At 37.5% G+C, this 144,179-nt stretch overlaps 1 protein-coding gene across 1 annotated transcript; it reads right to left on the reverse strand.

Annotated features, from left to right (window-relative positions):
* Positions 1 to 25,886: 25,886 nt before the first annotated feature.
* Positions 25,887 to 80,105, reverse strand: LOC150081091 (uncharacterized). Its single transcript, XM_090381176.1, has 3 exons — positions 79,984 to 80,105; positions 56,579 to 57,467; positions 25,887 to 26,541 (listed from the first exon to the last, which is right to left on the reverse strand). The coding sequence occupies exons 2-3, from the start codon at positions 57,375 to 57,377 to the stop codon at positions 26,054 to 26,056; spliced, it is 1,287 nt and encodes a 428-aa protein (XP_090237302.1). The 5' UTR covers positions 57,378 to 57,467; positions 79,984 to 80,105; the 3' UTR covers positions 25,887 to 26,053.
* Positions 80,106 to 144,179: the final 64,074 nt, after the last annotated feature.

Genomic DNA, 144,179 nt, shown 5'->3' on the forward strand with positions numbered 1-144,179 from the left:
TTAATGGGGCATGGTAAAATCTATCAGAATTGGTTATTGTGCTAATCCCCCTGCTTGCTGAGACGAAAACACCAAGATAGTCACTCGTGGAGAGTTAGCAACATAGAATACTGAAATTTCCCGCTCTTCTCGGCACACCAATTTGAAAATGGAAGCAAATGATATTATATAATATAGATATATGTTTAATTCTTTTAAACTATTCATACGTAAGTACCCAGAAATATATGCGCTTGTGCACGTTTGAATTTTCGCACTTCAGTCCCTTCTCAATCGACTAACAGAACGTATGCTCAAAGTGACAATCTGACTATTGCGTATAGAAAAGAAAGGTGCATATCAAACTTTGCAGAAATCGTTTTTCGCTGGAATCCGTCCCAAATTTAGTAGCGTAATCTAACCTGATCTATTTTTTCTTTTCACCAGAGAAAATGGAAGTCTGTTAATAAAACTCCTACTACAAACGAATGTCAAGGTTACCGGCGTGTCTAAGGTATTTCTGCCGGCTCTACTCGCTTCCGGAACTTTTCTGCAAATTCTGGTAATCATTAGCGCAAATCTGGCGTTCATTTGCTGTCGCAAAGTTCCATGGGTAAGAGTCTCTTTCTGAAGTCTCACCAGACTATTTTTAAATTTTTTTTCTGATACACAAGACTCCAAATTGGTGGAATTTGACTCTTCCCCTTTTGCCGACTCCTTCTACAATTTAAATACATGGTTAGTCTTAACAATCTGGTATCCCTTCCAGTTGATCGTTGCGAGCAGCAGTGATTGACATGCCTAACCCGCTACGTTTAGTCTCAGGGTGTTATCTACCCTTTGCCGTTGTTTTAAAATCGAAAAATGAGTTCCCGATTTTAAAACAGTGAAGTGGATGGGGGGGGGGGGTAAACATCCTGACTGTGACAGACCATAGCAGGCTAGGCATGTCAATCACTGCTACTCGCAACGATCAATCGAAAGGGGTACCAAATTGGAAGCTAACCAAATACATATATATTTGTGTTAGTTATCCACCAGAGCATTACTGCTACATGGATCAGCCACTACTTGTCATATTAACATATCGGTTTGCTAAGAATTTGCGCAGAGATGGATAATTTGTGGGGGGTAAAAAAATAGTTGGTTGTATTGTATATTACATGAATATACAACAACCATTTAAGATGATTGTATATTCATGTAATCCTGATGGGAAATTAGAATAAATTAGGACAAAAGATCCTCCATTTTGTTCTTTGGGAAGGGGTATCGAAAGCTAACGCAAGCTCTGGTAAAAAGTTCGTGCCCTTGCACTGTATCCGCCCCCTTCCAATTCGTCTTTTCCTTTATGCTTTCCGATCCACCGAATCTAACCTTGTTTTTTTATCGGTGAGCACACAACGTGTCCATGGAAAAAATTCCTCTCCCACTATAAAATACCTAGAAGAAAAAAATGTTCTTTCTCCCCCCTCAAAATTATGAAACAATTCCGGAACTCTCTAAAAAAAATAAATGAAACTGAACAGGCAATGAATTATTTTATTCGAAGCTAATTTGAATAACGGCTTCGAAAAGATCGTCTGTTGTCACTTCCGCTTTCTCATCAAATTTATGTTTCGTAAATCACCCTTTTTCTGCTTGTTACTAAACATTTCCAGTAGCCTTTGCTCTTTCTTCGTTCCATCAGAAGCAAACCCTTGCTTCGTTTTATACAATTGTTTCCCCGTGAACGGTTGATTACAAAAGAGAAGACATCTCACCCCCCCCCCCCCGGAACTAATCGTTTCGGAAAATTATTGCTTTCACATAAATTTCGGAATATTGGAAAAATTGCTGTGGTGGGTAGCACTAAAAACATTGAACGTTATGTGAAAATATCAATTAATTCAGAACTTAAGTATGAAAATAAACTTAAGAATATTTGGTAGAAAATAATTGACGCTGACCTTTATCCGTTTCTTGAAAGAAGCGTAGCGACCCTGCATCGGCCCTATTGTAGTTCGGTTGAAACAGTCTTTGTTGTCATGGTAACTAATCCTTTTGCGGTAGCCTCAGTAAAAGACAATACACGGGCGATTAGACAAAAGATTTAACGCAGTAAATTCTTCAAAGCTGGATTACTAATCCCCGAACTTTCTTCTTTAACTTTCCATTAATTGTTTAACTGTAGTTTATGTGCCTCTGTAGTGCAACAGGTGACAGCGTTAAGGCAAAATAGAGTAGTGGCACATAGAAAACGAGAAAAGCGAATTTAAAAAAAAAAAAAAATGTTGCATCTCACCTCACAAATTAGCCAAAGGGAAATAACTGAACTTTGATGTTTACAGAAGCGATATTTCTAATCAACTGAAGAACTGGAAATATCGCAAAACTGAGAAAGTGCTGCCATCTATTGAACAGCTGTCCATTTAGCGCATGGAATTATTTCAAGTATAATATTTCAGATTTGACTCGACTTGGTTTCGATAGGTGCAAACTAGGTAAAATTACACTAAAAAAAAAAAAAAAAGAAGGAATATCGAAAGATAGAAAAAACATCTTGTCTGTAATGTGTTTTTTGTTGTAATGCATGTATACTGAATCTTCTAAAATTACTTGTCTGTAAATTACAATTTTTAGTACTAATTTATAGACAAGCAATTTTAAGTGAGAGAGAGAAGAAGAAACAACAAATTTCATCTCTTATTTTTCAAAGAATTTATCAAACAACGAATATCGTTGGGGGAGTAGCCAAATTGTCAAATGCGAAAGCGAAACACGTGACAAACGTGAAGCATCATAAGTCACGTGTGACGTAAATTAGAATTTAACAAGGCACATCAAAGAGCCAGTTTTATTTTTGTTTTTTTTTATGTAATCGGATTGTCTTTATTATATTACATTCTAAAACCGAGCAGTTAAATTTTTGAGATAATTACACAGGAAACTAATTACTAAACTCTTACTCGTTGTTTTTTTTCTCTCTCTCTCATTTGCTTTCACTCTATTGTTGCTTTTAATTTCTCGATTTAATTTTGTTCAAATTCCTAAATTCTTTATAAACATCTCGTAACTTTCATTAGCCATCAATTTGGCTTCCAAATTTGATTGAAGTAATTTGTCTCTTTTTTTTTTTTTTTTTTTGCATCAAGCTCTACCTATTTAACTTTCTAAAATTGAGTGCTGATGTCAATATAAATAAATAAATTTTCGTGCATTTTTAACAGAATACAGTAACTGCTACTTTCGAAGACCACTATAATAATTTGCATATCACAAGTGTTACACGTATATCAGCCGTTGCCTAAAACCATTATCGTGTCAAAAACATTAACAATTTGTAGTAATTACTTCATACTTAACAACTGTATACTGGAACCATTTATTATTGATTTTATATAAATTAGTAATGATGCGTCTCTCTATGGAGAGACAAAATGATCACAGATCTTTCTATACTTATTGGAGTCGAGCGAAAAATGATAAGGTAACCTTCATTCGTTGTGATGTGGAGCGACACCTGGTGTTTGCATGTAGAAACATCGTCGCCTTGACTTATCCCTAGTCTTGGCAAAGAATTAGCCCGTGAAAAATCAGGTCACATGGGAGGCACTGCAGTGCATCAATGTGAAATAGTCGTTTATTTTTATAGCGTATTTGTCATACAGAGCGTAAGCAAGCAAAAAAAGAAAACAAAAACATTATTATTAATCATCAATAAATATTTATATGCAGCACTAAGAAAGGATTATTATAAGATTTGTGTATAATTTTTAATTTAAAGAATATGCCACAAATATAAACTGTGATACAAAATCTAATTTCATTAAAAAATTCAAAATTATTATATTATATTATATATATTAAAACTCAAAATTTATCGGTACGAAGAAATCGATGATCTGTTGTTTGCAGGGCCGCGTTAACGCTTCGGCCAAACTGACCATTGCAGGGGGCCTCACCCTCATTTTCAGTGTAAATATTTTCTAAAGTAGTGAAAAAATTTTCTAATAATAATAATAACAATTTTTACGGATGACAGAAAAATATGTATCAATGTATGGATGAATAAAACTCTCTAAAACAATTTTTTTAAAACAGACCTATGTAGTATTTGTGTTTGTATATACAGGGTGTTTCAGTTAAACGTTTCAGAACTTCTAAGAGGGGTAGGGTACATCCTGACAACTCGAAATCATATAGCAATGTGGGGTCGGAAATGCTTTCCTGAAGCGGTGTTGTACACAGAAGCACCGTAAAAAGAAAAGAGACCGTAAGTGAGAAATCGTTTTAATAATACATGAAAAGAAGCAAAAGGTACATGGATTAAAGTAAGTGTTCGAAGTTTCTTCAACCTCGTATTGCTTTCGCACAGTGGTACCTTGGAAAATGTGCTACAAATCCCCTTTTTCCTGCTGAAGTGTTGTTTTCCGATGAGGCATCCTTCACAAGGGAAGGAATTTTCAACACGCATAACGACCATATCTGGGCGGTCGAGAACCCGCATGCAGTACGACGTCGTGCAGCACAGATTCGATTTTCGGTCAATGTATGGGCCGGTATTATGGGAGATCACCTCATCGGACCTTACCTGTTACCGTGTCGTCTAACCGGACCTATCTACTTGATCTTTCTGCAGCAAGTATTGCCACAACTTTTGAGAGATGAACAGATTTCTGCATCGACGCAACAGACAATGTGGTTCCAACACGATGGAGCCCCTGCCCATTATAGCGGAGATGTTCGTAACTACCTGGATGTCACATTTGCTCAACAGTGGATCGGACGTGGTGGTCCCGTGCGTTGGCCTGCTCGGTCACCCGACCTGTCATGTCTTGATTTTTATTTCTGGGGTCATATGAAATCGCTAGTTTATGACACCCCTGTTGACAATGCTGAGGAGCTGGTTGCAAGAATCGCAGTAGCTGCCGAAGAAATTCGAAATTCGCCTGGAGTATTCCAGAATGTTCGGATGTCCATGCGTCGGGGATGTGAGGCGTGCATTGTAGCCCGTGGAAGAAACTTCGAACACTTACTTTAATCCATGTACCTTTTGCTTCTTTTCATGTATTATATTAAAACGATTTCTCACTTACGGTCTCTTTTCTTTTTATGGTGCTTCTGTGTACAACACCGCTTCAGGAAAGCATTTCCGACCCCACATTGCTATATGATTTCGAGTTGTCAGGATGTACCCTACCCCTCTTAGAAGTTCTGAAACGTTTAACTGAAACACCCTGTATATATATATGTATATATTAAAGGGCTTCAAGTTTAAATATGGCCTTAATCCGTCCCTGGTTGTTTGTATCGCATTTTTACAGCGATGGCAACACGTCTCTGTTTTCCAAAATATCACCTACGAGACAAACCAAACAGCGGCCATCTTTTACCTCAACTTAATTTCGTATTTTTTTTAATAAATCTGCAATAAAGACAACCTGTATCTTAGCAAGTCAATAAAAAAAATCCCGTTCCATAGTGTTTAAAATTAGCCTTCGTGTCAGGTTCCCGATAGATGGCAGCATTTGCAATGTTATCATGTCATTGACTGTCATCCAAACGTATCTTCGTTTGGTTGATAGGTACACCACCTCATTATTATTATTATTATTATTATTATTATTATTATTATTAACCACATATTGCAAGGAAGCCTGAGGCTTATGCTGCACCAGCCAAAAAACAATTCCCAAGTTACCCTGAGAGAGAGATTCAGAAGTAGAAAGGAATCACCAAGAAAGAGAAGAATGATATCCAGCTCAGGATCCTGGGTGTGACAAGCCCATACTCACCAGATGTCAGCCCCTGGGGAACAATGAAAGAGTTGAAGGGCCACACCGTGAAAGGGTCCACCACTATCGTTGTTACTGAGCACAGTGAGTCCCTTTCGGGGAATCTCGCGGGGAGGAGAGAGAAAGAGTTGAATGAAATAGGCAGCTTCGTCTAATAAACACTGAAGCAATTAGATTATGAAGCGTCAGAATATCACTTCTGTTAAACTGTAGGTAGCTGCAATTGGTAAGGGCTTGCCTCCGAGTAAAAATACAAAACTCTGGACATCCCCCTTCGTTATGTAAATAACGCGCAAGTGTAAGAATAGAAACTCGTATTTTTAAGTTTCCTCCAGGCTAACCTTACGGACTGCCGATGTACTTACCGTGGGGGGGAAGTCTGTATTTGTTCATAGTTTCAAATAACTGACTGTTTAGTGGTAAGGGAGGATTTCAAATGACAGCCAGCTCAGTATAACCGAGCAGGAGGCACAATCGACAGAACTGAAGACATTGGCACGCTGAGATATGTTATCCTCTCTAAACTAAAACTGCTGTTTTTATAAAACAGATTCCTTTCATATTATAAAAGAGTATTTTAATAAATACTCTGATAATTAATTCACAAGTTATAACAACTCGTGAGCGATAAAATTTCAAGGTGCCCAAATCCCGGCCTGCCTGCCAATAAAAACAATTAAGAAAACATAAGAGAGTGTAACTCTTAGGTTCAGAGCATGAGTCATCATGCGAAATCCTTTTATCGTGACTTTGGTTATAGTTTCACGAATAATAAGGTTTAGTATAAAGAAAATTATTTATTTATAAACGATTTACATCTCTTTCCAAATCTTTACTAGATTGAAATCCAGTCTGCAATAATAATAAATGAAATTGCTGAATGTTCTTCAAATAATGTTTTTACTGTCAACGTTAGCTTCTATGGGAGATGTAAACTTTACAATTAGAAGAGCATTTGTATCTACTGAGGCGATTTGGAATAAACAATTAAACATTCATAAAAATTTACTCGGGTAAAACCTTATCTATACAAAATCAGACGAAACGTTTTGCATACAGCATGAATAAAAATTATAGAAATGATCGATGAACAATCTTCTGCGCATTCTTCACATGGCGACTAGTTTCTCGAATCGCAACGTGTTCAAAGTTTTTATTAAAGGTGCTAAATTATCGCATCAAAACGAAGCAAATTATCAAGAACGTTTATTTAAAACTTAATATCGATAATCCCACTGACTCCGTACACGATGCGATTTTTAATCTTGACGTTAAAACATACTCCATAAAAATTTGTCATTTATATTAAATACAAGCATATTGTGGTATCCTGGATGGCTCTCATTGATTCTGAGGTATTTCTATGCAGTTTTCCTAAAGCCGTTTTTCTTCCAGTAGTACTGATATTATTATGTCATAACAAGAAAACACAATTCCAGCAATTCCGCCCCAATCCTCTCCTTAAAAAAAGGACAGTAATCAATTCTCAGAATATTAAGCAAAGACGCAATGAAGTATTTAGATGCATTTTGATGAATCGTAAAGTTATGTCCTCGCTGGCAAGTAGCGAATTGATGCGAAATAAAATTCAAGGTCAGCAGAAGCAGTATGCAGTCAATGCACCCGCTTTTAGATCAATAAGCTAGGTCATTGTGCACTTCACTGCGACAGAAGCGAATGAACGAGTGCACAAGGCAATGGATCTCTACCGTTAACGAGTACAGTACATAGTTTGCAATTCTGTTGTTGTTGTTGTTGTTGAGCGTCAGTCATATTGCTTGCTGTAAATTGTGTATGTTTTGAGGTTGATTTTCTCTTTGCTGGACGAAAAACCTGAGTTTCCGGGATCAAAAACCATGCTACCCTCACCTGAGACCGACTAACGTAGACACGTTGTGAAAAAGGTCATAAAAATTCCTCCCGGGACTGGAACTCAGGTCTTTTCCACCCGGTGTGGGGAGGAAGATTTTGCAATTCAATCGCTCAGCCTGCATTAAAACTAGCTGCAGATAAGTTCCAAAATTACAAGCAGGCAGATTTATGAGATTTTAGAATAAAATACCTCGCCATCATCCTGTCTCGATTGCTGTGATAAGGATTTCACAGATATGGCAAATTCAAGTTCGTCAAAACGATATAAATCAGTACTAGGTTACCATGGCACGCTGCATTCACTCAGCACTATAAACTCCAGACTTCATTCCCTGAAATTCTTCTCTCATATAAAATACAATAAAAATCAGTGCTCCAATGACTGAACCGTTACTTTCCAGAAAGTATAGAAAGTTTCGTCACTCGTGATGGCCATATTGCAGAGGACAGAGCGGCTGTTTTTTTTTTTTTTTTTCCTATCTTCTTTCCTGAGAACAGAGGTACCATCCAAATTTACTCTTCAAGCCATCAGTATATATGTTGGTAAACTATTGCACTGTCTCATCTTTATGGAGTCTGTGGTTGAAATCTATTCTCAATGCTGTGATTAGCTTTTGTAATCGGATGCCAATTGGTTTGTTTCGATGTTAGTTTTCCCATTGAGGTTGGAAGAGATATGTGACATTGGATGCTTTTGGGCTGGTTATTTTGCTGCATAATGCAAGAGTAATATTGGCCTGCAGAGATATAAAGGGCTTCTGTGTAGAGAACTCAAAATTAGCGATGTTCTAAAGACTCCTAGTAGAATGAAGAAGACCTAATCATATTATGTTTTTGATTAGGCAATTTCAATACAGTATCCCTGATTAAGGCATAAATGGGAGCACCAAAATCTATTTGAATTTGAATGAAGCACAATGCATAATATAAAATCAGTAACATGCAACAATTTACTTCCCACGACAAAGAAAATGTTCTTGTTGTTGATAATGGTGCATCAGAAGCCAAGGCCTTAACGCGAAATATCAAAATAAAAACATCATTAAATATGTTTGGAAACCTATTAACAGGTAACCACATAAAAAATAAAATACAGTATATATCAAAAATACAGAAGGATAAACTCAAATGCGTGTGTGTATAGATTGGTGACCTATGTAGTTAAAAACGTTACACATATTATTTCTGTGATCTTCGATCTGGCTGTGGAAAAATAGTTCTGCCAGACTATTAAAAAATCAAAACATAAAAGTCATACATTTGGGGAAAGAGGACATTCTCTAAATATAAGACAAATAGTTAAAATGTTTTGCAGTTATCACACATAGGTAGGTTATCCACTCTCAGAGTGAAACAGCGTACAGATTATTGCATCCTATGAGGAGCCAAGCAAGAACTTTTTCTCTTCAACCCTCGTACAGGCTGGACTGCCCTTGCTTGATTCTGACTGAGTGTAACAGCTTAATCTGGTTTAATTTATCTGTACCCAGTCCATGATGTGGTTACAAAGGAACTGGATGCAAAAAATAATTTTGATATCACATATCTGGATTTCAGGAAAGCTTTTGACACTGTTGCACATGGAAGACTATTGTACAAATTGGAGCAGAATGGTATTAAGGGTAAGTTGCCACAATGAATAAAAGGATGGTTAAGTGGGAGAAGACAGAGGGTGGTAATCAATGGGTGCTGCTCTTCGTGGACTAATGTTATTAGTGGAGTCCCACAGGGTTCGGCGTTGGGTCCATTGTTGTTTTGTATATTTATCAATGATATTGATGAAGGTATATCAGGCTTAGTGTCGAAGTTTGCAGATGATACAAAGGTTGGCAGGGTTAATGACATCACTGTTAATGACAGTAATGGCAGTGTGCTACTGCAACAGGATCTAGATAATTTGGGCAGATGGGCTAAGAAGCGCCAACTGAAGTTTAACCCTGACAAATGCAAAGTACTGCATGTGGGTAGAAGTAACCCCAGAGAAACGTACCAACTGTGTGGTACTACAGTTAAGGTGGTAGAAAATGAAAAAGACCTGGGAGTAATTGTCCAGTCAGATATGAAGTTTTCTGAGCAATGCAGACAGGCTGCCAGGGCAGGTCATGGGGCAATGGTCAGGCCACGCCTTGAGTACTGCGTACAGGTCTGGAGGCCTCATTTTAGGAAGGATGTAGAGCGTTGCTTGAGCGTGTACAGAGAAGGGCAACAAGATTGGTGAGGGGAATGAAGGGATCCTCTTACCAAGAGAGGCTTAAGTTCTGCAAATTGCAGTGGCTGGAGATTAGGCACCTGTGCGGTGATCTGATTGAGGTGTATAAGGCCTTGAATGGGTTAAGCACGCTGAATTCTGATGGGATCCTTCCACTTGTTCAGATTACGAACCTAAGGGGGCATAAGTTCAAATTAAGAAAAGACATGTAGAATAGATGTGCCGAAATTTGCCTTTAGCCAGCGGGTGGTTAATTGCTGGAACAAACTTCCATCTGTCGTTGCGGAAGTTGACAAGTTAAATAAATTTAAGGAGGAACTGGACAGGCATTTGGAGGGAACGGTGTGATTTTTAATTTTTTTTTTTTTTTTGGGCCTACGTTGCATAAGCTCATACACTTGCTTTCTTGCATCACATGCCACTACTACTACTACATACCAAGAATCAACGAAGTATGAGACTTCCAACATAGAACGATATAGGGTGCTACATAAGCACCCTATATCTTATGTGACATTTGGACTGTTTAGACGGTTGATGATTGGTGACGTGATTTGAAAATGGAAGCCCATTGGCGCAGAAAACGACACCCAGAAACCTCTAAAGCCGACAGAACATAGCAGAAGAGTCTTGAAAAGAATCATATGCTTGGAACGTAGTTCAATGTTTTTGCAACACGCTTAGGACACAGGTCAGCAGCAATGCAATGCACAGGACGCTGCATGTTATGGGTTATCAGGGTCATGCAGCCGCCCATAAACCATTAATCATACCGACTAACGCCAAATGCGGTCTAGCTTGGTGTAAAGCCTACCGTGCTATGCTTTGGAGTGACAAGTCATGGTACACGGTTTAGCATTCGGAAGGCATTCTTGTGCATAATGATTATAGCTTAATCACTCCTGTAACATTGCTTCAGCTCTCTACCTTCAGGAAATCCTGTAACTGCCCTGTTTCGGGCCCGTGTATTGCAAAAACAAACTTGAAAACACTGTTACTTAAGAAGTTCTGAATGGTTGGTTTTTTTTTTTTTTTTTTTGTTCTTTAATTCTGTTGGAAAAAAGTATTACAGATAGTAATAACGGTTTATTGCTTTTAAGTATGAGAAAACACCTGATATATCTATCCTATCGCCGTAATCGTTGAGAAATTATCACATCCCCCCCCCCTACAGTTCAGACTTAGCACCTTCAGACTTCCATTTGTTCGGCCCTCTGAAAGAAAGCCCCTTTCGGGAAAGCATTTTCCCCAGATAAGGAAGTTCATCAGGCGGTGCGATGTTGGTTATTACTGCGTGTGGGCACGGACTCCTTCAGTACTGGTATTGATAAACTGTTCCATCGTTGGGACAAGTGCATCAATAAAACTGGAGACTTTTTGGAGAAGTAGTGCATGTTCACTTATTTGTTGGTGTGTAATTTCAACTTCGTATTATTAAATATCATCGAGAGAAAAATGTGTTACCCTACTTTTCGGAAACCCCTTGTACAAGAGAAACTAAAACAGAAGTTTAATCGCTAGCCAAGAGCTCTTATATGAATCGCACAGCAGGCTTCGCCATCAGTATGCTTGACACCCGGGGCCAGTTCTGGAAGATGCCCTCATAGGCAAAACTCGTCTTGCTAGTACAATGGTTATAATCACTTTCTTCCCGCACTGGGTGGAAGGGCCTAATTACCAATCCCAGCGATAACACCAATAAAAGAAATTAGTCTGTCAAGAGACTTAATATTCCCAAAACTTGGGTTTTTTCGTCCAAAATAAGAATAAACTCAGTTACAAAGTATATTGACACTTCTTAGTTTTAATTGCTTTGAGATCAAGTATTTTACAACGTCATTCTTATTTCTACTCAGTAAGTGATTTATTTCTAGGAAACAAGTAAGCATAAAATTAATTTAGTTTCTCATGAACTTAGTAAAAGCGACTGGATGGTAGTTTGTAGGTTGGTTGTTGTTTTATTTAGTGGGACAAAGGCTGAGGCCATGTGCTGCCTATTTCTATGCCGCTATACTACCATTCTAGTAAAATACGCTTTGTCATAAGGGACAGTATGTACAATGGGGTTGATCCTGACCGTGAGACGATAAATATGGGAAAGATGAGTGAGTTTTGTGTTTCAATGACAGCCTCCTTTTGTCTATTCAATCTCGTAGTTGTAGCCCACAACGATTGTTTCCGTTTTCACTGCAACAGCTTACTGCTACCTTGTGAATGCCAGATATGCATCCAACGTTCTTCATTCTTTATAAAATTGATTTTATCGTGTGGACAGAGGGTGGGTCGGCTTGGATGTATACTCCAATGCTAATTGCGTTTCAGAAATTAGACAATTGCTTGTTGGAGAAATTACTCGGTGATCTACAGCTATCTTGATTGAAAACAGTTCTGCAGAATGAACCAAGTTCAATCGAAAGGGAAATGGTACTAGAAAAGATTGAAGAACTGTTTTACTGTTTTTGAACCATGTTTCTACTGTATTTGGAATATATGTGATGCTATTTATTCTTGCCAAAACAGAGTAGAGCTCAATATATTGAGTGCAAAGGAATGCCTTTCTTTAGCTATGTTCTTCTCAGAACACTTCGATAAGAAAACTAACTGAAAGGCTCTGCCAGGTAGGAGGCTTTGAATAAGTAAGGGAAACTTACCTCGCAGTCCAGGCTTGAACATTGTGTAAGTGTACCAAAACGTCATGTTGTGCCAAAAGCACTTTCCGTATGAGAGCTTACGTTTTACAGCGAATACGTTTCTGACGTTTGAAATTACTTTAGCCCATTCAGCCTACTGAATATACATTTTCCAAAAGCCACACAATTTTTCTGTAAAACCTTTTCAGACCAGAAACTACAAGGTGTGTAGTATCATTTTCTTCAGTGTCTTTCCTCCCTAAACAAGTGGATAATTAGCATGACATAATGTACTGCAGCAGGAACGGCTGCACTAAACGTTTAGGTGGCACCAAATGAATGAATGAATAAGTGATTTATAGTACTGTTAGTTATTTACTAAATTCCTTTCTAAATTTGATATCTTCCAAGTAAAAATCCATTTGAAATAAAGTAAAGAAAATAACAGATTGTAGTAATTTAGAAAACTCACTATAATCACAGAGGAAAATCTTTTGGATGCAATGGTGTGGCACACAGCAAAATATAGTACAGAAAATCTAGAAAGCATGCAGCCATAACACCAAAAATTTAACCACACATGCAACTAGTGACAGGCAACGTTGCAATCCCTATACCCAACAGTTTTCTTAACACACTTGGAAAAATATCCTCAGTGGTACAATGCATTTGTAGGTTGCCTGGCATTTTTGCTGCTTGATTTCTTTTTTTTTTTTGTGTGTGTAATTGTAACAATCTACTCTTGCCTTTCATGTTGTTTTTAAGTTTTGTTCTGGTAAGATGATCCAATATTGTAGAAATGGTTCTCAACCAGTACCTACAGTTAGTGCAAGGGATCCCAAATCCATGTGTAAACCAAATGCAGATGTCATTTTTATCTTCATGTGCACCATGCATTAATTAACTCTAAATTAACTTAAAAGCATTACTTACACAAAGTGACTTTATTTCGCACACCAACCTGTTAAGTGTGCCACAATTTTTCCAACAGATATGAGTCCATCCACAATGTGGCATGGACTCATATCTGTTGGAAGAACCCTTTTCCAAGTGAATGCACTGAAAAGGGTGTGCTTTTCTGTTGTTCTATTGCTGTACGACTATCATGGAGCCAATGGGCACCCTCTCCAGAATCATTACATTGCCACCACCTTGCACTACTAACCGACATTTAGGTTAGTAGTGCAACATATTGTAATAGTTTTAGGAGAATTAGTGACTAAGGCCATATTACTGTGCATATTCTCTTGAAATTGCGAAAAACAAGTGTCCAAAAGAACCATGCTAACCTCTCTTGGTTAATTGACTGACTGACTTGGTTGACTGACTAAATTGCCACGTGAAAGAGTACCATAAAAATTGCTCATCATCGACGGGACTCGAACTTGCGTCTTTTTCTACCCGGTATGGGGAGGAGAGCGATCATACCAATTGTGTACTTCTTTGAATCCATTTCCACGGTAACCTGTCAACAAAATATTGTTGTATTACTATCATGGAGCCAATGGACACCTCCCTCCAGAACCCTTAGACTGCCGCCACCTGCACTGAGATTAGTAGTGCAACATACTGAAATGCCTCTTCTATATTAGCTAAATTGTGCAAAGGAAACCAGATGCTTTCAGCACCAACAAAAAAAAAAAAAAATAAAAAAAACCTACACTAGTGCACAAAATTTAAGGACCAGTCAGGTTTTCACCTGTAGCTTCTCACAGGAGTGGCCTGAATATGGGAAAAGCATACCAAAGGAACCTCATGAGGTACAGAAATGAAGGAAACACCGACAATGGTACAGAGCGACCTTATTCAAAAATGGCAACATAGCACTGGCTACCATGATACCGATGCATCACTGCCAAACATGGAACAAAGGGAAGAGGTGGTCCTCAGTAGATATGGCCACCCCTAATGTCGATGCAGGCTTTGCACCGCCTGTCCACACTTAGAACAATGTTGTTGATAAGTTCTTGCGGTAACATCGTCCATTCTTCTGTCAGCACAATCTTCAGCTGGTGAACATTTTCTGGTGGGTGTGCCTCTAGGTTTCTTCCCAGATGTATTTGATGGGATTTAGATCAATGGAACGAGCAGGCCAATCCATACAAACAATGTCCTCACTTTCCAAAAGCATATCAACAGCTGCAGTGCAATGGGGTGTGGCGTTATCATCCATAAACACGAATTCGGGCTAATTGCACCTCAGAACCGACGCACATGTGGAAGAATTGCCTCAGTACAGTAGCATGCACCGGTTACAGTACCGCCTTCCAGCATCTGGAGTTGCGTATGTCGATCCAAGATAATGCCTCCCCAGACGAGAACACCCCAACCTCTCACCTGATTAGCTGGCCTAGACTCTACTCTCATCAGTAGAGTACCTTAATTATTTTGTGGTTGTAACCTTTAGTAGTATCCTTTGCACACTAGTGTAACTATTTAACTCCCTCCCTACCTAGGTACCTACTCAATTCACCTTCTATTCTTCAAGCTCTCAGCGTTAACCACCCATGGAGGAAACTTATTCCGAATTAATACGCAACGTTTCCAAACACTAGGATGGACGTTGACTGGGTGTCAATTGGTTACTGGATCAATCTCACTGTACCCACATCACATGGAAAAACCCCAGGATTCCTTTACATATAAAACATTTTGTATTTCCAATCCTTAAACTAGTGCGCATGCCATAGCTGAGCGGTTATTCGAAATGTAAATTAGTAGACATGCCTTGAGTGACTGAGGTCCAAGCCCATGACTGCTAATACAGTGATTTGTTGTATTCTCTTTATCCTGTGAACTCCTCTGGCCATGTGATTGTCCCAGATCATAAACAAAAAAATTTAATTAAACTGCACATACAGCATCCCTTAATATCTGTTCATCTGTTTTTGTTGCATGGCACTATCCTTAGAGTGCAGATTTCATAGAAATTATAGCTGTACCTGCTAAAGTAGGTATAATTTAAATTCTTAAAACTAGATTCCATTTGGAACAGAAGTCTCAAACGGACGGCGAATTTTTTTCCCCCAATCTGTAGGCAACTGGGTGAGGTTTGATAGACCCAGTTATTTTGTTCACAATCGGTATTTTCCTTCCCTTTTCTCACCATTACATCACTCAGTAGGCTTCGTTCAGTGAACAAGTGTCAGAGGGTTCTATATGATATTTGAGTGAAACAGCTGTTTGTTACAATCCCTGGGTTAATGATGCAAATTCAGTTATTTCCGATAGTAACTGAAAAAAAAAACAAAAAACTATGACATGCTAAAATGATTTGTACTGACTACACTGAACAGCCTCAGAAGTTGGTAAGTATTGGTACTCAAGTTAATGGTTTTAAATACTTCTTTGCCTTTCATCAACTTACTGCTGTTGTTGGTGTAGAGGTTTTTTGGCACAAGGGCAACTGAGGCCAAAATGTGCCTATTCAAATATTTGGAATGCTACCGGAGTTTGCCTTATTTGTTATTAGATATATTCATCAAGTCCAATTTGTTTGAGATAAGTGAAAAGCTCATCCAAATTGGCATTGTTTCCCAATAGGTGGGTTAGTGTTTGTTTGTTTGTTTGTTTGTTTGGGGATTTTTTAGGCGCATGGGCGTCTATGGCCATAATGCGCCATACATAGGTTAGTATTTATCCTATTTCTTTACGGATCGAGAGTCAGGAAACTGATTGTTGACTAGCTAAAGGAGGTGGTATACATTGATTGCTTTGAGAAAGTTAAAAATCTTTGAGACATCTGTTTTATTGCCCAAAAGTGAACTAAGCATTAGTGGTTCTTCAGTTGAGGCTGGATTGAAGTGATTCTGGCGTTCTATTGCAAATTTTGTGCATTCCACAAGGATATGTTTCACTGAAAGCACTGTTTTACAGTGATCACACTGGGGGTGAATCTCTCCTCTTAAAAGGTAACCGTGAGTAATATTAGTGTGACCTATACGGAGACGAGCTAGTATTACCTCCTGTTGTCGAATTGTACTGAGACTTGAAGGCCATTGCTCAAGATTTGGCTTGATACTTCGAAGCTTATTTTCAAGTTGGTTTTGCCACGTTGATTGCCACTGGTACATGCATTTTTCATGTATTATTCGTCTATAATCTTGATGAGGAACTCTCCACTGTACATCAGGTGGTAAGTCGGCCGCTTTTGCGGCATTGTCCGCTAATTCATTTCCTGGAATTCCCATATGTCCTGGGACCCAACAGAAATGTATGGTTCTTCCAAGCTCGGATAAGGTAAATAAAGAGTTTGTTATTTCTTTTACGACTGGGTGGGTGATGTTCATGGTGTTTTCCAGGGCTTGAAGTGCACTTAGAGAATCAGAGAAAATTATGCTGTTTTCAATATTGGAGGTCTCGATATGCTTCAGTGCAACCTGAATTGCCAATAGTTCGGCAGAAAATATACTGAACTCATGTGGCAGTTTGTAGGCCAATGTTATGTTCGGGAAAACTGCGGCAATTCCAACGTGGGTGTCATTCTTTGACCCATCTGTATGAACTACAACAAAGTTTGGAAACTGCTCCACCACTGCAAGGTACAATTGCAAGAAATTTTCTTTATGTAGTGCAGATTTATCCCATTGATTAAGGTATTTATCACATAAAGGTGGAGTAATGCTCCACGGAGCAAGGAATAGTGGAGGGGTATTTGAAATATTATCAAAACTCAGATTAAGTTCTTCTAGAAGATGTCTTATTCTTATACCTAACGGTCGGTTAGCAGTAGGGCGGTTATGGTATAACCTGCTGTGTTGGGGGGTGAAAAGTAATTCCCAATTTGGGTGTTCAGGCATAGATCTAATTTTATATACATAGCGTAATATAAGTTGTTGCCTTCTGATAGAGAGAGGGGGTTCGTGAGCTTCGGCATATAGACTATGTATTGGAGACGTGCGATATGCTCCTAGAGCAATGCGTATTGCACTATGATGGAGAGGATCAAGCCAGCGAAGGACACTAGGCCTTGCTGAGCTATACACTGGTGCCCCATAGTCAAGTTTTGATCTTATTAAAGATCTGTATAGCCGTAATAAGGTAAGGCGATCAGCTCCCCACTTTGTTGCTGAGAGAACCCGGATAATATTTAATTTTTGTTGGCAGGATGTTCTTAGTCTTTTAATATGTTCCAGGAATGTAAGCTTATGGTCTAAGGTGATTCCTAAGAATCGTATGCTGGGTTGAACTGCTATTGGTTGTCCGTTCAGTTGTAGTTCCGGGTGTGGGTGCAATTTACGTTGTCGGCAAAAATGGATGCACAACGTTTTTTGAGAACAAAGCTGAAAACCATTGGTTTGTGCCCATGTACTGATCTTATTTATTGCCCCTTGTAACTGTCTCTCGATCGTATTCATGTTTTTCGCATGGCAAGAAATACTAAGGTCATCTACGAACAGTGCCTTATCGATAGTGTTTGGAAGTTGTTCAGCAATGGTGTTTATTGCAATTATAAAGAGTGTAGCACTAAGTACAGAGCCCTGGGGAACTCCTTCTTCTTGAAAAAATAGTTCCGACAGTGAAGTTTTAAATCGAACCTGGAAAGTTCGCTTGTCTAGGAAATTGCGTATGAAAATCGGGAGATGGCCCCGAAGTCCATGGCGGTGTAATTCACGGAGTATTCCATACTTCCACGTGGAATCATAGGCCTTGCTGATGTCAAAGCAAACCATTACATGGTGTTCCGATCTAAGGAATGCATTCCGAATGGAATTCTCTAGTTTTACTAGTATATCTAGTGTTGATCTGTTCTGTCGAATGCCGAATTGTGCAGAATGTAAGAGATTGAAATTTTCCAGGTACCATATCAGTCGACGGTTCACCATCTTTTCCAGAATTTTGCAAAGGCAACTGGTCAAGGCAATGGGTCTATAGCTAGTAGGGTTTGTCGGGTCTTTTCCTGGTTTAAGGAATGCAAGGACTGTAGCGTGGTGCCATTGTTCAGGGAATGTGTCTTCCCGGTAGAGCCTATTGAACAGATCAAGAAGTGACTGCAGTGATTCAGCACTTAGTTTCTGTATCATCGAATAATGGATATTATCTGGTCCTACAGCGCTAGGCCTAGATGTTGACAAGGCTCTATGTAGTTCGTGGATAGTGAATGGTAAGTTATATTGTTCTTCTGCTTTTGAAGAAAAGTTTAACTTTTGTTTTTCTGAATTTGCTTTGAATCTTCTGAAGGCTGGTATGTAACTTTCTGTTGCTGATGTTTTGGCAAAAGTTTCTCCTAGTATATTGGCAATTTGGGCAGGGTCAGAAATGTTCTGCCCTCTCCATTCCATGATAGGCTGAGGTGTCGTTTGATATTTACCACTCATTTTCCTGATTGTTTTCCAAATTTTGTGTGTGGGAGTTGCTTGATTGATGGTTGAAGTGAAGCGAATCCAAGCGGCCTTTTTATTACTGTGTCTAACATACCTGGCTCTTGCTCTAACGCGTTTAAACTGAATGAGATTAGCTGTGGTTGGATAGCGCCTAAAAGTATTCCAAGCTTTATTTTGGTCTCTTTTTGCTGCACGGCATTCGTCATTCCACCATATTTTTGGGTGTACAGGTAATTTTGAGGAGGATTTTGGTATAGCTTGTCCTGCTGCGTGTAGTATAGTTTTTGTGACATACTCAACCGCTTCCTTGGTTGGGGATTTTTGTATAAATTCAGGGTCCACTTTAGCTAATTTTTTATACATCTCCCAGTCTGCTTTATCAATTAGCCACCGAGGAATTCTAGTAAGTTGATAAGAGGGTTTATTTAGTAATTCAATTGTAATGGGAAAGTGATCACTATGCAGTGGATCATTGTTTGCCGTCCACTTTAGAATAGGATACAAAGTTGCAGAACAGATAGACAGGTCTATTGCAGTATATGTTCCAGAAGGAAGGTGAACATAAGTAGGTGACCCGTCATTTAGAAGGAGAAGGTTGTTATCATCTAAACATTTTTCAATTAGTTTTCCTCTTTGGTCAATATTGTTGTTACCCCATAGTGTGTGATGACCATTTAAGTCTCCCAGAATGAGGAAAGGTGTGGGGAGTTGAGCTATGAGGTTGTTTAGATCATTTTGTTGGATCGGAAAGCTTGGGGGAATATATAAGGAGCAGATTGTAATATGGATGTCAGCAGCTACACGGACCGCTATTGCCTCGAGGGGAGAGTTCAGTAAGACCTGTTTGACAGGAACATGTGGGTTTGTTATAACAGCTACACCACCATGTGCAGTATTTTGATCAGTTCTATCTTTTCTAAAGATATTGTAATAAGACAGTTTTGGTGTGTCTTGAGGTTTGAAATATGTCTCTTGGAGGCAGAGACATATTGGTGTGTATTTAGAGATAAGGTCGTATAGGTCATTAATATTGGCACGGAAACCACGACAATTCCATTGAATTATTGTGTTCATTGTTTATCTCTAGTTAGACTTTCCGAGCGTTTTCTTGGTGCTGAGGTTCTCTGTTTTTCACTCTTGTTTTTGTCTTTCTTTCGAAAGTAGGGCCTTTCTGTTTCCATGTCTTCTTCTACAAAAATGTGTAGGACCGGGTCATCTGGGGGTATTTCCTTAGTATCCATTTCTTGTTGGTGAGTAGAAGTTACGATTTGTTTTTCTTTGTGCCCTTCATCCGGGGAGTGGAGATTTTCGATTGGTATAGAAATAGGCGTATTGACTGCCTGAGTTTCAGTTGCATTGAACAGTGTTTTTACATAGTTCGAGAAAGACTCTTTTGGGGGTACTGTTAGTTCAGTTTGCGATGCGGTTGATTGGAATTTTTTGGTGATTTGAGCATACGTAGATCTATTTGCAAGGTTTGGTGGTGAGATATTTCGCTTAGCTTCTTGATAGGACACGTTATGATTGGTTTTATAAATCTGAATAAGTTTCTCAGTTTTCCAGCGTTCACATGTTCTAGCGTAAGCGGGATGATCTTTTTTGCAGTTTGGGCATATCGGTTGGGGTGCAGTACAGGCTTCGCAGTTGTGTTCAACTGACCCGCACTTTGCACAAGCAGGAGTTCCCCGGCAAGCTGTCTGGGAATGTCCGTACTTCTGGCATCGGAAACACCGTAGGGGATTTGGAATATAAGGTCTGACATTACAGACGAGATATCCAGCCTTAATGGATGCTGGGCGATGTGGTGTATTAAAGGTCAAAATGAGATTACGTGTAGGAGTCAGAACCCCTTCTTTTCTGGTGGAAATTCTCTTGACCTGTATAACGCCTTCTTCTTTAAGTTCTTCAAGCATCTCCTCTTCGGATACATCTATTAAATCCCAATCAGAAATCACTCCTTTAGAGGTGTTCAGTGATCTGTGGGGTGTCACAGTAACTGGTATTCCAGCAAAGAGATTAATATTCAAGAGCCGCTCTGAGTGTTTACTATTAGAGGTCTCGATCAGAATATCTCCTGACCTAAGTCTTTTTACAGACTTAGGAGTTCCAGCTCTGCTTTCTAATTCCTTCTGTACCCTAAATGGCGAGATTTTGCCAATTGCATTTTCACCAGTTGAGTGCATGATCAGGAAAGCTGGAGTAGGATAGATGTCAGAGTCAGTTTTCTGCCGTTTTGAAGTTCCTGCAATAGAACTGTCTTTCTTTTTTGTTGACTGGGGTGCATCTGGCAGCCCAGATAAGTCCGAGTTTGATTTACTCATGACGTGCTCTTTTTGGCCCCGGGAGATTACCTTTTTCTCCCAGGTTACCAGCCCCGCCACGTGGAGGCAAGAGCGGTGCCGCCTAGTGACCCAAGCGAAGTGAAGGTTAGTATTAACGAAAAATAAAAAAGGGGGTTAAAGAAAGGTACTTTCCTTTCTGGGTTATATAATTTGAAAGATCTATTCAATTATAATGCTCAAGAGTTAACGGACTTGCGAAACTCAGGAGAAACGTATATACAGTAAAGCGTATCAGATAATCACTATGAAAAGGCGCTGTGGTCACTAATATCGCTTGGCACTCGGGGCCGTGGGTTAGTGATAAAGGTTTTTGCATTTGTGTCAGAGAAAGGAAGGTAGTATATTTCTGATATGGGAATAATACGAACAATCTAACAGAATATGTTGAACTGTAAGTTGTGATGAACAATGCATGCATACAGGAGGGTTATCGCCCATGAGCAGGAACAAGTGGGTCAGGTGTGTGTGTGCCCTATGCACAATCTTGCCAGTATTACTTCTTCATGCCTCTTTCCTCAAGCTCGAGCTCCACATGTGGTTCTTGTTTAATTTCAAAAAATTTATTGTTTGTCTGTGTCTTCCAAATGTTTAACCATTGGTCCCTACAGTTACGTCGGATATGTTTTAATAAATCTATATAGGGTACTTGGTAAGATGGAGGTGCATTGCTCTTTGGGTGCTTGGCTGCCTGGTCTACTGTTTCGTTACCTGTGATTCCAGCATGCCCTAGAATCCAACAGAAACTTACGGTATGATTCAGATTCCTCAAATGACTTAGACGAGACCAGATTTCTTTTACTATCGGATGTGGGGTTGAGAAATTGTTACTTATTGCGGAAAGCGTACTCATGGAGTCTGTATATATTAAACTATTAGTGTTGAGACAGATATTGATATTGTATATAGCTAGGTGGATTGCATAAGGTTCTGCAGTATAACTGCTACATTCAGTCGGGAGAGATACAGATACTGTAAACAGCTTTCCATGGACTTTCTTCCCCATTGTTGGAAATAGGTATCACAGTAATGTGGGTTTGAGGACCAAGACAGATCAGATATTTTGGTTTCTTTGTGCATGTTTTCAAAATGAACATTCCAGCAATACATGAAATCTAGTATAATACTAGTTGGTCTATTTTCAGTGGGTTTATTCTTATAGAATGTTACCCTTTCAGGATTGAAAAGTAGCGGTTGATTCGGATGATCTGGAAGGCTTTTAATCCTGGCTGCATAGGTGAGGAGTAACGTTTTCCTTCTGAGGTGGAGTGGTGGTTCATTTGCCTCTATATAGACTTTGGACCAGATGTCCGAAAAGCTCCAAGAGCAGTGCGAAGAGCACCGTGTTGTGTTGTATTCAGTCTTGTAAGTAGTTTTCCTAGCCGAGTCGTATACTATTGAACCATAATCTAGACGGGACCTGATGAGCGAACAATACAAATGCAGGAGAGCGCATCTATCTGCACCCCATGCCATGGCAGAGATGGCTCTGAGTATATTGAGTTTTTTCAAGCAGAGTTCTGAGATAAGTTATGTGCATGGAAAAATTAAGTTTAGTATATAATATTAAGCCTAAAAAGCGGATACTGCTGGCAAGAGAGATTGGTTGGTTTTTTTAATTTAAGTTCAGGCTCTGGATGTAATCTGCACTTTTTACAGAAATGAACTGCAATTGTCTTGTTTTGACTCAACTTACTGCATTCTGTAGGAATTTTTGTTATCATGAATCATTGTTTTCAATTTCAAACATTCTCCCATCATTTGGGAGAAACTTCTCCCATTTAAAAATCAGAAATTTAAATCTGCAAATATATTAGAAAAGTCAATTTTAAGATGATCCATACAAACTGCACTAGGCTTGCCAATTTTAAACATTACTTTGCACCCCAAAATTTAAAAAAATCCAGTATTGAGTTGAATGCAAATTGGACTCTGTCAACATATCAGATTTAAAATATTCTGCTAAAGACTGAGTCACTTTATTTCCTTTTGTTTTGCTCCTCGTGTTAGGGGTCGGCATATCTCCTACTGAGGACCAACTCTTCCCCTTGTTCCATGTTTGGCAGTGATGCATCAGTATCATGGTAGCCAGTCCTATGTTGCCATTTTTGAATAAGGTTGCTCTGTACCGTTTTGTCCTTCAAGTGGTAAACCAATGAAGGATTTTCTGATTAACAGAAAAGTTTATATTTGTACGGTTCTAAAAGTTGATGCTCAATGTATGTTCTTCCTAATACAGGGAAGGTATTATGGAAATTAATTAAATATTGGTATTAAGAAACAATGCGTGAAAACTCTTTATTAGACAACATTTACAAAAACAGGAACTCTAATCAGGTCATTTATGTACACATAAATTACAATATGGATACAGCTCAAGAAACATCTGAATACAAAAAACAGCTTATCACTACTAATATTCAAAGTATATTATAGTTGTTTGCTAATTAATACATCAGTAGCTTCTAAAGGAAAGCCAATTCCATAAGGAATGTTGATATACTAATCAGAGAAAGTTAACGTTACAGTGCAAGTTCAACTGCACCAAGTCTCATCCAAGACACTACTTCTTGAACATATTTGCATTGTTCATAGTTTTGCTTTGCACTTTCCCATTTAAATGTTGGCTGTTTTCTTATAACCTGTCTATTGCACTGGCAATAGACTGGTTGATTACACTGACAGCGGTTTAATTTCTGTCTTAGTTTCCCAAGGAAATCTATCATGAAGCTATTTTGCTCAGTTTTACTTTAGTCTGACTGTCATTATTTGACTCTTGCTTATAAGTTTTAATAAGATGTCTGATTATAAGAAGGGCAAGAGATGTAATTCCCAAACTCAAAGTTATCAATTTAGTGATTGAAGTTTGTGAAGAACAGGCTAATAAAAAGTAGTTATTGATCAAGCTCTAAAGCATGCTGCATTAGCTGAAGCTGTAAGCATTAGCACAGTTGCTGATTAGTGACAGAAACATCCATGCGAGAGCAGTCGTGAAACCATTTAACCTCAGATAAACATCAAAATCATATGCAGTTTTACACTACTTTGACAAACATAATCCATATTAAGATCAATGATTTTTATACTTAAAAGAAAACAGCTCCATTGATATCACAGCTGTATCAGCTGTGATATCAATACGAAAAAAAGAAAAAAAAAAATTTCCACTGAAAAAGGAATCTCTATGGTGTTTAATGCTATCTATCAGCCCTCACTGGAAAAAGTCCTAGAACAGAAGGGCCCAATATAAGTGCCATAGGGTACCAATTTCTACACCACAAGAAAGTATAATCAGGACAGGGAAAAAAAAAAACCACCACCATCTACTTCTGCAAAACATGGGTAGTCAGCAATCTTACTTTCAGTAGATGTTGGCAAAATGACAACATAGTCACCCGTGCTGGTTCTTCTAGATTTGTCACAAACACTTAGTTTATAAAGCAGGTTCCCCCATTAGTGATCACAGGGAAATGAAGTATGAAAACTGAATCGGAGATAAACTTTATCAAATATCCTAACAAATTCTATCATTTGTCTAGATAGAATTGTTCCTACCATACCAAACTTCATGATCTTGAGCTATTCAAACTTGCAACCAAATCATGGTTGACAAACAGGAACATTCCTCACAGTTATGACATGCAAAAAATCAGCACCTATGCATTTAATTTCTAAAAATGCTCCAGCTATAAAGATGTATAGGGCAGACATTTTGTTGGTGCCATGGTCATGATGCCATCACATGCCCCCTTATCACTACACCTTAATGCAAGAGAATATTTGGGCATCTACAAAACATTTCACACAAGAAAGGAACATGACAGGAGACATCAGCTTGCTGGCACTTACTAATTTTAATTATTTGAAGCATTAAGGAAAGTGAGTGGCTGAAATATTAACCATATCATAAACTTGGAAAACAAATACTGGGAGGCTAATTTTATTGTTGAAAACTAAACCAAAAGATTAATAATAATAGATTTTGCAGAAAGCACTAGTAGTGACTAATTACTGTTACTATATCACTTTTGACAAACAGTGATTTGTTAGGTATTGTTGGTAATCAACAAAACATCAAAAATATTTTTTCCAAGTAGATAGTTTGTTAGCGATTTTTTTTTAATTTTTGGCCTTTTCCATTGATTTGCTTTACTTAATTTTCGTAACAATAAAAATTTTGCTTATTTCATTCATTTTATTTTGTAACTGAATAAAACATTAATAGAAACTTATACAAAAGAATCAATTCTTACTAAAGCAAGAAAAATTATGAGATGCCCTGAAAAAGCCATCATACTGTGAAATAACCTTTGAATAGATATCCTTGGGCAGGCAACTCATCTGCAGAACTGAATCATCTGCTAGGGTAATGAACCAGTGTTCCCAGATCAACACTAATCACATCGAGGTTCTTCTGTGAGAGTAGGACTAACTGCCCTGTATAACTTATCTCCACCTGCCAGAGACAAGTTAGCCTCCTACACTTAAATCCCCATTAAAGTAAACCAAACATAACCAGAGTAAACAAGGCACTTTGCAATGCCGTGGTGGGAGCAGTACTCATAAGATATTCCTTTTTATTTAAACAAACTTGTGACAAGCATATCTTATAGACAAGTCCCTGAATAAGTTGCCAGGTTATTTTCCAATTCAAAGATTAAGTTATTTTAAAAAGATTTAACCTAACACCTAACAAAATCCATGCTCACACCTATCATATTTCCTTTAAACACCAAAGCCTTATCAAAACTGCACACTGAGGGAGTGGATACAATTTTCGGTAGAAAATCCCAATTAATGTAGTGGTTTGCAATGGATCTATATTATTGCACATAAGAAAACAATTTATATTATTATAAACGAATAGGCAGGAAGTTTCTTTCCATTACAGAACTGGTAGGAATTAAAGTTAATAACAAATGCATTATTTAAACGAAGATGATTCGCATTTCATGACTTTCTCCAGTAGCCACTGCTGATGCCTTTGTAACATCAAGTTGTGCTGTCTTAGATTTTCTTCCATTTCTTCATATTCCCTTGACTTTCTCTTCAAGAATTTTATGTACTGCACAGATCTGGTCAAGATTTGTTGCCTTGGAGCAGTGGATTTCTTTCCAGTAACTAAGGTGTGTAAATTGTGAAGGAGGCCACTTAATTCATCTCTTCTTTGTTTTTCAATAATGTTGTGGTGTTGTCTCCAACTGCCTCCCTTATTCACTTTTCTTGCTCTCATTAGAGGTTTTTGGGCTATTTTCTTTCTCTGGCGTCCACACAGAGAATTTGCAGTGTGCAGTCTTGACTGTCTTTTAGTTACCTTCCTAGTTCCAGTAGAAATTTGTAGCCTTTGCCTAGTTCCTGCTGGCATGAAACATTTCTCCTCTTCTTGCTGCATTTCAATATCCGAGTCACTAGCTAGTTGAAAGAAAATTGAAAATTTAAAATTAATGCCTAAGTATTGTATTAGAAATAGTGTAATACAATATCCTTAATTATGAAATTTAATTTGAATTCTTATTTGAAATGAATTTGCAAATAAGGATTAAAATCCTTATTTGCAAATACATTTAAAATAAGAAAACAATTGCTGAAGAAGTTTCACTACAAATTTCTCAACAAAAATATTTAAAAGGTAAAAAAAAACTATTTACAGTGATAATCAACCATCCACTTCAAACCATTCCAATAGCTACCTGTTTTCTAAAGTTGTATGAGATGGGCAAAGTTCTTCACACAGATCTTATGTGACAGAAAAGGTAGCAACAGGAAATATTAAATAAATATCTATGAAAATTATATTAGAGCACATGTGTTGAGAAAAGGGGGAAAAAAAAAATTAGACATTAAGTTTTATATTTGATATCATTTACTCTCAGTTCGGTAAACTGAAGATTACAATAAAGTAAGTTTACAACAAAGAGCAGATACTGCACAGAAGAAATCTGTATATTATTATTAGCTATATGGTGCAAGGAAGCCTGAGGCTTATGCTGCAGCAGCCAAAAAAAAAAAAAAAAAAATCTGGAGTTATCCTGAGAGAGAGATCAGGACCCTAGGTTTGCCAAGCCCATACTCACCAGATGTGAGCCCCTGGGGTTAAATAGATAATACATTGAGGGTTAGACATTCTCTAAATCAGTGGTGGGGAACCTCTATAAATGGCAGGCGAAATAAAATGTCTAAGGTTCAAGCAGGCCATTTTTTTTTTTAGATTTCCAGTGTATAATGAAAAAAAAAAAAAAAAAATTGTCATAAACAGTTTTGTTATTTATTGTAATATTTATACATACATAATTTTATTAAAAGAAAAACAAAACACAAATTCAAGATAAAATTACAAATATATAATAGTACAAAATACAGTCACAAGATTGAAATATTTTATTTTTATAATATTTAATGAGATTCGATACTGTATTTTTATCAGTGAATCACTGGATCTATACTTATAGCAACGTGCAGAGTATTTTCTTAAATAAGTTGGAAATCCCGTTAATTCAAAAATATAATAAACAGCTGGCCACCTATTATATATATATATATATGCAGTATAGATATTTGAAAACTATCGTATGCCAGATTACGCATGTTCGTGGGCTCGAGGTTTCCCGCCCCCTGCTCTAAAGCCACCAGGATATCAGAAGATTCTGGCAGCAATGTAAATGCTGCATATAAAAGGGAGCTGCTGAGACACTGTAATGTTTAGTTGAACTACAGCTGTATCAACTTGTGTTGGAACTGTGTGTATTTTGAGTGAAACTAGAAAAATCAAGAGTGAGCTGCACAGATTTGCTTAACATTGTAATTTGGAAGTGCATTATTTCCCCTATTGTTAAAAATGGCCACCATGTGCCAAGGGCATTTTTCATTACTTCTGGCACAAGGGCTATTTAAGCCATATTGCAACCATCAACAATACATGACTTATGAGAACAAGTCAGAAATGATCATATAATTATGTTTTAGAAAGAAGTGGGGGGGGGACCCAGCAGATTTGGTGTAAGGTGAAAAATGTAAGCTGACTGGGACTGATTCATGCACTGACTAGTATTACTTCCTTTCTAGTTATACAGAATTTGGAGGCCCATAACTATGAGTCACACTTCATTATGAGATTATGCATTTAAGCTTACAACGAGCATCCACTGTTTCTTATATATTCTTTGTATATTAGATCTAGTTAGATATAGAATGTAATAAATTGCATGGTAGTTTGGCTGCATATCTATTTCCTTGTATCCCACTGTAGCTTGGGTGATGCACAAGATCCAGATTAAGATGACCATTTGTTGGTGTTCTTTGATGTGCATCAGCCTTATGTCCCTTATTTAAGAAGGAGTAAGGAAGGAGGCATCTTGTAGAGCTAACAAGTGCACTCTTCAAGTCTATAAATAACACTTTTTGGGTGGACTAGAGGTCTGCACCGGCCTATATTTTAATTTTTATCCAGCACAGCCCGATGTCTAGACAGCTCGACCAAACCCAAGCCAGATTTTTTTTTTTTTTCCCTATTCATCACCCATACCTGACCCACCCTAACCAATTTTTATCAGAGCCCAACTGAAATTTTTTTATATGAATAAAATCACTAGCATTAGCTTAAGTTTCATAATAATAAACTTTCAGAATCAAAATTCAATATTAATCATAAAAATAAAAAAATGTAATAAATTTTCAATTTACCATATTTAATATAATTCCAAAACTAATATCAATATCCACCTCTACCAGCCACCTGTTGCAGTGGCAGCAGCTCCCAGTAGTTCTACTGTATAAAATAAATTTTCTGTTTATACTCCGGGACGACCAAAAGGTCAGAAGAGTTCACAAGATAGACAGAATACAAGAAACAGCACCGTATTCAGTAGTCACGGGCTTGAACCCCGGTCACTCAAGGGGTGTGTACTTATGCACCCGTGCACCTGACCACCAGGCTACAGTGGCAAGTATCAAATTGGATGGTATTAGAAAACTGTTCCCAGTTTGCTAGGTGAAAATTCCATGTAATTCATTGGTTGGAGGCATAATTTGTATGTGTATTTTGCAAATTATAGGAAAGTAATCACTGTTGTGAAAGTCAGGTAATACTGTCCACTCATGGCTAGGATAAATGGATGAGGAATACATGGACAGGTCAAGAGTAGAGCTCGATTCTATAGGCAGGTGGATTGTGTGTGTATGTGTATACGGGTATTCGGCAAGGCTGATTGTTATTTTGTTTTTAGGAGCATTAGCAACTAAGGCCATATTGCTCTGGGAATATGCGGTGGTCATTCCCTGACCTTTCCGCATCCTCCGTATTTGGTGGCGACGGGCTCAAACCCCGGTCTAATTAAGAATTGTGTGCTACGCACTGCTGCTCCTTCCCAAGTGGCTATGGAGGCGCCAGAAAGGTTGATAATTATCAAGTACAGTTTTGATCATCCGTGTTTGGGACCACCACAAAGGATATTGAGCAATTAGATTGCCTAGAAGGCATATAGGGTGGGGCAGTTGATTTAGTAAATTGTCAAGTTCTGCAGTGGAACATGAAGCGTTTAGTGGAATACAAACAGAGACAATAGTGAGAGTAATGTCAAGAACAATGCAAACAGTTACTGCTTCTAGAGTGATACACAGCTGAATAGGTTTGGATGGAATGTTTCTACGAACTAAAATGGCTACTCCTCTTGCCAGAGATTCAGAACATCTATCCCATCTGTATAGAATATACCATGAGAAGTGTGGAGTATGATTTGATGATAAATGTTTCCTGTAGACAAACTCTTACAAACTCATTCATGCTGGTGCATCATATATTTTAATTCATCAAAATTGCTTCTTAGGCCTCTACAATTCCACTGAATGATTTTCTGCATTATTAGGGTTTAGGTTAGGTGGATTGGTCTGACCTTTTTGTTTTCCCCTGATCCCGTTTATATTTCTCTCATTTTGCAAAAACTGTATGAGCAATATCCATATTGTCATCAGCATGTAGGAGAACTGCATTTTCATTATCAAACTTCTCATCAATTTCCATAGTTAGTTAGATCAGTTGATTTATTCAGTGTAAGATTTGCATCTTCTTCCTTTGTTAAGGTTCCTGACTTGGGGGTTGGTCTTGTGGCTTGGATGGCTTTGTATTAGTAGAAATTGATGTACTTTTGGTCTTTGTTGCTGCAAGTGGCTCACCATCCATCAGGATGGATCTGACCTATTGGACAAGAGATAATTTAGGAGGAATGTGCTGAAACCTCTTGTGTTTTTAACTGCATTAGAGTACAATTTGGAAGGTATCACTTTTTATCTGTTTTTATGCTTCTTGGTGCGAGACATTTTTCTCTACCTTGTACTTCAATATTTTCTTACCCACCTTCCATGATTCACAAGTTCAGGAATATGCAGGGTGAGAACCCTAGCAGTTGGAAGACTTTGGCATTACTGCTGTGCATTCAGTTTGGGAATGACCACACCTCTAGCATTTTAAAGTATCTAAGTGGATTTGGAATGTATGGTTGGATAGGAAAGGTGCCCAGCAGGGAGATTTAGTGGTGTTAAAAGTAAGGATTACATTTCTTGTGGATGTAAGGACACCATCTTGTTTAGTCTATTCTTTTAGCACTGATGACATGTTGTGCCTTAAGTTCTTCAGCAATATCATCTTCAGGAACACTAAGAAAGGTCTCATTCCGAAATGATCCTTTTGAATTCTTTGTGGGGTTAAAGAAATGGGAAGGCCTTTAAAGATCGTTTGACCATTTTAGGAGTACCTGCTACAGCTTCTATGCTTTTCTGCACAAGAAATGGAGAGAGGCTGTTTTGTTGACAGTGAATGCAGAATTAAGAAAGCAGGTGTATCAGATGAAGAATCATCTTTTTTAATTCTTTTTGCTTCAGATGATTCAAGTTCACATGAGCATGAAGACTTTACAAATGGTGATATTAATGGATCCATGTTTGCTCATTTTTGTCCTGAATTGATACTCGGGTTACCAGCCCCACCACATGGAAGCAAGAGCAGTGCCACCAGTGACCAAGCTATAAGAGGTAAGTGGTGTTAGACAAGTTAATTATATAAATACAAAAGAAAGTTGTTGTTATTTGGTTTTTAGGAGCATTAGCAACTAAGGCCATATTGCTCCGGGGATATGCGGTGGTCATTTCCTGACCTTTCCGCATCCTCTGTATTTGGTGGTCATGGGCTTGAACCCTGGTCTGATCAAGAAGCGTGTGCTGCACACTGCTACTCCTGAACACACAAAAGAAAGGTGTATTTCCTTTCTTAGTATAAAGCTTTTTTCTTTATTTAGAAGGAACCAGAAATAACTTTGTAAAGCAGAGGCTGCAAAAATCTGTTGCTTAAAGAAAGGAAAGGACTCTTTGCTTGGCACTTGGGGCCATGCATCCATTATATTCCAAACCAATGAAGGGTGTCCTTTCGTTTTCTGGATTTTTTCCCAGACAGCTTTAATGTTAGTCAACTGGGTAATAGTCTGTGTAAAGCAACCCATGATACTTTTAGGCTCTGATGGCAAAAATGGCAAGCTTTGGCACATGCACATTTGAAGGTTAAGAGATTGGCCACTGTAGAATATAGTCAGAATATCCCCAAAGCTTTGTTTCATGCCATTCTGTTGTTGTGCATTCAGCATCCATCAAGGTTTTGGAAATGGTAGAATTTGGGTAGATGTTTTCGGAATTGTAATTGCAGCTGCATGGACTATGTTTTGTGTGATGTCTGCCACCACATCCTTGATAGGCTCCTGACTGACTGCAATGATGTTAAAAACCCTGCCAGATATTGAAAGGCATTCCAGCCAGTCTAATCTACTTTCCACTGCAGCAACCTAAATGGTAGACACAGCTTCCCATTAAGTAGGTTGGTTTTCAAAGGGGAGTGAAATTTCCATAGTTCTCATCCACCTCTCAAATGAGTTAAGAGAGAAGAGGGAGCATGCAGAAAGATCAATAGCTGAGAATGTGCAGACATGCACATTGGGGGAGAAATTAATTCCCATATTCAAAAGGGAATCATTGTCACTAAGCATATGCTCAATGACACTTCCCCTTCTATTAACATCAGCACTACCCAAGAGGGTGATATGTCCATTAAAATTCTCAAGTAGTAAGGGAGAGGCAACTGCATGACAAAATCATCAAGGTCTTTCTGGGGGATGCCACTCTTGGAGTTACAGATATGGAAGTGGCAACTGATTGATCTTTCTGTGCAGATTTTTGCAATCTTAATAGGTAGCAAGCAATGGGAGCATATGACTTTGGTGGGATGGTCATTTCTGTCTGAGTCCCACTAGAGCATAGGTAGGATTGTTTAAACTCTAGGATTCACTACTTTTTTTGCCATCTGATATGTTCAGCTCTGTCTTGTCAGCGAATTTCTTTTTTCCTCTTTCCACCACTGGCATGCCCATGAGTATGTATAAGCATTTTATGGGGCATCACCATCTGAATCTATAATACACCAAGTCAAATTCGTGAGTAAACTGGGTGTTAATGTAGGTGGGTTTCATTAACCTTGGCAGGTTTGTTGCTGAACATGTAGTTCCATAGACCACTGCAGCACTCCACTACAGGCCATTTGTGAGTGTCCATGTTTCTGGCACTTAAAGCAAATTTAAAGTTGTGGAACATATGGATTCACTGAACAAGTAATATATCCAGCTTTAATTTCATTAGAATTTGGTGAATTAAATGTCAGGATGATGTTTCTTGTAGGAACAATTTTTCCATTGCTAAGCATGAATATTCATTTCGTAGCTGTCATACTCCTTAGATTTTAATTCAAAACATATTTCCTCTGCAGACACTTCCATGAGATCCCATTCAGCTACTGGATGTTTGATGTCATGTGGGGGTTAACTGTGACCAGCACCCCCCCCATAGTTGCAGCTGTTCTGAATGTTAATCACTTCTAATCTCTTCAAGGATGTTGCCTGAGTGAAGCAGTTTAACAGATATAGGAGAGCATACCAGCTCTTCCAAACACTTCTGGATAAAGAAGGGAAAGATTTTTCCTATAGCTTTTTCACCTGTGGTGTGTATTATCAGATAACAAAGCATTGGATTTTAATCGGGATTCATGGTTTTGATTTTCATTCAGCACCTGGGCTCCCCAACCACCACATTACCCAAATGCCCATGATCTGGCAAGCAATAAATGTATTCGGGAGTCAAATGACGGCTACCCAAAATACTGCCACCCTGAATCCTGTCCCTCTGATCCGAGGGTAGGGGAATGGCATTGAGATTGTTGACCCTCACAGGTGAAACCACTAGCCAATTTATCCTAGCTGGCCCTCCAGGACCAGCTGTCTTGTCAAAGCTGCAGCACCTCACCCATCAGGTTCCCCTTTCCAAGTTGTCATGGGGTACAGAGCACTGATTCCTTTGATGTTAACCTGGAACCTAGGCTGTGGGTGCTAGATCTATTTTCACTAATCTGGAAGCCCAACAGCATCACTGGGAAGTGCCCTTGACTGTGTTAGGAATACATTTGCTAACTGATTTGATCCTGGTAGTAAAGAGCATGGCATTAGAGCCCTGAGGAACTCCTTGTATTGCACATGTTTGGGAGAGAGCAAAATAAATATACTTGAAAGGATCAGTCACCCAAAGAGTTACATTAAATTCATATAACCATAAATAATTCCACATCAGCAGGTTGTGTTGAAAACTTGACTCTTCGCTCAAATGATAGTGACATATAAACTCAAATCAGGACCTGCAGCACTATTCTTTGATCTGTCCAAGTGCACTATGTAACTCTGTTGTTGTAAGAGATATTAGAGAATGCCGGTGTATGGTATTAAAATTCAAATTACGTATTTCTCTCTCTGTACTTTCAAATGTTTCACCTAAAGAACTGACAATTTCAAGGAATAAGGATTGTTTTCCCCTTTAAAAGTAGTATTGGAGTGGTTAGAGGACAATATTTCCTATTAGACAGGCTGCCAGGGCAGGTCATCGGGTTTTGTCAATGATATATAGGAATTTTGCTAGCAGGGAGAAGGGGGTGATTGTCCCTCTGTATAAGGCATTGGTCAGGCCATGCCTTGAGTACTGCATACAGGTCTGGAGGCCTCATTTTAGAAAGGATGTAGAGATTTGTTGAGCATGTACAGAGAAGGGCAACAAGATTGGTGAGGGAAATGAAGGGATCCTCTTACCAAGAGAGGCTTAAGTTCTGCAAATTGCAGTGGCTGGAGACTAGGCACCTGCGCCGTGATCTGATTGAGATATATAAGGCCTTGAATGGGTTGAGCATGCCGAATTCTAATGGGATTCTTCCACTTGTTCAGATTACGAACCTAAAGTGGCATAAATTCAAATTAAGAAAAGACAGATATAGAATAGATGTGCGGAAATTTGCCTTTAGCCAGCGGGTGGTTAATTGCTGGAACAAACTTCCATCTGTCGTTGTGGAAGTTGATAGGTTAAATAAATTTAAGGAGGAACTGGACATGCATTTGGAGGGAATGGTGTGATTTTTTTTTTTTTTTTTTTTTTTTCTGGCTGATGCTGCATAAGCTCATACACTTGCTTTCTTGCATCACAGCCACTACTACTACTACTATTAATTCTAATTTTAGTCAGAACTGTTGCAAGTCTATAAATCTTGTTTATGGATGTGTATTTGTACCATGCTTCTTTCTTACTTATTCATTCTATGCGACGAGCTTTAGCCCTTGCTTTCGTAATTTTTTTATTAGGTTAGTAGTGGTTAGGCATTTGCAAAATAAATTCTAGCACTAATTATTCTTTTTTTGCATTGTTATGGGCTTCATTTTTAATTTTTTGGTAGCACAAGGTTCTGATATAAACTATTTAGGTGTGGCAGATTCTGCAGTTGCCATTATCTGGCAAGTGATACAATTTATTACAGAGGCAATGGCAAGACATGCAATGGTCTGAATATCTAGACATGCCAATTATTGATATTTTGTTCAATTAGCTTTGTCAAATTTACAGACCTGTTCTGTTTCAGGAGGAGAGTTAGTTCAGGGTGTGCATGTCACTTGGAAGTGGTCACAAGTTTTGGAAGCATTATCATTAACAAAAGAAAGAAAAAAATTGAAAGGTTACTTGCAGAAGCTGATCTTGAGGAAAGATGGCTGTGATGGCTAAGATTGTGAAACAAATGGCCGCAACTGCCATTTGTTTCACAATCTTACTCTTGTTTAAGAAATTTTTCAATTAATTGTCCTTTCTTATCAAGAGGAAAGGAACCCCACAGGTGATCATTCCAACTACCAAGATACAAAAAGGGGTTGGTAGCCAAATAATAACCAAGAGTGTATGAATGAACAGTTAAAATGTATCGTTATCTCGCCTAACTCTAGTGGCAACTGCCCCTAAGGTGTCTGCAGAGGTATATCTAAATAGCATTCTGGAGTTTATGAACAATGCTAGTTCTCCATGAACTATATTACTTGTTTCTATCTTTTCTATACATTAAATGTTTTTCTTTCATAGATATTTAAGGGGTTAAATTTGTTCCTGTAGAACACGCTTATATTTACTAATTAAGTCACATACATTGTCTAAGTTTGCTCCATGACAGTTCCACTGAACTAGTGCATATATCACTGAAGTATCAGATGTCTGCATTTTCCTTTTTGGGAATACTGGTCTGCCAATATCCAGGTTCTCTGTGTGAATTTACAGTAGTGAATTGTGCTCGTGCAATCTTTGTCCAGTGTATCAGTTATGGATTTTTTCTTATATCTTGCAGATATAGTTTGTTTTATTGGCTACTTTGCAGTGTTTTTATCTTGTAGTATTGTCAATGGTATATTTACTAAATGAGCTGCATGCTGTTGGTTGACTTATTTAATGTGGAGAGGACTAATCTTGCCAATTAGATATTGATATGCTTCGGGGAACTAAATCTCTGTGTACCGTTATAGTTCATTGCTTCTGTACAAATCAAGCAAAGGCAGATGATTCAGTTGACACTAAAAAACATCTTTGCTCCTTGTGTTTGACTTTGACCATTTGAAATTTTCTCTCTGCCACCAGATATAGCACTTCTGGTATGGTGAATAATCCCCTGACAGTTGACCGACTACACTACTGAAATATTGCATTTCAGTAATGCAGATTATTTCAGGCCAAAGGAGGCACAAGTGGTTAAGCTTCTGCAGACTGCTTAAGAGTACCCAATTTGGCATTTAAAAAACTAGACTACGCTAGGAATGTAAAGTCTAATTTTGCACCCTAAACATCCAGCTGTTAGTTGTTGACAAAATTTGTTTTAAAATGTAAGGATGACTGCCCAAGTAGGACAAAGCATTCCACCTTTCTATTTAGCAAATATTACATTGATTGCTTAGTTCTTTAACAAGCATTTTTTTTTTAATTCTCCTTATATCCAATTAGTTCTTTAATTGGATATAAGGAGAATTAAAAAATTAATCTTGGAAGCTACTAGCCTTTTTATACAAACTAAGAAATATTGTTCAAGATTTAGGCCTAAATGGATGTCAGATGAACTAATAGACATGTGGCAGAGAAAAAAAAAAAAAAAAAAAAAATGCATAGGATACATATAAATTAACAGGTGACACAGAAGCCCATGAGAGATATAAACTGGTCTGTCACCAAGGAGGTTAGGCAGGCAAAGAGAGATTACAAGAAATCTTTGGCAAAGGATGCAAAGAAAAACAGCAAAGAGTTCTTTACTTATGTAAACTCTAGAAGGAAGGGGATGAATCAGATTGGTCCACTTGATATCGATGGTTCAACTGTTGATGATCTTACTCAGGTAGCTAACAAATTGAATGAATATTTTTTTGCATTACATTCACACATGAGTTATTCAGGGTGGTGAATGCCAGAGGTGTGTTAAACACTGGCAGTAAGCTAGATAATCTTGTAATAACTGAGAGTAAAGTGGAGGACAAATTGTTGAACATAAGGCACCTGGGGTGGATGGAATCTATCCAGTTATATTAAAGGAGGCAGCAAAGGAAGTAAGCAAATCCTTAGCGATAATTATGAGAGCTTCCTTAGACTCAGGGGAGGTACCCAATGGACTGGAGATGTGCAAATGTGACCCCAATCCACAAAGGAGAAGGATCGAGGGGAGACAGGTAATTAAAGACCTGTTAGTTTTAACTTCCTAGTTCATGTCACAAATATATGTGGTCTCAATTCTAATCTCAACGATGTCCATTTCCACTTTCAGTCTGCGAAACCCGATGTACTTTTTCTGACAGAATCTCAGTTATCGGTTGATTGAACTACTGCTAATCTCAGATGCCCAAATTATTCACTGTGTGATTTCTTTCTCCTCAAAAGGTGGTACTTGTGCATATGTCCGTTCTGATATTCCCTGTCAGAGACTTCGTAATTTGGAATCTCCTCTTTTCAATCTTCTCTGGCTTAATCTCTCTACCTCATTCTGTCAAGTTCATCTGTCTCTACCATTCTCCCAACTCCAACTCATCACTTGGAGCTCTGACTTTCTCTCTTTGCAAATTGACTTTCTCTAGATCAACTTTCCTAACAGTGAGGTAATTTTCCTTGGTGATTTTAATGTTCACAACTCCAGCTGGTCGAGATGCTAAGGCTTTTGCAATTACTAATGACCTTGCACAGATTGTTCATTGACCTACAAGGATACCGGACAATTCTAACTATACAGCCAATACTCGATCTTTTTCCCACAAACAGCCCTTCTAAGTACACGGTCAAAGTGAGTGGCCCTGTAGGCACCTCAGATCACAACTTGGTGATTGTCTCTTCTCCAATGGAGCCTTTATCTCATGGCTATTCCAAACCTCATTGTTTGTCATTACAAGAATGGAAAATGGGATGACCTGCGAGATTTATTTTCTTCTTTTCCTTGGTCGGATTACTGTTTCAAAACTTCTGATGTCAACGATTGCTCAGATCGTGTCAGTGAAATTATTCTTGTAGGAATGGAATCCTTCCTTCTACACTCCACTTTAAAATCTCATCCTTTATCTAAACTTTGGTTTTCCAATAAATGTGCTAAGGCTGTTCAAGAGAAAAATGTTACATATTTAATTGGCTTGTTTCCAAATCTTCAGTTTCATTTTCTTCCTACACCAAAGCTCACAACAATTGTAAAGTTAATAATCAGTCCAAACTAGAGTTTGAACAGGATAAGAGTAGAAAACTTGCTTCTTGCCCTAATGGTAGCCGAGCATTCTGGTCTCTTGCCAAAGCTATTGGCCGCAACTTTTGCACATCTCTGCTCCCACCTCTATCCAAACCAGATGGTTCTGTTGTCACTTCAGCCAAGGACCTGCTAGCATCCTATTTTTCTTCAAACTCATGTATTTATGATCTTGGTAAAACACCTCCTACCATTCCCAACACACACTATTCAATGCCTCCTGTTGTCTTCCATCAAAAGGAAGTCAGAAGGAATTTGACGAATCTTGATGCTAAATAAGCTCCAGGTCCTGATGGTATTTCTCCACTTGTTCTCAAAACCTGTGCTCCTGAACTTACTCCTGTTCTTTGCCACCTTTTTTTCACTTTCTTATTCCAAGGGTGTTTTTCCTTCTACTTGGAAACTTGCTCATATCCAGCCAGTTCCTAAAAAGGGTGACAAATCCCTCCCATCCAATTATTATCCCATTGCAATTAGTTTTACTCTTTCTAAAGTTAATGGAGAAATCGATTACTCGCCAACTCAAACTACCTAGAAACCTTCCGTCTGGTCAATGATTGCCAGTATGGATTCCATCAGTGTCGATCCACTGGTGATTTTCTGGCCTACATTATCCATTTATGGACAAATTCAACTCTAATATGCACTACCAATTCCTTATATGCGCAATATGGCCAAAGTAGCCCAATATGGCCTTATATGCGCAATATGGCCAAAGTAGCCCCCCCCTCTGGGGGGGGCTACTTTGGCCATATTGCGCCTGTTCCTGTGGAGAGAGACTGTACAGATTAATAAAAGAGTTTATATGAGCATAAATATATTAATCTGTTTTAGATAGTGGAAGAACTCAGATAAATTGGAGTTGTCCCCAATAATATGTCTAATTTGAAGAGGTTCGTTTAAATTAGATAGGGATCGGAATGATATGGTTCTGGCATACTGACAGTGAGTGCATGGATGCACTAACCATAAAGCATATTCTCTATAAGAATATGCTTTATGGTTAGTGTTTAATCACAGTGGTGATTATTTCCTCGCAATAAATATTGATGTGTAAGATGGGTATGACCTATACGTGCTCTGGCAAACACAACCTCTTCGTGTCTGTTTGAGCAAAAACTAGATTCCCATAGCTGCGGATTCTGTTTTATGTTTCTTAACTTATTTACCTGATTATGCCAAATTTCTCTCCATTTTTCATTGCAAATTCAGCGTATGATTAATTTATAGTCTGTGTAAGGAATATGGATGTGGTTATTATCAGTGGGATTTCTTGCTGCTTTATCTGCATTCTCATTTCCTGGTATTCCAGTGTGCCCTGGAATCCAACAAAATGTGACAGTCTACCTATTGTTATGAAATTCGAATATTTCAGTTTATTTGATTTATCAGTGGATGTGGAGAGCGAGAATTGCCTTGGAGGGCTGTCACTGCACTCAGAGTCTATATAGATAATAGTTTTCAGAGTGAAAATCCACTGGGAGAAAGAACTTAGTTGATTTCAATCCTTCTAAAACTCAGGCTTGTCTTATATCTCGCAAAAAGGGTTCTTCTGCTCCTATGCTTATCTTTGGTGACACTCCATTTCTAGGCAAAATGATATACTGGTATCTCTTTTGGGACTTACCCTGACTTCTAATCTCTTGGCACAAGCACATTACAAATATTGCTTCCTCTGCATCTAAAAAACTTGGTTTTTTCTTTCACTCTCGGCGTTACGTTTCTTCTAAACAGCTGTTCAACTCTATACAAATTGCAAATCCGCCCCACCGTGGAATATTATTCCCACATCTGGGGCAGTGCCCCCAAAACCTCTCTCAGGCTTCTAGATGTCATTCAGAAGAGGGTAGTTAGGTTAATTAATGACTCCTCTAAGAGTCTCTCCACTCTGTCTCATAGACATACTGTTTCTGCTGCATGCCTTTTCTACAGACACTTCCATGGGCACTGTTCTCCTGAATTGGCTTCTATAATTCCCGCTCTCTTTTTCAAAGCAGTTCGTACGCATGCTGCCACCAGCCAACATTCATTTAACTGTTGAACTTCAAACTCACAGAACCAACTTTTCTCTTCCTTGTTTATTCATTCAACTGCCATTTTCTAGAACAATCTTCCTTTGTACATATTTCCTAAAAATCAGTCTACAGAAGTTAAAGTCTTATGTCAACAAATATCATTTTTCATCTTCTCTACCTCCAACCCAAGCACGGTACTAAGTACTATAGGTTCTAACACCTCATGTTTGGGGTTTCCATAAAAAAAAAAAAAAACCTTCTGTTCCAGGAAAATTAATGGAGGCACTGGTTAAACAAGCAGTGCAGGATCATCTAGACATGACTTCAGTTATAGCTCAGACACAGTATGGGTTTGTTAAGGGGCATTCTTGTCTGACCAATTTGATTGGATACTATGATGTAGTCACAAAGGAACTGGATGCAAGAATAATTATCATATATTTGGATTTTAGAAAGGCTTTTGATACTGTTGCATATGGAAGACTGCTGCTACAGATAAAGGGATGGTTGAGTGGGAGAAGACAGAGTGGTGATCAATAGACACTGCTCTTCTTGGAGTCCCCCAGGGTTCAGTGTTGGCTCCATTGTTGTTTTCTGTATTCAATGATATTGATTCAATGATATTGAATATAATTAAAAAAATAAATTCAACTAGGCACCTGTGAGGTGATCTGATTGAGGTGTATAAAGCCTTGATGGTTTGGACATCAGGCTTAATGTCCAAGTTTGCAGACAATACAGAAGTCAGCAGGGTTGTTAATGACAGTATGCTGCTGCAACGGGATCTAGAAAAGATGAGCAGATGGGATGAGAGGTGGCAGCTGAAGTTTAATATTGACAAATGTAAAGTACTGCATATGGGAAGCAGTAACCCCAGAGTAACATATCAACTGTGTGGTACTACTACACTGACAGTGATAGAGAGTGAAAAGGTCCTTTTCACTCTCTGCCTCATTTTAAGAAGGATGTAGAGCTGTTGGAATGAGTACAGAGAAGGGCAACAAGATTAGTGAATTGAACAAAGGGTTGCTCTTACGAAGAAAGCTTTAAGTTTTGCAAATTACAGTGTCTGGAGACTAGGCACCTGTGAGGTGATCTGATTGAGGTGTATAAAGCCTTGATGGTTTGAGCATGCTCAATGCTGATGGGATTCTTCCTCTTGCTCAGAATAATTATATTCAAAAAATTGAATATAATTAAAAAAATAAATTCAAATTGAGGAAAGATGTGCAGAAGTTTGCCTTTAGCCAGCAGGTGGTTGATTGCTGGAACAAACTTCCATCTGTCGTTGTAAAGTTGATAGCTTAAACAGATTCAAGGCAGAACTAGACAAACATTTGGAGCGAGTGGATGGATGAAATGAGAAGGGTCTGCGTTTTTTTTTTTTTTTTTGGCTGATGCTATATAAGCTTGCTTTCTTGCATCATGTGCTGTGCTAATGCTAGGAGATCCCACTCTGATATTACACCTTAAATTCCACTGAATATTAAATATATTTTTAATTGACTGAGTGTGCATGGTATCATTTCTACTAAAAGGTCTCCAGACTGCAGTCAAACCTTTTTTTGGAGAATCAGCCACAATGCTAAGAAATATTTCAATTAAAAATGGGGAGAGCATATTCAATGGGTGGTCTGTCAAGTAGTAACAGTATTAGAAAAAGAGAAGCAGAGTTTCCAATTCTTCTATTTTCCTGACACTTAAATGTAATGCATAAATATTTTCCTGACAATTTAATGAATATAAATGCATTTATATCAATCTGTTTGACAGATCTGGATCAAGAGATCAAAGAGTCTGTGGTTTGTAGTATGTCTGTGGTTGTCCATCATTGCTCCTTTTAGCCATGGGCGAGATTTTCTTCTCCCACATTTCTGGCCCTTCACACATGGAGGCAGGAGCAGTGTTACCAGTGACCAAGTGCTTGTTGAAGTTAAGAGCTTGTCAGAAATACACTAAGAAAGATGAATTTCCTTTCTGGTTTCTTAATTTAAACCTTTTAAGCACAGAACTGCTTGAAGTATGCAAATGAGAAGACAACACTAGTAAGTAAAGAAATAAAACTATCATTTGGAAAGAGAAATCTGTAATGATAAGAGATATCTTATCACCCAAGGGCCCCATCCCATGCTTGAAGCTGCAAAAAACAACCCAATGTTCTTCAGTGCACCAATGTTTCATGAATTCTTTTGGAGCACTTTCATATATATATATAAAAAGTAAGATGCAGCCATTATCAATTTACTGCCAAGTGGAAGCCTCCGCAACGATTCATGTTGATGGAAATGGACCATAATCTGCCATGCTGGTCCACTGCATGGTTGGCAGATCAGCCATATTTAGCAGTCAGGAGTTTGAACCCCAGCCTACTCAAACACTGTGTGCTACTACACTCCTGCTCCTGACCACTCTGCTACATAATACTGAAGATTAAAATCACAGGAGTTTAAATCAGGTCATTACACTGTATGCAAGCAACACCAGTCCTGGACCATATGCACCATTCTCTTGTCAAAAAACAATTTTCATCAAGGAATTCCAGGACAACTCCTGCCAGTTGTCCTGGAATTCTCTCAGTAATCATAAGTTTAGAGTACAGTAAATTTCCTAATCTTTTAATTCTGCAAACAATAACGCTGCACACGGTTTACAAACACCTAACTGGAATAAATTCACAAATCAGATGACAATGCAACATGCCAGTAGCTGATATACACTTAAAGTCGCTGCTTTCATACATACAAAATTATTGCTATTTAGAAGTACAGAAGCTGCAAGGTTATAAAAATTACAACTTTGCAGTGCCACTAGATTTATGCACCTAAGTGTATCAAGAACAAAGAAAAACTAACCTTTACCAATAAACTAGATACCATTGTCATAGCAAACAATTTAGATTAGTTATCACACTGGATTGTGTGCCACACACACACACGGTGTTGGGTTTAAAGCTAAATTTCAAGCCCCGTGGTTAGTATCAGAATTCATAATATTAAGTTTGTACCAGTCCTAAAGCCTGCAGATGCAGCAAAGATGAAGGCAATTAAGCACACTGCAGGTACTAAAATCTCAAAATGCCTGCCAAGTCTTTTTTGCCAACTTTAATTAATCATGATCTACAAAAATCCACTTAGAAAAAGGGAAATTAAATAAGCTCCGCTAAGCTACAAATACAGTTTGCTTAGAGTAAGTGTTACAATATAGTTTAACAACAGGGAGAAGACTGATCATTATATATGCTATATGCATTAAAATACCAAATTAGTTAATTTGGTATTTTTGCAAGATAACTTAAGAAGTCCCATTACATTAAATATTACATTATCTGTAAATGAACAAATCTGAACCAATTTCAAAGCCCAAAAAAGTTAAAGAGAGGGAAAGAATACAATATCTGAAAGTAACAGCAACTCGGTGGTCATATATAATTTGACCTTGTTTTGCACATACTTTGATTTGCAATAACAACAGTCACTAACCACAAGGCCATGAATATTTATTTTTGCATAAATTGAATGTTTAAAATAGTCAATGAATACTACCATGTATTCATTACAACTAATACACACTATAACAATTTCTGAAGCAGTACTATCCAATGAAGTGTGTTCTTACTTCCGCAAAATTTATGAAGTTGCTGATTTGATATTTTGCATATTACCAAGTAAGGAAATTTCAAAGTACCCTTGAAATTATTTCCAAGTTATTTAAAGCAGATCCCCCATCACTTGTACTAAAAATTAGCAAACCAGACATCAACAGGTTCACTAAAACATTGACATCTCAGCCAAGTAACAACTATTTAGTCTGAGAGAACAGTACGCAGAATACAGGCAGCCCTTGTTTTGCACATACTTTGATTTGCAATAACAACAGTCACTAACCACAAGGCCATGAATATTTATTTTTGCATAAATTGAATGTTTAAAATAGTCAAACTAAATTTAATTGGCATCATACTGTACTATGTATTGTTCACATGATCAAGGACAATCTGATCCACAGATGAGAAATTCACCCACCCAAAATCTTAGCCAATCAGCAAATAGCACATCTGTATCATAGCCAATCGGAGACAAGAAAGCTTCCCACCCTCACAACAGCCACTCATGGATGGAGGTGGTAAAAGTCCATGCAATGAAGCATTTTTTTTTTTTTTGTGTGTGAACCCCAAACACGAGAGGTATTAGAACCTATAATACTTAGTACCGTGCTTGGGTTGGAGGTTGAGAAGACGAAAGAAGATATCTGTTGACATTGGACTTCTGTAGATTGTAATTTTCAGGAAATACGTATGAAGGAAGGTTGTTCTAGAAAATGGCAGCTGAATGAATACATGAGGAAGATGAAAAGGTGGTTCTGTGGGTTTGAAGTTGGGCAGTAAATGGATGTTGGCTGGTGGCGGCACGTGTTCGGACTGTTTTGAAAGAGAGATCGGGAATTATAGAAGACAATTCAGAAGAACGGTGGCCATGGAAGTATCTGTAGAAGAGGCATGCAGCAGAAACAATACATCTATGAGAGAGCGAGTGGAGAGACTCTGTTAGAGATGAATCATTAATTAACCTAACTGCCCTGTTCTGAAAGGAATCAAGATGCCTGAGAGAGGTTTTTGGGGCACCACCCCAGGTATGGGAACAATATTCCACGGTAGGTCGGATTTGCGATTTGTACAGAGTGAACATCTGTTTGGAAGAAAAGTAACGCCGAGAGCGAAAGAGAAAACCAAGTTTTTTTTAGATGCAGAGGAAGCAATATTTGCAATGTGCTTGTGCCATGAGAGATTAGAAGTCAGAGTAATCCCCAAAAGAGATATAATTTTGCCTAGAAATCAGAGTGTCACTCAAGATAAGCAGGGGAGCAGAAGAATCCTTTTTGCAAGATATAAGACAAGACTTAGTTTTAGAAGGGTTGAAATCAATTAAGTTGTCTTTGCCCCACTGGAGAATTACCTGAAGATCAGCATTTAAGGAATTGGTAGCAGATTTGAGAAGTTGAAGCTGATTAAGCAGGACAAGGTTTCTCAAAATGGAAAGTGGAATGCAATGTGCTATCTTCAGCAAAACTATGAATAGGATTTCCAGTCAATGGAAGGTCATTAATATACAAGAGGAAAAGAGTGAGGGAAAGAACTGAACCTTCGGGGACACCAACATTAGTGGAGAAGTTAGAAGGCAGAGAGCCATCTACCATCACCCTCAGTGAGCAATCAGAGAGAAAACTGGATAACCATTTACAAAAACCAGTTGGAAAACCATGGCATGGAAGCTTGTTTAGAAGACCTTTATGCCAGACATGATCGAAAGCCTTTGAGATGTCAAGAGCAACTACTTGTGTCTCACCGAACCTTTCCATTGAATTAGTCCATAAATCGGTAACATAAGCCAGAATATCACCAGTGGATCGACTTTGACGGAATCCATACTGGCGATCGTTGATCAGATGGAAGGTTTCTAGGTAGTTTAAGAGTTGGCGGTTAGTTGATTTCTCCATTACTTTAGAAAGAGTAGAAGTAATTGCAATGGGACGATAATTGGATGAGAGGGATTTGTCACCCTTTTTAGGAACTGGCTGGATATGAGCAAATTTCCAAGCAGAAGGAAAAACACCTTTGGAATAAGAAAGTGAAAAAAGGTGGCAAAGAATAGGAGTAAGTTCAGGAGCACAGGTTTTGAGAACAAGTGGAGAAATACCATCAGGACCTGGAGCTTTCTTAGCATCAAGATTATATCAAAATCCTTCTGATATCCTTTTGATGGAAGACCACAGGAGGCATTGAATGGAGCGTGTTGGGAATGGTGGGAGGTGTTTTACCAAGATCATTAATACATGAGCAGGAAGAAAAATGGGATGCTAGCAGGTCAGCTTTATCCTTGGCTGAAGTGACAACAGAACCATCTGGTTTGGACAGAGGTGGGAGCAGAGATGGGCAAAAGTTGCGGCCAATAGCTTTGGCAAGAGACCAGAATGCTCGGCTACCATTAGGGCAAGAAGCAAGATTTCTACTCTTAGCCTGTTCAAACTCTAGTTTGGACTGATTAATAACTGCTTTACAATTGTTGCGAGCTTTGGTGTAGGCAGAAAATGAAACTGAAGAATTAGAAACAAGCCAATTACGATATGCAACATTCTTCTCTTGAACAGCCTTAGATTCCATTCCTGCAAGAATAATTTCACTCACACGATCTGAGCTAACATTGACATCAGAACTTTTGAAACAGTAATCCAACCAAGGAAAAGAAGAAAAGAAGTCTCGCAGGTCATCCCATTTTGCATTCTTGTAATGCCAAACAACACGAGGTTGAGAATAGCCATGAGATAAAGGTTCCATTGGAGAAGAGAATCACCAAGTTCTGATCTGAAGTGCCTAAGGGGCTCTGACTTCGACCGTGTACTTAGAAGGGTTGTTTGTGAGAAAAAGATCAGGTGTATTAGCTGTATGATTAGGATTGTCTGGTATTCTTGTAGGTAAATGAACAATCTGTGCTAGGTCATTAGTATTTGCAAAAGCCTCAGTATCTCGACCTGCTGGGTCGGTGTGACTAGAAAACGGAAGCCAGCTGGAGTTGTGAACATTAAAATCACCAAGGAAAATTACTTCACTGTTAGGAAAGTTGGACTGGAGAAAGTCAAGTTGCAAAGAGAGGAAGTCAAAGAGCTCCAAGTGATTAGTAGAGTTGGGAGAACAGTAGAAACAACAGATGAATTTGACACAATGAGGTAGAGAGATTTGAACCAGAGAAGATCAAAGAGAGGAGAATCCAAATTGCCAAGTCTCTGGACAGGGAATATCAGAATGGACATATGCACAAATACCACCTTTCAGGCAAAAGGAATCATACAGCAAATAATTTGGGCATCTGAGATGAGTAGTTGAATCAACCGATAACTGAGATTCTTTCAGAAAAAGTACATGGGGTTTGGCAGACTGCAAGTGGAAATTGACATAGTTGAGATTAGAATTGAGACCACGTATATTTGTGAAATGAATTAGGAAGTGCTTGGGAGGTTTAGATCTTTTTGCAGATAAGCTTGCACTATTAGTTTGACAATTGATGGTATATTCAATAGTAAGAAAAAATGGGAGGGACATGCTGTATGAAGTAATGAAATTTTTGGATATGGCGTACACGTGGTAAGAATATACCCAGATCCTTGACATAATGTGGCTTCGACATTGCTCCCCGCATACACACTACTTGGACTCCCTCCAGTCACTATCTGGCAGAGTCGAGGTAGCAAGATTATACACTAGCTGATCCGGAAGCCTCCTAGAGAATTAATTAGTGGCCGGCCTGCGAACACTGTTTTAGAGCTGTACCCTCGAAATGTTAGGAATATTGGATCTCACCACGACGTTCGTCATAACCTCAAAAGTCAATCATACTGCATGATGGAAGAGATATGGAAGGGTTGGCCGGAACTTAGCTCTAGAGACTAAACATGGGTTCCACCACTTCAAGCCTCCAATAAGCAAAGTGGTGGTATTTCACCGGTTGATGAGAGTCATCTACCACCTAGTACTGCCTGGTAACAGAGGGGCGGCATTCCTCCATGTGGTGTGGGCGCCACACCTCGACCCCTGCTTACGTTGGTTCACACCTGGGTGGTCACCCACCATGTACTTGTGCATGGAGGTTATACCCAGGATTACTAACAGTCCCACCATCGTGAAGGTGCAAGCAGAGGATTTGGCTGTCCCAGACCGCTCGGACTTCGCCGAAATTGGGTCCACTTGACTTGAGTATCACCCGAATATCAGTTCCATCAGCGTTTTAGACCCTCAGGTAGCAAGTACAGCTTGTCTGGCATATCTGAGAGAATGTCTGTGACAACCTCAGTTTATGCCATTTACACATATTGGAATTTATTATGCTAACTTTTTTTCTGTTGTGTTATTAGTGATAGGCATGTGCAGTTTTTGCCAATCCACTATGCAGTGTGTTACATAATTAATAAAGTTTTTAATTTAACAGAATAAAGAAGCACCCTGTCTGGTAAAAGAAATCAATGAATCCCAGTTCAAATGAAAGTGTGAAAAGGGCACATCAATCTGTCACATTGAAAGATGAGATGGACAATGCTTGCTATTCGGAGGATGTAATCTGGTGAAAGCTCCCTAATGTGCGTAGGGCTGTGAATATGCATCCATCAAATATTACTACAATTATAAAGAATGCTGGTAAAATAAAACATCAATGCAAAGTGCTACCAGAGTAAGCTACACAAGCTAGTTACAGTTGAAGTAAGCTTTTAGAGAAGGGGGAAAAAAAGGGAAAAAAATGGAGCAACTGCTGACACTTTGGATCACCAGTTTGAACAAAAAGGAGGAAAAAAAAAAAAAAAAAAAAACCCCATTCCCTTGACCCAAGCTGTAATAACTGAAAAGGCTGTCAATTTGTGAATACTTAAAGAAGAAAGGAGGTATTTTTGGTTAGCAAGGGCTGATTCATGAGATTTAAAGCAAAAACCAAATACACAAGTGTGAAATTTGCCAGTAAGGCAGCAAGTACTGATGCATTCCCTGCAGAGTTTCAGGCCATAGTAGAGGAGGGTGAATATCCTTCAGAGCTCATCAATGTTGATGAAACAGGCCTTTATTGGAAAAAGTTGCCCTCAAGAACCCATGAACAACATTTCCCATGAAGAAAAGTCAGCTTCAGGATTTAAAAGTATCAAAAGATAGGCTGATACTTTTGTTGGGAGCAAATGTGCCAGACAATTTCCGATGGTGGTGAACCACTCTGAAACACCACGTGTTATGAAAGGCTTAAACAAAGCTATGTTGCCTGTGTACTGGAAGTCAAACAAGGCTTGGGTGACACAGGATGTCTTCTTGGATTGGTACACCAAGATTTTTGCCCTACTGTTCTCAAATTCTGCAATGACAAATTTGCCAACCAAGGCTATTCTTTTGGACAAAGCCCCTGGACATCCTACAAATCCGGGTGAAGTCAGAATGCCCCTAATACAATACAGTATCAATTTTGCAACACATGGACCAGGGTGATAATAGCCACCTTTAAAGCTTATTACCTACAGTAAACATTTACAGAAATAGTAAAACTTTAGACATATTCAACATTACTATTAGAGAATATTTGCAGTCATTTGATGTCTTAAAGGGCATCAATCACATTAACACAGCCTGACAAGAAATTACTGTCAAGTGTCTAAGTGGAGTGTGGCGTAAACTTGTGCCAGATTTCATGCATGACTTTAGAGGATTCGAGCCACAACAATAGTTGAAAACATCAGCAGGCACAAGAGGCAGGGTTAGAAGTTACAGTTGAAAATGTGTAACTGAGCTCTTGAAAAGTCATGCAGACTTCCAAATGAAGAACTTTAAGTGTTAACTGCAGAACTTAGCCAACAGCAGGAGGAAGAGAAAGAAGACCTTCCTCTAAAAATTATGAAGACCAGTGATCTACAATGGATTCTTGCAAGTGAAGAGTCCCTCACTAATTAGCTCTGTGACATTGAGCATGACTGGAAGAGGAGTGCCAGATAAGATGAGTGTCATATCAGCAGAGCCCTTATTTTGAAATTCTTAAAGAAAAGAGGAAGAAATCCAGGTAATCAGGATCTTCAAAAGCCAACAATTTCAGCATTACGCCACTTGAAAGTGTTATGTATACTATATTAATTTATTTTTTATATGTACACATAGGTTAAAAATAAAAAAACTTTTTTTAATTAAAGTTTATTTCTGATCTTTAAATACTCCAGTACTGAAAACTGGTAGGTAAAAATTTTGGTACCCTGTGATTTCCCATTGACTCCATTATATAAAGAGTTCCAATACAGGCAACACCATCCCTTGGTTTGTATTTTCTAATGCATTATACAAGATTATTTTTCTTGTGTAATATACCATAAAACTTAAAATGCCTTCTGCTTGATTAATTCATTCATTCATAGGGATTTATACTGATTTGTGAGCATTAACCTGCCCATCTCCCAACCGGCTGTTCTGAAAAACCTTCACCTTTGTAATAAATTTGAGGAACTGATTTATTCATTTGTTTTCATGCACAGACACACAGACACTAAGGACCAAAACTTTATTAAGTTTTTTTTTTATTAAGTCTCATTCATCATTCCCAAAAAATATTATTCCTCAATGTTTAAAATTAATTCTACAAAAATTAAAATATCAGAGGAAGCAGTGATGGCATAATCAAAGGAAAAAATGCAAAGGAGACACAGATGCACAGTACTTAAACCCACAGCTTACTTTCTGCACAGTTGTCATAAACTTTGGTCAAATTTGACTACTATTGCTTCTGAAAAGTTTGAGATCAGTTTACTTGTCATTGAGTGTATTGCAAATGATACATCTGACCAATACCAAGCTGCTGGCAATAGACTTATCAAATCAACAAAATTACTAAACTAAGCACAAGTGTCCAAAAATTGCTACATATTAAGTTGAAGCAAAAAATTTAACACAGTGACAAAAGCCAAATTCGTAATTCCTATAAATATCTATTTTTGATATGCATAATTAATTCAAAAATTACTATAAGAAAATGAAACGACAATAGTGGTCCTGCAGTGTTGCACACAATGTAACAGTGCTTGTTAAGTTAATTCCAGCATCTTGCTGCAAATATTTAATATTAACATATTATGCTTAATACAATAATTTTCAGCACAATGAAATGCACGCAAAGCATAACTGCCCTTCATGCAAATATTATTCAATACAAAAAAACCAACAAGCTAGCAGTGTCTGTAAAGTGCTCAGTGGATAGTGTTTTTAAAAATATACATTTCCAATGTAAAAAAATTATTTATTCTTTTATAACAGACTGAAAATATAGCATGATATGAACTGAACTATTTTGAATTATTTAAATGAAACAGGGCACACACTTAGACCTAAGCATAGTCTGAAGTTAGGAAGGAAATAATGCACACAATTTTTGGGTAAAAATGGCTTTTTAAATGATGAAACAATTTAGGCTTTTAAATAAATAAACAAAAAGCTTTTTAAATAATGAAACAATTTTTGGGTAAAAATAGCATTTTAGCTAAATTATACAAGCTTTTCAAATTTGAAATGCAGATTTAATAGTAACAGCTTGAATTTTGATATCTGATTTTTAAAATCTTTCTTCAACTTTCATGGAATTGCTTAGAGTTTCTGGCATAATATTAAAAGGTTGTCGCAAGTAACTATCTCTTGTATGACAAGATTGCACAGCAGCTTGTAAACAAGGGCAGAAATTGCAAGAAAATTTCGATTAGCATTTCCCTATCCAACATACAGATGTTTCTGCTTCTTTAAGACTTTTTTTTTTTGTCAATTCAAAGATGCTACCTGTGAATGAAAGCTTACACTGTTTGCTAACTTTAAACCTGAGAAACAAATCAGCACTTCAAAAACTGACAGACTTATTACAGTGAACAGGGCATACAGATGAAAAGTATTTTTCAAGTGAAAAATAGCCTCCAAAAGACCAAACAGAACCCCAACTAAGAGCAAGTCATATCCCTTCTAAGTAAGTAAAGTTACGGATTAAGATAACATTATGGAGAGTAGATACCATAAAAACTTGATTAATGCAGAGCTACTTTTCTGTGTAGATTTTATTTATGCAGAAAAGACTTTTCCTAAACAAACAATACAATCCTGAACTTTCAGATTGATTCCCATTTTTGTAAAAGTGAAATCATTTCAAAGGAAAAATTGCAAAAACAGTTGACTTTATTGTTAAATAATACATTTGCAAAATTTTGTCAAGAAAATTATGGAATTACCAGAAGCATTTTCCTGTTTTCCAATACCACAATGCCCACATAACATCTGTTGAAGAAAACTAGTAGCTTTTCTGACAAGAGCATTATTAAGAATAAAAAAGACAGTGGCCAATATTAAAAGTTAATATAAAATGTGCAATTTATAACTGGGCTGACAATTGAAATGAAATTTAAAAAAAATAAATAAATGACCACAACATTCATTTTGATGGAATCAGAGATAGAGGCCAAATGTGTTGTGCAATTGCACAAATATTAAGTTGGGCAATATAAAGATAGCTAGAAATACAGCAACAAAGGCCGACCGGGCTAGCCGAGTGGGTAAAGTACCTGCCCAGCAACCCAAAGGTCGCGGGTTCGATTCTCGCCTCGGGCTTGGATCAAAGTACTGCAAAAACCTTGGGAGGTGCAATATGACCACAGAAGCCGATGTGCCAACAACTATCAAAAAAAAAAAAAAAAAACAGCAACAAAATTAAGGGGAAATTTCTGTGGAATGTGATGGTGAAGAAAAGAATACAAAAAAAAAAAAAAAAAATTCCACCCAGTCAAAATCTACCTCAATGCAGCAGTGGTAGCAAGGGACCAGGTGCCCCTCAAATATAAATGTTGCCACCCTAAGTGTTAATGATTAAATTTGGAAGTTTAATACCTTCCTAAATAAATCAAACTTTATGGCAATAATTTCTGAATTTATTCTTTTACAGGTTTCTTACCGAATTGGTTTGTTTGAAGAAAGGCATAGTACCAGACAAGAAAGCAACACTTGAATTTCAGGTTAAATGTTTTTCCTTCCTCAATAGGTAAATAAAAATCTACATTTCTTAGCTAGTTGTTCTTGAAATTGTTTTCACAATAACATTTCAATTCTGCTTGAATTAAAAGAAGCATGCATTTTTAATAAGCAGAATTAAAATATATTTTCACAAAATTAAAAATAGGCACCTATCAGATGCACCACCACGAGGTTAAGTTTGCTAATTCTAAAGAAAAATTCAAAAAAAAAAAAAAAAAAAAAAAAAATGTATTTAAGTTCAAAGAGAAAGCATGTACTGCAGATCTCCACCAAGAACATTTTCTTAAAAAAAAAAAAAAAAACACCACTCGCAATACAACTAGAGGATCCACCTATATAAATATTCATTAAGTGTTTAATACTACATTCCATTTTGATTAAAAGAGTTTGTGTTTAGACTGAAAACACATTTGTATGCATTTTAATCACTGAAATGAATGACAGATTAACATTTATTTATAATTTCAACTGTTCCCCCCCAGTCAAATTATTGACATTCTATTGTGATATGTAATTGCGATAAAAGCCACTCCACGCAGCACAAAATAAGATTTTATAAATAACTCATATTTCAGTAGGTGGGGCACATCTGCAATGTAATCTCTTATTTATATGGTAACATGCACCTAAGTATGCATTTATCATCTTCCAAGCCTATGGCTGTCCAGTGGTGAATCCAATAGGATTAAAAAACTAAAAGTCAGTAAGAATTTAAGAAATAATCATCAATTGCTTGCTTCTAGTTACCTCAGCATAATTGTTCTTTGTTATAATTAATCTTTAGCAACTGATTTTTTTCTTTTGTATCAGTTAACACAAATCTATAGTTGTTAGGAGTTGAATAAAATCATCATCCCTCTCTCTCGAATTTTTGGCTGGTGCAGCATAAGCCTCAGGCTTCCTTGCACCATACGGCTAATAATAATAATAATAATAATAATAATAATAATTGCCTACTTAGCTGTAAACAATATGAAAGGAAATTACATAAGGGAGAGGGATTGAACAGATTATCTCAACCAAGAAAGACCAATTCTTCCAAGATATTTAAATAAAAAGTATTATTCTAGCCAACACTAAACGCCTAGCAAGTGGGGGCACAAGAATAAGTGAATGCCATTTATGCACTTCTTTATTATTATTATTAATAGCCACATGGAGAAAGACTTAAAATATGTGGGTTGCTGAGTTTGGAAACTAGACACCGTAGAAGAGATTTGATTGAGGTGTTTAAGGCTCTGAGAGGCAATAGTAAAATGAATGAGGACGAAATTTTCAAGATTATAAATGATGCTACAACTAGGAGACATAAATTCAAGTTACAGGGGGAGATGTTTAGATTGGACTGCAGGAAGTTTTATTTTAGCCAGCAAATAGTACCTTTGGGTGAGGGAATAGGTTTAATTTCCTTTAAATATTAGTTGTTTTTTTTTTTTTTTATCATTATTCAGGGTTTTTTTTTTCTTTTTTGGCTGGTGCAGCATAAGCCAAAGGCTTTCTTGCACCATGAGGCCATTACTCAAACTAATGGTGCAAAGAAGCCTGAAGCTTATGCTACACCAGGCAAAAAAAAAAAAAAAAAAAAAAAAATTCCCAAGTTACCCAGAGAGAGTCAAAAGTAGAAAGGAATCACCAAGAAAGAATTATGATATCCAGCTCAGGACCCTGGGTGTGCCAAGCTCATACTCACCAGATGGGAGCCCCTATAGCAATAAAGAAAACTAGTCTACCAGTAAAGGTAGCATCAAGGAGGGATTAACAGTTCGATGGTTAAGAGCACAGATGGAATTTTGCATGCAGGGGCAGAATTTAGTTGCTTTAAGAACTATAATACTAGAAACTGCTCCTAAAACACCATATATACTTTATATTTGCTCATTCTAGGCTATGAATAGTGGCACCCTGAAATGTAACAAACTATGGCAGGTCTCCAACTTTGGTTTCTGGATTTTTGTTTGTTTATGTATTAGCTTAGGTTATGCATTACAACCCATATCCTACTGGGTTGTAATACTTTTATAAATTATTATTTTTTTTTTATTCAAACATTAACTAAAATGGTACCCGTTTTAATTAGTATTTGTTCCCCCTTTGTGGCGTTAAAATCTGAAAACGATTTCCCGATTTTGAAACAGCTGCAAGGGGTAGTAGGGGTGAGAGATTCATTCTCATGGTAATAATAAAAAGCCAGTGAAAGGCGAGACCTGTCAATCACTGCTACTCTCAACAATCGATTGGAAGGGGTACCAGAATGTAAAGGTTATCCAGGAAAAGTAGAGAGAGAGAAAAAAAAACACGTTAGACAAAATAAACATTAAGGTTTCTTCCATTTTCAATCATTATTAAAGGTTACGCACGCGAAATTTCAAAACAGCGCGGGCAATTTCTGCTTATATAAATATGTATTTCATGATCGGTAAGAGGGCCTCTCTCCCATTTAAGCTTATTTCAACATACAAATTTGAAAATTGCACATGAGCACACATTTGCTTATATACAGTGCAGATGTAAAACATTTTTGTTGATAAAATGTCACGTTACCTCGCTGATGTTTTCTTGCACTCTGCGAGAGAAATGTGGAAAATGAATCCCAAAAGTAGGAGGGAAAGAAATGAGGGTGAGATAGGAAAGGTCGAAAGTTATATTTTGGAGTGGCCGCTTTGTTTTGCGAGCCGACACCACTGCCAAGTTTTATTAAAGACTACAGTAACCAAACCGTCGTTTTCGTATGAGCGATGTGCTACATCAAAACTATTAGGAAATTAAATTTTCACAAGTTTAAATTTCCTTTTGCTTTCCTGCATCTCACGAATTCAACATTCTGTAATAGTTGTGACAGATGCACAGGTAATTTGCCACTCTTCGTATAAGGGGCAATTTTGTATTTCTACATTAGTCAGCAACTTCGTCCGCCCTGATCATAGCTTATGTTTTCCCAAAATGCAAATTATTCGTTAATGACACATCTAATACGGAAAAAATAGTTTATTTTTGCACAATACTGTACGCATTATGAACTCGCCCAGTTATTTTACAAACAAATATCTGCAACCATTCTTATCCTAAAAGGATTCTTATTACGTCACGGTAGTACCCTCCACTGCGCAATTCCAGGCACAACGACCTACTATTATCGATCGACCAATCGAGTACACTGCACCGCCGGTAGCGAAATTGTGACCTTGAACCTTGTCACTGCGGCATCGTAGTGAACGTGAACTTGAATTTGGGGGACTGACCTGCCACTCAGTGCGTTGCCTCACACAATCATATTTGTTTCTTGTGTTTGTTTTTGAAAACGCAGATGCCACGAAGCACCGATATCCACGATAACCTTTGCAGAATTAAAAACTATACAATCGCATCCTGTGAACGAATTCGCCATGGTGTAGGGGTGAGAAAAAAAAAAACAAACAAACTTCGAATCATACGGATGCTAGCCATTTTCTTCTCCCTATTACACGCAGCAGAAAATGAATTTTGGCTTAGTACAGAACCGCTGTATCCCTCTAAGCCAAAGCAGCATCTGTTGTGAAAGAAAATAGTCTCCAATCACGAAATAAACACTCACTGGAATAGTGAGTGCAGATATCCAAAACGTAGAATCTTACGAAAGAGGAAAAAAAATTCTCTCAGAAAGAACCTTCAAAAATAACATTTATATTGTAAGCAGCTTTAACAATATAAAATATTAAATTATAAAAAGGTGGAAGAGAATTTGAAGTCGAAACTCACCATTTTCGGAATAATCTCCGCTGTCACTCAAGCTTGCATTTGGATAGCTCTCCAGCTTTACCTCTGCACCTGGTCTAATATAATAGTTGTGGTCATTGTGGAAAACTGCATCTGGATCAATGGAGCTTCTGGGCTGGTCTGCATTCGACGTTTCATTACATACATTTACATTTTCGGTAAATCCAGTTAGTGGAGTTGTGTTTACATCACCGAGTGGGGAAAGCTGTATAGAAACAGTTGTTTTCTTAGTTTCTGGAATAGCGGTCACCTGAAAATCAGTTTGTGGTTTCTGTAATCTATGGCACTCCGAGTTACAAAAGCCACCTATCATGCAGTCGTGAATGATGTTATGCCTGGCCTTTTTAAACATCCCTTCCAGGAAAATATTAAATTCACTTAATTCCTCCTCAATTAAGTTGATAGATTCCGTGTACTCAGTCTTGGAGTAATTCTCTGAGGATTTCTCATCAAGATCGAGTCTTTTTTCACGGCCAAGTAATGTTAACTCGTCTAAATTAGTGATGTCCGGTAGAATATCATTTAAGGTTTTGAGAGAACAAGATGTTAAGTTACCATAGAAATGGCACCTAAATGAGAGTCGTTCCATCGGAATAGGCTTTGTGGCTCGTTTAGTAGAAGCGGAATCAGGCGCAGTAAGCATTTGGTCATTTTCCTTGCTTAATTTGAGACCACGATGCAGGACTTCGGTAGGAACTGTGGAAGAATCGCAACCCAGAGTATTGCTATTAGGTTCCTCTTCACTACTTGAAGTAATATCTGCGACTCTGAGTGGAGGCATATTGTAAGCTGTAAACTTTATTTTCTTTAGTCCCTGTATCCGGTGGTAACTTATCCACTACACTTGCTGAAACACAACAAAACTTCAGACCTGAAAGAAACGAAATACAATTAGCAAAAAACTTAAATTACAAAATATTCTAATTTACATTACATAAATTATGCTTGGCAATTTCGCGAAACGCAAAAAATCTTCCGTGTTAAATAGCTGCTACGTTTTTCTTTTACACAAAAAACCGAAATGATCCACACTTATCTAAATAAAATCCAAAATAGTGAGGGGAGACGAGGACGCCAGCCAGTACGGGGGGGGGGGGGGGGGGTAAATGCATTTTCTCTACAATACTTTCATCCACAAAATCACAGATTTACACCTAATTATTCCAAATTTCCCAGATTTTTGATAATGCATCTGAATGATAGGAATATGACCAAAACCGTGGGATCGTTATGAACAGACTCCCTTGATTGGAAAACTATTGACAAGCGAATTCGACTTCTCTGCAGAACCTAATAATCAAATTACCTTCGGAGCACATTCGTCACATTCTCAACCCTCTGAAATTAGTTTGCAGCACAGCTTCACACGAAAATTTTCATGAAACCACTTGGCTTGTATGGACGTTATTTCGGGTTTGTGATAACCCGACGTAATGTTGCATAATTCACTGGGCTGTTGTTAATTAAGGGTTTTAAAAGACAAGGGCATCAACGGGCAAGATGTGTCTTAGCAAGTTTTTAATGTAAATCGATTTTTTTTTTTTTTTTTAGATTTGCTGAATAGTTCATCTAATTCACTGGGCATTATGAACAGGTTAATTATAAATTCACCTGATTTACGTACATTTGTTTTCCAACCTCAGAAGCCTCAACGGGTGGCAGTTGTCGAAGGCTACCTTGAGGTTTTTTCGCTCCGCTTGGTGTCTGTCGAAAACAATGGAGAATAAAAATTGTTTGTAATCCGGAATAAACACAAGGTCGGGAGGACAGGGAAATACACGAAAAGCATCGTATTTAGAGTCACGTGGGGGGAGGGGGGGGCGCTGAACAGTCACAAAAAACATGCGTTTCTGCACCTTGAGCGTCATTCGACTACGGAGTACAAATTATTCACATGACACTTCTTGCCACCACAGTTTTGTGTCTATCATTCCTTTCATGAAACCACAGAATTGAATTGCAGCATTTCGTTCAACTGAAAATGGAATTAGTCACATGGAACAAGTCACCTGAAAACAATTCAGCAATTGTATTTTCTGAATGATTTCGATAAAATTGCTTTATTTAATTCAAGAAAAATCGTTTTCTTTTAAAATACACAGATCTATGTCTTTTTAAAAGTACATCCTGTCAATGTAAGAACTTGCATGACGAGAATTCTCGATTAGATTTAAGGGGATTTTGAGAAGTTGACTTCATGCACTAACTTACACTAACCTGAACACGTTTTTCTCACGGAATTCTATATGTTTAATGTCCTATACCAGGGGTGGCCAACAAGTCGATCGCGGCTTTAATTTTGGTCAATCACGACGAATTTTAAATATATATACAATATATATAAAAAACATTAGTCAATCTAAGTATTATTATCATCATGATAATAATGACAGTGGCGGATTAAGGATAGTGGGCCCCTAGGCAAATTATATTTGGGGGCCCTCCAAAAAATAATAATAATAAAAAAAAAAGTTAGGTGGCAAATAAATGAAATTTTGTACTTTTAAATTTTTTGCTTAAATTAATGAAGATTTTATGATGTTTACTGAAAACTTTAATCTATTTTAAAACACTATAGGAAAATGTCTTGGGGGCCCCCAGGCACGTGCCTCAATGGGTAATCCGCCACTGTCATCATGGTTCCCACTGCATACGCTTATTACAAATCCGTTGAACCACGTGACTGCTCTTGTTGACGCGCAGCCATTGCGCTTGTTTAGTGAACATTTTCGTTGTTGAGAGCATAGTGTATGGCGTCGAGTCCTTATTTAGCTTACTTAAAAAAAAAAGAAAAACGTAGTTTTCATCAAGAGTGGGCACTAGAATGCTTTTTGTAATGATAAAAGAAAACTGTTTGATTTGCAATGCTTCCGTGGCCATACCCAAAAAAGGAAATTTAGAAAGGCACTTCAGCGCACTCCATGGTAAAATACTAATCGGATTTTTCGCCTAATAATGACCTTAGAAAGAATAAATTAAAATAACTTAAATCCAGATTATTCGCACGACAAAATTTCTTCATGACACCTAATTTACAATCTAAAGCAGTAACTTTAGCATCATTTAAAGTGAGTCATCTTCTCGAAAAAAATACAAAACCATTTTCTGATGGTCAGTTCAAAGACTTATTTTTAGAAATAAGATTCTTTTTGAAAAATTTAGGGGAAAAAATGAAATTAAAAGTGCTCTTCAAGATCTGCAATTATTTCGAAATACTGTGGTGCGACGCACCGAAAAAAATGAGTAAACATGTGAGCGAACAATTGCATGCTCATATTGCTAATTTTGTGTCCTTTTCTTTACAACTGGAAGAATCTAAAGACGTCAGTGTTACAGCTCAATTGCTCGTTTTTATTCGTCTGGGTTTCGATGATTCTGCCACTAGAGAGGAATTGCTGGGTATGGTTTGGTTAAAAGAAAAACACTAGAGGTCTTGACATATATAACGCATTCAAAAATGCTATTAAAAAAATAAATTACGACTATTTAAGCTCTTATCAATAACAGGTGGAGCTAAAGCAACGACGGGGCATCTTAACGGATTCATCGCATTGTGTCAAAAGGACGATGAATTGCCAGATTTTTTGAGTTACCACAGTACAGTATCATATTTTACTGGCTAACATGCGTTAGCCAGCAAAAAATTAAATACTAAAAGTGTTATGGACACAGCTTTCAAAATTGTGAATTCCATCAAGGGAGACTTTTCAAAATGCGACTCGATAAAAATGAACTAGATCTGATATCACACACATGAAGTGGATGAATAAATTTCTACAGAGATTTCGAATTTGCTGAATGAAATTAAAAAAAAAAAAAAAAAAAAAAAAATTGTTGATCAAAGAGGAGATGATGTTTATCAGCAGCTACAAGATACGGAGTAGTTGTGTGATCTGTTTTTTTTTTTTTTGGAAATTTTACCAGTAAATTAAGTGATCTGAATTTGGAATTACAAGGAAAATATAAAAATGTAGGTTAGTAGTATTTCTGCATATAAATATCAATTTTTGACAATGAATAAGGATCTCAAAAGGAAAAAAATTCGATCATTTTGCAAATATGCAAGTTCATTTGCAAAAATATCCTGTTTTTGAAACTGCAGCCAGTGATTTTAAAACAATTGAAGACATTCAATATATTTCTTATCCATTTAATGTGGACTTAGATACGAAACAAATTACAGAAAAAAATCGCTGAGATTTTTCACACGGAGAAAATATTAATTGAAAATGAAATTACCTAAAAGCCAGATCATCAGAAAAAGACTTTTGGAAATGTTTGCCGAGAAGAGTACCCAAATGTAAAAAACTCAGTGAACTTTTTAATTCCTGTTTCGGTTCCACATATGTGAATCGGCCTTTTCGTATTTGAAACAAGCTAAGACCATGAATCGCTCTACTCACGAGCTTGCATATAGAAGATTCATTACAGTTGGCCTTATTACAGTACAGTATATCCCCAATTTTGAAAGCTTGGCAGATGACATGCACACAAACTTCATGTAAATTAAAAATTTAAATACATATGACTTTAAAATAAGAATTCTAAAGTGTATTTAATTTTAAAATTTATAAACATTTTTCATTACGTTTTGATTAACTTTATTAGCCATGTGCAATGAAATTCTTGAGATGGTAGATCGCGGCACAAATTAAGTTGGCCATCCCTGGAAAAGCTTTAATTGTATCTTACCACGTTTCGAAATTAAAGAAACAAATAATCGGTAGTATTTATGATCTTTTAAGATCTGGGAATAAAAGGAAATTTTCAAACCGTTTAAAACTTGTGTTAAACGTACATTCATAAAAAGAAAAAAAAGTTGCAGCTTTCAGTAAAATTTATTTCAGTATTAAGTGACAAGAATAAATTAAACATTATGCAGTCTAAGCCCTATATAACGACCCTCCAATGATCAGAAAAATGGTCGTTGTATCGATCGTTCATAAAATCAGCAACACAACAAGTAAAAGCGTGAATATTTAATGTAATTCTACTAATACAATATTTTGTTTAATGTCAACAAGGGCTGCTAAGACTATATTGTGCCTACTAATACAATATAGTAGAATCTTATTTATAATACGTACTACAGTATTAAACAAGAAAATTGTGGTTGTAAATTTTGCATTGATTGTACGTAGGCAGTAAGTAATGTTAGGCTGAATACCTCCTATCAAAACCTAAAAAGAGAATTGTTTCATACTTGAAAATAATCTGTCAAAACACGCTGTTTCAAGAGTAGAGCATGTTTTAAAAGAACAATGAAGGTGAGCGACAGCAATCATTTCCCTTTCGCGGTTCCCCTTCGACTGCATTAGGGTGCTCTTGGGGAAAAAAAAAAAAAAAAAAAAAAACACGACGTACAAGTTATAATCCTTGATGAGCATCTTTCCCTGAAACTTCTTGTTCAACCACAGTAGGCTCCTCACCTTCATCACTACAAATTTCAGAATGTTCCATTACGTCTGCAATGAGTTCCTCTTCATTCTTGCATATCCTGAAACATGCAATGTCCGCATCCACTTCTGCGTAATCTTTGAAGCTTAAGTTTTCCTGTAAGTTCAGGTGATGACGCACACGCTCAAATACTTCTCCCCTATCATCTTACTGTTCTTTGCAATTAAAAGAGGAAGAAGCGTGCTGGACTTCACGCACTACATCATTCAACGCGGTAAATGTAGCTTGTTTGTAGCAGTTGGCGATCATTTATTTTTTCTCCACTTCATGCCATACAGAAACACTGTACATTGCTTGCAGGATGTAATTTCGCACTGGATTTTGTTTTCAAGACAACACAATTGTTTAATAGCATTCTTCGGTAGTTTTCCTAAAACACCGGATTACACTTTGATCAAGTGGCTGAAGAACTGACATCATATTTGGTGGTAAGTACTCGACAGTTGTCTTATATTTGACAATGAGGAGTGCAGTTATCCACAAACAGCAAAATTTTTCAATTCTTTTCACTCATCCTGCGATCTGATCCATTCTTCGTAGATTTGTAAAGTGACCAGACATCACGGATCTCAGTCGTTTACCCCGCACTGCAAACTGTCCCGGATTGGACATGTAGCCTCCTAATAGAAAACATAATGCAAATCATTTGCATTATGTTTGCCGGTAACCAATGGAACAACGGAAAGATTTTTTTCGGTAATAAGCTGTGGATGTCACAAAAACAACTGACCGGAGAAACGCTGAAAGCAATACTACAAGTTAAGTGCAATTTTGCTAATTCTTGTGAAGAATTTTACGAATAGCAAATAATGAAGAATTAAGAAATTTTCACCCAGCGGAAAAATATTTAATTATATTATTTAAGTTCTCTTGTTTTTGTTATAATCGTAACGATAAAAAGAAAAATTTATTATTTCACAGAAAAAAAAAACCTAACCTTTAACTAAAAAAAAATGAAAATCGATTAAAAACATGACCCCTCTAATAAGTCCCGTCCCCCCTTCTAATTACAACTATTTCTCAGTTCACATCTCCATGCAACCTTCTGTTCGTTACGTAGCACGAAGGGTACCGTATACTGAATTCAGCTTTTCTGTGAGAAGGGAGGGGGGAAGACCTGTATAGGCTATTTGTTTAAGTATGATATTTCATTTAATTTTATAAAGTTAGTTTAAAGAGGTATATGTATTTAATTTATCTTTTGTATGTGAATATTTTTATACATAAAAATATTTTTAATGTGTATATATTGATTTGTGATGTCATCCGTGCCTTTTTTGTCTGCTCGATACATGTCATTACCGGTAATGTCTTCAAACCTAAGCATAGAGGTTTCTGAGCTTTCCCAACGATTAAAAGAGTAATCTTCTCTGTGCCACATATTTGCAGCTATGAGAACGGCAATCCGTTGTTTCGCCTTTTTTCTGCCACATTTCTCTCCTTTTAAAATGTATTTTATCCGGTAGCAATTTAAAAGACTCCAGTTTCATCAGCATTGATGATGTCATCGTGGTCGTATGTCAGAAAAAAATTTAAGCGATCTTCCTTCCATTCCTTTGTAGCGTCACTTGCACTACAAATGTCAATGTCCACTTCTCCAACCCATGAAATGAACTTCTAGCCGATGTTCATTTGATTATCGCATTGCGAGAAAAGAACGTGGGAAATCAAAAATTCTCACGGTCAGCTGAATTACTTCAAAATATTTGAAGCGTTGTCATTTTTAAATGCAAATATTGTAACAAAGTAAAAATTCAGATAAAGAGGTAGAAATTGAAGGTCATTATAGACAAATACTTTTATTTTCAACGTCGTTATAATTAATGTAAAATAGCATTAGGTTATAGAGAAAGTGGACCACATAGGATGTTATAACGTGCTGGGACGTTAAAAAGCGCTTCGACTGTATTTTATTCGAATATTAATTGCATATTTCTTCCGTTTTGTAGATAAAGCAATTTGCAAAGAACTGCAGCTAATATCAAGGGGTGAAGAAATGCCAGTTTTAAGGACAGTGTTACCAGAATTCGTGAACACAGCGCCACCTGTTATACCCTATACGCGGCCGTGGCCAGAGGGGTTTACATCAGAGAAATTAACTACATTAAATTTAAAATAATAAATTGCGCCTAAAAAGTATACGATTACAAAAGTTTTCTAGAACTTCCATTTTAATTTCAAAGTATAAAAAAAATGTTTCGGACAAGCTGCAACTTTAATCAAAGCATAGAGTAAGCAGTAATGTTGTCCCTTTTGTACACGGAATATAACAATTTAAGTTAACACTGTGGATGGTTAGAAAGAAATCATATTGGCTTTCGGGGAATGTGACGATTTCTACCTCGAAGAAGATGTGGCAAACTTCGAGGTCTGGTTATGGGGGAATTCGACAAATGCCCACAAACAATTTTCACTGTATCCTGAGACTTCCTGCAGTAATTTTATATCTGTTCAAATTCAGCCATGGCTGGTAACACTATAATTATACGAAAATCCTCGTTTTATTGGTCCTAATAAGAACATCTGTTCTCGACCGACAGTAGCCCTTTGAGATTAGACTTTTCCACCATTATCAACTCTAAGTAGGTCGGTATTTCAGAATCCGAGACATGAAGATTTGTCCGAGAATCCAAAAATATCCGATTTTCAATTACCTAACGTGAATTTAAAAAAAAAAAATAATTTTGATCCAAGTGTCAAGAGATAATGTGAAATTGGTAATCGTACCTGTATACACGAACGAACGGATTTGGAAGAATCTTTTCCAATTTATATGGATTACTTTGAAGCTCAAAAGAACCTATAAAATAATTTTTCAGGTGTGTGATAAAGTCGTGGAGGAGATTGATCAGATTTTTTTTTAATGAGTTTGCAGATGAGAATCTACATAGGCCACTATTTTCCAACGATTATAAACAAAGGTTTCCAGCCCCACCATGGAAGTAAATGTACTACACGTGATCAACAGATCGAAATCATGTGCAAAATTCCTGCATACTAAAACTGGAGCGAAAAAGCAACATGAATTCGCAATAACTAGTTACAGGCGCGCGCACTAGAAATCGTTGATTACTATTTCTTGGTACCGTGGAGCCTATTACACGAACAAAACTCGATGATGGATTTGAATGCGGTAACTTTTTTGCGGCATACAGGTTGGGAATATTTATCTAGAAATAATTAAACTAAAATGCAAAAATGATTGGGCACCACGAGCACCCTGAAGTCTTGACACGATTGAGCAACAACTTTTAATGATCCACATTATAGCAAAATATTATTAAAAATAATCTTAAGCCATTATCAATCCACTGAAAGATTAAGACCTCCTCAACATGTTTCCTGCAACTACGGTCTTGCTTCCTGTTGCCATTATATACCAGCAATTAAAAATTGTTGCAATTACTATAAATACATACAAACGTAAATTCAAAAATATTTACGTGTAGTGCAATTAAAACCTATTATGATATGAATTAATCTATTGAGAAAAAGAATGCAACACAACATTAAGAATGCAACACAGCAGTGCATCCTGCTCTGCTGTGTATTTACGTTTTAATTGTATCCTTTATTTTACTCGCAAGCAAGAGAGGTGCCCCATTTTCATAAATGAAAAATCTTTTATTAACGTAACCATCCCATGTTTTAGGTTCTCCTTATTTCCTCTTTGGTTTTCGTTCCTCGAATTACACGTGTAAACTGTTTTTAATATTGTTTCAATCTGAATATCCAGGAGTGCAATACATAAAAGTATTGTAATATATTTTATGATATAAAACTGCTGAGTGTAGTGAGAATGGAAGGACTCCAGTTTGTCGTTCTTGTTCGTGAAGATTTTTTGCTCATAATTTTGGAAAATAAAGGGAGTACTCTGACATAGGTGTCTAGAAAGCAATTAAGAAAATACATCTTATCGGAATTGACACGCACACTGCGCTCAACTCTTCACTTAATACTGAGAAAGAACCTGCAACTCCCACAACAACTAAACGTATTATAATCCTCATTTCGTCTTGTGGACCCTACTACCGCATACACAATCTGCTGTTCTTATCAGTCCCCAGTGGAGGGTGGCTCCGTCCACACTTATCTTCAAACTCTTGAGAGATTTTTTTTTTTTTATCACCCGCCCCAGTGTCACTTCATTTTTATCCTAACTTGAAGTATCACTTTCGCACTCTTCCTAAACTTCTTTTCTTTGAGCCTTCCATGGTAAGTTCATGCAACGCCAGGGTTCGCCTCGCCAGAGCTCTCAATGGCTCCCGACACTGGACGGTAGCAAAGGAACTAGTGTTCCACGGGTTCTTAAGCCAAGTACTAACCCACACAATTGGATTTTGGAGTTTCTATTACGTCAAAGTTACGACGCAGAGTTAAGGGGGGAGCCGCAGGACATCTACTAACATTCCAATAACACTCTCCCAATGCACAAGGTAATCGGAATTAAGGAGTTGGGGCTCAATCGTGATAAGCCAATCAAGTACAGCAGAGCATTAGTTATCCGGAATAATTGATGTCCGACCTCTTCCGTATAGCCAAATTTTTCGAATAATTTCTCCGGTAAAATTAAATAAATTTAAACTTACTTTACGATTAAATTAATTAAATATTATTAATCAATCTCGGAAAACAAAAAACATCCATCCAGGCAGTTTTATACAAAACAGGAAAATTACAAAGATTTTTAAATGCTCTTGGTTTTTTAGACTTACCGATAAAGCACGGACAATCTGTGCGTCCCAGTGACATTTGCACGCAGCAATTGTAACTCGCTCTTTTCTCATCTTAAAACTTGGTGCAGGAATTGCTCTTTTCGTGGCTAGGGTTTTTCTCGGTAATATCTCCCATAATAAGCCTGTCTCATCAACATTATAAACGTTTTCTTTCTCATAATTTGTAATTCGTTTCTCGCCTTGAATATCTAGTACACATATACCGCGTCTCAGTTTTGAAGTTTTTCAGTCAACCCGTGCTTGCCTCTTTATTATCTATTAATTTTCGATTAAAATCCAATGCTTTTCACACAACATTGGGCCAGACACCGGCCCAATATTTAGGTGAACTTAGCTCTGAAAAAAACAAAAAAAAAAAAATTTTTTTAAATGATTGCACTCTAAAGCGCCATTTTCAGGTTTCGACAGTCTTTTTCCTGCTAGATCCTCCTTCACTATCCATAATCGACAAAAATTCTATTACAGAATTGGAATTTTTCTTTATGTCGTAAATTGTAAGTCCCAACATTAAACTCTTTGGAGAGATTTTCTAAATTTTCACCTTTTCTCATTCTTTTAATAATTTCCTTTTTTTTTGTTGCAATGTTAAAACTACGAGTTTTCTTTTCATTCATATCTAACCGTAAAAAATTGAGAAAAATAATAAATCGCAGTTTCCGGCCGATATTATTCTTATCGAATCTGGAGCTAGAGTAATCTGTGATACTTTTCTAAAGGTCACATAGAACTCCAGGTCACAACCATAAGTCTTCAGTTTATTGGAGATTTTGTTTGTACAATCTATTATAACCGGGTAGGAAACTCGATCTTTCGCTTATTATAATCAAAATTCAATTTGAAAACGTGATCACTATAACTAGAGCTTACTATATAACTGTTAATAATAATAATAATAAAATACCGATAAGACAGATCAGCCTTTCAAATTATTCCGGATAACCGACGTTCTACTGTACTAATCTCCTCCTAAAATTTTTTGAAAGTACTTTCAAAAAAAAAAAAAAAAAAACTCACTCACTTTTATAGGGAAAATCACACCCGTGTTCCTATGGGATTTATACCGCAAAATACTTTCCACTGATCAAGGGAAAGTTAAATGTTGAATTATGGAATACAATCTCCAGGTGCGTTTTTAAAAAGGCTGCAATTTGCATGTTGTCAGGTGTTTGAAAGTACGTCACATGATAATCACACTTCAGCACTTGCGGCAAAGGTGACACTCCCTTAATAGAATGGAATTTTATACTAAAAACTGATATACAGATTTCACACCAATTGGAATTTTCACTTACAGCCAACAAGCCACACGACCTAGTCTTTTCATGTATGCCGGGAGATTAGGAACTGTTGAGTTCAATGGCAATCACTATTTATTTAGGTGTCCCATGAATATACGTCCTTTAACTCAGAGACAAAACGTTAAGAACCACTAAACGAAATGAAGTTCCATCAAAAATGAGTGAACTAAAAATTAGTTCTCATTTTTGTAAAGAGTTTATTCCCCATATATTCTTGGGCGAAAAAACTCGTTTAACCTTCACGACCATTTTGCATTAATTGATATTTTTTTCATTAAATAGCATATCAAAGAAATGGGAGATAAAGCATTACTTAACACAGTCAAGGAGTAGCTATTTAAAATCAAACGACAATCACTCGTGAATAAAACAAATAAAATTAATTATAATGAAATTTCATTTACCTCAATGCAGTTTCTTCTTAACATCGGAAAACAATTCAACTATATTTAAGACACATGACTTTTGGGCCTTTCTTTCACTGGTTGTAATATAATTAACCGTACAAGAGTATTAAACCACACAGTCACCAAAAAAAGGAAAGCGACACGTCATGGATAAGTTAATTCCAAGAAATACTTTCTGAATATGGGGAGGGTGAGAGGGAGTAAGAATTAAGGGATTTTCTTGCTAAGTCACGGCAAGCCAATAGCAGCACTGCAGGGGGCACATATTGGCAAAAATATCATGCACTTAGTCAATCAAGCTTAGATCATAAAACTGACCCCACTTAATAAAAGTATTCGAATATAAGAGGAAATAAAAAAATAAAAAACTCACCTGTAATAATTTTATTAGTCAAGTACTTAAACTATCAACTTTGTCTATGAAGCATTTAAAATGTTAGATTTTTAAATTTAATAATTTGATTTTTAATTAATTTTCCATTCGTAAAATTTACTACCACGGACATTAAATAACAGTAATTTATTGCTTACTTCCAAATAAAAGTTTCCATAAAAAAAATATGAAGAATTTTTCCTGTCGAACCTACTAAACTTGCACCTGATTTTGGGTTAATTCAGACGTGCATTAACAGTAACAATGAAAAAGAGCACTCCAGATGCAAGTGAACTGGACAGTGGACTTCCCTCCGGGTAAATACTAAAAGCGTTAATCGCTCCTACAGGGCACAGTCCCATCTGCAATAATCCAAGGAGGTCTTAGTGTAATTACAGTGTTCAGGATACATTAATGACTCAAATATTTAACTAATTTTTCGAAATGAGTCATTCCACAAATAAAAATAATCCAATCAACGAAGAAAATCCGATGGTACTATTTACAGAATAAAGTGGAGAATTTAATTCCCTACAAGAATTAAGCAACTTTGGAGAAAACCAAAGTTTACCAACATTGTCACGCGATCTCCTACTTGGCTATCCTATTACTTAAAGGCAGCACGGGTATGGCTGGTTTAATCAAAAGAAATGGGGGGTGACGTATAATAAAATTCTTAACGAATACGGTGAAAATGTCGCCATCTGCTATGAGACATTTTTAATTGAATAAAAAGTAACAGGCAAATTTAATGACAGAATCATATCTATGATTTCCAGCAAAAAAAAAAAGAAAAGGAAACTTCCAAAACAGACCTGTTCTTAAAGTTATAAATTTCCAACAGTTAAAAATATTTTAGAACACAGAATACAATATAGAATTTTAGAATAATATAAAGTTTCGAGCATTAATAAGAAAGATTTTCTTCTCCCACTGCATGGAAATGTTACCAGACTGCTAAAAAATAAAATCCGCTTCAGACTGGGTAATCAGATAAATTTGCATTGCAATTATTTTTCAAAAAATAAATTACTTTTTTTTTTTTTTTTTGTAATATTAGGCCTAACGTAGCCGAGTGGTCAGGAACGAGACTGCAATAGGATCTTTGAGAGTGAGCGTAGTTCACAACTACTAAATACGATTAACGTATTCATTATTTATTGTCAACACCTGTTACATCCTGGTCGTGCCAGAATATATACAAGAGCGTTTTCTTAAATTTTAAATTCAACCCTTATATTAATCAGTACTTGATAATTTTTAATTACGAAATTAGCTAATTTATGCGTTTGAGTAAGTGGCATAGTAAAACAGGACGTAAGCACCACGGCAACATCTAAATTAATGGTCAAATCTCGACTTAGGCCACCCTTCAACTCTCAATAGAGAACCGCAACGAAATGACATAAATGAGCATGGCACCAGGAACAGAATTTACTTAAATATAAACCAGCCAGAAGTTAAACTGGAACCTTGCTTTTGACCTTGTACTTCTTATATCTTTAATTTGGTTTAAAATATTATTTTTGAAAACTTGACTTTTTATTAATCGCTAGGCATTGGTGCCTAGTGCGCTGGTTCAGCAAATGAAAATTTAGTTCCTCCCTTCTAACCGACTGACTATCTTTGAATTATTATCTGATTGAATAAGATTTCGCTTTCGGAATTCTTTTATAACATTGATAAAAAAATACTGATAAATGAGTAGTGTTGTATTCATAGCGAAATAATTTGTGATAGCTTCTGAATTGGTAGCAAAGAACAGCGTTATCATTGATAGTTTCAGGTAATCTAAAAACAGTTAATTTTTATTTTTAAACGTACCTATTTCCGATGGTTCTTGGAGTTCAGAATTACCGTCTTTGTATTTCTATATACAAAACTAGTTCGTTTTTGTGAGTGCATTAAACCAGACGTAAAAAATATTATTTAGCCTAATTATTATGAAATTTTTAAATTCTGGTTGGCACAATCTTAAAACATTCCACAATCTTCATTTCTTTTCTGAAAACTTTTTCAGAAGCTTTTTTTTTTTTTCGGCTAAGCTTTTAATACTTTTTTTTTTTTTAAAACTTGTATGATGTACAAATAGTTCCAGAAGCAATCTGAATTTATTTTAGAACAATTATTTCTAAATTTCTGTGTTGTGCACCACGCTTTTTGAATAGACCAGGGTTCAAGCAATTGACTGCTAAATACGGTTGATCTGCTAACCCGTACTGGACTAGCGTAGCAGATTATGGCCCATTTCTCTCAACATTGAGGAGGCTCCATTCTGCAGTGGGTTGATGTCTGCAGTTTACCTTTATTGTACTTGTATATCCTGTACATTGTTCTCTGTAGCCGATTGGCTGTTCAGGGATGGAACCATCCTTGGTTCAATCTTCATTAAATGAACAATTGAACTCCATTTCCTCACAGAGTAATATATAAGTTACTGTTAGCTCTTGCTCTTTTTAACCGCTGTTCAGTCAGCTGAAACTCCAGTTGTTTAATATAAAGGTGTAAAAATTTCTTCATGTCCATCGGTCGGCATATATTAAGTTCGCTCCTGGAGGATGCGTTATCTTGAAGTTTTATATCTGACATCTTTAGAAAACAGTATCCAACTACCGTGAAATCGACCAATAAGAAATCCGGAAATTGTTCCTTTATTCCGTTTTTTTTTTTTTCTTTCTTTTTCGAAAGTAAACCAACCAAGCGTTTACTGGCAATACTTTATATAATATTGCGAAAATTGGCAAGATAACCCCCCCCCCACCTCATGGAATGAAAGATTAATTTGATTAATGTCTCGTAGAATCCTTTCATGAAGTATTGTAAAATACGATTATACTTGCTGTAAAACTAAACCCAACGTCTTGGGGGATAATAGTATAATATTAATTTATTAAAACCTAGTTTGTCAACAGGATCAAAGTAATCTGAAAAAGAATTGAAATCTTTGCCAGAGAAGTTTTAAAATATCTGGCATCTTTTGATGATTAAAGTCCTTCATTTAACCATTTACTGCCTTTACGTCACACGCAAGACAGCGGGATTTTTTTTTTTTTTTTTTTAAATTCTGTAGTCGTCTTACAGAAGGTAATTTTCTGAAAAAAAAAAAAACATGAACAAGTTTTTCTGAAGAAAAAAAAATACTTTCAGATTGTAGAAATGATTATTCTCAAGTCAATGAAAGATGGAATATTTGAATGTACAAGCGCGTCAAAGGAGAACGCGACATTGAGAATGATGCGTGGGTGACCACGAACGAACGTCTCCTGCGTTACAAGCAGGAAATTCTGGCCGTTCGTCCAATAAGATTTGAAAATATCTTATCCAACTAGTTGGAATATCGTATGGTAGTTTCCCAGCTAACATACCTATAATTTCAAAAAAAAAACGTTCACAGGTCAACAATTTGTGATTGACCCACGATTTCTAAATCTATAGTAACAGGAAATTAAACTTCTCTTTACGACTCAAATATAATGTCAATCTGAACGGAAGCCTTAAATGCGGGGGAGGCACAGTGGTTTCTATTATATTTACTACGAAAGGTTCATGAATTTATAGGAGCTTGCTGTTAAACGTACATACAACGAAAACACTGAGGACTCATCCATGACAATACTCCCGCTCGCTTTCGGGAATTGCTTAAAATACCTGCCAAATATTTCGTAACTGTCGTACAGCGTCTTTATAATTTGACCTGGCACAAAATGATTATTATTATTTTTTTTTTTTTTATGTACAAAGGGTACTAGGAAAGTTTTGCAATACAGCTTTGTTTATTTAATTTTTTCAAAGTAATTTCCTCTACATTCAATACACCTCTCCATCCTCCGAAACCAATCTTTAAACCAGTTCTGCCAAGTTTCACTAGGGAGTAAAGCACACTCGTTGTCCCAAGCCCGTAGAAGGTCCTCATCACTGGAAAACCGCTCCCCTTTTAGCTTCATTTTCACATGCGGGAACAGTGCAAAGTCGCAGGGAGCAAGGTCTGAACTGTAGGGAGGGTGCTCAGGAAGTTTCAGTCCTGTCGTGGTCAAATATTCGGTGCAGGCTTTGGCGCGGGGAGCTGGAGCATTTTCGTGATGGAGGTACCAGGTGTCCATTCTTGACTTTGGCCGCAGGTTCTTCGTAGATCCAATGACTTTAGGCAGGCATTGTTCAGTATACCACTTAGCTGTGACTGTCTTCTGTGTGTCCAAAATGACACTTTCCACAATTCCACTCGATTTGAAAAATACAGCTATCATTTTCTTCTTTACAGATCGGGATTTTCTGACAATTACGGGTGTCGTCATCATCAAAGACCCAAACTTTGTTTTGAGCCTTGGTCGGCAGTCGTAATAGTACAGCCAAGTCTCGTCACCTGTCACGATGTTGTTCACATACCGAGATTGTCCCTTATCAAACTTTTTTAACATCTCCCGGCACCAAGTCACACGTCGTGTCATCTGCTCTTCAGTCAGTTGATGCGGCACCCAGAGAGAACAAAGTTTCTTCACGTGCAAATGATCTTGCAGAATCGAACGAATTGCTGGTGCATTTAGGCCCAAAGTATCCTCTATCTGTTGGTAGGTCACTCGCCTGTTTTCGTCAAGCATTTTCCTCACAGCAGTAACGTTTTCCTCCGTAACTGATGTTCGTGGCCTTTAAGGCCTCTCAGAATCCTCCAGAGTGAAATTTCCCCTTTGGAATTCTCTATACCACCTGAATATCGTTGTACGATGTGGACAATCATCATCTAGTGCAAGAGTCATTTCTTCTAAGCACTGGTCTATGGTTAAACCGCGCACGAAATTATACCGCAAAACTGTCCTTATCTCATTTCGTGACCACGATGCCATCGCAAGCACTTTACACTCTCACTACTAACGAATAACTGAGCCCATCGACTTGGCGCGGCGGCTACTATGCACGTATGAACATGTCTCAACATGCAGCAACAAGCAGCTTCCTGTGATTCATTGTTGCGTCATATTGCAAAACTTTCCTAGTACCCTTTGTACAGCATACAATTTTATACAAATTTTCGATATTTAAAATAATGACTTTAATAAGAAAATTATTACTTAATAGCAAGCAACGATTAACTTTTAAAAAAATGATTATACAGGGTATCTCAAAAATATTGGTACAAACGTTTGGGGGGGGGGGGGTAACATCTAAAGGACTGTGAATCGCATAAGAACCCATAACCGGAAACGTCACCATAAGTCGGTACACGGCGCTGTTCATCAGTTCGGGAGAGGGAAAATTTCTGGTTTACTCATTGCATAAATAGTCGCCGCACGAAGAACATGCATCGATATACGAACTGTGAGCTAGCAGACAGGCACCTAGTGTATGGTTTAGCAGAGGCCCTACACGGTGTGCGCCCCATGCGGCACAACATCGCTTCGCAATAAATGTGTGGGCAGCAGGTATGGTCGGTGACTGCTTACCAGGCCCATACCTGTTACCATTCGGCATGAACTCCGCTAATTATCGGATCTTTCTTGAACAAGTTCTACCAGGGTTACTTGACGATGTTCCAGCAAATGTGAGAAGCAACATTTGGTTTCAACATGACGGGGCGCCTGCCCATTATGGAAGGTGTGTTCGTGACCATTTGAACAGGCGTTTTGGGAGTCGATGGATTGGCCGTGGTGGTGGACTCGTTGCCTGGCCCCCACGCTCACCTGGTTTATCGTGCCTTGATTTCTTTCTGAGGGGCCCTCAAATCTATCGTGTATGAATCGCCTGTGGAGACGGAAATGGATCTCGTGGTGAGACTCGTCTGCGCTGCTGCTAAGAACACACCTGGAGTTCTTTGACAGTCTGCACTGTCAAAGAACTCGAGGTGTGTTCGACCGTGTCCGCCAATACATGCTGCGTCGGTGTCACGCATGCATCGCGTCTCATGGTGGAACCTTCGAGCATCTGTTGTAACATCATGAAATGCATTCATCTCGTACTCCATTGTTAATATTATCTCAAATAAATGTTTGCCACTAATTACTGTCTCGTGTCATTTCTGCTTCTTGTGCCTCTGCTACAACTTTCCCGTGACGTTTCCAGTTATGGGTTCCTATGCGATTCACATTCCTTTAGATGTTACCTGCCTCCCCTAAACGTTTGTACCAATATTTTTGAGACACCCTGTAAATACATATAATTACCTACATATATATCATTTCTTCTGTAATTGTCGTTACAATTTGCTTAGGTTTTACAATATTATTTTTACATCAAATTATTTGCATACTATACACTTCGATATAAATAAAGCTCAGATTTTATAGTAGTTCTGGTGGTTTGGTCCAGAGTTGATTCATAATTTGCCGTCTGTATATTTTTATTTTCTCCGAAGCTATTTGGATCTATGGAGAAGGTGTTGGATCATGTTACAAGGGAACATGTCCTAAGTGGAGGGTGCTGGGTCTGGTGGTTTATATTCCTTTCTTTTGGGAGTGAGATAATTTTTTCTATTGATGGGGCAATCTGGTGGGTGTGGACAGATTCTGTTGAGCTTCCAGGGGGCGGGGTCATGCCTAGAAGAATAGATTTCGAGATGGTGAATGGGTGCAGATTCCAGTATCCCATCATCAGGAATTTGTTACACTGTGAGGTAGGTGCGGAGGGCCAGATTTCAGAGGCACATAGAAGTGTAGGGGTGAGTACTGCTAAATCAATCTGATGTTGTGGCAGCCTACGAGCTCCTGGTGGATAGCCCAGAAAGCAGCATAGGTTTTCTTCTTTGTCTTGAGGAAATGATCTTTGAAATTTAAGTGTTCATTCCCACGTTAGCCCTAGGTCAGTATGCAATTAAATTGTCTCGCCATTAACTGTAACCCGTTGTCATTCATGAACTTCCTCTTCGTAATTGTCATATGGGCTGACCTGGCATTGTTTAGTTGGAGTCCAGCTAGTAATTAACTCTCTCCGCTATAGTTGAGTCCAGAATGTTGACTATTGGGTTTGATGCCTTGAAATATTCTTTTAGGATGTATAAAAGGGTAGGAATGGACACAGTATCAAAGTAGGTTTAATATCGAAAAAGATGTTCAGCAGCTTTTTCATTCAGGGCTTTCTGTGCTCCGAAGAGAGTACATGGAGATTTGAGGTAGTGGACCTGTGGCGTAGGACTGTGTGGCGGTGAGAAAAAGTGTTGGATAATTTCCTCTCAAATAAAAACGTTCTTTAAGGGAAGATCTTCTGGTTAAGAAGCACATCTGCAACAAACTTAAAAAAAAAAAAACTCAATCACAGAACTTTAGGAACGAACTTCGATAGTCTTTTTTAGGCGCGTTAGCACATATGCATAATGAACGTGTCTTGGTGTCCGTCCGACCACACAAGGGGAATATGCAGTGGATGGATCTGCATTTTCATGAAGTTTTATATTTGCTTAGTTTACAAGATTTGTCAATCCTTGTAAAATTTCATTGAAATCGGACAATCGATATCAGGAAATTCCTTTCTTCATACATATCATATAGGCTGTACCGTACACATTCCATATACTGTGGCTGATATACTGCATGTGTTTGTTGGCATGAGCTAGTGGAGGAATGAATTGGCAATATGGCGGATGCCAGAAACGAAATATTCCCGGTTCGTACGTAAGTCGTTAATTTTTGGCTTTTTTTTTTATAAATCAAAAATTATTACCCTTGCTAACGCACCTGAAGCGTAACTAACATGTTTCAATTACATAATCGCTGCTAAAAACGTGCAAAGAGCTAAGGTCTTGTGAATTTTCGAAAATACAAGTGTAACTATCAGTAAATATTGTATTTACTTGAATAAAAATTCAGTTTTTGGAACTTCATTTGAGTCCATCTTTTATTTATAGGTGAGCAGTGTCTTTTTTAAAAAAAAAAAAAAAAAAAAAAAAAAAATGTTAATTTTATGAATTCACTGGACGTTTGTTATAAATATAACAATTTGGTGAGAGGGTATACAGGTAAACAAGAGTAGAACCACTAAATACCCATTGGATATCACTAAAGGGATTTTTCGATTGTCACGGATGGGTTATTCTTTAGAATAAGAGGCGCAATCCCATGGATCTTTGCGACTACAAATGATAGGCACATCTAGCTTAACCCACCGGTTCGATGTGATTGGAAGATCTAATCATGTGATTAATTTCCTGCTTTTGTTGTTGAATGCGTCCGCGGCTGCGTACAGAAGTGTGTGTGTGTTTTTTTAAATAGATTCCATTTTCATTTAGTCAAAAAAAAGAGAAAATGGTTAGTTTGTTACACCACTAATTCGGGACGGATTCAAGCAAAAAACTGTTGCCATGTACACGGCACCGTTCTTCGTTTGAATCTATCCCAAATTGGTGGCGCAAATCTAACCATTTTTTGACTAACCGAATATGAAAGCCGTAAGGGAGGAAAAGTATCCAAACTGTTAGTCTACTGAAAACATAAGTTAGGTTTACCGTCCTCTACATGGTATTCCTGCTACCTGCGGTCGTTTGAGAAACTGCATTCTCCGTAATACAAAATCGTGAAGATCAGTAGTCTACGTAAACAACCAGTGGGCGGAACTATACCTGCCTACCACCTAGTGAAAGTTTCGTGGGATTGCGCTTCATACTTAATGTTTAACCCACCGATGTCAAAACAGCTCTATCAGTAGCACTGAAGCCCAGGAAACCCTTCTCATCGACGTGTCCATTCCACATCACAACAGCTATTGACTGAAAAAAAAATAATAAAAAAAAAAGTAATGATGGGGTGTATTGTGATGGGTATGCACAAAGTTCTTATAGCTTTTGCCATGTCAGATTCTCTGACTATTATAGAAAATAAAGGATCGAAACCGTTCTTTTAAAACACCTTGTTTTTAATTGAACGTGCTTTATGTTAATTGACATCAACACTTTGCAAAGTGTGGCCAGCATTTTACTCAATTTGACTGCATACGGATACATTAAAAAAAAAAAGTGTTTGATTCAACAATATTAATTTTTTTTTTTTTTTTTTTTTTCAGTAATGCCGCATTGGTTTCATTGTGATTTACACCAATGCAAACCCCAGAGCAGTTCGAAACGTCACAAATATAACATTAAAATTGAGGCCTTGAAGGCGGACGGTGACTATTAACCTTGAAGCATCGCTGAGTTCTCAGCGAGATACTTGAATACATCGATTCTGCAGCCCAACACAACTGACTATTGTACAGAGAATGAGGAAGAGCAGGATGCATCCGGATGCCGATGCAATGCAATTCGAAATGCAAAAATCAGGTGTTCAGTTTTTGAAGAAGGAACCGGTGAATACATTTTCTCCAAACATACACGCAAAGTAGGTTTCATTAGAATAATTTTCCGCATACCCTAGAATGCAGAATTTTATTTTCCGACAGCTTCAGAATTAATACACAGTAGTGAAACCCCCCCCCACCCCGGAGATCGGATAACCACAACCGGAAGAGCAAGTCAGAAATTCTTCCCATCTATAAGGGGAATCGAACCAGACCTCTCCGAATAAGTGAGAAGTGGCAAAACCACTTATCACACAAAGCTTAAAACGTTACGCCAACAGCAACTTACACGGTCAGCAACCTAATACCCACAGCCTCCCAATCGCCATCCATCTGTTTTATATTTTTAAAACAGGAGCCAATTAATCTTAATTGCCTATAGACAATTAGCATATCTTGTAGAAGATAACTTTCCTCGATTACCATAACCTAGTTATGAAAAGACGGAACTAATCACGCAAGCATATAGAGCATGCCCGTCAGGCATGCTGTTACAAACAGCATCAGTGTAAAACTAATGCCATTAGAAGCAAGAAAAAACATCACTGGAGGAATGACACCCCGCTAAGAACGAATCACTAAAACAAGTAGAGGACTTCAGCCTCATTTCCTTCTCCGCCTCACGCTGAAATGCAGGAGAGAAGGAAATCACTGTTCTGACATCAATATTCTCATGGCCACTCCCAACTTAAGTAGTTTATTTCTTGTTTTATTTTTTTTATTATTAAAACAGCATATAACAAATACTTTTTTTCTTTGTCTTTAATATAGGTAGCCTCCTTTTAAGGCTCACAAATATTCACAATACTGTAAGAAATAACCCCCCCCCCCACACACACCATTCAGTGCAATAAACGTCACTATCTGGCAAACTGCCAACTCTTGAGTCAACCCGCGGAATTGTGTTCGTACTTAGGAATTATGTTCTGAGAACGTTTCAGTTTCTTGAACCGACTGACGTTCACATATAATCTCAGATAATCAGTTTAAGATTCATTATTGTAAGCATTATTACGTATCGAAAGGAATTAACAACGCGAAAGGGAAACGGCTCCAAAGCAGTGGAGAGGCAGAATATTTTAAGGAAATACTGTACTTCCTTCATAAAAATTAAAATTCAGTAATTATTTAAACGACCCTTGATATATTTTTAATTCCGCTAATGATAATATTCTTCGTATTACATTGAAACCTGCGAGGGGGAAAAAATCGTATTTTCATTCTCCGTGAGTACACTGATCCTCACATCGATCGCTACCTCAACTTGGAAGCTGTCAGTCTAGTTAAAACTGAAAATATTGCGCAGTTTCTTTCCTTTCAAAAAATAAAATAAAATTTTGCTGCTACATGCAAACGAGGAATCTGAAGTAACCATTTTATCATACCGAATCCAAAATAGATCCGAAAATATTAACTGTATTTTTTTATTCGGTGATCTTCTTGGTCCAAGGAGCCTGTTACGTTTTGCATCTGCTTGGCTGTTACAACGTTGTGCAATCGCGTACACGTAGCCATCATGAAATATGTCACACAGCAAGTTCAGAATTTTTCTTGAAGTGAACTTCCTACATGCGCAGTTGCAAATGTATTAAAATATGCCACGTCGTTTAATAAATTGTTTTAATACTGCCTATAGCTAATACAACAAAATAAATAGGACTACAACGCTAAACTCCGCATGCATTCCTCAATTTCCTCCTAACCCCCCCCCCCCCATGCCTTGAATAGGGTTTAGTACATCGGAACTCAACGACGCACACAAAGAAACATTAACTTCCCATTCATTTCTTCCGGTACTACGTAGTAATCAAAGCATCAAATGCCAACACCGAGAAGATTAATTTAAAATTGGAAATCTGCTTACCTGGAATGTCTGGCTTGGCATAGATGGGCAAATATGGGTAGTGAATGAAATCTTCATTGAAACTTTGAAAATTCATGTCCAAGTTCTCCCTCCGACTCAAACAGCAGCGTGGAATACTATGAGATGTGGAGTACTGACCGGTCAGGTATACACCGGCACACGCATATCCTTACGCACTAAATCAACCCTTTTCGCCTTGATCTATCAAATTCCATCATAGCAACACCAACGATACTGATCTATTTAAGCGCAGGTAATTTGCGGCACAATCGTATCAAGATCGAAATCATGTTGCGCGAAAATATTGATGGAACTATATTATTGCGGAGTGTGACAACGCTGCAGAAGTAAGGCGTCAGTGTGGCGGGAAACTGAGAGGCGTGGCGGCGGCGTCCGTCCAATGCTACGCACGCATACTTCCCATATTTCGAATAACCCACGTGTTTCACGGTTAGTGTGAACGAGTTCTCTTTTTGTCACTTTTGTACCGTGCAATTGGGCTCCAGGTATCCGGCTTAAACAAACCCCGACTATAATTATTCCCCTTCTTTGGATAGTCCAGGCATTTTATAACCTGAAGGAGAGCTGGCTGGAAATATTCCCACCCACAACTTGAGAATGGCTAAATATTTTTTTTCTCGCGACAGCCCCCAAGTGTTTATATTTACCCCGAAAATAAAATAAACTAACATTTTATGAAGTTCTGTACAGTATTAATTTTATGTAAAATTAATATTCGCACCCACATATAAGAAAATTTAGATCATCACTTAAAATACATACAATTCGAGTTATCGAATACCAGTAAGTGGACTTTTTTTTTCGCATCTAATTTTCAGTCAAAAAAACAAAATTATTAGACGAAGACGCACTTGGAATAAAGAAAATTTGTAAGTCAATTTGTAGATTTTTTTTTTTTTTTTTTTTTGTTTGTTTCATCAGAATTTTTATGCATCACATCGCCGTGTCTGGTATTGTATATATGGATAACTTACTCGGCATGCATGACTTTTTTTCTTCTTTTTTTTTCTGAGACAGACTTCTTATGTTCACCCTCCGCCCCAAATACTCCTTGTTTAAATTTTTATTTGTATAATCCCTCGATTTGGCTTCCTATAAACAACAGATTTCTCTGTACCGTTTGATGAGCTATTAATTAACAGCAATACACAAAACTCGAGACAAATTTTGAACTGTTCTATAGTTGTACTAATAAAGGGCAATTAATGCAAATTTAATTCATTTCACTAATGTCGATAGACTAACTGCGTATACAATCAATTATCGCAAATATCCTCAGTCCAAAATTGTTTGGTATAGGGAAGGTGTAAATAAAACAGAAATAAAATAACCAAGGTGTTTCTAGTCCTTGTTGTTGTTGTTGTTGTTTAATGGCGCATAAATGGCTTTGGCTAGTCTTGTAGTCAACCGGTCGAATGATGGAAATGAAATGACTTTAGGTCAACAATTACGAAATCATATGTACAAATGGTGTTTTTGTAAACGCCCTAATAGAATTTCACAAAGAGGATTAGTTACAAAGTTTGTACTACAAGATGTTCAGTTATATTATAAATATAATTTAATATTTTGAGGAAAAAAATCTTAAATTCCTCTTTAACAGTGTTCAAACATTCATAAGAAATAATACTTTGTAAATGATATTAGTAAAATCTGAAAATTCTCACATGAAGGCAGGTATTTTTTTTTTTTTTTATGAAAAAACAAAACAAGAAAGGTAGTAGAACCCATGGTAGTTAGGTTGCACGGATTGGAGGTTGAGGCTGAAAGCTGGCATGGTTTAAAAGTTGACACTACATAATCAGAACCAATGAGAACGTGCCTGCACGTGTTTACTTACATAAACCCATTGAGTACGAAGACCAGTGTCGTAGGGGAAACTGAGGGAACTCCCTCCCGAGAAAAAATTCAGGGAGAAACCCATGCTACAAAACTGAAAGGGATTTATAATTTATATTGCAGTACAATTACGTAGCATTTTTAAGAAGTTTTATTCCAGAAGGCGTTCGGAACGCAAAGCGAGCCGGGTACGCTTATCTTTTTATAATTTTTTTTATGGTTACAATTAAGATACGCTATATTCCTAACCCCAGATGAAAAATTATCTAAAAAACTTCTTTAAGAATTGGTTTCTCAAATAGTAATGTGATTTTCGAATAATTATCTTTAAAAAAAAGAAACGCGGTCTGCCTCCTAAATAACTACTGGTGACTCCCCGCTTAACGCTAATAATTCGTTCCGTAAAAACAGAGCGCTAAGTGAATCCGCGCTAAGCGAGCGCCGAATTCCCATAAGGTAACATATGTATTTGTGAGTTGCGGTCGGTGCCATAGGATATTTCCTAATCAATAATAAACGGTAGTGAAAAGATGCACAAAAATCGGTCAAAATATTTAATATTCAAATATTTGTACATATAAAATATTCTGCATTACATACGTATAAAATTATGTGGTAACTACTTACGTATCAAAATTAAACTTACAATTCCAATTAAAATCATGAATTTAATTTAATTGATGAATTTAACCATGAAAAATGTGTCGATTTTGGGTTGAACTTTGGCTCTCTTCCAAATAAACTAAAAGGGATATTAATTTTAAATCCCCCGCAGCATTACCACCCAACAATAAAGTCAACCGATCCTTCGCCGCTTTGAAACCTGACTTGCTTTTTTGCTCTTTCAATATGAAACTTCTTTTAGGCATTCGTTTCCAGAAAAGTCCTGCTTCATCTAACACATAATACCCCTCTTCAATAATTTTAACAAGTTCTCTTTTGAAAGTTTCGGCTCCTTCTGCACTTGCTGCTTCTCCCTGGATTTTAAATCTATACAACCAACCAGCCCTTACTAGTTTTAAATGGTTCCACATTTTTTTTTTTTTTTAGGCGAGTTTTCTTCAGATCATATTGGCTAATCTCTCTCTCTCTCTCTCTCTCTCTCTCTCTCTCTCTCTCTCTCTCTCTCTCTCTCTCTCTATAATATTTAACTGAATTCTGCATTGGATATTATCTTCAATAAAATTAGTTAAAGTCTTTCCATTTCAATCCTAATAGCCAGCCTAGCCCTAGTTGCTTGCAGTGGAACAGCTATCTTTCCCGCTGCTAAAATTAATTCTTTATTTATTTTTTTTTTTATAATTGTTCTTACAGTTAAACTTGCAAGTTCTAAATTATGGCACACATCCGCTTGTCTTTGAACCGAATCGATTCTCTTCAAACGGTCTAATTTAATTTTCAAATTCAGTCTTTTTCTTACATTTAGTCTTCGTACTGCGCTCAGACGTTGTTGCTTTTTCATCCTTATCGGCCATTATTAACTCTTCGAAAATGTAACTGCGTTGGTTGCATCAATTATGATACAATGTTCAAGTAAACTGTTCGTTTCGCACGATGTCTAGTAAGGTACTGAGTGATGACTAGACTTCGGATAAATGCAGCAACGCAAATGTTAGAAACGAAAATATTACAAGCAATATACTTGATCATTTTTTAAAATGTTGATCTCGGGACTACGTAACAAGTCACTGTACCGCAATTAAATTAGCGTGCGAGAAAATTTCACTGAGCGTGGGAAAATTTCTCAAGTCGACGTGGGAACGTTTTAATGCTGTTTTGCTATTCATTTTCAAGCTATCGACTCCATCAAATGAAACGATTTCGTTAAATATGACAAAAATGCAATCTGTAAAAGAGCGTTATAGTGATCTGTGACAGTGTTATAGTCAGATACGGGTTATAATATAAGAACAGCGTTATAGCGAATCAGAGTAAAGCGAACCGCGTTATAATGGGCCTGCTGTATTCAAAACAATTACGAAATCACATGTACAAACGGTGTTTGTGTAAACATGCTCGTTATGTACCTCAATTCCAACCAAAACGTGTTGAAAAGGCTGAAAGCAGCTTTGGAGGGAACGGCAAATCCTTGGGATGATTTAAGACAGCAGTCTAGACAAGCTACAATACATGTACATCTTCTATGGGCACCCAGACGTACTCAATGGGGAGAGAGCTGACATATCATCTTCCAACATACCGTTGACCAGTTGTGCTGTATGGACTTCAGTATCGTCGTCTATCGGAAAGAACTCTTCGCCTACAACACCGATACAGGAAATGACCATGGGTCACAGGAACTCATCTATATACTCGCGTGCAATCAGGAAACCTGATGATTACTGATGATTGTAGAAGTCTTTAAGCCAACAGATACTAATGGCACCCCATACCAAGCAATTCACCGAAATGACTGTGTTCCTGTACTAAACAGAGTTAATTGGAGTTTCTCTTTTATGCACACTAGCAGCCCACTCCAATGACTGCAAGCTGGACATGGACTCAGGGGGCCGTTTGGCTTGGGTGACTATGGTACAACCACTGCGGGGGTGGACCAATACCTTTTGTAGCAAAGAAAAAGAAAAGGAAAAAGAAAATTGTGGCTGGATTCATCTGAAAAGAATACGTAGCGCCATTACTCGTCAATCCAATTAAGATGCTCAAATGCTCACATTCTTATAACTCTGCGATGTCGGGAACTCAATGGATCACAACTATATTCTTCTATATCTGTACAGATGATTTCGACTCCTGAATTTGCATGTTCTCGGCCTGTAAGTGTTGCAGACCATCGTAATTTGCATCGGGATATCAATCCGTGAACGTGTGTTGCTATTATGGCCACAGTAGATATCGATACGGAGGATTGTGCAGTGATCCCCATAGCTGTTTTGATCTGTGTAATTGACTGAAAAAGAGAAAACAAGAAATTGAATGATAAGGGATCTATAGGAAACAATTTTATTTATTTATTTGGAATAGGGCAACGTTACGATGCACTAATTCATCTGTATTCACAAATACAAAATAAGAATTAACATGAATGCACAACAATCAATAATATGCAACTACTGTACTTATCGCTTTGAACAACATATAAAAACATGAATAATAACGTATCGAAAATTCCACCTCTGCATATGGTTGCTATCAAACAATTTAGTTTATGTTCCGTAAAACTAGCAATTCTCTGGACCATCTATAATTGCTTGATAGCAGCAAAAAGTGTTCTTGCATTCATTCTGTTTAAGTGTATCCCATTATATAAATTTAACCAATACCTTCTTAACAAATATAAGGCACAGAATAGAAAAAAAAAATCTATTCAATGAGCCTTACAATCTCTCCATGCCAGTAGTATTGATTCAACAAAGCTATCATTACGAACTGATGATGTCATCAGTTATGAAACTTGGCTAATTACGCCTTACCACAGTTTTATATGTCTAAAATCGTGCTTATTTCATTTTCTGAATAATCTAGGTACCCGGGAGAGAAAAACAATGAACGATGGCAAAAAACTGACCAATTCAGCCAAGATGTAAAAAAAAACCGTAGCAAGTTCCTCCAGTATATCGAATTCGAATTCAATGATTTTTTTTTTTTTTTCAGACCAACAGCGAACACTTTAGAAGGAAGTAATCGTACTAATATGTTAGCGTCCATAGAGATCTGCAGCTGTATATTGTTCCAACCAGGCGACTACATCGAGTCTATTTCGCAGTCCCAGAGTATTATCATAATCCTCTACCTCCCTACACTTAATGGGTTTTTTTTATTTTCGTTAACTAAATCATCAAACAAAAACAAATTCCTGAAAATTTTAGCAACTGGTTAAAAAATTATACCAATTGTCAATACTATCTCAGATCCATTGAATACGCCTTACTTGAGTCCAATGTCCAACCTTTCTGGGACTTTTGTCAAAAATTTGACTAAATCGACGAGCTCTCATGGATAGCATAGTTGGTATAATCACCGTTCTCCCCGCGCCAAAAAGAGTTGAGTTTGAATCCCATCAATGACAAGAGGAATTTTTATGCGTATAAATTTACAATGTGGATGAGTTGATTAGGCAATGCAGGAATAGTTTGTTTGTTTTTTTCCGGAAACTCGAATTTTTCGTCCAGCAAACTTCAAATCGACAACAGAACACATGTAATTTACAGACATATTATATAAGCCACAATATGTTGGTGATGCGTCTAAAACCCTATAACAAAAACATCCTAGCTTTTCTTCACATAGAAGGCACATCTTTTCGCATCAGTTTTATCAGCCATTATTTCTAAGGTCGAAAATCACATCGCCGCAGAACCTGATGGGTTACCAGTCATACTGTTTAAAAAATACTTGAATTTCCAGTGCCTATTCTTACTAATTTTTTCGATTTCATCTGGTGCCTATCCTAAAGCCTTCACACTCAGTTCCTGTTTTCAAAAATCGTGGATCCCTGTAATTACCGACCCACCCTGATTACTAACGTTTTAGCCATGATCTTTGAAACTGCAATCTTCAGGAATTTGAGTGCATACGTCCATCCTTTTATCCACGAAATTCAATTGATCAACTTGCTCCAATATGCCTTATTTTCGCACTGCACGCTTGATAATATGGATAAAGGTCATCAGATTGTCGATTCTGAGACATTGCCAAAGCTTTTGACTCTGTTCACCCCAAAATGTTTCGTTTTAAGTACCGCTTATAGGTAACAACCCATAAGTGTTTTTGTCTTATGGGATGTTACCAAATTTACTTGACTGTAAGATTCAGATGTTAATACCAGGTCAGTAAAGGTCGTTCTCGAAGAGAAAGAGAGAGAGAGAGAGAGAGAGTCAGTAGTAGAAGAGAAGAATGATGATATCCATCTCAGGATCCTCGGTGTGCCAAGCCCATACTCACCAGATGTGAGCCTCTGGGGTTCAGCCTATACTGTGTTTTAATTCTTGCGGAGTTGAAAAGAGTTCTTTCTACTCTGCACTCCTCTACTGTTCATCATATATTTTAATGACCTCGCAGCAATGTTTCAGACTTTCGATGTGAAATGGCAAATGTTTGCTGATGATTTTAAAGTCTACAAGGTTATCGATTCAATCTCCGATGCTCTTATTTTTCAATTGTCCGGAATTCAACTCATATTGGCTCAGTGAAAACATGTCTTTAATTATAAGCAAGTAAGTGAAGCTATATCGGTTTTCAGACGTCGGTTTAAACTTTTAATACAGTAGATTCGTTATTTCGAATCTGATGACATCATCAGATTCGAAATAACGGCACATCGAGAGCGGATGTATACATACAACGCGGATGTCTTGCAGTGCCGAAAAAAAGAAAACGGCAAGTCAAGTGATTACTGTATTTGTTTACATTCGCCATTTTGAAAGTAAATTCTTTACCGATGTCATGAATTATACCGCTGTTTTACTTTTATTTTAAATTAACCCCCCCCCCCCCCAATTATGGCTGCTAAAGTTAATAAACCTCATACAGAGAAGAAAAGAAGAACAATATTTAAGCTTAGTGATAAACTTGATATAATCCAAACTTAGGGTCATCCGGAATGTTAATTCATATACCCATGTGCATTGTGTCTGTAAATTGCGTGTGTTCTCTGCTCAATTTGTCTTTTTGATGGACGAAAAACCCCATTTTCAGGAAACAACCTTGCTATCTACGGCTAAGACCCACTAATTCAGTCACGGACTGAAAAAAGCCTATAGAAGTTCCTCGCGTCATGACGGGATTCGAACCTGGGCCTTTTTCACTCGGTTTGGGAAGAACGATAATGATATAATAAAGAAAATAAAACGGGCCGTAAGCAGAAGTGTATTAATTGCAGAATAGATATAACATGGGATCGTCAACATGTCTCTCTTTCTTTTTTTTATGCACAGTTAATAAAATTGCATTCTTAATCTATTTCTTATTTGACCTTATTATTTCTGCATTCAATACATTAAAAATAAAACTTTCTAGATAACGGAAAAGTCGAAATCACGGCACCTCGAATCCCCGAAGGTGCCGTTATTTCGAAAATCTACTGTACTATTGAATTATCACGTTGATCAGGAAGAAATCGGAGTTGTTGATCACTTCAGCGATCTGGGGTCATACGTCATGATCATCCACGGGATCATAAAACTAGCATTGTTGCGAAAGTTTTTTGGCTTCTTGGTCTCATTAAACACAGCACCTCGGCATAAATACTGAGGCTGCTACTGTGACCCTTTTCAACCAACTAATTTTACCTGTCGTTGACTGTTGTGCCGTTATTTGGTCTCCGTCCCAGATATCATTTTTGACCTACTCGAACGCATTTCCTTTGTTTTGAGAAACACGTCCAGTTTCATCGCAGAGAAACCTGTAGAAAATAAAGCCTGTACCATATAGCATTAGCTTCGTTTAATTCGTCGTAATTTACGATGTAACCTTTAGTTTTTTAGTCATGATGTTTCATATATAATTTAGTCCACAGTTTTATTGACTCTCTTGCTCTTCTAACTCTTATCCCTTGGCACATTCCTCGAGCAAATTCCCGTCATCAATGCACGTTCTCCTTGCCTCTTCTTAGAACGAATTATTTCATCTCTGAGTCCAGTATTTCACGATATGAAACTAATTATTTTTCACAGGATAGATATTTTTGTTCTAAAAAAAATCAACCTTGTACTAAACAGGATTAATTCGAGTTTCTCTTTTACACCGCACTAGGATCCCACTCGAATCCGACTGCAAGCTGTACATGGGCTTAGGGGTCGTCTGGCTATGCTGCAACCGCCCAGGGCTGTAGTGAGGGTATACACGGGTATACGCCGTATATCCTCTGGAAGTTTTTTGATGAATAGCGTATGCCTTCTGGTTTTAGAAAGGCTTGAAAAAATATATAATTTAATATATATATATATATATTAAATGTAATTTAAAGTCAGAGTTACAGTTGATTGAAAAAATAAAAAAGCAAGGTATGACAAATGCACTAAAACGCGCAAAGTAGCATTAAAGGATGCAAAAGTGTATAAGTATGTAAAAATAGATAAATCTGATAAAGTTTGCATAGATGGAAGTGAAAATTACACAAAGTGTCAAGGACTAGAAGGGTAAGGATAGTAGAAAAACGAGGTACTGTAGATTTGAAAAAGGCTAAGAATGTTAAAGCCGACCGGGCTAGCCGGGTGGGTAAAGTGCCTGCCTGGCAACCCAAAGGTCCCGGGTTCGAATCCCGTCTCGGGCTTGGATCAAAGTACTGCAAAAACCTTGGGAGGTGCATTATGGCCACAGAAGCCGATGCGCCAACAACTACCAAAAAAAAAAAAAAAAAGTTATCTTTCTATATATTAAAATAATTTTCCTCCTAATGATATTTATTCAGCCAATGGGAGAAGAGGGATGCGTGTTACGTGTAATAAGTAATAAATACAAAAATACGTAACAGAAGCTTGTTTTACTGTGGTAAAACAAGGTTCTCTTCAAACGTGGTCACGCGTTATGTTTATCTAACATGAGCACGCGGTACCACTCTTGATTTCCATATGTAGCGTATTTATTTAAATAAACTAAATGCAACATGGCATAATATTTTAAGAGTATAAGATTCTATATCTATATTTATATCTATATAAATACGCTACATATGGAAATCAAGAGTGGTACCGCGTGCTCGTGTTAGATAAACATAGCGCGTGACCACGCTTGAAGAGAAGTTTGTTTTACCACAGTAAAATAAGCTTCTGTTACATATTTTTGTATTTATTACTTATTACACGTGTAACATGCATCCCTCTTCTCCCATTGGCTGAATAAATATCATTAGGATGAAAATTATTTTAATGTATAGAAAGATAACTTTTAGGATATTAACATTCTTTTGCCCTTTTCAAATCTACAGTACCTCGTTTTTCTACAATCCTCACCCTTCTAGTCCTTGGCACTTTGTGTAATTTTCACTACCATCTATGCAAACTTTATCAAACTTATCTATTTTTACATGCTTATATACTTTTGCATCCTTTACTGCTGCTTTGCGCGTTTTGGTGCATTTGTCATACTTTGCTTTTTTATTTTTTCAATCAACTGTAACTCTGACCTTAAATTACATTTAATATATATATATATATACAGTGAAACTTCTCCTCAACAGACATTTTCAAATTCCCCAATTCTCCTCTATTGGTTTTAACGTGTTTGCAGCTTCTGTCTAGCGGACATTCTCTGTAACGGACGCGGACAGGCAATCTGCACTGTTTCGTTTAGATTAGCACTTAATTTGATTTCCCCATAACGGACAGCGGGCGAGCTCACGGCCCTTTTTCTAGGAACTTTTCTTCCACGTATTGCCTCAATCGTGTGTTTATTTTCTATTTCCGATTCTCTGAATTTTATCAAGGTTTACGTCGCGGTTCTAAACCCTTTTTCAAGAATTTTAAGGCACGTGTAAAACTTCTGATGAATTCGGTGTGTGCAGAGGGGGGGGGGGATTTTGTCGGCCTTTTGTCTTTTGAGTTTCAGTTTTCAGTTTTGTTCAGTGTCGTGTAAAGTGCACAATGTCTTCTCGTAAACATTTAACTTTAAAAGATAAAGTCGAACTCATTAATGCGTATGATCGGCAAAAAAATAGTGTTCGCAATCTCGCTGCAAAATTCAAAATCGGGAAGACGCAGGTAAGCGACATCCTAAAGAAAAAAAAAAATGAACTGCTCAAACAATTTTGGCAACACGTAAATGATCAGGTTCAAAAATCATTCCCGAAAACTGTTGGACTTCAAACTGACAATGTTACGTATGAGTGGTTTTGCAAACTGACAATGTTACGTATGAGTGGTTTTGTCGCGCACGTGCTAAAAAAATTCCCATTATTATTAGGGAAAAGGCTTTGGAGGTTGCGAAATCTATGGGAGTAAAGGAGTTCAAAGCTTCTGCGGGATGGCTAGACAAGTTCAAAACTCGGCATAAAATTTCTTGGAAAACCGTAAGTGGTGAAGGTGGATCTGTTGATACTGGGGTTGTAACAGAGTGGACCGTCAAATTGGAAGATTTATGTTGTCGTGATTTTGAAGCTACGGATATTTACAACTGTGACGAAACAGGGTTGTTTTTTAAAGCTCTTCCTGAAAAAACAATGAGTCTAAAAAACGAAAAGTTCCAGGGCGGAAAAATTTCTAAGGAACGCTTGACTGTACTATTGTGTACAAATATGCTGGGAGACTTTGAACAACCTCTTGTTATAGAAAAACCACAAAATACTCGTTGTTTCAAGGGCATAAAGTTGAATCTTTTGAATGTTGACTGGAAGTCTAATAAAAAAGCGTGGATGACACGAGATATCATGAGCGAATGGATAAGTCACTTTAACCAAAACATGATTCGTCAAAACAGAAAAATTATTCTTTTCATGGATAATGCTGCATCTTACCCGCACATTGAATTGTCCAACATTCAAATCGTTTTTCTGCCACCAAACACATCTGCAGAGTGTCAGCCCTTGGATCAAGGGATAATAAAAAATTTTAAACTTCACTACAGAAAACGTGTTTTAAGACATCTCATTGCAAACATGAACGATGTAACATGTGCGAGTGACCTTGCAAAGAAACTCAGCATCCTAGATGCGATTCAATGGATTTCCTCTTCAGTAAACGCAATTAGAAAACAAACTGTCGTGAACTGTTTTGTAAAGTCTGGCTTCTCAAACGAAAAAATTGAAGTTGTGAACAGCAATGTGGAGCACCAAGAAGAACAAGAACTTCAACATCTATTGATAATGTACGATACTTCCGCTACAAGTGACCCTGGCTACAAAGATATAGCCTCGAACCTCACTACAGAAGATGGTGCTCTAGATATCAACGACATTATCATCGATATTTTTCAAGAAGTTCCTCATGAGGATGAAGAAATGGAAGGAGGTCATTCTGTCGAAGAACATATTAACGACGAACCACCGATGAAAATAGAAGCGCTCATACAAATCAATCGTTTAAAAATGTTTTTCGCCGCTGAAGAAGATACTGAAGGACTTTCGATGGTTTCTTCACTCCAAACAAATGTTGAAAACAAAATTATCAGCCGGAAGAAGGTGCAGAAGAAAATAAGTGATTACTGTATGTATTTTTCTTAAGATAAAGTCATAATATGCATAGCACAATTGTATGTATATTATTTACAAAAATATTGTTCAAAATCTGTATATATTTTAATTTAATTTTACATTAAACGTTTAACGATTTTTCTTTCTTTCTTTTTTTTTTTTTCTCCCTCAGACTTCTTGTTAGCGGACACTTCTCTCTTACGGACACTTTCTCGTTCCCTATGGCTGTCCGTTAAAGGGAAGTTTCACTGTATATTAAATTATATATTTTTTCAAGTCTTTCTAAAACCAGAAGATAAAGGCACTCACTGATGAAAAGCCAACTAGCTTTGAAACGGTCCGTCTGTGCGGTGGCGCCCACAGAGAATAAATAACAATAGTCTTTTCTATTAATGAAGCGTTACTTATTCGGGGTAGTGCAATACTTAGTAACTCTTTGTAATACAATATGAGATACAGATGAAATGATGCCTTTCACACTACGATCGTAGTTTTTCTTTAAGAGTTGTCTATGGTTTATCTACACCGTTATTATATAGATATAGCAACGTATTTATGTATTCATAGCTGAGGAAGAGATACACAGTGTCGAAAGCTTCAGTATTTTATTTTATCAAAAAAAGCGAGCGCAGCGAGCACGGGGCGAAGTCCCGTAGTGACGAATTGCAAAGCCAATTTGGAGGTGAAGGAACTGTAAAGTAAAACGATTAATACCAAATGATTAAACAAAATAAAGCAAAATATAATAAAAGGTGGTAGAGCTGTCATCAGATATTGGTATACATACATATACTGTATACCCTCTGGAATTCAATTAATAGGCCTGATATGCACAGTATACGATCTGCTTTTCGTAATATTCATAATAGAGTATACCGTCTGCTAATATTACGAGTACAGCAATGGGTGAGCCAATAGCATTTGTAGCACGTTACCCATGAAAAAAAAAAAGAAAAAGAAAAGAAAAAAGGAAATTGTGGTTGGATCCATCCGAAAAAGAGTACGTGGCGCCATTCCTCATCAATCCAATTCAGATGTTTGAAAGCTCACATTCTTATAACTCTGCGATGTCAGGAACTCAATGGATCACAAGTAACACACCATGAGTCTTCTAGCATAGTCCATATCTGTACAGATGATTTCGACTCCTGAATTTGCATATCATCAGCCTGTATTTGTTGCAGACCATCTTAATTTATATCGGGATATCAATCCTTGAACGTGTGTTGCCATTATGGCCACAGTAGATATCAATAAAGAAAATCGTGTAGTGATCCCGATAGCTGTTTTGATCTGTGTAATTGATTGAAGAAGAGTAAACAAGAAACAAAATGATAGGGGATCTATGGGAAACAATTTCATTTTTTTATTTGGAATAGGGCAACATTATGATAACATTCACAATATTTGTGAATACACCAGTATTCACAAATACAAAATAAGAATTTACGTGAATGCACAAAAATCAAAATGCAACTGCTTACAGCTTTGAACAACATATAATAACATGAATAACAACGTAAAAATTGTAAGGCTAAATACCCTTGGTCTTAACTGAACTAATATGTTAATAGTACAATTTTAAAAAATAATAAAAATTACTTTAGCAGACAGTTAAACAATGAAAGCTCCAGGTCCTGATGGTATTTCTCCACTTGTTCTTAAAACCTGTGCTCCCGAACTTACTCCTGTTCTTTGCCACCTTTTTTCACTTTCTTATTCCAAAGGTGTTTTTCCTTCTGCTTGGAAATTTGCTCATATCCAGCCAGTTCCTAAAAAGGGTGTCAAATCCCTCCCATCCAATTATCGTCCCATTGCAATTACTTCTACTCTTTCCAAAGTAATGCAGAAATCAATTAACCACCAACTCTTAAACCACCTAGAAACCTTCCGTCTGATCAACGATCGCCAGTATGGATTCCGTCAAAGTCGATCCACTGGTGATATTCTGGCTTATGTTACCCATTTATGGACTAATTCAATGGAAAAGTTCGGTGAAACACAAGCAGTTGCTCTTGACATCTCAAAGGCTTTCGATCATGTTTGGCATAAAGGTCTTCTAAACAAGTTTCCATCTCATGGTTTTCCAACTGTTTTTTTGTAAATGGTTATCCAGTTTTCTCTCTGAACGCTAACTGAGGTTGATGGTAGATGGCCCTCTGTCTTCTAAGTTCTCCACGAATGCTGGTGTTCCCCAAGGTTCAGTTCTTTCCCCCACTCTTTTCCTCTTGTATATTAACGACCGTCTTCCATTGACTGGAAATCCTATCCATAGTTTTGCCAATGATAGCACATTGCATTCAACTTTCCATTTTGAGAAACCTTGTCCTGCTCAATCAGCTTCAACTTCTCGAATATCCGCTACCAATTCCTTAAATGCCGATCTCCAGGTAATTCTCCAGTGGGGCAAAGATAACTTGGTTGATTTGAATCCTTCTAAAACTCAGTCTTGTCTTATATGTCGCAAAAAGGATTGTTCTGCTCCTATGCTTATCTTTGGTGACACTCCGATTTCTAGGCAAAATAATATATCTTTTTTTAAGAATTACCCTGACTTCTAATCTCTCTTGGCACAAGCACATTACAAATATTGCTTCCTCTGCATCTAAAAAAAACTTGGTTTTCTCTTTCGCTGTCGGCGTTACTTTTCTTCCAAACAGCTGCTCACTCTGTATAAATCGCAAATCCGCCCTACCGTGGAATATTGTTCCCACACCTGGGGTGGTGCCCCCAAAACCTCTCTCAGGCTTCTTGATTCCGTTCAGAAGAGGGCAGTTAGGTTAATTAATGATTCATCTCTAACACTCTCTCCACTCCCTGTCTCATAGACGTATTGTTTCTGCTGCATGCCTCTTCTACAGATACTTCCATGGGCACTGTTCTTCTGAATTGGCTTCTATAATTCCCGCTCTCTCTTTCAAAACAGTCCGAACACGTGCCGCCACCAGCCAACATCCATTTACTGTCCAACTTCAAACTCACAGAACCAACTTTTCACCTTCCTCATTTATTCATTCAACTGCCGTTTTCTGGAACAACCTTCCTTCATACGTATTTCCTGAAAATTACAATCTACACAAGTCCAATGTCAACAAATATCTTCTTTCGTGTTCTTAACCGCCAACCGAAGCACGGTACTAAGTACTATCGGTTCTAATACCTCTCGTGTTTGGGGTTTTCATAAAAACAAAAAAAAAAAAAAAAAATATCCTGTGAGGAATAGTTAGTTTCATATTGTGAAATACCAGACTCAGTAATAGCAATACAGTAAAGTAGTATTATTATTAACAGTATTGCTAATACTATCTCTGCAGAGCAGAAGAATGCACTTGGCAACACGCACCGAATGAAACTGTATACCTAAAACGTCACCTAAGATATAAGATAATTAATGAAATCGCAGAATGGGATGAAGGTGAGATGAGGAGCCAAAATACAATTAATTTAAAATAATAATAATAATAATAATAAACGCACGCACACAGATGATTTAAAATCATTTTATTTTTTAATTATCTAAATTAACAATTTTATTTTTAATTTAGAAAAAACATACATAACAGCGATCCATTATTATTCATATTCATTTTATATCAATCAATTATACATAAAAAACGTAAGTTAAATTTCAAATGGGTAAAATTATAAATTTAACAAAATTAAAAAAAATTCTGATTCCATAATTTCTTTGAATTTCGTTGCGTTTTTTTAATTTTCTACTTAAATTACGCACATACTGTTTTATTCATAAATATGTCAAGCCGTATTTTCGCTGAATTGGATCCAGTTACAGATTGTTATTTTGATTACTGTAATTTTTGCTAACTGGTGCACCCCCCCCCAACAAAAAAACTCATGGAAAAATGAAATTTTCCTTCATAATAATAATAATCTCTATTTACAATATGGAATAGTGAGATAAGACCAGAGGAGTTTACAAGACAGAGATTACAACATTATTTTCGTATTTTGTGGTAAATATGGCTTCAAACAGTTGGGGCTCATGGGTGGTCTCATCACTCTTTAGAAACCCCTTTCCCGCTTGGTATAATGGTGAATAATAACGTAATAACAAGTGGGTATTTCTCACCATTTTTTTTATTTCAGAATTAATGAAGTTTGCATTTGTACAAATGACTTCACCTACTGCCTCGTTGACATCCAAGAAAGCTGCACGAACCTTCTGGTATGACTCAGTGTTGTGAAACGCTACGTGAACTTTCGCAGATCTGTGCAATCCTATTGCTACTGCGCACTGGCATTCTCGGTGGAAGTTTTACATGGAACGATCGATACCTATTGCATCACTTCTGGATCTCATATAAACAAATGGCACATTCAGCCTCATGAAGCTGCCGATAAGGCTTAGTCACAAATATAAATTATTTCAAGAAATGTAGTAGTTTCCCTCAAACACCAAATGCATGTTCAGTTTTCAGAAATTTCGATCCTGACTCACATTATGTCTATCAAATGGATAAATTTCATGGATTCCCAGGGCTGGTGCTATCATTAGGTCAACTAGGCATCCGCCTACCGCAGACTTCTGAGGGCAACAGTTTTATATAGATTAATTTTTAACCCATGAAAAAAATGCACCATTGTCATTTATGCTTTTCATTTTTTCTACAAGACATCTACTTTTGAAAATTGCAATTGGCAATTTTTTTGAGTAATTCAAGTAGCCTTGCCTAGAGCGAAAAATAGCCTGGAACTGTCACTGTGGATTCCCTCTCTTCAATGAAGTAGATATTTTTTGAAAGTTCAGCGCCATCTCATCTTAAATATTCTTTTATGATTTCGTGACGATGTCATCATCAAAATTTTCAATAACATACCGATATATTTCATCACACATGCGTATAAATTTTAAAAACGAAATGCATTAATGGTTTAGTGGATAACAAGCTTCTTAATTTAGAGTTTATGTACTCCACTCCGATCCTTATAGTGGAACTGACTTGACGCTGTTGCCATATTAGATCATGAAATGTAATTAGATTATATCCAAGTGGTATTTTAAGAGTGGAATATGCGACAAACTGGTAACTGGAGCCAAAAAATATTTCAAGAACACGGTACGGTAAATTAACCTAAATCCGTCCTAGAAACTGTTTACACGTACAAGACGTGTATGCAGAAAACAAAAGCAAAGTTGCCGTAGCAATGAGCGTACAGGTACACTCCAAACATAAAGTCACATCTTAGAGGGCTGTAGAAGATCCTTCTCTTACTTTCACATTTTAGAACGGTTTCACAATTTATTGATTTTTTTACTTAGACATTGTTATTGTTATTATAATTATTAAAAAAAACCTTTTTCTCCTTTATACGGGATTTTTTTGCCCCGTGATGGGTACTGGTACCAAGTGCATGGGGTGGTTGGTTGTGTCCGATTATTATTATTGATTATTGTTAGTGTTGATCGAGGAACTGTCTTACTATCCTACAGGTGTTCAGGATTGCGGCTTTCTGCAGTTCCATTTCAGTGTTCCTTCTGTTGCTAGGTTATTTCGTAGTGTGTTCGCATGATGAATGTATTTATTTCGATGCCCTGCTTCATGCATTGGCGTGTTCTTCCTTCCTGGGTGGTCATTAACGCAGTTTCGCAGGAAGCACTTCCGGTTGGTTGGGTGGGCTCGATGGCCTTGCCTTGTGGTAGCCATACTGGGGAGTGTCACTTGCTCCACAATCTTCCTCGGGAGACAGTCTCCGACATTTCGAACCGATTCCTCTGCCAATGACTTTATCTTGCGCCACACTCGATGCAGTATGGTTATTACTTCTCTTCGATCTATGGAGGTGGACCTGTTTAACTTCTTCTTACGTCCAGTGAGTGTTAGTTCTTTGGAGCGACACTAGATGGCGCCATTATCTCCCCCAGCCGTCACTTCGACCTTGTAGGAGGAAGGTCTGCTGAAGCGACTTTCGCGATGTTTATTATTATTATTCTTATTGAAGTTTATTAGTTTTCTATTATTATATAGGTTTCTGCTCCTCCTCCTTATTATTCATTTGAGTTATTGGATATTTTTTTCTTTTTTGAGGATTTAATTTTGTTTATATTTTGATAATCTGAAACACTTTTTTGCACTTGTTTATTTCAAAGAATAAAAAAGGTCTGATGAGTGAAATGCAATAATCTCCAACTCGATTCTGGTTTTGTAATGACCACTGAAAGACAAAGGAAATCGTTGTAGAGGAAATTTGAACTTTTCTATAGTGTAGAATTCTTAAACTTACAAATGAAATATAGCTGCGTACGATTGGAAAAGGATTGGAAAAGGCTGAAATCAGAAAAGGGAGCATTTACGCAGCCAGGATTGGTTCTACCGCCAATAAACAAAGTTGGGTTGTTGTCTTTTGGTGCAAGGGCGACTTAGGCCATATTGCACTAATCAACGTTATGAATGTTACACATGCACAGTGACTGTTATGACAGACAAAGTTACGTCGCTTCACCTGTAGAGCGTTTAGAATCTGTTTATTACTGACAATGTCTAAAAATCATAAGTTCAACAAATGATTTTTCTGCAGTTTTATTCTGTAATCTTTAATTCAGTTTAGCTGACTTTTTTCTTTGTTTCTCAGGGCAGCTTTAAAGTTATTTGACGAAAAGTAACAAAGGTACATTCCGTTATTATTATTTTTTTTATTATGACTAAAAAAATGGGCTTAGGCCTCAGACTCCGGGAAATTTACTAAATGAGCAATTGTTCGTCTATTATTATTATTATTAGCCGTAAGGTGCAAGGAAGCCTGAGGCTTATGCTGCACCAGCCAAAAAACAATGTTTCAGAATTACAGAGAGAGAGAGAGAAGTACAGGGAATCACAAAGAAAAAGAAGAATGATGATATCCAGCTCAGGACCCTGGGTGTGTCAAGCCCATACTCACCAGATCCCGATGTGAGCCCCTGGGGTTATTATTTCTCTCTGATGGGGGGGTATACCCCATGCTGGTACTGGTACCAAGTGGTACCAGTACCAGCATGGGGTATACCTCCCCCAACCAACTGGTACTGGTACCAAGTGCACAGGGTGATGTTATCAGGGCCGCGCCGTATATATTGGCCGCCCGTGTTCAAAAAGGAAAAATATGCAGCCCCGGAACATTGTAATCGTCCCCCCACCACCAAAAAAATAAATAACATTTTATCGATATTAGAATTTATAAATAATATTTACATTTTTATTTTTTTACATTTACATTTTTCCTTATCACGCTTTATTCATGCTACACATATTTGAACATGAAAAGGTAACATAAAATTAAGACAGCTTTGTGGAATAAATTTTATCGAAATTTGTTATGTATGTTTTAAATAATATCACTTAGTTCTGAAAAAAAATCGTGAAAACAGATATTAATAATAATTGTTATAGAAATACATAATAATAATAACCTTAATTTATAACTAAACATAATTACATGTATAAAGTTTAATTCACGTATTATTACATTTAACTTATAAAATAAATTGAAATAAAATGACTAGATATTAAATAAATTGAACTTTTCGAGCTTTCAGTTCTGAAAAATTTTTTTTATCACGTCGTGCATTATCTAAACTTTCAGCTAAATCGTGTTCTATCGAGACTAGTTCTAAATTATCCAATCTGTCTTGGGACATTGTACTACGATTATTTTTAATATCCTTGTAGGCTGCATTTTAGACAATGTCTGGCCATTATATTTTTAAATATTACTTTTTTGATCTTAACTCCATAAATTTACATCTGTCATTTCGACTGATCTCAACTGTTGTTTTAGGTTTCGATGTAATGAATGAATTGAACTGCTTTTAACTTGGGTTCTAAATTTTTATTTAATTATTTTCCTTTTATTACTTACCTGCTGACCAGAGCTACTAATACATTATTTTTTAATACATCACAGAAATACAAAAAGAATTGGGAATCAATAAAAAATTTGGAAGACTCTGTGACTAAATTTTGATTGTTTTTTTTGCTGAATTAGTTATTTTCTTTAACAAAAGGAATTTAGCATTCTTTCATTAAGATCACTATTTGAGTCAGCATTACAATAAAAAAAAAAAAATTTTAAATCACACTATATAATTGAAATTCTTTTTATTTATGAATTTTCTCGTTTCATATGAAAGATATTTGAATTACGTGTAGTCCAATGCAAATTAAATTAGTAATATCTTCACATGTAATATATATAAAAATTTATATATATACGTCCTGTAATATATATAAAAAAGGCATGCTAATTTAATTCATAAAATTAAAAGCAAGACTAAAGACTTATATGCCCAGTACAAGAAACAAAAATAAATAAATTAATAATAAAAATAATAACCCCACAGTGGTTATTATTTTTATTATTAATTAAAATCTTATACAGACCACTTGTCGCCTTTTTTGAATACCAGAAGTAAGTTATTGTTATGATTAGCCATATGGTGCAAGGAAAGTCTGAGGCTTATGCTGCACCAGCCAAAAAAAAAAAAAAAAAAATTTCTGAGTTACCTTGAGAGATTAACCTGACTGAAATGCTTTGGGTAAATGCCCAGTCTCAGAGATAAGTTGCAAATATGAAGAATGGCAGGATTAAGAGTAGTGACAGACTTTTTCCAAAATACGGTTGGTGTGTTTTTTTTTTTTTTGGTAGTTGTTGGCGCATCGGCTTCTGTGGCCATAATGCACCTCCCAAGGTTTATGCAGTACTTTGATCCAAGCCCGAGGCGGGATTCGAAACCGCGACCTTTGGGTTGCCAGGCAGGCACTTTACCCACCCGACTAGCCTGGTCGGCGGTTGGTGAGTCTTCTGGGGCTATTGTATTGTCATTTTTCATATTCTTCAATGTTGAGTTTTGGTTATCCTCATTGATCAACAGATCTTAACCAGGAAATGAAACAAAATGCTCCGTATCAATGGTCTCAATCCTTGACAAATGTTTGGCAAATACTTCAGTGTGGAATTCATCAGACAATAGAATTAAAACCAAATTATGGAGCTATATGTTATTTATCATTAAGGTATATAAATAAATTTTCTGTTTATACTCCAGGACAACCAAACGGTCAGGAGTTTACAAGATACACAGAATACAAGAAACAGCACCCTATTCAGCAGTCACGGGCTTGAACCCCGGTCACTCAAGGCACGTGTACTTATGTACCCTCAAACCTGAACACTAGACTACGGCGGCCTAATATGTAGTTCAGAATGGTCAGCTAATCCAGTATTGATCAATTAATATTGCTTTGATACAAGTGATCTCTAAAAAAGAGAAATCATGACACAATTTTCCCCAGAAAAATCACAGGCAAGCCAAATTCATATTTTTCACTTTTTGTTTTTCCATAATTTACAAGACAGACTGAATAAGCACTTTTTGCACATGTGCTTGGTACTAATGGTTCCCAAACCATTCTAAGTCAAATAAAACTTGTTTTAGCATAAAGATTTTGTAGAACGTTTTCCTTATGAAATACCAAATAGACTTCAGTAAAGCAAAATATTTGATACACTTCTCAATGTATTCAACAATTCCTTTGATGGCCATTTTAATCCATACTCTCTCTCACATTAACATCATACAAAAATTTGTATGATGTTAGGCCTAATAATTTTGGGCCTAATAATAAATCTTTACATGTTTCACAATTATTGCTCTTTAAAATATTTCTAGCTAGGTAACCTGAGACATGTGACAATACATTTTCATCATAGATATCCATATCCTCACAGTACCTGGGCAATTATAACTCTTTCACTTTGTCAGTGAGGCTCTGGCTGACTTGACTTGATTTCAGAAACAGTAAAGATGTTACGACATATTTCATGGAATAATTTAATTATTTCATAAACTATTACTTCGATTAATATCAATACACTATTCATATGAATTAATGTAATAAGTCATGAATTAGTTATTAATTAGCTATTCAGTATTTTTTTTAAACATTTCATTAAACATTTCCAAGTTCTATCAATTCTGATAAATTACCTTAAATTTTCTTTCGGAAATCGGTACAATCGAACTCCAGATTTATCGCACACGAAACACTTATTTCTGTGCATGATGTCAGCAGATAATAATAGTTTTAAAAAAAGCACAAATAATTATAATAGTAAAAAAAATAAAAAATAGCTCGTAAAACAAAACTGCTACGTTCAACGGACACTACAAATCAAGGCATAGAAGCAATCACGTGGTAGAAACTTTATTAGCGTTGAGCATGCGCATTATTACTCAGTGAGTTATGATGGTCACAGATCGCCGCGTTAGTTTCATGTCCTGAAAGTGAGGGCGCTGGGAGTAATTGAGCAAGTGTCCACTCTGTATCTTCTCTGTGGCCCTGGGTGTTATGTCCATCTGCTATTACTATTGGTTGAGAAGCTCTGACTGTTCTACAAGTGACTTGCGATTATCTGGAGTTCCTTGTAGAGAGTTTCTTCTCTGGGAGACATGACGTAGCAGAGTGGTCAGGAGCGCAAGTGCGATAGTAGACGCTCCTTGAAGGTACCTGAGTTCAAGCCCATGACTGCTAAATACGATTAACAATTGTATTGATTGATTTACTGTAAACCCCACTGATCTTGTGGTCGTGCTGGAGTATTAACAAGAACCTATTGCTGCTAGGCTCTTATGTCAAGTCTGACACGGTGATCGGGATGGTCGCTACTATTATTATATTTTTAATCTGACGCCAGGCAAAACGGAACTATAGCGAAAAACTAACTGATTCTAATTCGAAAATGCATTAATCTCCAATTATCGGCCATGAAAATTCCTGCGAATTAATATTGTATCTCTTCCCACGACTAGCATCATTTACAGTCCAGTAAACATACCCGCTAATTTTCTTATAATGACCTTTTTAAATCAGTTTTCGTTTTTTTTTTTTTTTTTTATGTAAACCCCAAACACGAGAGGTGTTAGACCTATAGTACTTTGTACCGTGCTTGGGTTGGAGGTTGAGAAGACGAAAGAAGATATTTGTTGATATTGGACTTGAACTTCTGTAGATTGTAATTTTCAGGAAATACGTATGAAGGAAGGTTGTTCCAGAAAATGACAGTAGAATGATTAAACGAGGAAGATGAAAAGTTGGTTCTGTGAGTTTGAAATTGGATAGTATATGGATGTTGGCTAGTGGTCGTGGGTGTTCGGACTGTTTTGAAAGAGAGAGCGGGAATTATAGAAGCCAATTCAGAAGAACAGTGCCCATGGAAGTTTAGATTTAGTTTTGCCAAGCATAGGTTCTTAAACTTTTTTTTATCTGCGACCACTTTTCATAAGACAAAATTATTAGTGAACCACACTTTAAGAATGGCTGGTGTATAACAATTTCAATAGTTCTATAATAAATATTTAATTTAATCACGTTGATCAATGTTTGCTGCAACCCCCAGAATCTTTTTCGCGATCCCTCCGGGGTTTGCAAAATTATTTTAAAAATACACTTCAAGTGTAAAACCTTATGTGAGTTGTCATGTAACGTGAAACCTTTAATTTTTTCAATTACATTACTTGGATGGGAGGGGGAAGAAAAAAAAAACAAGTTATGAAAAATAACAACTTGTAACCTGTCACTCTACTTTTCGTAAAGGTTGCTTTTTAAGCCTATTATTTAGGTTAAACAAGAAAATCAAAGAGAATCATGATTTTTTAACTCAGTTTAAGTAATAAATAGATTCTAAACGCTACACGGGTATAGCGACGTCATTGGGGGTACAGAAATTTGTGTGACGTCACTATAAAGTGCATATCTTTTGGGTTGGATTTTTATACAATGGCTGGCACACTCCTGCTGTAGTGGAATATAATCAAATCAAAAAACTAATTCATATATAATGATAATTATTATACAATACACTAATATTATTAATATATAATTTATATATTAAGCTATAAAAGTTAAATTTACCAGAAAAAGGTTAAAATAGCTTACATGTTTTAAAGAATTAAGAATAGCAGGCGTTTCCTCTTCACGAGCCACCAGAATTCTTCAGCACACAAAGATCTGTAATGACAATACCGAAGGGTACAAAGAAACCAAAATCTGACTGACCTGCGCACTGCGAGTTGCCGCGCGGAAGGGTTTTAGGGCGGTAATTTGTTTGTGATTGATAGTTAACTTAAGAACACATGGGTGAGGTGCTAATGTTTACCTCTGAGTGCTGAACTGAGAGGAGGTAGTGGAGGGGAAGAGAGCAGGGGCCATCCCCATTCAAACATTACAAGCTACAGCTGGATAGCCATTCCCTCTGGCCTGCGATTAATTAGTTTGGAGGAAAACCTTGAATAACGAAAGCTTCCTTATACTGTATTTCTTAACTATATGCTTATCTTCTGGTATGTTCTTATATTTTTCGGCATTTGCAGCCTAGCTTGTAAAAGGCACGCCCCTATTGGCAAGTGGGGTGCTGAAATAGGGTGGGGAGTTCGATTTTTCTTTTCTTTTCTGATGGTGGAATGTTTCGAGATATTATATGATCTTATTAGTCCGGTGATACTTGTTTTACCCTTTACAACGTCCAGTGATCTGAATGTTCAGCTTTTATTATTGCATATCACTTAATAATGCAGGTTTTCTACAGTTCTCCACCTGACTGTTTGTGTTTGCTTTCGCATCATGTCCTTGCCGGTAGCCCAGTGATTATAATCAGTTCATTTGACAAGCATTTGGCACTCGAACTCAGGCCTTTTCCGCACTTGGTGAAATAGGTCTGAGTTGGAATCCCCTCAGTGACGCAAGAATTTTTATGAACTCTTTTCACGCCGCAGCTGAGCTAACTCGGTCTCAGGCGGGGATTTTGCAGTTTTTCCTCCCTCCCGAGAACTCTTGGTTTTCACTTTAAGCCATAAACTAAATGAGCGTCGAGGTTACAGACATATTTTGTACTGCTAATCAAAAATATAAATCTCAAAAGATAAAAAACAAACAAAAAAAAAACAGTCTGCTGAACTGTACAAAATAGTTCAAGGTAAATTGGGGACGAGATCTACCACTGTTAACTAGAAATGATTCCACGAGATTCCAAATAAAACATGTTTCATATTTAATTGAAAAATACTTTCTGCAGAAATAATAATTCACTAAAAACCAGTTCCGAAAGGTCATAACGAATATGAAAATATTTATCTGAATCGAACAAATGTAAATCTTTAATTCATTTAAATGAAATTTAGAGCAAAGGCATAACACAATCAAAAATGTCTGATTAAAAATTGAGTCTTCGTACGCCTTATTTTTTTTATAAATTTATTATTATTATTTATTTATTTTTCACAGCTGGGATGTTTACATAATTTTACACGTATAGCCCGTAGAGGATGACAACATCCATGGTCTAATTTATTTCAGGAAATTCTCTTCAGTTCGACATTATTTTGAATCCGTTACTTCGAAGACAAAAGTGTTGCGTTTACTCTGGGTTAAACAAAACAAAACAAAAAAAAGAGTAACCGGTCGCATAGCACTTAGGACAACGCCCCTGTCGGTAACAACTTTCCTTTCGCAGTCTGGTTGAGTCCACTAATAGCAGAAGGAGTTCCGTGATCGACGTTGCAATAAAACCGGTAGAGAAAGGCCATTAGACGTAGTTTGGGACGCTAATACCGGAAATTATAGTAGCAAGGCCAAACGGTTGGTTCATAGAAATGTTATCGCACCCCTCCTTAAAACTAAAAGGGGATGTCCCTCGTCCGTTGTTTTCAGCCTCAAGGTCACGTTCATGGTTATTAAAACCTTTCGAGGGCTGCCCCAATAGTTCCTCGTTGTAAATGCTTTCAGGAAGTTCTTAACCGAAGCATTATCTTACAAAGATGGCCAAGGTCGTTGCGTGATCCCTGTTTTACATAATTAGCGTTAACATCAACAAAAGACCATCTGAAGCAGTAGCAGCGTGGACAATTGAGTAAAACTCCTTACATTTTGGTTAGATTGTCTAGAACTGATCCAATTAACCAGGAATATACAGCAAAAAGCACTGACTGTAGGAGTAATTGAAAATGGGTCAGCGCCAAGTGAAAACAACGAAGTTGCTCTTGCCATTAGGTTGATCTTGTGAAAGATGGCAAAATTAAATAAATACATTTTAATAAGTGAATGTTTTAAGCACTTCTGCTTTTAAGTAAAGCGTCTACTTGACTTCCTTGTTTATCCGTCCACGTGCAACAACTCGACTCCTAGTAGTAGTAGTAGTAGTAATAATAATAAACGTCAGCTTATTGGTGGTAGTAGTATTTTGTTTATAATATCAGTATTACTATGTTATCTATTTATTTTTATTTATAATAGTAGTGTTTAATAAAATATATCCTATATTTTATTTAATTAATACAATATGAATTTCTTGTTTCTCCCTAACAAATAGTGTCTAGAATGCTGAAGGATTAATGATTTAGGGTATTGGAAAGTATATGGAGCGGAGATAGCCCCTGATGGGTTTAGGATACTTTTCTCTGAATGTTTTTTCTGCCATCCCAGGATTCATAAATTTATTTCTTGGGATAAGTTTACACATTTTATGTCTCCAATTTTAATGAAATTTGGATAGGGAGTTCTGCTTTTAAGCCACATTTAAAATTAAGTTGGTTGTTGAGTGCGAAAAGCAGAGAAAAACATAAATTTCCTTTATTGCGAATACGTTTAAAAAACTTATTCTTTAATAGAAAAAGAATAAGTTTAGAATTAAAGATCGATGCTGTTTTTAATTCGCACATGTATTACAGTCTGGTAGAATTAATGTTGTTTTTCAGTCACATAATTTTTAGTGTGCGTGGTAGGGTAATGCGGATTTGTAAAATTGATTTTCCGGTCGAAAATTGCAAGTATAAGAAGGTCTTGTATTGTTATGTAAGCAAGGACCAAAATATTCACCACAGATGCGCAGTTTTTATTCGTGCACGAAAACGCCAACTTGTAGCGTAATTACTCTTCCGGTTTGTGCCCCATTTTCAAGGACACCTGGGGCGAAGTACGTCCACAGGAGGACCCTCGTTCTGAACGCAGTAACACAGACCTCGGTGACATTTGTGGGACAAGTGGCACACCCAGCAAATGCATGTGTTTCGTAATTGAAAAACACCAAGTGGTCGAGCTGGGAGCAGCCTCTGAAATGTTGACAACCGTGAGTGGGCATTGGTTCACTTGAGCGAAGTGGACTCGTGCGCTTCATTTTTTTTTTTTTTTTTTTAACTGTAACTAGTCAAGTTCGATGAAGGAATGCATGCTGTCAAGAAAACTGAGAGATTTGTTACGTGTGACACGTTCAGCCTCTTGATTTCAGAGATCAGCTACCGAATAGAAGTCCTCTCCTGCCAACACATCAAAAAAGTTCCAATCAGTCAGTACGTCAAGCGTTATTCATTTGGTTCCTTGGACTGTCTTTATGGTTATGCCCGTGACTGTACCTTTCAAAAGGTGTTAAGGAATTTTTCATAGGAAATCACTGTCTGTAGCGTCCACACCCGACTATTTTGCATAAATAAACGTTTATCTCTCTGGATCAACGACTTCCTGTAATACGTTTCTATTGTGTGAGCTGCAATCAAACAAACGAACAAGGTCAGTGCAGTTAAATCACCTCGTACAAATCAAAGATATATTCCAAGGGCGTCCACGGAAATTCTAGCAGGTTGGGTCGGAATTTTACCGATAATGAAACGTAATTATAACGAATTTACCAATTACAGGGCGTTGTTTTACCCTCCTCTACAGCACTTACCAACGAGATTGGTTTCACCACAACGAAATCTTTCAATAATACAATTAAACCTATTGTTGTCTGTTTGTTTTTGGTGACCAGACTTCCTCCTCCCACTCCATAAATACCTACTCTGACCTTACACTGTGAATAACGTGCGTGCCTGCTCCAATAAGCGAGAGACCATGAGGGAGTAGAAAGGGTCAGTTCAGCCCCCCTTTCCGATTACAACTCCTGGCGAGGTACTTGTCCTTACAGTACAGCTGTCTTGAATTACACAGTTAGAAATACGGGACTGTATTCTTAGAAATAATGCGTGACGCGTTAGGAATTAATATACCGTTACTGTATACAGTAGACACAAAACTCAAATGATTGTCAAGGTTGTAATGATCATATTGTAATAAATATTTCTTATTAATGCGAATGTTCATCGGGATTTATAAGGTTATCAAACTGTGGAACGATTAGGAAACAGAGTGCCTTTCAGACCACATAAATGAAGGCAATATAATTTCTCATGACAGAAATTTCTCTCATCATCAACTGTAATCGGGCCCATGCCTCTCTAAACGAGTGGCAGATGGTGATCAAATATACCAACTGCGCTGCTACCTCTGTTTAACTTTTCCTGAATTCATTAAAGCATCCTCTGAGTTAATCACTTCTGTATCTAAGAGGGCTGTGTACAATAAAGAATGATCATAATATTTCATGAACAACCGTTCTGCTTGCTATTTCTAGCTGAGCTGCGCAATTTAAGACCAACCAAGCTAGCTACATCACACAACATCTACGCAGTTAACTCGTACGCACGGTGTGATCTTGGAGGGCTGGTTTCGCTTGCGCGTTTTTGTTTTTTTGAAATTTTGATTCATCAGAAGAAGCGCATGAAATGTTAAAAAGGACTTATGGTGAATCTGCGCTTCCATATAGCACAGGTAGTTTAGAAAGTTTAAGATGGGCGTGATTCAATCACAAAAATCGGGGGTCCTGAAACTCCAACCATTGCTGTCACCACAGAAACCATAAACTCCGCTTCTGTAATCGTAAGTGAAGATCGTCGTATAACATCTCTGCCAGTCGTAAGGCAACTAACTGGCAGAGATGATGAGAATATCAGTAGGAAGCACACGTGGTATTCTTCACGACTATTTGCATTTGACATATGTTTGTGCACGCTGGGTTCCAAGACCACTCACACCTGAGCAACAGCAAGTTGGTGTGGAGGTTTGTCAGGAGTTGCAACGGATGGTTACTGAAGATGGTGAGGTTCTGCACAAGGTGGTAACGGTGGATGAGAAATAGTTTTATCACTTCGACCCAGAGAGCAAGCAACAAACTCTGTTTAGAAGCTAAGTCTTCGCAACACCGAAAAATGCAAAAAGAAGTTACATCTACCCCTACACAGCAAACATTTGCTAGGAGGGTAAACATAACAATAACAGATTAATATAAAGAATATAGATCAAATTCATTACAGCAAGCTAAGACAATGTTCAGTATAAATGTTCTAAATAAATTCAGCATCCCTCGAAGCACAGTGCGGGTGAGCAGGCAAGTTATAGAAGGCTGTCTGGAACAGGAACAGGAGGGGTGTGCAGTTTGTCCTCAAAACAGAAGCCTACGGAGAGCGGAGGAGACTTGAAAGATCTAAAATTGCAGTATTGCGTAGGTATCCGCAAAAAAACTGGATCTGTAGGTCTAGTCCACGCAAATCGCCTCGGGGCTAATAACTAGGTCGTTCAGGAGACCAATCGTGTTTCCTGGAAACATATGACTGAGCGAGCTAATTTGGCTGAGTCGGATCTTAGATATTTGGTGATTAGTTGCTATTCCGTTATTTCTGGGCAGAATGATGAGTCTTTGATGATGGGAGCATCTAGTCTACCCGAAATAAGTTTGGAGAGGGTCATTATACTGCGAGTAGTGATTATTTGTTTCCAAGGGGTTATTCCATGCAGTGAGTGCAGTATAGCCCTAGAGATAGTAAGGGGATGTCCTGAAGACCTATTGAGGGATCGCAGCAGCCAATACTCAAGCCCCAAGAACTGCTGCAGGTAGGTTGGAGGAGCGGAGGACCAGATTTCCGATATTAATGTGAAATATATTTCTCATCCGCCCTACGTCCCTGACCTTGCGCTCTGCGGTTTATTTTTTTTTCCCCCACAATTAAAGGAGGAGAGGGAAAACGTCTCCAGTCTTCAGAAGAAGTAAAGACATCGCAGGAGATTCTCAAACTTATGTAAAAAAAAAAATGGCTTCCACCATGTTTTTTAAGAATGGCAGAAATGTTGGAGTACATGCATTTCATTAAATGAAGACTGCAATTGGAGACTGCAAATATAGACAATTAATAAAGGTATATTGTGAAAAATAAATTATGACATTTTTTTATTGAATAGCCCCTTTAGGTATCTTTCATACATTGCTCCAATGTTTTCTGATCGAGCCAAAGTACTGTACATATCAAGTTCTTATAGTCTTATGTAGGTTTGCAGCCACCCCTCAGTGCGAAGTTATGAATGTTGGCAGATCGCATTTTGGCAGTTTTCTATGAGTTATTAGCACAGACAATAAGACCTAAAAAGGTGTGTGCTTGTGTCAAATTAGGAGCAGAGGAACCTGCCAAAGAATTTCATTTTGAAATCCTTCAGCAATGCTGCCTAATTTTTCACTAAACTCCCACAGTTGTAATGGTGATATAAGCGATCAGTTTGGAATCTGCGCAATGGATTTTACCCAATTCACCAACCTTGTGAAGTTGCTTTCGTCCTCTTCTCAACTGGTCTCAACGGGCAGAGAATGAGAGCTGTTACAGTACTGTATTTTCTGAAAGGGAGATTAGAAAAAAAGAAAAAAAAAAAAGAAAGCTAAGATCTTAGCTGAATCCGTATATTTTTTCTACAATGATATGAATGTATTTTTTTTTTTTTTTTTTTTTTTGCCTCACTGTGGAAAGAAAAATGACTAGGAGAAGTGGAGACATTTTTCTCAGATCTGAGTTCGAGTCCCATCGATAACGTGAACGATTTTTATAGGCCTTTTTCACAATGTGACCGAGTTAGTCAGTCTCAGGAGATGATAGCATGGTTTTTCCCCCCGGAAACTCAGATTTTTCGTTCAGCAAATAGAAAATCAACACAAGAACACGTGCAATTTAGAGACAGTATGCACTAAGCAATATGGCTTTAGTCGCTGATGCTCCTAAAACCCTACAACAGCTTTACCTCCAGCTTAATTTGCTTTAATTAAAACATTTGGTTTGTATATTTGTTTTAATACTAACACAGCAGGATTAAAATTGTTTTTGTTGCTAATAGAAACAAAAAATACTTTAAATATTTTGTTAAAAGTTCATCCAAACATGCAAACCCCATTCACCGTTCTCATCGATTTGCGAATGTGATCCAACGTGTAATAAGCAGTAACTAATATGGGGATTTTGTAGTGATTTTTGGGCGAAAAAAAAAAAAAAAAACATTTTGGAAGATTAACAACCACAACCCTTTGTGGTCCATTTTAAAAAGTGAACTGACCAACCGGAACTCTATTCCGTCCCAATTTCAACATTAATAAGCGCTCATAGAAGGCAGATGAATTTGTGGCGTGTATATGTGTATTTTTCCAATAACATGAACCTTCTTTGCATGGTTGAACCCATGCAAAGATATTGGTATTGGTATGGATGTTTAAGGGCACAAGGGCAACTGAGGACAAAATGTGCCAGTTCCTGTATTATCATTCTGCAAGTATTAATAATTTGTTCGAGTTTAGCACCAGAAAAATTCATAAATTTTGTTTATCAGACGGTGCAGTTCTGAACAGCAACTAAATTCGAAAAAAAACTTTAGAAAATATTTTTTTGTATTTTTAGTTTTCTGCAGTTGACGAGCTAGAATGATAAAAGTATGGAATAATCCTGTTCCGAACTGCAGTGTTTCGTGTAAGTTTACAAACTGATTTTTTTCCCCTTTTGGAGATATATTGTAGTAGACGTTACATCCAGTGGAAAACGTATAAAAATTCCACTGGTCTCCCCACTGATAATATAATATATAATTCGTATAAATTTTAAAAATACAAAGCCAAAGAACAACAGAGCAACACAAAATATATCACGATTTGAAGAAGACAAAATAAAGGAAATTTATGGGAAAACACTACAAGAAAAATTAAAAGATATAAACTATTCATTATCTATGGAAAATATATGGTAGAAAACTAAACAAATGACTAAAGATGCAGCCTTAGAAACCTTGGGAACAAAACCAAATAATCCTTGGATTACAGCAGAAATTTTAAATGTATGGACGGAAAAAAGACAAATGGAAAACCTCCCAAACAAAGAAAATAGTCAAGAAAAAAGGGAAACATATAAAACCATAAAAAACAAAACAGACAACCTTTGTAAAGCTGCTAAAAGTAAATGGTTGGAAGACAAAGCAAAGCAGTGGGAAGATGCAAATAAACGTCACGATTCTAAAACAACTTACCGGGTTATAAAGGAACTCTCTAAAACAGACATCCCGAAAACACAAAAATAAAAACAGGAAACACGCAAGAAATTAAAAAATATATGGAAAGAATATTACCAAACCCTGTTCAAAGGGGAAGGAAAAAACGCTCTTACCTTAGATAATAGAAGAGATAAAGCACCCTCTATAACAAAAGTTCAGAAAGCAATTAGCCAAATGAAGAATGATAAGGCACCCGAAAATGATGGTATCGAAGCAGAACTATGGAAATTCGAGGCAATGCAATGCAATGTTAAAACACCTCGCACAATTATTTAATCTAATCTTATTTAGAGGTGATATACCAGAACACTGGAAAAGTGGAATAATAGTACCTATACACAAAAAGGGAGATAAAGAAAATTGTCAGAATTATAGGCCCATTACCCTTTTAAACCATATACATAAAATATTTATAAGGATCTTACAAATAGGATACTTAAAACATATGAAGAAACAATAGGGGAAGAACAAGCAGGATTTAGAAAAGGCAGATCAACAACAGACCAAATATTCACACTAAACATCATTGCAGAAAAATATTGGAATAAGAAGAAAAACCTCTATCTGTGCTTCATCGATTTCAAGCAGGCATTTGACTCTGTAAACAGAGAAAGTTTAATGAAGCAACTACAAAAAATCCCACTTGATCATGAAATAATCACGTTTGTAAACAATTTCTACAAAAATACAAGAGAAATAGTAAAATTCAACAACCTTAAAACAGAGAAATTTGAAATAGAGAACGGAGTCATGCAGGGATGCCCTTTATCTCCATATCTATTTAATATCTACCTAGAAGAGAAGAAAAAAGAGGCACAGTAATAAATGGAAAAAATATAAACCACATAAAATATGCAGATGATATTGTGATTTTAACAGAAACCAAAGAACAACTAAATGAAATATTAATAAACATCGATAAAGCAAGCAACAATTATGGAATTAATATTAATATAAAGAAAAACCAAAGAATTGCAAATCGGAAAAAAACATAAACATCCAAAATCAACAAATAGAACAAGTACAAAAATTTGTATACCTGGGTTCTCTAATAACCGGAAACCAAACTAATATTGACCAAATTAATCACAGACTGAACATCGGATAAACAAATATGAACAGAATCAAAAACATATGGAAGAGCAATAAAGTATAAAAATTAAACTATGAAACTGTCATCATACACACAGCAACTTATGGATTAGAGAATTGGAGAATAAATAAAAAAGAAAGACAAAAAATAATGACATTTGAAATGAGATATCTAAAGAAAATCAATAAAACAAATTGGAGAGAACATAAAATTAATGAACAAGTAAGGAGATATCTAAATTTTGAACGAAGAATAATAGAGCAGATCTACAAAAAACAACTTCAATGGTTTGGACATGTGAACCGGATGAAACAGCACAGGCTGCCTAATGAAGTACTGACAGGAAGAATTGGAGATAAGAGACCACCAGGAAGACCCAAAAGAGAATGGCTCCAATGCCTGAAGGAAAACACAGGCTTTCAGAGTTATCAACAAATGAGGCAAGATTCAAGAGATCGACAACAATGGAGGACTCTAAATAGGGACTCAACTCGTGCCAAACGGAAGAGTAGAATGATTCTGATGATGAATATATTGTTATTGATTCTGATATCCAAAATATTAGCGGCACGAGATAACTATTTTACTTGTAATTAATAGACTCAATGATCCCTGAATTGTGACCACCCCATCCATAATGGACTATACCACATAACTCGCAGTATAAAAAGCCGAAAAGCTTCGTACGCTAGAGCAGTGGCATTTTGCATCTAGTTGTGCAAATCAAAGTGACAAAGTAGCAGTTACGGGACGTAGTAAAGATATCACAGAGTTTCGAAAGAGGAACGATTGTGAGAGCTCATGCGTAGAGTGCTTCCGTATCTCAAACGGCAAGTCTTGGTGGCTCAAGGCCCCACTGTGGTTAAGGTGTACAAAGAATGGTGTCAAGGTGAAACTACCTCCCGCCGAGGAAACTGTAAAGAATTATTATTATTATTATTATTAAAATCACTTTATTGAACCAATGAATATGGTTTGCACCCCTTACACAGGCCAATCGTAATACAATTAACTATTTACATAGTATATAAATAAACAAATTTACCTTATTGTATATACAAAACATATAAATCAATTTTTACTAACAGTAGATGTAAGGTCAACTTACGTAATTAACTTCCAAAAATTAGAAATAAATTACAAATTTAGTAACAGATTTAACAGCAAACAAATTTACAAATTTTTATTAAAAATTTAGCAGCAAGAGTCAGGGGCGAACCTGGACACATCTCAGTATATCGAGATTTTTCACTGGGTAGTAGATGTCATACTGTAGCCACATGAAGGTTTCCTACGGTTTCTCCGATCTGTACACGTTTCAGTCACAGAACTTGTGAAGATCAATCGCTAGCCTGTTGATGAGCTGGATTGTGCTTCCAAGAAACATTTACTTGGGCAACCTAAATTGTTAGTCCCGCTTAAAGAGGAAGCCGGGGGGGTCAGTCTGGTAGCGTCGTGCTGTCCTGACGATATCGTTGATTCTGAAGGTATCGATGCGTTCGGTTATAAGTTTAGTAGGCTTTAGAATATTTTGGACAGCAATCTTCTGTTTCCAATGTTTGTTTGTTTGTTTATGGGCTTCACTTTGACACGAAAGAATGGGGTGTCAAAGTGAAACTACCTCCCGCTGAGGGAACTAAAGGGTTGCAAGGCCATAATACGCCTACCTATGGTGATGTAAAATATACAGTTTAGTTGTATAAATGTTGAAGTTTACACAGCGTTGTAAAGTTGTATCTGTTTAAGGAACGAAAAAATTTTGATCACGTGTAGGGTATCTGCCAGGAGGTCAGCAACACTGAAAGAAGTGTTCATCCTGGAAAAAGAGTGAAACACAGCTTGTCGGTCACTATTGTATTTGGGGCAATCATTGAGTACATGTTGAACAGTGAGCTGAGTGTTGCAATTTGTACACAGTGGTGGATCAGTACCAGCAAAAAGATAAAGATATGTCAGATGTGTATGGCCTATTCGTAGTCGGGCTAATACGACTTCTTCATGCCTGTTTACACGTATACTGGATTTCCAAGGTTGCAGATGTTTCTTTATACGGAATAGTTTGTTCCCAACTTGACTTTGCCAGATGTGTTGCCATTTTTCAAGACACCGCTTCTTTATAATGGACTTGTAGTCTGTGATCGGTATACTAAACGGTTCAACTATAGGATCTGTAGCAGTTTTCGCAGCTAGATCAGCACGTTCATTTCCAGAAATTCCCACATGACCAGGGCAAGATGTCGAAATTCCCACATGACCAGGGCAAATGCATTCGCAATCTCCACTGGTGTTGTAACATCACAATCGTTTACAGTTAGTATGGGAAGGTTGATGCGTGGATGTTTTGAGAACATGCGTCGTATTTTTGCCCATATCGTTTGAGTTTTTGTAGTTCTTGTAATAGTGTAGGCAAAACGTCTCCATGCTTCTCTTTTACTAGTCCTAATACGTTTTGCTTTTGTCCGAGCCTGTTTAAAGCGGATGAGATTTGCAGTTGTTGGAAACTTTCTGAAGGAGTTCCATGCTCTGTTCTTTTCTTTTTTTGCTGTGTTGCATTCATTATTCCACCACGATTTTGAACGTGCTGATATTTTGATGGATTGCTTTGGAATCGCTTGGTCAACTGCCTGTAGTATTTGGTTAGATATATATTCTGTGGCCGTGTTTACGGATGTTTGCTGGACCTGCTTTTCTTCCAGTATTGCTAGTTGCTTGTATATGTCCCATTTTGCATTGAAAAAGTTCCATTTCACAGTTCTGTTTGAAAAGTGGGGGATGCTTTTATCAATCTGGCATATCACTGGGTAATGGTCACTACCCATTGGATTGCTATGAATACAGGATATATGGATGCTGAGCACAAAGAGAGAGAGAGAGAGAGAGAGACATCAATAGCTGAAGTAGATCCCGTAGGTCAGGGGTAGCCAACGAGTCGATCGCGGATTTAATTTCGGTCGATCACGACGAATTTTAAATATACAGTCATCCCTCGATTTGTGCACCTTGTGCAATGAAATTATTGAGATGGTTGATCGCGGCACATTTTGAAGGAAAAAAGTAGATCGCATCACAAATTAAGTTGGTCACTCCTGCCGTAGGTAAATGCGTATAAGTGTGTGCGTCATTATTGAGAATAATCAGATTGTGCTGGTCAAGTAATTTCTCTATAATTTGTCCACATTTGTCCATGTTTTGATTGCCTCATAGAGGATGATGACTATTGAGGTCCCGTAGGATGAAGTAGGGTTGAGGAAGCTGTACCACTAGTTCTTCTAGGTCAGCATACCTTATATTTTGGTGGCAAGTATAGCGAGACGATAGTCAAGTCAAAATTAACGTTGACTCGTACTGCAACTGCCTCAAGGTTTGTTTTTAACAGGAGTGATTTGGAGGGTATTTGAGTGTTGATTTATCAACGCTACACCTCCATGTGCCAGATTACTAAGGTTGTTTACAACACGATCTTGCCGGTGAATTATGTAGTTCCGGAGAGAAACAGTTATATGTGGCATTAGATTGGTTTCCTGTAGGAAGAGGGCGATAGGATCATATTGTGTGAGGAGATCTTGTATGTCATTTAAATTGCAGCGATATCCTCTACAATTCCACTACAGCAATGTAAGCATTATCTGGGTTTAGTAGAATCCTCGATCTGTTTTCGAGGCGCTAAAGCTTTGTTTCGCTCAGGTTTCCCTTTCCCTTTCTTCGGAAAGGAGGGTTTCCCGTGTCCATATCCTCGTTAGTGAATAGTTATAATACCTGTTCATCTTGTTGTGAGCTATCTTCCAAGTCCATCCTGTCTGCTTGGTCGGCATCAGAAGTGGGTACTGTTATGCTTGGCTGTGCAGTGGCATCTGGTTGTACGGTAATTGGCGTATTTATAGCTTTACTTTTTTTGCTTGCCGTTTGGTTTGGCGGAATGGTGGCCAATACTGACCTTGCCCAATCAGATAGTGATTCATTTGGTGGTATGGTTACCGCTGTTTGGGTTGCAATTGATATTTGTTTTTTGGTTACTTGAGCATAGGTTATTTTATTAGCATTCAGGGCTGGAAAGGACTTTTTGGCCTTTTGGTAGGTGACATTGTGCTAAATTTTGTACCGCCGTAAATTTTTTTCCCGTTTCCAGAGGGGACACTCCTTGGAAAACGCTGGATGGGCTTCTTTGCAGTTAGGACAGCTTGGTGTTGTCGCTGTGCAATCAGTATTCGAGTGCTCAGTGGATCCACATGCAGCACAGGTAGCTGCACCTCTGCAGACTGTCTGCGAGTGCCCAAACTTCTGGCACTTGTAGCAGCGTCAGGGGTTTGGAATGTACGCTCTAACATGGCAATTACGATAACCTGCTTTGATTGCTGTTGGTGGTTTAGGGTTATCAAAAGTGAGTATAATATTCCGAGTAGGAACAAGTATGCCGTCCTTCTTTTTCATTATTCTTCTGACACTGATGACTCCTTGGTCTTGTAGTTCCTGTTTTAGTTCTTCATCTCCTGTCAGAAGAAAGCTCCTGTCATCATGTCCTGTCAGAAGAAAGGTAGCGTGCAAATTAGGGAAGAACCAGCCAAGTCTTTGTTTGTTGAGGTAGGAGACACTAGGTAGAAATAGCTTGGTAGTACTGCCTTTGGTGGAATCATCCCAACGGATTTGACAGAGGGAAACAAGTTCCTGCCAAGTACGCCGGAGTTCTTGTTTCGGATCTGCATCGAAAATAGTTTTTATCCCCAGGAATTCAGTTTCTTTGTTCTTTTTGATGGAATGTGAAAGCGCTGTGAAGGCCGCTTGGAGGTCAAGGGGGATACAACCTGTTAATACTGGTAGTGCTGCTGTTGAGGTCGTTCTACAAGTCCGAGTCATTTTTAATAGCATCAACCATTGTATCTGCAGAATAACGTTCCTAGTGCTGATGATGAACAAACGATGGAACCATACGGCAGCGCCGTATGTTACGAACGGTACAAAAACAGCTGAATAAAGAAGGTGGAGTGCAGGTCCCTTAAGACCCCAGTCTTTGCGGGTGAAGCGAGCAAGCATATTGATATAATTTTTGGCCTTCTCTTTCATGGACTTTAGATGTGGCATGAAAGTTCTGCGATCATCTAGGGTGACGCCTAAATATTTGAATGAACGTTGATTCTTGAGTGCATGTCCTTTATAACGAATGGTTGGTGGTCTGTTGATGTCAAAACGGCCTTTGAGAAGCAGGGTTCTGCTTTTATCTGCAGAGATTTCCAGCTTATTCTCTTCAGCCCAAACCGACAGGGCATTTAAGACTGTATTGTCTCTGGTCTCAATAGCTGCACGAGTAGGGCTCCAACAACGATAACCAGGTCATCCGCATATGAGAGCTGTGTGGTGTGGTGGAAGCCCTGCAGGAGCCATTCATCCAGAATCATATTCCAAACAGCTGGCCCCAGAACAGAGCCCTGCGGGCAGCCTGTGGTGAGTTGGCGGGTAATACTATGAAATTTTGTTTTCATGGTAACCTTTCTGTTATAGAAATAATCTGTAAGACAGTGGTCTCAAACTCAAATTGCATGCAGGCCGAATGCACGATCTGAAAGCAGCTGACGTGCCGGAATTTTTTTTTAACAAAATGAAAGTGAATATAAGCACCGTATTTACAACAGATACATAATTGAAATGTATTCGCGGGCCGTGTAAAATTGTTTCGGGGACCGGATGCGGCCCGCGGGCCGCCAGTTTGAGACCACTGCTGTAAGACATTTGAATATATTGAGGGAGCAGCCAGATATTCTGGCTTGTGTCAAAAGCTCCCTTAAAAGAGTGTATAATAAGAAAAGTTGGAGTTCTGATTCTCCCTACGTCAGTCTTTTGACGTTTAGCTGCAACAAAATCAGTCTCCGTCTGTTTTCATCCTGTAGGGGTATCATCTACGCACCCAGTGGAGTTCTGGGTTTTAGGAACTGTTTGCTCCATTTCGCTCCGGAAAGGAGAGCTTTTCCCTTCCAGGTTATAGGCCCTACCACGTGGAAGCAGGAGCAGTGCCACCTTTGTGATCAAGTGGTAGTGGGTTAGTAATAAAACTAAAAAGAGAAGAAAGAAAGAAAGTTTATTTTCCTTCTGATCTAGTAAAGTGTTTTCTTTACTGAATTAATTGAGTGTTAACGTAACGCTGAAAACAAGGGAAACGATTTTATTTTACCAAGAAAGAGTGCAAATTTACTGGCAAAGACACTTGATCACAAAATCGCTTGGCATCTGGGGCTTTCTGTTTCCAAGGCATCACGTCTAAAGTCGAGTACAGCACTGATCTAGAAATGGTATTTTGCCTCCCTGTTATTTTATTAAGCTATTTAAGGATCCAATACTCTAACCCGAGAAATTTGAAGTGAGTTTTGGGCGCTGAGGACCAGATGATGGAGGGGTATAATGGTATGGGATAAAAGCATCGTTGAACACATCAGATAATAGCCTGCGGATCATGTATTCGTGCGAGCTCTTGGCATGGCAGTCACATTGCTGCATAGGTCTTAGTTATGGTGATGTTGAGATGCTGCTGAAATGTGAAGCCCTCGTCCCAAGTTAAGCCTCCTAAGTCCTTATGTATAATGACTTTTCCTACAGGTTCCCCATGCGATAAAGATTTCTATGTTACTCCTTAACTTTTTCTTTGTAAAGGTCATTTGAACTGATTTAGCAAGATTAAGTTCTAAACTGATTGAATCTAGATACCTTTCTAGTTTTTTTTTTTTTTTATTTGCCAGTCGATGGATGGATGGTAGCTGCTTGATCAGGATTAGATAATGTTATGTACAATTTAATGCCATCCGCATAAGAGAAAAAGTCCTATTGTGATGCAAAGAAGGGTTCAAAAGCTGCACCGAACAGTAGGGGGGGGGGGAAATGATCCCTCCCTGCGGTACTCCTCTAGTGGTCAGGCATCTATATTAATAGTTTTGATGAGTAACTAGAAGGCATCTAGGTTTCAGAATTGCTTCTAAAATTCGTAGAACATTACAAGAAATGTTGAAATAATTCTCCAAGATTGCATTAATGCATCAGTACTGACACTGTCATATGCTGCTTTCACATCGAAGAAGACGACAGCAAGTTGCGCTATGCAGCTCAGAGTTCATTGTAATCTTGTAAGTGTGTCAAGCAGGTTGGTACTAGTAGACCTGTCTTTGATAGGGGAGTCTGCAGTAGAAGCAATGTTGTGTTAGTGTGTGTAAGGTGAATGGCCGTCTCAGAGTTTCAGGAATCAACAGCTGGTGGATGGATCTGTAGCCCTTCGATCCTTTCAAATGCTTACATCTTTGTATTGGGCGCACAAAATATGTGTTCCAAATTTCTGGGGGATGGTGACGATTTAATTAAAAATATGCACCAGAATATCAACCAATATGGACACTGCATAATTGCAAAATGAACAGCGGAAACCCGTCGAGACCTACTACTGACTTTAGCTGTAGCTTCCTTGTGATCTCGATCAGTTGGTCTCTCGAGATGGTGAAATTAGTGACTGGTTATACAGTTATACTGCTCGTTGGGCTGCTCGAAGTCCATTCCATGAAGGTCTTCTCTTCAATTGTAAACGTGTGTATTCTTTTTTGAGTATCGCATTCTGTTAATGATCAGTTTCCCATGAGTTATTCTTTTTTGTCTTAAAAATAAAGTTCTTTCCCTTTTACATGTGATGACATCCTCTTGATTATTAGTCTTTATCGTCGGTAAGCCTTCTGCTTGCGACGAAAAGCAAGTCTGATGTCAGCATTGAACCATGGGGATATTCTCGATGTGATCCAAACTTCTTTTGATGCCCCAGCCAGCGCTGTTTGTCGGAGTTCGTCAGCTAAGCAGGATAAAGCTTCCTTCGGAGGGAAGGTAAATAGATTCTGCCAGCTAAACTCTGTTAGGCGTTTAAGAATTATTTCAGATTCGGATACATAACTGAAAAGATTGTTTTTGATGTTATCTGCCGTTTAGATTGACGGGAGTGGTAAGCTATATCAAGCGTTTGCGCCAGCAAGAATTCGCAGGCGATTGGAATATGGTCTGAATGGAACCTAAAGAAGGGTGGCATGATATTCATGGTGTCTAAATTGTGATGGTGTAGATCTAAGATATTATCGCCAAGATATTATCGTTGATCTACCATTTGCGTGACCCCTACCGTGGCAAGGATAGAATCAAGGTCCCTGCTAACATCTTGCTGCCTTGGTAGTGGCATATTAAAATCTCCTGTAAGGAGGTGTCTAAAGCATACCACAGGAATTTTATCCATTTTATCCAGTCCATTTTATCTCAATTTCTTCCCACGGTTGTCGCAAACTGGATGTTGCAGACGGTTGATATTTCTGAGTCCACTCAGAAATATCAACCGTCTTCTTGTTTTATGGTAATAGGAGGGGAGCCCAGTTCGGTATAATCAGCTGCGATACTCCATTACAGCATCCTTATCTCCTCACGTACTTTATATCCTAAAAATCCTAATGAGTTTATTTGGTACATTATAATTAGATTTCTTTATCGATAAAATGCTGAATTAATATTTGAATTAATTTTATCGATAGAGAAATTTAAAGACACCACTAAACAGAATTGAATCGCTGCTACTTGCCTGTAATATTTAACATTTATAAAATTTAATCTGTCAGGAAACATTAACATTATTATTATATAGCAATAACTTATCTAAACTAACGGTGAGCACGCGCAGTACTCTTTTTTTGAAAACAGGGTTTGAGAAGCGAAACATTAATGAAATGCTTTTGAATTAGAATTTAAAAGAAACACAATTATATGAATTTTGCGGTAAGTTATATATATATTTGTTCTTCTTGAGAATATATATATATAGTCTGTAAATGTGTGCATAAAAATGCTTTATGCACGCGTTGGCGTGGGCAACTATTTGTTTACTTGCAAATTGAACAAAACCTGAAGACATCGCTACCAGCTAACCACTGGGTAGAGCCACCTACCAGAGGTTTTTGAATTTTCGGCAAAAAAATAAGGCAAAGAATAGTTTCTTTTCATACAGATTTTAGTCTAAACAAGAAAAGTGGGTCGGTCTACAAGTTATGTTTCCAACTAACCTTCAGAGGTCTTGGTATGGAATCACGAACAACATATTGACATTCCCCACAGGCAGCAGAGGATGTCAAGAAGTCGGGACATCTGGGGGGGGGGTTGTTAAATTAGTTGGGTGAACCCGATAGTGATAGTCAATCCCTCACGAAATGAGATGGTTCTAAAAGAGTTTCAACAATAAATCCAGGGCTGACTTCACCATCTGGGACGTTGTGCCATCCTGTTGCAAATGGTCTTTTAAAACTTGTGGTGCAGGAGACATGGGGAATGGGAAGAGCACCAGTTACCTTGAAGCTCCTGTTGATCTTCTGCATATTGACCATCTGGATTAGAATCAGTCAGGCTGCCCAGTTTTGCAGTTTCTGGGCACCTTACAGAAAAATACACTAATTCTGATTCTATTATTGTTTTGTAGAATGCACATACTATTCTTTTTAGTGGCATTGTCTATCTGGGTCTATTGTGTCCAGACAGGTGTGGCCATTTCGGAGGTGAGAAAGACACCCATTTGCAAGAAGTGTTCTGCATCACCAGCTATAACTTAAAACAGAAATCAAAATAGTCTTCTGATTTAACCTTAATTGTTTTTTCAATTCAAAAACTTACATTGAAATATAAAATACTTCTAAGATAGTTAAAGAATGTATAAATGAACTTCTGTGAAAATTACTCGGGTCGAGCCCGCATATTCTCTATATGTAACGCAACGTATAAGTGGTACATCGCACCACAGATTGTAAATACAGTAGCGCACCCTCCTGGCGCATAGCCGTCCGAAAGTGGTCCGCATTTAGTGGATTAATAGACAGATAATAATAATTATTATTATAATTTTGGTTCATCATGATTTTTTTTTTTTTTTTTGGTTGTGTTGCTAACGTTTGAAGTTGGTGTGGCTTTTATTCCCAAAATATTGGTGTATATGCATCTTGAATCTGAATAAAAAGAAAAAAAAAAAAAAAAAGGGCAGCAATTCAGATATCAAAATCATAGCTTAAGATGTCCTTGGTTATCAGAATGCCTTCATAGCAATAGTGAACTGTCCATTGACCTGAGGATCATTGGACAGTCCACTTGGTATATTAACGCCGATAAATTAATCTTCCAATTAAAAATAATTTCGTTTTAGATCGAATTGCTCGTTAACCTTTGAGAACAAAATGTGTGTGACTACTTGAAACTATCACGATAAGCCGATAAGAGTTCTAATGCCATGGTTCATGTTTACAAAGGTAAACACAAATGTATCATAATTAAACTATGCACTTGCATGAATACAGAAATCCAAGTGTATAGATTACTCACTAGACGGCGCATTTGTGAGTTCTTTTCTTTCTCATTGTTCATTCAATGTGTGTCAACATTCAAAAGTCCACAAAGTTCACACACTTTCCAAATAAGTCTGCACACGTTGCGAAATGTTGACAAGATGTACCCGGCATTTTAATTTTATTTATTTTATATATATTTTAAGTACTAAGGATTTTTTAAATAATTATTCTGTGTGTAATCCCAAACACTTATTTTGAATAAACTGACGATTCAGGTCTGGTCATTCGTTCGGTTGATTAGTAGTGATGGAAAGAATAAAACATTTATTTATTAATAGATACAAATAAGGAATTCAAGATATTTCAAACCTAAGGGAATTTTAAAATCAGTAGCGAAAAATACATTAAATTATATATTGTTCTTTAGACCTGAGAAATTCATTAAACAAATATTCCACAAGAATTTTACAATTGTTGCAAATTGAAAATTTACAAAAAAAATACACAAATAATTTCATACCCGCCCCCCATTATTCAATAAACATTAGGACATGATGTGATAAGTGCTGCCATCTATGAACAGAAACATAAAACTCAATAAAGTGAAGACAGATTTTTTTTTGGCTATATGATTTTATTTTTTCTATTGTTTTCTTAAATTTTTTCTTTGACAAGAAAAGCAAAACAAAAATGAAATAATGTTGAAATAAATATATTATGGATAAACACCTCAGAAAGCATATCGCCTTTATTTCTATTTCTAAATATTTTTATAATAAAATTGGCGTTCAGTTTTATCCAGTGCTTTTTTTGCGATGGTACGCAACAGTACGGTGTACCGGCACCTTTATTAACAGTGACATTTGGATGCAATGCACTTCGAAATTTATAATATTCCATAAATTTTTTCACACGTTTACCTACTATTCAAATAAGCTTAAAATGATTTAACTAAATTCGCATTTTTTACTGTCTATTGTTAAGATATTTTCTATGTAAAACTGTATAACCATTTTTATAATTCTAAATTACTTAAGTCGGACCTCTGCTTAATTATTTTGAATTCCCCTTGGAAGTTACATTTAAAATAATTTCGGTTGAGGGAAGAAAATTTTCATATAGCGAACGGATTAGGAGAGAATTAACTTGGTACGGCTTGTTCGCATTTCTGACCTTCAGGCAATTAGTGGTGCCGCGCGAATTAAGAGAATTGTAGAACTTAGCGGTACCTGGTAAAACCTATCCGACCACCTGTACCGGTAAAATAACATTAAAATGTTATTTTACTAACATTTTACTTATTTTTTTATATACTTGAATAATAAATTTATGCTTAATAAACTGTGTTAATACTTAATTTTCAATATATTTAATTTCTTGTTCTTATTCTAAAAAAAAAAAATTACTACTAAAGTAACACTATCGTGGAGGGGGGGGGGATTAGAGTACTTTTCATATCCTTTTAATTTTCAGTTTTTCCCGATAGCAAAGAATAAGTACCGGCACCTATTTTTTTACAAAAAAAGCACTGGTTTTATCTATATAGTATCGGTGTAAATACACCATAGTTAACCCATAAATTTGAACTGCGCAAGTAGTGTATATAGTTAATTACCAAAACCCATAAGAATTATGCCTTGTACATTTTGTTTTCAAATTACATTTTTACTAACACCCTTTGACATCTCTCATATTTTGGATGGATCACCTGGCTTTGGATCTTGATTGCATAGTTCAACTGCAACATCTTTCTCCTGATATTTAGAGGAGGTTCATGGGCGACTAGAGTTAAACTAAGCCAGTCTAACAACTTTGAAGCTTTGTGTGTAACACTGGTGAGCCGCCAAATGAAAATATAACTCTGTTTGGTTTACCTCCCTCCTGACCATTCCGAAGTTACACGAATTGAACTTCAGACCTGGTTAGTAACAAGCCTAGCCCCTACTCAACAAACTGTTGTAGGTGGAGACTTCAATATGCCAGTCCCAAGACATGTAAAAGCTCTACAAGACTTAACGTTAACCTTGAATTCTTTAGACCTCAGGAGACATAACTTTAGATCTAGTGTTCTACAACTTCCCCAACTGTAATAACATACCCAACCCTTTCACATTCTCATCAGATCACTCACCCATCACCTGTACCTTCTCCATACCAACGTTATCGGGAAAGAAAATTAGAAATTACTATTCGGATACTCACTCTGATCTGATTTTTTCTCCAAAATTCCTGAAACCTGAAATAGTTATCAACCATCTCTCCAGCATTAATTGGGATAATTTATCTTCACCGTTGAAGAGGCAATCCAGACCCTAGCTGAGCAGTTGAGACATGTGTGTGTGTGTGTGTTATGGAAGTTTAATGGCGCATAAGCTACTGGGGCTATAGTGCGCCTATTCGTAGTGAACTGCTAAAAACAAAATTTAGTTGTAATGGCTTGATTTTTGTTACAGTGATCATTCAGAATTTATGATCAAGTCCAGTTTTTTTTCAGGAAATAGAAAAATTGATTGATATTTGCTTCCTCGCCAATAATACGCTTTAATGTCATCGGTTCTCGCAGATTTCTCAGGGAAGACAGGACGGATGATCTGTCTTGTTGATACTGTGGGCAGTCAATTAGAATATGTTTCACTGATAACTGTGTTAAACAGTGTGGACACTGAGGAGGATCCTCTCCTGTGAGTAGATGGAGGTGAGTGAGATACGTATGTCCCATTCGCGCCCTTGCAAGTACCACTTCTTCTCTTCGCACTGTTTTGGTGCTAGTGTGCCAAAGCTTTGGGTGCTGTTTCAACTGATAGAGTTTATTATTGGTTTGGGAGTGCCATAGATCTTTCCACTGCGCGAGACATGCTGTTTGTATGATGCGATTGTAGTCAGAGGCTGGAACATGGACGGAGGTTAAATCAAAAGTTGATGGATTTTTAGCAGTTTTGTCAGCGAGTTCGTTCCCCTTTATTCCCGAATGTGCTGGGATCCAGCAAAAGGTCACTGATTGATGACGTTCTTCTATTTGCAGTAGGAGACTTCTGATTTGATCTAACACAAGGTGAACCTTGTAGGAGGGATGTTGCATTGCTGTAATTGAGCTGAGCGAGTCCGTGTATACCATGTATTTTACAGATGGGTAGTGATTCAGATTTCCTAAGGCTAATTTTATTGCATGGAGTTCTGCTGAGAAGCTGCTATACTCAGCTGGAAGAGCAGCCGAAATGATTGTAGAAGGAAATACTGCCGTTTGCTCCAACGGCTGAACGTGATTTGGAGCCATCAGTATATTTTTGAAAATGGCTTGCATGGAGTTGTTTCACATTGATTATTGGTAGGCGATTCTTTCCTCATTTGTGAAGATTATTATTATTATTATTATTATTATTATTATTATTATTATTATTATTATCATCAGTTTATTTCTCTTAGGAGAACACCCGGTCACAGCCACTGGCTAGAGAGTGATCATACATATACAACTATGCTACAAAATATACATCTATGTTACAATTATAAAATACATGAAATACATAATATCTGATTTACAAGTACACTTTATCTGGAATATAGAATATTTGAGTTATTAGTGGGATATGTATCGCAGGTTAATTGTAGAGGGGGATTCCAAGGTGGTTGAGAGTAATTCATTACTTGTTGCCTGTTGAAAATAGGAACATTCCAACTCTGTGTTATTTCAAATAGGCGTAAGCTTGCTGGTCTTATTTTAGTGGGTTTGTTTTCTATAGAGATTTTGCAGTGGTGGATTAAAAAGGTATGGCGCAACAGGATGCTGCCAGCAACTTGGTATTCGGGCTGCATACTTAAGAAGCAGCGTTTTTCTGCGGAGGTAAAGAGGTGGCTCATTAGCTTCAATATATAAACTATGAATAGGGGAGGTCCTGAAAGCACCAAGTGCAATCCGCAATGAATTATGCTGTATAGGATCTAGCCATTGTAGTGTACTCTTACGGGCAGAATAATAGCGTGGAGCACCATAATCCAATCGGGATCTGATCAGTGCTCTATATAAGAGCAGCAAAGATGTACGGTCTACTCCCCAAGACAAGGCAGATAAAGCTCTTAGTATGTTTAGTTTTTTGAGGCAGGAAATACGTACAAATTTAATGTGCTCAAGGAAATTTAGTTTCCTGTCAAGGATTAATCCTAAGAATCTGATGTTGTTAGTCATTGGAATGGTAAAGTTTGATATATGAAGTTCAGGATCTCTATGCATTTTCCGTTGATTACAAAAATGGACTGCAACAGTCTTCTGCTGTGAGAGACGATAGCCATTTAACATTGCCCACCTTTGGACTTTATTCAGGGATATCTGCAGTTGACGTCTAATGGATCTCATGTTCTGAGAATGGCAAGAAATAATGGTCATCGGCGTAAAAGTAGGTCTGAACAGTATTTGGAAGTTCTTTTGTGATGGAATCGATTCTGAGGGCGAAAAGGGTTGCACTCAGTACAGACCTTTGTGGCACTCCTTCTTCCTGTGAAAATGTTCAGAAAGTGAGTTGTGATATCGAACTTGGAATGAACGATTCTGAAGAAAGTTCCTAATGAATATGGTCAGATTGCCTCGTAAACCAAGAGCATAAATGTCACTGAGAACGCCACGACGCCAGGAAGTATCAAATGCCTTCTCTATGTCAAGAAAACCATAACAAGATGTTCATTTTTTACGAAGGCATTTCGAATTGCAGACTCAGCTTTGATCATGAGATCTAAGGAGGACCTGTTCTTACGAAACCCATGTTGATGATTACTCATTAAGTGTTCTGTTTCGATGATCCAAACAAGTCGATTATGGATAATTTTTTCAAGTAATTTACCGAGGCAACTGGAGAGGGAAATTGGTCTGTAACTGTACGGACTGGTAGGATCTCTTCCAGGTTATAAAAAGGCAAGAACTGCTGCATGATACCAAGAGCTGGGATAAATGTTTTCCAGAAATTTTCGGTTATAGTAGATCAGCAGTATTTCTAAGTTTTTGTCACCAAGGTTTTGTAACATGATATAAGATATTCCATCTGGCCCAGCGGCACTGTTGCGTGGTGTGTTAATGGCGTGTAGAAATTCTGAATATTGAAGAGTCTAGTTATACGGAAGGGAAACTGAGATTCGAAAGCTGATGGCACGTTGTTCACTCGTGGTCTTTATTTTCAGGAAATCCGGAGAATAATTTGATGCCGCAGAAACTTCGGCAAAGGTTTTGGCCAAGGCATTTGCTATGTCTTCAGGAGCAGAGAGTTCTTGCCCTTTCCACGAAAGAATTGGCGAATGGGTGGTTGGAAATTTGCCAGAAATCTGCCTAATTTTCTTCCATATTAACCTGGAGTTAGTGTTTCTATTTATGGTAGATGTAAACCGGATCCAAGAATTCTTCTTGGCTTGCCTCTGAACGAGACGTGCTTTTGCCCTTAATTTCTTGTCGTTGATAAGATTAGCTGTGGTTGGGGATTTACGAAATAATTCCGAGTTTTTAACCAGAGGCTTATTTAACATAGACAGGGGCAAAGCTGAAAATGAATTCAACACAATTGTCCATTAATTTATCTCAACTGCTAACCTCTGTACTGATAGCTTTTAACTTTTAATTTTCAATTGGTGTGATTGTCAACAACGGTCTCAAGATTCAATCATTTTTCCATTATTATATTTCCTGTCACTATTTGTTTCGCCAGATAGGAAACTCCTAATATCCTTCTTCATACGAGAAATTGCCGCGTACACCAAGATAACATCCATCCTGCACATTGTTAACACTTAGAAGCGGAGAACCTGCCTCAGCCCCAAGTTTGGGGTTAGTAGCTGTAGAAGTTTTTTTTATCTACCACAAATTGAGTTTGTGAAGAAGTCGAATTTACATCAGACACATCTCTATCTACCGAAGATTGTATCTGTGGATTTGTAGCAGCAGCACTTCTTGTAACTCCCCTAGCATATCTAAATCCAGACAATTTCAGTTTGAGATAGGCGCCTGTGAGAGTAATAGCGGAGAAAAACCTTCTGCCTCCTCCTCTTAACGAACAAAAAGTTTACTTGTATTACTCACTGTAGGATCCATTTTAAAAATTTCTCTATAATTATGAAATTTAATAAAATCAATGTGATTACTGTTAGAAAGCAAATAGCCAGTTTAGGTACATCAAATTAGTAAAATAATGGAGAAAAGGGGATATCTTTCCCTCCTTCAAGAAGAATATTAAATGCTAACTTACAATAGAAACTCAATTTATTATTCTTAAATATGTTCCTCAGCTATCTCACTGGGACTATTAGTTTTCTGATCTCTGTTGTTGTTGTTGTTGTTGGGGTTTAAAGTGCAATGGCTACTTAGGCCATATTGCACTTATGGAAGTGATGCATACAGTCTGTGTTTGTTGATTTATAAGCAGTTAAATACGGTTAAACAATCTTATCCGTTTTAGAAAGGAGAAGAATTCTGCAAGATTTGAATTTTCGCCTATGATATGGTGAAGTGACAAAGGTTCCTTTAAATTTGACAGAGAATTGAAAGACATTAGTCGAGCATTATTATATAGAGTACAGTCCAGAAGTATGTGTTTGACTGTGAGTGGTGTATGACAATGATTACACTGGGGAGGATCATTTCCTGACAAAAGAAACAGATGGGTTAAATGAGTATGTCCAATTCTGGCTCTGGCTAGAATTACTTCTTCTTGTCTGTTTGCTATAGAGCTAGAAGCCCATAATTTTGGTAAAGGTTTTAGTTGGAATAGTTTATTTTGGAATTGTGTTTGCCACTGAAGAGTCCATTGATCTTTACATATTCTTTGTATATTCATTTTATAATCTGTGACAGGTACTAGCGAATTCGTTGGGGCTGGGCTGGATGGATTTTTGGCAGCATCATCTGCGATTTCATTCCCTGGTATTCCGGTATGGCCTGGAATCCAGCAGAAGATAACCTTTTGCTGATGCTCTCTAAGTCGTATCAACTGTGTTTTGATGAGCTTTAATATCGGATGAGTAGGTGGGGAATTGTTTTGCAATGCTAATACGGAACCTTGCGAGTCTGTGTATATTATGCTCTTTTGAATTGACATATGGAAGACATTTTCAAATGCAAGCTTTATGGCAAATAATTCAGTTGTGTAGCTACTACACTCTGTCGGAAGAGATTGAGAAACTATTTTATCAGGGAGTACCACTGCTGCACCCGATCCACTCTCGGATTTCGACCCATCTGTATATATTTTAGCGAAGTCAGGATAATGTTGACCATGCTCAGTGTGCAGCTGTTGGATGGTAAAGTCTGATAGAGAGTGTTTACCCCACTGGTGGAAGTACTTGTCACAACATGGCGTGATGTCAGACCATGGAGGGTCAGGATCTATAGGATCTTGCAAGATTTTATCGAAGTGTATATCCCAATCTTCTGTTAGATGTTTTAGCCTAATACCAGCAGGCCGAACTGTCTGTGTTTTGTTTCTATACAGGGTCATATACAGCGGATCATGAAGTATTGACCAATTAGGTTGGGTTACCTGGCTTTGGATCTTGATTGCATAGTTTAACAGCAACATCTTTCTCCTGATATTTAGAGGAGGTTCATGGGCTTCGATATATAAACTTTGCACTGGAGATGTTCTGAATGCACCTAATGCTGATCTAAGAGCTGAATGTTGGATAGGGTTGAGCCGAGATAAAACACTCTCCCTAGCAGAATCAAAAACAGGCGCCCCGTAGTCCAGGCGTGATCTAATTATGGCTCTGTATAGGTGAAGCAGGGTGTTACGATCTGCTCCCCATGCTGTCGCTGATAAAACTCTGAGTATGTTCAGTTTCTTTTGACAGTTTGTCCGGAGATATTCAACGTGTTTTTGGAAGTTTAACTTGTTGTCGAAAAATAATCCTAGTAGACGAATACAATTAGCTATGGGAAGAGGTTGGTTATTCAAGTGGAGCTCGGGCTCAGGATGCATATTTCGTCTGTTACAGAAGTGTATGGCAGCAGATTTCTGGCTGGACAGTCTATAACCATTTTCTGTCATCCATGACACGATGCGATTAATTGATATTTGTAGCTGGCGTTCAATGTAATGCATGTTTTGAGAATGACAGGATATTGAGAGATCATCTGCAAAGAGGTAGGAATCTACAGTTTTCGGAATGAGTTCAATTATGTGGTTCATTCTCATTGTAAATAAAGTGGCACTGAGAACCGACCCTTGCGGAATTCCTTCTTCTTGGGTAAAGATCTTAGAGAGGGTTCCCCGGTAACGGACTTGAAAGGATCTCTGATGTAGAAAATTTTTGATAAAGTATGATAAATTACCTCTCAGGCCAAGAGAATGCAGATCTTTTAAGAGGCCGAATCGCCAAGTAGTGTCGAAGGCTTTCTCAACATCAAGACAGACCATTACGAGATGTTCCTTCTTGACGAAAGCATTTCTAATGTTTGTCTCGGTTTTGATCATGAGATCCAATGAAGATCGATTTTTCCGGAATCCAAATTGGTTGTTGTTAATCAAGTTTTGGGACTCCAGGAACCAAGTGAGACGGCGATGTATCATTTTCTCTAGGGTTTTGCTTAGACAGCTGGTAAGGGATATTGGTCTGTAATTTTGCGGAACAGAATGATCTTTACCGGGCTTTGCAATTGCTAGTACATAAGAATGACTCCAGGAACTTGGGAAGGTATGTTCGGAAAAAATGCGATTGAAAAATATGAGCAGTAATGAGAGTGATCTCTGATCCAAATTTTGCAACATTACATAGTATATCCCATCTGGGCCAGCAGCACTGTTTCTTGAGTTGTTAAGGGATTGTTGCAGCTCAAGCATGGTAAATGGTTTGTTATAAGGTAAAGCGGAATTGTCAGTGAAATTTAGTCTGGATTTCTCTGCAATTGTTTTAAGTTTTTGAAATGTTTGATCATAGGCGATAGAAGAGGACAGCTGAGAAAATGTGGTTCCCAGTGCATTTGATATTTCTGTAGGGGTAGAAAGCTCCTGTCCATTCGAGTTCAGTAGTGGAGTGGATAAAGGAGGAAATTTACTGTTTAAACATTTTATTTTTCTCCAGATTATTCTAATATCAGTATTTTTATTCACTGACGAGGCGAATTTAATCCAGTTTTCTTTTTTCGCTTTACGTCTGATGTAACGAGCTTTTGCTCTAAGACGTTTATAACTAATAAGATTGAGGGTGGTTGGGTGTTTGCGGAAAAGGTTCCAGGCTTTGTTTTTCTCTTTTTTCGCATGGTTGCAGTCCTCATTCCACCAATAATTTGTTTTTCGTCTATTTCTTGCTTGATATTGAGGAATGGTAGCGGATGCGGCTGACAGAATTTCATTTGTGATGTGCTCAGTAACACTGTCGATGGAACAGGACTGAATAATGTAGTTGTCAAATGATATTTGCGTTCTGTATTTTGTCCAATCAGCTCTTGAAAATTTCCATTTCATTGGATTTTCTGTTGGGAAGGAACAGGATGTTTGAATTTTGCAGATTATGGGATAGTGATCACTGCTATAAGGATCGCTTAGAGTTACCCACTCTATACTTGGAAAGAGGATTGGGGAACAAATGGTAAGGTCTATTGTAGAGGTTGTACCTGTAGGGAGATGGATATATGTGGGAGTGCCAGTATTTAGTAAAGTTAAATTTTGCCTGTCTATCAACATTTCAATAAGCTTCCCTCGTTTGTCTGATATAGGTGAACCCCATATTGGATGGTGGGCATTAAAGTCTCCTAGGATACAAAAGGGAGATGGTAACTGCAAGACAAGATCTTCGATTTCTTGAATGGTATATTGATGATTTGGTGGAAGATAGATTGAAACCAGTGTCAGTGTAATACCATTTACAACGCGAGTGGCAACAGCTTCTAAGGAGGTTTGTAAATGGATGCGTCTGGAGGGGATACTTGAATCCACGAGTATTGCTACTCCTCCGGGAGCACTGTAAGTGTCAGCTCTGTCTTGTCTAAACAAGGTATAATTTTTGATTTTGATTGAGATCTGAGGTGTCAAATTCGTTTCCTGCAAGCACATTGCAAGAGGTCGGTATAGGTGAATTAATTCAGGGATATCATCGATGTTGCTGCGAAGGCCTCTACAGTTCCATTGGATGATCTGTTCCATTATTTGGATTTGAAAGAGGGAGATGAATCTGACTGCTTTTTATAAGTGGGTTGTTTGTTGTTGTTGTTGTTGTTATGGAGGCTTAATGGCACATAAGCATCTATGGCTATAATGTGCCTATTCACTTGTTATTTTAAGAGATGAGGAATTTCCATAAAATCAAAAGAAAATTTTAAATCAGAAATTATTAAAAAGTCCAGTTTGCTTGAGGAAGTCAAAAAATTCAGAAATATTTGCCTTATCACCAATCAGATTTTCAAGAGTTATTGGTTTACGATTATTTATCAGTGAGATCAAGGATGAAACTCTGTGTTGTTTATAGTAGGGGCAGCCAATGAGAATATGTCTAACAGTTAAGATGTTAGAGCAATGTGTACACTGTGGTGGATCGTCTCCTGTGAGTAAATAAAGATGTGTCAGATGAGTATGGCCTATTCTTGCCCTTGAAAGGACTACTTCTTCTCGTCTCGATGTACGGACACTGGAACGCCAAAATTTCGGATCTTGTTTAAACTGAAAGAGTTTATTATTAGTCTGAGAGTGCCAGAGTGCTGTCCATTGTGATAGGCAAGCAGCATGAACGGTTAGTACACAATCTGATGCTGGAACAGGGATATTGGTTAAATCAAAGGTAGTTGGATTTTTTGCAGCTTTATCAGCCAGTTCATTGCCTAAAATACCGGAATGGGCGGGTATCCAACAAAAAGCAACCAGTTGTTGACGTTTTTTGATTTGTAGTAACAAGCTTCTGATTTCATCTAGAACAGGGTGAACTTTATCTTCGCAATTACTTAGCGACATGATTGAGCTGAGGGAATCAGTATAAATAACAGATTTTAAAGAACAGTCAGAATAGAGATTTTCTAAAGCAAGTTTTATTGCATACAATTCAGCAGAAAATATACTAAAATCTGATGGAAGGGATACTGATACAACTGTATTTGGAAACACTGCAGCTGCTCCAACATTTGAATTAGATTTAGAGCCATCTGTATAAATTTGGTAGAAATCAATATATCTTTGAATGTGAACATCATGAATTTGTTTGAAGTTTGTTGCTTGCAAAGTATTCTTTCTCCATTGGCAGAGGTAAGTGTCACATGTTGGAAGAGGAGGAGGAGCCCATGGTGGTTGAGCAAAGGTTGGTATCTGCTGTACTTTCCGGATGGAAATATTCCAAACCTGCACCAGTTCAAGAAGGCGAAGACCAACTGGTTTAACTATGCTGGGTTTGTTTCTGTATAGGTTTTCTAATGGTGGGTTTAAAAGGTATGACTGAACGGGATGAGAGGCACAACTTTGTATCTTGACAGCATATTTCAATAACAGTGTTTTCCTGCGTAAAGTTAGTGGGGGCTCATGAGCTTCTATGTAGAGACTATGTGCTGGCGACGTTCTGAACGCACCAATTGCAATTCTCAAAGCACTGTGTTGAATAGGATCAAGCCAGCGTAATGCACTCTTTCTGGCAGAATCATAGATTGGAGCACCATAATCGAGACGAGATCTGATTAATGCCTTGTACAACCGAAGCAGGGAGGTACGATCTGCACCCCACGTTCGGGCAGATAAGGCTCTGAGTATGTTTATCTTTTTCAGACAGGAAGTCCGTACATTTTTAATATGATCTAGGAAATTTAATTTGTGGTCAAGGATTAATCCTAGAAATCTGATGTTAGTAGCGATTGGGATGGAGACATTGGAAATTTGAAGTTCAGGATCCGGATGAAGTTTTCGTTGTCTGCAAAAATGTATTGCAGTTGTTTTCTGCTGAGAGAGTCGGTAGCCGTTGAGGCTGGCCCATTGTTGTATTTTATTTAGTGAAATTTGAAGCTGCCTTTCAATAGATCTCATGTTTTGGGAATGGCAGGAGATGGAAAGGTCATCTGCATATAGATAAGTCTCAATTGTGTTTGGAAGCTGTTTGGTGATGGAATCAATTCTAATAGCAAAAAGAGTGGCACTCAATACTGATCCCTGTGGAACACCTTCTTCCTGAATGAAAGTTGAAGAGAGGGCATGTTGGTATCGAACTTGAAATGATCTAGTATGTAGAAAGTTCTTAATAAATACAGGAAGGTTGCCACGTAGTCCGAGAGAGTACAGATCACTAAGTATACCATGCCTCCAGGTGGTATCAAATGCCTTCTCTATGTCTATTGAAACCATTACTAGATGTTCATGTTTGACAAAAGCATTACGGATGGCAAATTCAGCCTTGACCATAAGGTCTAAGCATGACCTGTTTTGACGAAAGCCATATTGACTACGGCTCATTAGCTCTTCCGACTCGATGATCCAGATGAGTCTTCTGTGGATAATTTTCTCAAGGATTTTACTGAGGCAGCTTGAGAGAGATATGGGTCTATAGCTATATGGATTGGATGGATCTTTTCCAGGTTTTAGGAATGCCAAAACTGTAGAGTGATGCCAGGAAACTGGAAAAACGTTTTCTAAAAATATACGATTGTAAAAGACTAGGAGGAGACGCAAAGCTTTGTCATTAAGATGTTGTAGCATGACATAATAAATCCCATCTGGTCCAGCAGCACCATTGCGGGCTGTTCTAATGACATGTAATAGTTCAGAATATTGCAGAGGTTTATTATATGGGAGAAGGTTTGAAGTTTCAAAATTAATACCATGCTTTTCTTTAGTGTTTTTAATTCTTTGGAATGAGCTAGTATATGCTGATGTTGATGAGATTTCTGCAAAAATATTGCCCAAAGCATTGGCTATATCTACAGGATTAGATATATCTTGCCCATTCCAGGAGAGGATTGGAGAAGGTATGGTAGGAAACTTACCAGACAGCTGTCTAATTCTTTTCCATATTATTTTGGGATCAGTATTTCTGTTAAAACTGGATGCAAAACGGGTCCAGGATTCTTTCTTTGCTTGCTTTTGTATAAAGCGTGCTTTTGCCCTTAATTTCTTATAATTAATGAGATTGACTGTGCTTGGGCACTGCCGAAACAAATTCCAGGCTTTATTTTTTGCTCTCTTTGCTGTGGTGCATTTGTCATTCCACCAGTAATTATAATGTTTTCGGCCCGGCGGATTTGATAGTGGTATCGTGTTTTTGGCCACATTTAGAAGATGCGACGTGATGTATTCTGTCACATCATCAATATGCTGGTGGCAGATTTTTTCCTCGTCAAGGTCAATTGATGACTGAAATTTTGCCCAGTCTGCTCGGACAAATTTCCACTTTCTGCACGGTTGAAATGAAGGAGCCTTTGCTTTCAGAAATTTGCATACTATTGGGAAATGGTCACTGCCCATGGGATCGTTTATTACATACCACTCTATGGTTGGGACTAGTACTGGTGAACAAATTGAGAGATCTATTGCTGAGGTGTGTCCTGCTGGGAGCTGTACGTGTGTCGGTGCACCTGTATTGAGTACAGTGAGATTTAGTGCCTCCAAAAAACTTTCAATTAGTCTACCTCGTCTATCCAATTTAGTAGAGCCCCATAATGGGTGGTGCCCGTTAAAGTCCCCTAATATACAGAAAGGTGGAGGTATCTGTATAAAGAGGTCTTCAAGATCTTTTAAAGAGCAAGTACAGTTTGGTGGTAGATAGATTGAGACTAGTGTTATTGTACCATGGAGAGTTATACGAACAGCAACAGCTTCTATTTCAGTTTGGAGTGGGATATGTTTTGATGGGATCTTTGAATGTACTAGTATTGCCACACCACCATGGGCAGCGTTAGCAGTATTTCGATCTCTTCGATAAATCCAATAGTCCTTTATCGAAGGAGAAATTTGTGTGGTTAGGTAAGTTTCCTGTAAACAAAAGGCAACCGGAGAATATTGGTTAATTAGGTATTGAATATCGTCTGTGTTGGAACGAAAGCCTCTGCAATTCCATTGTAAGATGTTGTGGTTCATTTTGGTTTAGTTGAGGATGAATCATCTGACTGTTTTTTGTTTGAAGAGGATTTTTTTCGGTCTTTTTTCGGGAAAGTAGGGCGTCCAGTATCCATCGTGTCATTTGCGTGAAGTTCTAGTATGGGTTCTTCATGATCTGGGTTTACATCTACTTCCATACTACTGGCTGATGATTCAGGTTTATTCTTATATTTAGCAGTTTTAAGTTTTTCTTTGTTATGCGGAACTGTCCGAGTCTCAATTGGGAATTTTTCTGTGTTATTTGAGACTGTCTCAGTATCATTTGGGATACTAATTGGGGTGTTGGTGGCATTGCTGGTTTTCGTTTTAGAATTTTCTTTTCCTGTGGTTGATATGGTTGCTTTAACCCAATTAGCTAGCGAGACGTTGGGCGGTATCGACACATCTGTTTGAATTGCAGTTGTATGAAAACTTCGGGTTCGAGAGGCATAAGATGGACTTGGCATGGTCAGCATTATTTGTCTGCGTGCCTCAGGATATGTGACTTTGTGTTCTACTTTATATTTTTGGATATTCCTACCTGTTTTCCACATTTCACATGTTTTAGAAAATGCGGGGTGATTGCCTTTGCAGTTGGGGCAAATGGGAATTGCGGCTGGACAATCTGCCTGCATATGATCCTTTGCTCCACAAATAGGACAGATGGCGTCACCTCTGCATGCCTGCTGTGAATGGCCATATTTCTGGCATTTAAAACAGCGAAGAGGATTTGGGATGTATGGACGAATTCGGCAGTTTAAATATCCAGCTTTTACTGAAGATGGCAAATCAGGAGTACTAAAAGTTAAAATGATGGAACGAGTTGGAATGAGATTTCCATCTTTTTTTGTCATTATTCTTTTAGCGCTGATTACCTTTTGGTTGCTAAGTTCTTGTACTAATTCATCCTCAGACACAGTAATTAAGTCCCATTCTGTGATGACACCCTTTGATGAATTTAAGGTATTGTGGGGAGTAACAGATACTGGCAACCCACCAAATGTCGTTGTCTTTAATAGCCACTCCGAATGTTTTGTGGTAGCTGTTTCAATCAGGAGATCTCCGGATTGGAGTCGCTTTACCATTTTTGGTGATCCTGCAATTGATTCTAGATGTCTTTGAATCACGAACGGAGATAACTTACCCACAGGCTGGGTAGACAGAGAGTGCATCACCAAAAAATTGGGAATATCTGAACAGTGTGTTTCTGTTCGAAGCCTTTTGGGTTGGCTATTTTCCTTGTCTTCATTACCATATTCTGGTCTTGAGCTTGAAGGCTCTAAGGGTGGAAAATTTGTAGAATCCATGATGGCTCCTTTTGGCCCTGGGGGATTATCTTTTCCACCCAGGTTACCGGCCCCGCCACGGGGAGGCAGGAGCAGTGCCACGAGGTGACCAAGCGGCTGGGTTAGTAATTAGTATTTATAGAAAAAAACAGAAAGGTGGATTCCCTTTCTGGGCCTTTCCCTACTTCTTGTAGAGTAAAAGTGCTACTGAGATATACAAAGAAATCAAGAAAACGGTTTTTGAAACAAAAATAGAATCTGTTTGCTCAAATACTCTTTGCAGAAATCGCTTTTAGAAATGCACTACAAATCGCTTGGCCACGGAACGCTTGGCACCCGGGGCCGGGTTGTTTGTGACGATCCAGCTTAGGTTTTTCTTTTCTGGGGAAATTGGGGCGTGTTGAATTATTGCTATCTTCCATTTCATCATCTGCATGTAATTCAAGGAGGTCTTGGGTAGTCGTATCGTCGGTATCCATCCTTGCTGAGGGTGGTTGATTAACCTCGCCAGGATCTAATTTTTGAGGTTTTTCTGTTACTTTACCTTGGGTTATGATTTGGGTTGGAACTGTGATAGGTGTATTCATACTTTGGTCAACTGTGTTTGGCTTTGATGTAGGCTGGGTCGATAGAACTGATCGAGCCCAGTCTGCAATCGATTTATCTGGAGAGAGTGACACTTCCGTCTGACATGCTACTGATTGGTGAGAGTGGATAATCGAGGCATAAGAGCTATTTGGCATGGTTAGTTTAATTTGTTTCCTAGCTTCTTGATAGGAGACTTTATTTTCAGTCTTATATTTTTGAATTTTTTTGCCTATCTTCCAGAGATCACATTCTTTAGAGTATGCTGGATGGCTTCCCCTGCAATTAGGACACTGTGGAGTTTGTGCTTTGCATTCTAACTGGGTATGAGTTGTGGAGCCACAGTTTGGACATGTTGAAACGCCACGGCATGCTGTCTGGGAGTGACCAAATTTCTGGCACTTGTAGCATCTTAGGGGATTTGGGATAAAGGGTCGAACACGGCAATTTAAGTAACCTGCTTTGACTGATGCTGGTAGATTCGGTGTATTGAAAGTTAGAATTATGTTACGTGTTGGGACTAAGGTACCATCTTTTCGTATCATGATTCTTTTTGCTTGAGTTACATTTTGTGACTTTAGTTCTTGTACTATTTCTTCTTCAGACACGTTCAGTAGATCCCACTCAGTAATCACTCCTCTGGATGAATTCAGGGTGTTATGCGGAGTGACTTGTATTGGAATTCCGCTTAGAGTGGTGAGTTTCAGTAGTTGTTCAGAGTGTCTTGGGAGAGAAGTCTCTATTAACAAGTCCCCGGATTGGAGACGTTTCACCATTTTTGGAGATGATGCTGCATGTTCAAGGCATCGTTGGATGATGAAAGGGGAGAGCTTGCTAACAGGCTGTGCCGACAGAGAATGGATAATCAGGAAAGCTGGTGATTCCTGTCTGCCTGCATCTTTTTTCATTCTCTTAGAGGTAGAAAAGTCATGGTCGGGTTCATGATTGTCATATTGAGCACTCTTGGGCTCTATACGTGGAAATTCATTGGTTTCCATTACTGCTCCTTTTAGCCCCGAGGGTTGATTTATCCCCCAGGTTACCGGCCCCGCCACGTGGAGGCAGGAGCGGTGCCACCAGTGACCAAGCGATAAAAGGTTAGTGGTTAGTGTGTTAGAAAAGTAGTTATATATACAAAAGAAAGGTGTCTTTCCTTTCTTGTAGGAGGCTTCCTTCTTTATTTACAAAGAGCCAGAAAATAAATAACTTTGAAAGTAAAGCCTTTGGAAATCTCTTTATCAACTTCTCTTTAGAAAAACGCTTTCAAATTCGCTTTGTAAATCGCTAGATCACTCGCTTGGCACTCGGGGCCTTTTTGATCTCACTATATTATAAATATCATAAACGAAAAATAATGAAATGCACAAAAACTCTACTCGTTTTAATTTAACCAAGAAGAAGTAATTTGTAATTAAACAGTTTACAAAATACAAATTACCTGATCTTATATCAAATGCAATTATTGATACAGATTAGACCTGATTTCCATGGTTCCACAATGGATCCACCAATACTACCACAATGGAGGCCTTTATGTAATCTCCATTGTCAGCAGCAATGAGAGAAACTATAGTACTTTCTCTACAAATTTACTGTTCTAAGAACACGCAAAGTTAACCAAAATTCAAAACAGAAGAATTAGAAGATACCTTAACACAATTTAACACCAAACACATAAAAACGTTCATTAATAAACAACAAAAGCAGCAGCTCAATGCAAACGTCGCACTCAGCATAAAAGCTCCCACAATTCTCCCGACTGTTTATGCAACCCAATAACTTGAACAGAGAGACATATGTAGAGTTCTCGACAGAAGCATCAGCAGTCCAGCTTCCCTATAAGTGTTTCGTTCAGCTGCTTCATATTGTCTGCCAATTATTCTGTCTCCATCTCCCATCCTCACGTGCTTGGCTTTGTCCTGTGCCATTAATGAAGGTGTTCAGGAGTGGGCGTTGGATCCCAATAATGCTAATCAAGAGGACTAGCAGCATCATTGGGAGGTCCCCTTACCACGTACAGGTGCTCACGTTGAGGGAAAAATCGAAGGGTGGCCCAGCACCATGTTAGAGAATAACACTTATGACAGGTGTTTCTATTATTTTGTCCACCCCTTCCCTTTGTACAATATACTTGTATATTCAAAGCAGCATTATACTCTTACTCCTGCTATGGAGGATTCTGTGATCAACGTGTAATGCATGTTTATTGAAAGTAGTGCGGGAGCATATATGGGTAAAAGAATCTTGACAAGAAGCGGAAACTCCCCACATGTTGCTTCGGATTTATCACATTTTCTTCATCATTTGTTATTTTCTTTAAACTTATCAAGCTTAAGAGCAAGTGAGCGTGTGTGTTGGTATCTCTGCATTCGTGTCGTTATCAGTAAAATGGAATCGGTGTGGGAAGTAAAAAGCTGCCTATTTTGTTTAATTTAATTAAAAAAAAAAAAGAAGCCTCTCAAAACACTTCGGAAAGCTTTGGGACAAATAATTAAACACCTAATTCTACAATGTCACTGAAACGATCGATGAAGTGAATTGCGAGGGATTTTCTGATGAATCAAAAAGTTTTCCGTATCGCTTCAAAGCTCACGTGCAGATGGAGTGAAAGATGTTGCTAATTTTTGAAGGGGGCTCCAAGCTCATTCTTTCTCGCTTTCTCCAGACTATCAGATATGTTTATAGGGAGGAGTGTACAGTGATTGATCTCTTAAGCGAGACCAATACTCTGTTTCTTGAAAGCGCTTAGTACTGCATCTTTCTCTGTCTTTGAAATTATAAAGGTACCACAAAAAATTGCGCAGTTGTAACTACAGATTTAACGCCCCTGTAGTGTTCAACAAAGGATAAAAAACATACGGTATCGTTGAACGAAGTTACAATCACGTACTTTCGTGTATTGGTAAACTGGAGGATTTTATGGCTACACTGATATAAAAAAATATCAGTAAACTTAACAGTTCATTGAATAAAAAATTCCATTTAAAAAATGACAATTTACACTCAGCCTAGGTTTTTTTTTCTTCTCCACAAAAGCGAGATTGGCCTTGAATACATGTGGTTACTGCAGACCACAATATTTAACTGCCCCATAAACCACTATAAATTACGCAAGGTTAACGAATCTACCTCCAGGTAGAATATCAAAAACATCAAAACGTAACATAATTTCTAAAAATGCAGCTTTTTCTCCCGAAACTACAGGTCTATCTGTCTTTATTTTGTAAAACTCTCCTGCGATTTTTGCAGCAATACATTGATAAATATCCTTCCCTTGAACTTCAAATGCTTTTGGAATCAAGTCACAGTGGATAAGGTCGAGGGAAGATGGAAAGATTTTAATAAGTGATTCTGGAGAAAAATCAAATTCCGATTGAACAAGGAGTAGAACGAAGTGAGTGACTTCGTTCTACTTTCGATAAAGTGTTACATGAACCTCGTGCTTTTGATAAAGCATATTTTCCAAAGAAGTTCGCAATATGTTATGTGGCAATGAGGATGTTTTACCAAAGTTTGAAAAAAATAAAAATTGATGGAAACTTTGCTCTTTTGAATCGCTGTCAAACCATTGCAGAATGATTTTTTAAAATGAGCAGTTACAATGAATTCATTCATTCACTGCAGAAGAGTTTCTCGTATAAGGGTAGTATGGCAAATGAAAGCAGGTTGGAAGTGAGAAAATATTGAAAATGGTACGTGCTACACAACAAAATGTTTCATACGGACCCCCGTGGGCTGTTTTTCAACTGCGCTACCTGGGAATAAAAAAAAGAGTAGAAGATAAGAGTTCCTCGGCTCTAGCTAGAAAGTGTGTGCGATTGCATAGTGGTTATAATCGCTGTCCTCCTGACACCAGTTGGAAACGACTGGGATCGGATTCTGCCAATGACACAAGGAACTTTTATGGGCTTTTCTACTTCGTAGCTGAGTAAGTTAGTCTCGGGCGGGTACAGTAAGGTCTTGCTCGTCGGAAACACGGGTTTTTCGTCCAACGATTCGACCAAACTTTGTTGTTTGTTGTCGTAATTGAGGATTTTATGCATAAGGACCTCCTAGGCCACATTGAGCCTGTTTTTAATATATGCATGACTAAATCTTCCGTATTATGGTTATCAGATACGATTATTATTATTATATTATTATTATTTTTATTATCTGCAGAAGTTTATTACTGATTTGAATTTGCCACAGTTGAGACCCGTGTTTCCTACATTATGTTTTAATAATGGATTTGTAGTCAGTGTAGGACACTTTCGATTGACAGGAAGAGCCAGTGTCGCAGTGTCGGAATGTTTAGCAGATATTCATTACCTGTGGTGCCGACATGACCAGGGATCCAGCAGAAGGTGACCATCTGGTTGGATGTTTGATAATGACATAATCTATATCGGAACTCTTCCAGAATGGGATGAGGAAGATTGAAAGTAGACTGAAAGCAGCGACAGCACTTTAAGGAATTTGTGTATATCAGAGCTATCTCTAAATGGTGCTTGTTTATGTTATCTAGAGATAATTTTAATGAGTATAATTTGCAATATAGATACTGCATTCAGTAGGAAGAGACAATGCTGCGTCTGGTTTGGAGATATCTGTATAGATGTTGTTGTTGTTTTTTGGTGCAAGGGCTACTTAGACCATATTGCATCTATCACCGTTATGAATGTTACATATGCATAGTGACTTATGGCATTACTCAAAAACGATCATATAATTTTATCTGCTTCGTAAAATGAAAGAACTCCAGCAG

This window comes from Mastigoproctus giganteus, chromosome 9 (genome assembly GCF_048544385.1).
Source record: "Mastigoproctus giganteus isolate SK-2022 chromosome 9, ASM4854438v1, whole genome shotgun sequence".
Lineage (NCBI taxonomy): Eukaryota > Metazoa > Arthropoda > Arachnida > Uropygi > Thelyphonidae > Mastigoproctus > Mastigoproctus giganteus.

What these genes read in the sequence shown, in the direction of transcription:
- LOC150081091 (XM_090381176.1), bottom strand. Translation starts at nt 57,377, where the DNA reads ATGCCTCCACTCAGAGTCGCAGATATTACTTCAAGTAGTGAAGAGGAA. An exon ending in CGGAGATTATTCCGAAAATG is followed by an intron (nt 26,542 to 56,578) that starts GTGAGTTTCGAC and finishes TCTTTCAACTAG; the next exon opens with CTAGTGACTCGGATATTGAA.